Source organism: Clinocottus analis, unplaced genomic scaffold, assembly GCF_023055335.1.
Source record: "Clinocottus analis isolate CAN_PGR_092001 unplaced genomic scaffold, fCliAna1.0.p SCAF_24, whole genome shotgun sequence".
Taxonomy (NCBI): domain Eukaryota; kingdom Metazoa; phylum Chordata; class Actinopteri; order Perciformes; family Cottidae; genus Clinocottus; species Clinocottus analis.
This window is the reverse complement of record NW_027175976.1, coordinates 8,560,880-8,704,226: the sequence shown is the minus strand read 5'-3', so window position 1 is coordinate 8,704,226 and position 143,347 is coordinate 8,560,880. Positions and strand designations below refer to the sequence as shown.

The 143,347-nt window shown below is 41.8% G+C and overlaps 10 protein-coding genes across 10 annotated transcripts in view; 3 read left to right on the top strand and 7 right to left on the bottom strand.

The window, feature by feature from the left end:
* Positions 1-18,632, bottom strand: part of LOC137794058 (transmembrane protein 47-like) — a 19,723-nt gene extending 1,091 nt beyond the window's left edge. Inside the window, exons 1-3 of the mRNA XM_068590643.1 lie at positions 18,355-18,632; positions 5,942-6,082; positions 1-2,180 (exon numbers count right to left, since the gene is read on the bottom strand). The exon at positions 1-2,180 is cut by the window's left edge and continues 1,091 nt beyond it. Of these exons, the coding sequence (XP_068446744.1) occupies positions 2,002-2,180; positions 5,942-6,082; positions 18,355-18,583 (549 nt within the window). The 5' untranslated portion in view covers positions 18,584-18,632 and the 3' untranslated portion in view covers positions 1-2,001. The remainder of the gene's footprint in view (positions 2,181-5,941; positions 6,083-18,354) is intronic.
* A 34,017-nt stretch (positions 18,633-52,649) lies between these two features.
* LOC137793964 (aldehyde oxidase 1-like) lies at positions 52,650-64,193 on the bottom strand. The gene is made up of 34 exons (XM_068590451.1): positions 64,137-64,193; positions 63,185-63,242; positions 62,984-63,080; positions 62,317-62,425; positions 62,102-62,228; positions 61,855-61,916; positions 61,628-61,705; positions 61,313-61,393; positions 61,088-61,232; positions 60,639-60,731; positions 60,403-60,554; positions 60,232-60,325; positions 60,037-60,146; positions 59,771-59,955; positions 59,531-59,693; positions 59,345-59,428; positions 59,093-59,262; positions 58,886-59,012; positions 58,553-58,675; positions 58,278-58,374; positions 57,775-57,899; positions 57,541-57,674; positions 57,284-57,371; positions 56,703-56,789; positions 56,210-56,629; positions 55,873-55,968; positions 55,635-55,763; positions 54,505-54,579; positions 54,370-54,422; positions 54,185-54,299; positions 54,033-54,098; positions 53,575-53,763; positions 53,280-53,447; positions 52,650-52,852 (listed from the first exon to the last, which is right to left on the bottom strand). The coding sequence occupies exons 1-34, from the start codon at positions 64,188-64,190 to the stop codon at positions 52,802-52,804; spliced, it is 4,005 nt and encodes a 1,334-aa protein (XP_068446552.1). The 5' UTR covers positions 64,191-64,193; the 3' UTR covers positions 52,650-52,801.
* A 2,553-nt stretch (positions 64,194-66,746) lies between these two features.
* kynu (kynureninase) lies at positions 66,747-72,227 on the top strand. The gene is made up of 13 exons (XM_068590884.1): positions 66,747-66,927; positions 67,021-67,141; positions 67,222-67,304; positions 67,797-67,858; positions 68,016-68,087; positions 68,674-68,748; positions 68,847-68,993; positions 70,196-70,294; positions 70,401-70,474; positions 71,025-71,077; positions 71,252-71,337; positions 71,653-71,883; positions 72,108-72,227. Exons 1-13 carry the CDS (start codon positions 66,759-66,761, stop codon positions 72,225-72,227), a joined length of 1,392 nt encoding a protein of 463 aa, XP_068446985.1. The 5' UTR covers positions 66,747-66,758.
* A 1,410-nt stretch (positions 72,228-73,637) lies between these two features.
* On the bottom strand, positions 73,638-76,983 carry plaat1l (phospholipase A and acyltransferase 1-like). The gene is made up of 5 exons (XM_068590993.1): positions 76,933-76,983; positions 76,271-76,400; positions 75,837-75,925; positions 75,593-75,757; positions 73,638-74,563 (listed from the first exon to the last, which is right to left on the bottom strand). Exons 1-5 carry the CDS (start codon positions 76,939-76,941, stop codon positions 74,498-74,500), a joined length of 459 nt encoding a protein of 152 aa, XP_068447094.1. The 5' UTR covers positions 76,942-76,983; the 3' UTR covers positions 73,638-74,497.
* A 177-nt stretch (positions 76,984-77,160) lies between these two features.
* Positions 77,161-83,612, bottom strand: LOC137794262 (zinc finger protein 513-like). The gene is made up of 6 exons (XM_068590992.1): positions 83,111-83,612; positions 81,859-81,981; positions 81,350-81,484; positions 80,610-81,068; positions 79,288-79,475; positions 77,161-78,501 (listed from the first exon to the last, which is right to left on the bottom strand). The coding sequence occupies exons 1-6, from the start codon at positions 83,148-83,150 to the stop codon at positions 77,893-77,895; spliced, it is 1,554 nt and encodes a 517-aa protein (XP_068447093.1). The 5' UTR covers positions 83,151-83,612; the 3' UTR covers positions 77,161-77,892.
* Positions 83,613-84,547: 935 nt separating this feature from the next.
* LOC137794320 (golgin subfamily A member 6-like protein 22) lies at positions 84,548-87,507 on the bottom strand. The gene is made up of 2 exons (XM_068591073.1): positions 85,578-87,507; positions 84,548-84,960 (listed from the first exon to the last, which is right to left on the bottom strand). The coding sequence occupies exons 1-2, from the start codon at positions 87,505-87,507 to the stop codon at positions 84,683-84,685; spliced, it is 2,208 nt and encodes a 735-aa protein (XP_068447174.1). The 3' UTR covers positions 84,548-84,682.
* Positions 87,508-89,521: 2,014 nt separating this feature from the next.
* On the bottom strand, positions 89,522-95,228 carry LOC137794319 (high affinity choline transporter 1-like). Its single transcript, XM_068591072.1, has 8 exons — positions 95,045-95,228; positions 93,347-93,460; positions 93,037-93,192; positions 92,772-92,920; positions 92,546-92,689; positions 90,495-90,648; positions 90,188-90,402; positions 89,522-90,049 (listed from the first exon to the last, which is right to left on the bottom strand). The coding sequence occupies exons 1-8, from the start codon at positions 95,226-95,228 to the stop codon at positions 89,522-89,524; spliced, it is 1,644 nt and encodes a 547-aa protein (XP_068447173.1).
* A 4,969-nt stretch (positions 95,229-100,197) lies between these two features.
* Positions 100,198-104,105, top strand: LOC137794318 (high-affinity choline transporter 1-like). The gene is made up of 8 exons (XM_068591071.1): positions 100,198-100,381; positions 101,446-101,559; positions 101,717-101,872; positions 101,983-102,131; positions 102,214-102,357; positions 102,653-102,806; positions 102,899-103,113; positions 103,575-104,105. Exons 1-8 carry the CDS (start codon positions 100,198-100,200, stop codon positions 104,103-104,105), a joined length of 1,647 nt encoding a protein of 548 aa, XP_068447172.1.
* A 6,715-nt stretch (positions 104,106-110,820) lies between these two features.
* On the top strand, positions 110,821-116,109 carry LOC137794317 (high affinity choline transporter 1-like). The gene is made up of 8 exons (XM_068591070.1): positions 110,821-111,004; positions 113,429-113,542; positions 113,700-113,855; positions 113,968-114,116; positions 114,199-114,342; positions 114,639-114,792; positions 114,885-115,099; positions 115,579-116,109. The coding sequence occupies exons 1-8, from the start codon at positions 110,821-110,823 to the stop codon at positions 116,107-116,109; spliced, it is 1,647 nt and encodes a 548-aa protein (XP_068447171.1).
* Positions 116,110-125,076: 8,967 nt separating this feature from the next.
* LOC137794316 (high affinity choline transporter 1-like) lies at positions 125,077-130,910 on the bottom strand. The gene is made up of 7 exons (XM_068591068.1): positions 130,795-130,910; positions 130,511-130,666; positions 130,238-130,386; positions 130,016-130,159; positions 126,040-126,193; positions 125,733-125,947; positions 125,077-125,604 (listed from the first exon to the last, which is right to left on the bottom strand). The coding sequence occupies exons 2-7, from the start codon at positions 130,641-130,643 to the stop codon at positions 125,077-125,079; spliced, it is 1,323 nt and encodes a 440-aa protein (XP_068447169.1). The 5' UTR covers positions 130,644-130,666; positions 130,795-130,910.
* Between the last annotated feature and the right edge of the window lie 12,437 nt (positions 130,911-143,347).

Here is a 143,347-nt window from a genome sequence, read left to right as displayed (position 1 = left end):
TGATTTATAAAAATGTCTGAAAATGCTCCTTTAATTGCGTTGCTGACTGCGTCATTACCTCGTTTGTTCAGTTGAGTTTATTAGTCTGTGTGCCAAGTAGAGCATTTTGAATGACTTTTGTAATTTTGTTTTTGTTAAGTAAACGTTTTAAAACGGAGTTATTGTTTTCTGAAAATTCATGACGTGTCAAGCTCATTGCCCATACACGGACTAAAACACTAGCGGTAATAAGAACTACGGAAGGAGACAAGATTGCTGCTACACCCTCTTTAGATTGTGTGGTGATTTCATGTTAACATGTGGATTTTAACATGTTTATGCAACTCTTTTCTTCTGCATGTTTTATTAGGTTAAGAATAACAATAACTATATATTTATTTCAAATGTTAACCTGAATAGATCCTATTTGTCATACTAATATTTAGCATTATTTCTTCTGGCCGACGATTTTTAATCTAATTTCCAACATGTTCTTTTCTACACTGTCAGTCATATCGTATGTTCATGAATGAAATATATGATTTTAAGTAAGGTTAGTGCATTTTTAACACAACCAACTCATTAAATATGGCCGTGCTTTGTCACTCAGTTTTCCATTATTACATGCATACCTTTTATTTTCAAAATAAACTTCCACCATAGCTTTACCTGTTTCGGTTCAGGGTTGAAATTATGGGTTGAAAAAATGTATGCACTTTACATAACTAGCAATAAGTAGGCTACTAAACAGCTCAAAAGCTAACACACATTCAAACCCTTCTGAAATTAAACCTAAAACATTAAATAGTGGACTGCAGTAAGTAGGACATGGGGAGTGAAGTCCAGCCCTCTCGACTGAAAGCTAAAGGGCAACACTTCCAGTTCAGCTCCACCAGAACCGGCTGCTTGTGCAACTTTAAACAAAGATGTCTACATGACTCCACAGGGTTTTCTCATAAAAGTCAGAGGCCTCCACAGGTATTGGAGTGATTTTACATCCCTCAGCTGAGTCCATAATCCCATTACTGTGCTCCAATTGCAGAGGCTGACTTCCTTCGACTATTGATGTGCATGTAAACATGCCCAGTGGAGTTCATATCTGTCCTATCGACAAACAGGACGCAAGGGGAGGAAGGAAGGATGCTCCGAGCGCCACCGCGCGCACAAACTCGGCTCATTGGGAATCGAAAGGCAGCGGGCCCCTCGGAAGCAGCCGAGCGCGGCCCCGCCTCACACCTCCCGACCGCGGCTAATCAATCACGACAGCTGCGTGTGCACACACCGTTGGGTTGCCAAGGTAACAGACAAAGTGGGTCGATGGTGTGTCTGTATCTTCCCCCCCTCTCCTCACCTTGTTCCCCCATGAGGAATCTAACTGTCTTATGAAAAGTTATGAAGTGCAAAGTGTGTCGTTTCATCCACGTCCTCGTGAAGAGCTCCGAAAAGAAAAAGCACAAATCTCCTAACTAAGCACTGATAGTGATGAATGAATGGAGGGGGGGTTTGAATGGGAGGATTTTATGTTGACGGGAGATGAGCCACGTGCCTTTGCATGTGCATGCGTACGTGAAGGTGCTGCAAACGCCTCCTAGTCTCACGTTCCTGTCTCCCAAGTTACAATGAGTTGGTACAATTGACTTGCAGCTTAGTCCAGGAGGGGAAACAAGAACAGAGTTGGGATCGTCCTTCTTTACCTCTATCCTTTTGTTACTGCAGGAGTTGTTAGTCCACCAAGTCCGAGGAATGAAGTAAAACTCTCCCCCGGCTCCCTCCCAACGACCACCAACCTGGTGATGTTAGGGCTATGAACTAAAATACACAATCTTCACACGTCGTTGAATGAGGCGAGAAAATGAATCCCCTTGAAGCAGCATCACCCAGAGAATTTCCCTCGGGGAGGACGCTTGTGGCAATACATTTATTGGCTCAAATACAGTGTAGAGTGTCCTTACAGTTCTTAGGAAAGGAAAAAAAGAACAAAACACCTCCCTCAGCATGTAGGGTTCTGACTTTAAATCGGCGCTAGTAATACTCCTCGTAGTTCTTGGGGTTGAGGCAGTAGAGGATCCCCCCGCCAAAGGAGAAGATGGTCCCGCCCCAGGCCAGGCCGTAGCCCCAGTTGAACTCGTGGTAGATCCTCAGGTTGATGCTCTCGATGAACTTGATGGGGTAGAGGACCAAGCTGCAGGCCTGGAAGACAACTGGAGGAGACGAGCAGACGGTAAGTCCAAGGCAGGTGTCATTTCTTAAAGGGGGCATATCATACATAATAAAACATAATATTTGCTTAGATATAGCCACTGTGGATGAAACCTTCCGTTTTATGTTTAAATATGTATATACTGTGTAATTTAGCAATTCAAAAACTGCTGTAGAATTGAACAAATTTGTGAGTCAACATAGAAGACACATGTTAAATCCTCTATTCTTCCACACTAGGGGGTTAATATTTAAATTGTATATAAATTATTTAGGATCACAAATTAATCGCATCATTTTTTCTTTTTTTTTTATTATGCGCCGAATTCAATAATGAATATATATAGTATATACATCTTTTTTTTCTTTTTTTCTTCACAGGTCAAATCATTAACGCCGTTAAAGTATTGCCACTTTAACACATTTTTAACACGTTAACTTTGCCCAGCCCTGAAATGATTAGTTATTGAATCAAAGGGACATTCTAAACAAGCTTCTTTTCATGTAAAAGCAAGTTTGCTGCAAATTTGAATGAGGTGGGGTTTATGGCATTGAGTCACATTCACTTTTTTCTGTTACATTTCTCAGCAGTCACGTACAAAAACTGCCAAAATTAGCATCGACAGGATCGAGCACAGAGTCGCGAGCCCGGAGGGAAATGTCATTTAGCTCTGTTTAGTTTGTTGAGCGCATTTTGGAAGAGCAAAATAAATCAAACTTGATCGGGCAAGAGGAGAAGGGAGGATGGTGGAGGAGAGGAGGAACAGGGGGAGAGAAACAGAGGTGGACTTTAGTGTCAAAGGAAACAGGACGACTTTGTGGAGGGATGAGGGGAACAGGGGACAGGGCAGAGAGATAGATGTTTAAAAAGGGAGGGGGAGATGGATGGCAGTGGAACAAAGGGGAGCACATCAATGGTTATTTCTTCAAAGAGAATTCATCTTGTGGGATCATAAACAAGCTCTGGCACTTTCCTGCGTTAAAAAAGACAACAACACGGAATTCATAATCTCCAAAAACACGCAAATATTAACACAGAAGATGTGAAAAACTGCTTTAAAGGTATTAGCTGTCTAGTGTTATTGATCTATCGTTCACTGAGGGGTCTCTTTCTAATCCCAAACACACGTCGCCTCCGTGCTCTGCTTTTTGACAGGTAAGGGGTTTTGAATGTTTGTATATTGAAAATGTATAGATTCCTACATTTTCTAAGCTCTAAAATGATATATTAAACATTTAATATTAAAAAAAAAAGTATTGATTATTTTTGACTCAAATGCAGTGCATTTGGATTGTTTTCAAAGTAAAAGGCTTCTCTAAAGTGTTACGAGTGGTACGGGCACATTTGGGTTCCAATCCATTGCGTAGAAAACCATGAACGTCGTAATCCAGCTTAAACAACTTGTTGTGGTTTCCTGACAATAGGATCAGCCTTTTGAAGGCTCTAGCATCATTAACATTTTAAAGACAGTCAATATTCGTCTTTCAGATAATTTCTTCTATTATGAAATTTGTAGAAAAATGAGCCAATCCTGCTGAAACTTGGTATTAGTGCATTTTTGTCTGTCACACTTTATCATAGTACCACCAGTAGGCCTGGGTTTCCCACCAAAGTAACCCAGTCAAGTAGTATCGATACTGACGACCATTGATCATCCTCTGACAAGATCGAGGAAATAAATGACCCTTCATATAGTTTTGTGCTCTTTGATTTAATGCATCGTGTGATTGGTTAACGACTGTTGCAGCTGCAACCGATCAGCTGGGATTGCCCGCCCTGCACGCGGCTCTGAAGATGCAGATGTCTCAGCCAACTGCTCGAAGCTAACGGTGCTAACAGCAACATTCATGGCAACAGTGCTAAAGCTATCAGTTTGTGAAATCCTTTGCGTACATTAGTGTTTAGCTGCAGGTTTCCAGGTGAGATGCAGTTATTTTGGCCATCCAGGAATCTGGAAGCAAAAGTTCTCTCCATGTTCTGAGTCGTGTGACTGGCATTCCAGCACTTCCAAGGACCAGATGGAGACAAAACTCTCCCGGCTGCATCATCAGTACAGCAGATGATTTTTGGTTATTTGAAAACAAAAAAATAGGTAGAGCAAAGCATTTTGAATTTGCCACAGCTCTGATTCATGCTTCTGACTGGATTATAAGGAAAGCTGAGGTTACATATTGTATGCATTAACATGATTTATCAAAAAACTGATTTAAACTATTTAAACTTAGAGAGTATAGCATGGTTACATTTTTCAAGGGACTCCTACGTTGCTTAGCCAAAGAAATCAACATCTGCAACCTGTTTTCATTTGGAAACACAGAAACACAGACAACAAAGCGGCGAGGTACCAAAACAAGCAAATCAGTAAGTTATGAATAATAGGAATGTTTGCACTAGCCAGGTCCACGTTTGCTAAATTTGGATATAACTGAAAGGGGTAGTTCCAAATTTTTGGTCACTAACATGTCTTAAACTATATATATATATATATATATATATATATATATATATATATATATATATATATATATATATATATATATATATATATATATATATAATTATAGTTTTAGACAGTTCCTTATAGCGTACGTGACGGTACTCTTGCACACTTCTCAAAGCTGGGAGCATGCCGACGAAGTCACTGCAGGTAATCCACTATTGATATATATATATATATATATAAATATATATATATATATATATATATATATATATATATATATATATATATGTAGAATATACATATATACATAAAGAATTAATTGTTATAAGTGACCACATGGTCAAACCATTTTAGAAAGGCTTGGGAAAAAAGCATTTTGGCTCTAAACCATACGGACACTTCAACAAAGATTTAAATGTTAGAATTTCAATAAATGAAACCAAACTTGGAAGCTACAGAGTGACGTGAAAAACGACTTGCAGTGAATTTACAGTGCGAGAAAATATGTCTGGAACCTGAGGCTCTTCTCTCGTTGTACCTCTTCATGTATTTAAGCTGTAAATGGCACAGTTTGCTTTGTTGAGGCTAAACAGAGAAGCTGCTCAATCACCACAACATGCAAAATGATTTTATGAATGAGCAGTCAAACGTCAATCCAAAAGTAATAAGAAGGTTTATTTCCAATCCCTTTATGCATTTTCTATTCAAAATACATGCTTTGAAGGTACTTTTATGGGTTCAGAAGACTCGCGGTCCATGAGACATCACATGTATTGTGTAAATCTCGACACGGGTCCTTCAAATAAGATTTTCTCTTTGGTGCCATATAGCTCTCTTCTGTGGTTTGCACAGAAGGCAACACAGCAACCAGTTTTGCTAAATGAAACCTTTCACGGATAACAAAATGAATTCTCCAATTATTCCAGGAGGTTAGAAAAAGGGGAAATGGGGAAACTTGACGGTTGTCCAACTTGAGATTTGGAGCTGACTGGGGAAATTAAAGGGACAGGCGTGACCCTTCCAGGCCCGGCTCATAAAAATAGGATTCTCTCTAAATGAGTTTGAGGGAGAGAGAGAGTGTGTGCCTGTGTGTGTGTGTGTGTGTGTCTCTGTGTGTGTGTGTGTGTGTGTGTGTGTGCCTATTTAATGAGTAAGTAAGGATTATCATTTAAATGCATGTCACTTTCCAATGTGATTACCCTGCAACCTTCCAGTTACCTTGTCTAAATTGGCTAATTAAGTGTGTGTGTCATTAGGTGTGTGTGTTTTAGCGCATAATGAACGTGTGGCCCTCGACCCAGGGCTGTGTGTGTGCTGACCTGCAGCGAAGAGCATGAAGGCGACGGGCGCGTAGAATCGCCGTCTTGTGCCGATGCACACGGCAACCAGAGCGACCAGGAATGACATCAGCACCAGGGCTCCACCCCCTAACAACAGTGCCAGCGTAGCAACCTGCCAGTCTGGAATTGAAGGGGGGAGGAGAGGAGGAGAGGAAAGCGAGAAAAGTGAGTGAACACGAGAAGGCAACGTGCATGCAATATGTTGCGTAAAAAACACACACATTTAGAGAACAGTCATGAATATGCAACAGCAAAATTCAAAGGAATACCAGAACCAAAAAATGAAATGCACGAGACCTCGAGGGTGGCCTGGGAGGAGAGATGGAAGCAGCAAGAGACAAATTATTTTATCTGACATTTTATATCACCATCAAGTACGTTAATTAAAGGGAGAGGAAGGTGAGGACGGGAGAAGAGAAGGTTTGAGAAATGAAGGGGCGAGGAATTAAATAGGATGAAGGAAATCCAGGAAAGACACAATAAGGAAAGAATGGTGGTGAAATTAGGGAAGTATGACCACATACAGTAAGAGTGAAAGAAAACAAGAAAGTGAAGCGTAAATGAGGATCATAAATAAAGGAAAGTTTGGAAAGTGGAAGGATAGAGAGAGTAAATCAAAAGATACAGAAGGACAGATGTCAGGCAAGATGACACGAGGAGAAAGATGAAGCAAGGACGGATTGACAGAAATGATGGACAAAGTTACGTGAAAGAGAGGAGGGGAATGGGGTGAGAAGAGGAAATAACAGTAATGGTAGAAAAAAACAAAAGGAAGAAAGAAAGGGGAAGATGGGAAGAAAGGAAAGAGGTAATTAGGAGGGAAAGTAATACAATTAGGTAACGTTTAGATGGAATAAAGTATGGAGGAAAGAAAGGAATGGGAAAGAAGGAGAAGGGGGCATGGGGTAAGAAGGATATAAAAAGATAAAAGAGGAGACACATGCAAGTGGAGAGGCATCAACATCATGTTACAAGGACGAAGAGGAGGTGGCGTGAAAACAAATGCCGAAAGCAAGGGAAGAGGAGAAGGTGGTGGTGAAGTTAAAGGGGGGAGGGAGGAGGTGGTTCAGGGGACGTGATGGGGCCGGGGACAGAGCGCAGAGAGAGAGAGAGAGAGAGAGAGAGAGAGAGAGAGAGAGAGACAGAGAGACAGAGAGACAGAGAGAGAGAGAGAGAGAGCACTTAGTACCTGAGCTGACAAAAAGCCTCGGCTAAAAAGCTTCACTGGCATGTTATCAAAAATCTGTCCACATTTATATATAGGGAGCACTGTGGCTTGATGCACACTGAAATAGAACACACACACACACACACACACACACACACAGACACACACACACACACACACACACACACACACACAGTCACATAAACCACACCCAAAATTGGTACTGTCACATCCTCCACTTCTGCAGAGTGAAGCCGATGCAGCGTTGTCGTGCATTCTCTCTGTGACCAGCATGGGCGACCACTCCAGTTTTAAAGAGAAGTCTGATTGTAAAGAAGTCTAAGGGGAAATATCTCTACTTCTCTTTGGATTAATCCCCTTAATAAACATGAGTTTATTGTCTTAATATCTAGTGTAAAGTCTTCTTCAATACAGCATGCTGTTTATTTCGTAAATGATTGTCCATTTCGAGTCAAATAGACCAAATAATGGAGTATGTCTGAGGGCGGGCTTACTGTTTATTGACAGGTCGCTGCCACTACCAGTCTCTAAGAATATATGATAAAAAAAATAAAATTTGCTCCTTGAGGACATACAGTAACAGTTCAAAGGTAAACTTCAAACTGAAACATCTGGATGAAACATCAATGAACTGCATCTGATGCAGAAATGGAGCCGTCAGTACAGATGTAGGGCCGATGCACAGTAGTTGTCATCAACGGTTTACTGCAGGGCTGTGAAAGTGGATGTATTTACAGCTTGGCTATTTAGGCTTTGTAAATACAGGTGATGCCTAAATGTACAAGTCTAGTTGAAAAAACCTATAAAAGATGGATGGGGAGGTGAGAGATAAAGAAGATTTGAGGGAGGGAAAGAGACGGAGATAGAGGTGAAAGATGTGATGCTGAGCTGGATGGTGGGAGTCAGAGAGAGAAGGAGGAAATTAAAGATGAGAGTAGAAAGGAGAGGAGAGATAAAAAAGGATCTTATATTAAGAACATTTTCAATATTGAAAGACGCTGCGGATTAGAACACCGATTCAGTTTCAATGAAATGTTACCTTGCAACAAGATATTCCTGGAGCTTCTGATTTCAGGGCTTTGCAACATGTTTTAGGTAAATCACTTCAGGCTAAAATTCTGTTTTTGCCTTGAAGTCGGCTCAACAAAAGCAACTACAATTCTATTGCCTCTAGGGAGTTGTCCCAAAGACGTTGCCCTGCAAAGCAATGCAACAATGGCAGATGTATGGAGGTGGATAGTTGAAATAAAAGGCTCTCAGGAGGCTCAGGTGGTTCACGTTCATTCATATTTAACGTTCACATTCCCCCGAAGCGCAGAGCTGCTTCCCTCTGTGGAAGCGACCAATCAAATGGCACCGTGAAAGCGAAAGGCATCAAATAACCAATCAAAACTAATGTCAGCACCATGGTTCAGTGAGAATCCCGTCTCTTTGTCTTTTAGACACACACACACACACACACACACACACACACACACACACACACACACACACACACACACATTTCCTCTGCCTTTTTAACATGTGTTTTATCAATGAAAAATATTGTGTCATAAAAAATGTATGTTGCATGTCAGACTGTTGCATGTCAGACCTCAATTGTAAGTTTCAAGGGTGTAGATTTGTATATAATTGGCAATAGACGGTATCAATATCTGAGAGACGTTGTTCGGATTATCTTTGGAGAGAACACACACACACAGGAGCAGAAGTACTTGTTGACCAGCATGGAGAAACTCTCTCCTGATGCAGACGGGTTCATTTGGAGGTCCAGACCTCAGTGATCGTTTGCTGGACTGTCTCTCCGCATCAGGAGGAGGTGAAACCGCTTGAAACTGACAGCTATCAGTAAGGCTGTGGTGTGAGAGCATAGAGGAAGTGTGTCACTGTAGCGCTTTATACAGAAACAGTTATAAAACAAAAATCAGTGCAGTGTTTGTAGATATTACTGGAAACTGATGATGCTCTGTTCTGCAATTCTCTAATGTTTTTGGATGTAATCTTGGATTTCACGAGCATGATGATGAAATTTGAGTGGGCCTAGATATTTACAATTGAAAAGGTCCTTCTGGAATAGTTTTGGCTCACAAGCAGAATATATCAGAAACAACACTGCCGGTTTATAAGTATGATGAAATGGATCTGGCCTACACTTTATAAGTGGACAGAAAGCCTGATCAGAATCTAGAAGTCTTGGTTTTATAAATATTTTATTCTCATTAAATGTTAACTTTCTTCGCAACTGTTTTTCAAAATGTTACTTATTTTGACGGAAAAACATGTTGAATATGTTTCGAACAGGAGCAGAAATCGAGCTGAAACACGTATGAGCTATTAAATGAATTTAACTGCAATATTGGGGTGAACAGGTGCCATATTCACTTGAAGAGTTAGAGAGTTGTACTTCACATACAAAGAGACATTTTTAGGAAGGGAAGTCTTAGTCGATGAACATTCACATGATTGATTTAGTAAACACTTTTTCTTTACAAAGAATCACAGAAAAGAAACACTTTATCTAATCTAAACTATTCTTTAAATCTTAAGCAGATATATACTCATACATTTCTTGTAAAGTAGTTAGTTACCAGAAAATAAATATTTGAAAGCAATACAGAACGCATGCGAGTCTTACTGAACTATACTCCAAAATATTTTTATATTTTGAATTGTCACCTGGCACCTGCAGCATTTAGTGCTTTCCTTTACATAAATAAAGACTTTTCCACCATTAACTGGTGCATTAAAATTCACTAGAATGTAGGAATTCAAGTGTTTGACACTCAACCCTTTACTTTAAGTGTACCCACCATGTTAAAATTAAATTAAATAATTGTATTTATGTGATTTGCCTTGGGATGAATACCATATGACATATATTGTAAACTTGTACTTGTTTCTCACGATGTCACACACAGTCACTGCAACTGTTACAGATACCTCGCCCCCTCTTTCACACACACATGAATGGCTGCTTTGAATTCTTGAAATTGCATCAAGGACACATGGAGGCAACCATAGAATGTACCATACTATATCCATGCTCTCTCTCTGGCTCTCACACACATCATCACACTGGTTGTTTTCATGACTTGCTAATTAGCGCTCGCACCAGTTTCTCACACACCGACACACACTGTGCTGCTGTGTGAACCTTTCTCACTCACGCAGAGAGAAATACCTCTGGCTGTATTCGGACTGTTTGCCATGTGACAGGATTACTGCACTGCGGTGTCACTTTTTTCTTCTTTACTGTAAAACCTCTCCAAGCTTTTACGCTGATTAGCTGCTGTAGCACTTTGGGTTCCTGTCTCCTGAACAGATCCGAGCACCAGCCCTGCACAGCAGCTGGAAATGTAAAATCCATAGACTGTATGTAAAAAGTGTGCGTAGTCACCGAGACACACTCGTTGGTTTGAGGACTGGTGTTTTAAGGCCTTGATTTGGGTCATTGTGATCTTAGTTTTTGGCAGTTGCCATCTTGGTTTTTGGCAGTCACCATTTTGAATTTTGGACTTTGCCTCCTTTGTTATTGGCCACCGCCATCTTGATTTTGTGCCGTCAGCATCATTTCTTTTCGGCCGTTGCCTTCTCAGCTGTTTGACCATCCTCATTTTGTTTTTTGCAACCTTAAGTGACTCGAGAGGGTGAAGCTAAGTACAACAGAAGGTTAAATAAGATATTTTTAGACAACCAACATGTTTAGATCAAACTTCCATAAACTTAAAGCACACTGTGAAAGGGTTAAAGTGCTTTAAAAAAAAAAAAAAAAAAACACCACGGTAAAGACCTGTCACTCACAAGGTAGTTTCTAAAGCATACCCTGCTTTATATATCTATTTGACTCTAACTGGGACCGTCATTTACTAATTGAACATCATGCTGTATTGAAGAACACTTGAAACTGGAGAAATAATGTTTACCACTGTTTTACCAATGCAACCACAAGAGCCTGATGGCCAGCAGAGCGAACGCAAGTTCAAGTCTTTTCCGCATTGGCTTCACTCTTTGGTGAAATGGCTATAGAAATGTCCTCAGCTAGCTTGGTTTCCAAAGACTACAGCGATGTCTTCAAATAGCTGATCTTGTCGGACCAACTTACTAAACATAATTCAAATTGCATTAACATCAAATGCTGATGACTGATTAACTAATTGTTTCAGCTCTAACACAAACTTAAAGAAAAGGAAAATGACAACAGTCTGTAAATTACACAGTGGATCAAAAAAACCTCTAAACCCCAAATCCAAGTGGCTGAACACAGCAGCAACCCCTAAACCCATTTGAGCCATGCATTTAACCTCTCCTCAGCATTTAGGAGCAGAGGGCGGCTGTGAAGCGCCCGGGGAGGAACAAACATGAATAAACCAAAATATGACAAACAAACCTGAAAATAACAGCCTGTTTCCAAGTGAACACGGCGGATGAAAGTTTATAAATAAGGTTTATTCAGAAAAAAAAACAAACTGCAAGCTAACACCAGAGGAATATACTGTAATTAAAATATTTAAGATACATTTTGTTCTTCTATTGTCTAATTTGTTTATTTTAAGACTTTTATGGCCATTTTATGTGTTGCCACATGCTGCTGCTGTGATACTGTGAACACTTTGAAGAAAGCTTGATTTGCATCCACCAAAAAGGATTATGTGTGTTTGGGCACATGCATCTCCCTTTCCCCATCACGCCCCCGGTGTGTGAAAATGTATGCGTGTGTGTGTGTGTGTGTGTGTGTGTGTGTGTGTGTGTGTTTTGGGGGAGCTGTATGTTCTTGGCTATTCCCCTGTCTGCCTGTCCGCCATGAAACTGAATGCCACATCATTTCCCATTCCCCGTTCAGCCGCTACAAATAGAACGGCATCTCCGGGGGCTCAGCTCACTGAGAGGAGAGACAGTGTCAGAGGAGAGGTTGAGGAGGTGGGGGTAAGACAGGAGGAGAGGGAGGGATGGAAGGAAAAAGAGGGGAGAGACTTGACCCTGGAGAAAATAGAAATGAGTTGGAGAGGGTTGAGAGAAAGGAGGGATAGTGAAATGGAAAGGGAAAATGATAACTGTAGTAAATGTAACAATGAAGTCCTCAGGGAGGAGAGAGGGACAGGAAGGGAGGGAACAGAGGGAGAGAGTAACAAACAAAAGGGAAATGGGAGGAGGAAATAGGAGGAGGGTTGAGTATAGAGGACAAGACAATTCATTTTGCGAGTACAGATGAAAAAGGGCCGGGGGAGTAAAAGCAACGGGCGGATCGATAGACCGATGGAGAAAGATGAGAGGAGCAGAGGAGTGAGGAAGCAGCATTTATGGGGGTTCCTCAGGTCCTCAGAGGTGACTGATTGGCTGATCCCAAATTAGTGGCAACAAAGACTGTAAACGGGAGGAGGGGCTGGGGGGGCACACACACACACACACACACACACACACACACACACACACACACACACACTGCTTTGTTTCAATTGGTTTCAAATTGAACCTGTCTACAAAATGGAGTACATCTTTTGGGATTGATTTCTAAATCTGGAAACCATGTGCAAAATTGTCCTAATTTGAAACAATACAAATAGAAAAGGAGAAAATTTGGTTCCCATTGCATTTAGAAATGGTTTCTAAGGCTGTAACCAAATCCAACAGCTTGAAACCCGCCAAGGTCAAGTCAATGACAAACATATTTGGTACCAATAGCCCCCAGTAATTCATTGTGCTTCTGTTTCATTTGAAGCTGTGAAATAGATATTTATTTTGTTTACTAGATTGAGTGTTAAATCGTGAGATGTAAGAGAACAAAAAGGATTGGGAAAATAAAAAGGGTTTGGCAGAGGAGGACCAGATACGAAAAGGAGGAAGATGAATGGGTGTGAGTTGAAGATGAGGAGAAAGGGGTCGAGCCAGAGAGGAGGCGGGTGAGAAGGAGGAAAGTAGGTTGGCGTAACTTCTAAGTCTTTAAACACTTGTCGTGTGTCTCTGTGTGTGTCTCTGTGTGTGTCTGTGTGTGTGTGTGTGTGTGTGTGTGTGTGTGTGTGTGTGTGTGTGTGTCAAATGTCTGAAACTCTGTCCTAAATAAGAGGAAATTCATCACAAGACGAACACAGAGGAGCTGACTTGATCTCTGGTTGGCGGGCGATGATGGAAGTCTCTGTAGGCTCCTGCCATCAATATCAAAAACTACAATGAAATATGGAACATTGCCTCATCCATTTGTTAAAGTGATGGCCCTTTTGTCACTGTGGTTACATGAATTCATTCATATTTTATGACAGGACATTTAACGGAGGAGCCCCAACGAGCAGCGGGTGAGCTTCTGATCTCTCACAGACTGCGTCAGTGACGGGTTTTAGAAGTTATCGAAGGCTTGCTCAGCGAGTAACATGAGCGTAAGGAGCATTTAACGTTTCTGTTCAGTTGCCAAGCACATTTTTAAGTGAACTAAATTACTATCAACTGGTTTGGACCGAATGAACTCAGCTACGCGGACTGTCGTTTGACCAGAAGTTAGTTATGTCGGCCTCATAGATAAATAAATCTACCAGTAAAACTAAGTGAGAAGAAGTAGACGCAGCCTCTACTTCTGCAAACGACCGGATGAAGTCAGCTGACCATCCAACCGTCTACTGAAAAAAAAATTCTTCAAGAATTTGCCTCAAGTGTTAATACTTCTTTCATGTCAGCTAATATTTCAGGCATATTGCATGCTGTCCGGAGACAAATATAATATAAATCTATACCCAAGAAGTTTTAGTTTGGCAACAACTCAAGCTATGAAATACGTTGTGGGGACGGGGTCATTTCCTCTCAGTCTGCAACCCACCGGACCGACTGATTTAAAGTAAGTATTAGCCATCCAACCCACACATTCACACCACTACGTTTCTATTTTAAAACGCTTTTCTTTTGAAGAGTCCACGCTACTTCGGAGTTTCAACCCCCCAAAAAACGAAGAGGTTTGAATCGCTCCCAGGGTTGACTCGTAGTGTGGACAGAAAATGTATAGATCTATTCTTTCCAAGAAATGTGTCTGTTTGAGTATATAGAAGACGATTATAGAGAAGGATCTTAAATATCAGGCACGACCTTTTTGTATTACAAAAACTAAAATAACTAACTGTAATAAGCAACGAATCTACTTGCCATTTCCACCGGCACCCGCATGCCCAGTGTACATGGACGGTTCTGATTTTGTTCTAAAACCTTGATTTTAAACAGAAACGTATTAGTGATGATGTTGCCTCACATTTTTGCGAAAACTTCAAAGATGGTTCCTCACGATATGGAAGAGACTGAAGAGCAGCCTCACGTCAGCTGTCGGTTCAGTGTAATTAGATTTAATTTGACACGGCAGACACTCTCAAGTTCATGCCTCCTGTGTGACGCGAGCGTGGGATTCGCGTCCAGATGGGGCATGTCTCCACCCTTCTCCCTATTCCCTGTCAAATCTGTAATGAAGCATTAAATGCACCATGTTACGATATCTGACCTGTGACATTGCTGTCATGACTTTAACATATAGCGCCTCTTTGTCACTCATGAGACCAACTAAACTTCCATTAAGGCTGTATTAGGGATTGTCAATTTAAAATGTCCAAAATGTATTACAATGGTAACATGTATCGAGAAAACGTACATTCTAATTCATTGGTCTTAACAAAAAAGTTCAAATATATTCTGCAAAGTGGGATCCTTCCTTTAATGCTTATGTTTTTTCCATCTAGGTTCAATGAAATAGATGCAGGTGAACTAAAGACGTCTTTGCATTCCTTACCGCATTTTGCTTGTTGCCACCGGCGAACGTGTTTTTCTAAAAACTTCATAGCATATTTAAACACCTAAAGTATGTAAAACTGTCATTGTATGTGTGTACACAGAAATTAATAGCAGCCAAGTAATAGCTTTTTATGTATGAAATGTACATTTTTTTACCGACGTACTGGTTACCAGCTTGTGCGGTACCAGGCGCCAGTAGCACCATGTTACACTAGTGAGGTGAGTCCAGGGCCATGCCATCACAATTTTTTTCTTTTAAATGGTGCAATTTGGTTCATAAGTTTCACAACTATGGCACCAATTTATGCATACAAAATGTCCTATTAAATATAACATAGTATCTTCAGAAAGTCTGCTATTTCTCTTCTTACTAAGAAAACTCACCATCTAACTATATATAAACTATATATATATATGGAAATAACACAAATAATACTATTTCTAAACTTTAAAGGCAACCAAGGAAAGAACATTTTAATTATTGTTTATCTTATTCCGACTGCACGCTGACAATCTTAATATCAGTGGCCACAGACGGACACGGTCCTCCTGCTGGAGACTGACATAGCATTTGGCCACTTCAGTAAACTATGTTTCATATTAAAAATGACACTGTACAATCACTTTCCGCAGAGGCTCGTGCAATAGTTGGATGAACCACTGCAGCTTGCGAGCTAACCGCTAACTCGCTAACTCGCTAAGCAGCAGGTCGAACATCGGCCTCCATTTTCTCTCGACCGCTTCACCCCACCAACCATGACATGTTGTTCACTGTTGTTGGCGCATTTGTTCAAACAATCAAACTCACAAGTTTGCTGAGGGTCAGTTAGCAAAAGCTTTCGCTTGTGAGCTAACAGTTTTGCATCCACAATTTTTGGCAATGAATTGAAAAGGATGAGATTAATTAACAGAAACTGCTGCTTTGGTTTTTTTTTCTTGTGCTGGAACGAGCCAAGGAAGCCAAGGACAAGCAGAGTTATATATCATTTGAAGGTTAGCACACACACTGCCGACACACACCTGCCACGCTAAACCTCTAATTAGAGAGTTCTGGTTCTGCAGTCTGGACGTATATTTACTGTATGGAGGACAGCAAGAAAGAGTGTAGCTGCTGAAAGTTGTGGTCACAATGTGTCAATGTGTGTGTGGTTGTGTGCATGTGCGTGTGCGTGTGCGTGCGTGTGTGTGTGAACGGGTCCTAAGAGAGGCGGTGTGCAGATTCAACAACAGAGAAATCAGAGTGTGACATAAAATATTCAGCTGGGCTTCAGAGGAGACTGTCCAGAAATAGGTCAGCTCAACGCAGTAGCCAAACACACACACACACACACACACACACACTGCACAGTTGTGACAAACACACGCACACACACAATCATGATTCCATCCCACCCACCGAGACAGCAGAGACTTAAAGACAGAATGATGGGTGGACGGACGGATAGGTGGTGGATAGATAGATGGATGGGTGGGTGGAGGGCTGGTGGATGATGGATAGATAGATTGATAGGCTACAGGATCTATCTATCTATCTATCTATCTATCTATCTATCTATCTATCTATCTATCTATCTATCTATCTATCTATCTATCTATCTAGGGAACTCCCTAGATAGATAGATAGATAGATATCTATCTATCTATCTAGGGAACTCCCTAGATAGATAGATAGATAGATAGATAGATAGATAGATAGATAGATAGATAGATAGATAGATAGATAGATAGATAGATAGATAGATAGATAGATAGATAGATGGGTGGATGATAGATAGACAGACATACAGATAGATGGTGTCTGTCACAGTGTCTGACAGTTTTAAAAGCCTTTTAAATGATTCCTTTTATATAACGCCCCCTGGTGTAATTAGCATCAGTCAGGCCACAGTGGTAGTAAAGAAAGCCACTGCACCTCAATTAAAGTACGACTGTGACTCTGGTTTCCCTGGAAACCAATCCAACATCCAGATCAACCTCTCCTCTCCTGGCTAAAACTGCGAGACCTCTCCTCTCCTCGCCACAACGAGGCCCTTTCTCTCGACAACAAAAGAAGAAGTGAGCATCATAAAAAAAATGGAGCGAGACGGGCTGAGCTCTGTATGGGGCCAGCACCTTTTCTAGTTTCTTTATTTGTCTGCGCCTGCTTTGACAGAAGAATGAGTGAGGCGCAGGTAAGAGGCAACACCCAGGAGAGTTGGTGTCTTTACCACTGAGGCGGGGGCAGCTCAGTAATCTAGATGAGATCACTGTGAGCTCTAACAGATCGTGCACGTTCTAGCTCCTGAGCAGCATTCGTTTGACTTTTGTTTCCCTAGAATAGACCAGCAGCGCGATCATGTGTATCAACGTTGTTTAGTCTCACAAATGGGAGAACATCATCATCATCATCATCATCATCATCATCATCATCATCATCATCATCCCTACCCTATAAAAACAGTGATATGCCTTTTTCTTTTGTCATGCAACTAACTTTTGCATGCTTTTTTAGATTACACATACCATGCCAAATATTTCCCAGTCCAAGTTGAGGTATTAAAATGACTTGAACCACAGACTAAAACTCAAAGATATTCCAAATATTTCAGTTGGAAGCACTTCACATCTAATAAAAATATGTTCAGGGATGATCTACAGTGTTTCTGTCACAATCGTTTCATCTCTTCAATCATTCAGAAATAAAGTGGGAGTTCACTTCTGTTTCTTCTCACAAGCCTCCAAGTGGCACCAGGGTTAGTAGTTACCACACGACTGTGTGTGTGTGTGTGTGTGTGTGTGTGTGTGTGTGTGTGTGTGTGTGTGTGTGTTTAAATGTCAGGTCTGCAGCTTTTTTTCAGAGAGCTGAGATGGAACTGTGTTGCAGGTATTTTTTATATCGTTCATGATCTATTTTTCCTTCACAGTTTTCAAGAAATACATTAGAAGAACTACATAGTTTGAGTGCACTCCAGCATTCCTCCATTTCACCTCCACCAGAATGAAAGTGGACCCCATGTCGAGGCACAGGTTGCCTGTCAGAATGAGGCTTTGTTATGGCTGGACAGAGGCAGCAGGGAGGCTTGAGGAGGCAACAGCTTATTGTGTTGGGGCTGGTTTAGAGCACCTCCAGGGTGGAGGACGCATCCCTCTGTCATCATCATCATCATCATCATCATCAAACTCTTTGTTCTCTAGGCTCATATATATATATATATATATATATATATATATATATATATATATATATATATATATATATATATATATATATGTATATATATATATATATATATATATATATATATATATATATATATATATATATATATATATATATATATATATATATATATATAAAAAACAGTGACACATGGTAACCACCCTCTGCTGTCAGAGTGGTGCGCGCGGGATATGACAGATGAAGTGCCTGTTATGAAACCGAGGTATAGTTACTTTTCTTCTATTTTACCTGAACCCAGCGTGCTGCTGCACTGCCAGTTCTCGGTGCTCGCCGGCTTCCAGCAGGACTCCCACAGGGACAGGTAGTACTGGTCGTCGGCGGTCACCCACGCCGGACTCATCACGGCTCCCACGTCCAGGCAGAGCGCCAGGAAGACGCACACGAGCCCGACCAGCTTCAGCGGCGTCAGCGGGGAGCCGCGCGCCGACTCGTCCGTCTCGGTGACAGCGGATGACATGATGGCTGGAGAGGCAAAGAGGGGGGTGGGATGGGAAAGGTGGTGGTGGTGGTGGTGGGGGGGGGGGGGGGCGGTTGAAATCCCGGGGAGGATGCCGATGTGTTTGTGGATGAATTCCTTCCAGGCGTTGCGTGGATGTTTTGCAAAAGTCGGGCGGGGGTTGGGAGGGGAGGGAGAGGCGGGGTGGATCTGAGCCGAGAGACGGAGCTGTGCCGCCGCAGCCGCCTGCGTTGCCCGGTGGACGGACGCTGCGCCTGTGGGCACCGATGCTGCCGCGCACCGGAGAGCTCCGCCGTTTACATCGCTGACGTCAAGGCTCCCAGGGATCAGCAGGTGCTACAGGGTCCTAAAGAGAGAGAGAGAGAAGGGGGGAAAGGGGAAGGGTGTGTGTGTGTGTGTGGGGGGGGGGGGGGGGGGGCTATTCTATTAGTCGACAAGCCTATACCTGTACTACACTGTACAGATTTGTACTTCTGACGGAAAATCAATTTTTCCTCAACTTTAGTAGTCGTTCTTTTGATTGTTTTCACATTTTAACATCTTACAAATATATCAAAATCATACTTCTGGGTTTGTCAACCCCAGGCGGGAGTGAATTTTCCTAAAACTAGTGACCAGCAGGGACGACTCCTCTGGTTGTATAGAAGTCTATGTAAGAAAATTACTTTTCACTTGAGTAAACATAAACATGAGTGTATGGTCTCCATCTCTACACTGTAACAAGTTTCACAGTAATATTCTATATTCTATATACTATGGCCATATTATTACTGTAGAACTCCAGCACGTTGCTGTAGATCTGCAATGCATTCCCGGGTAAATCTTACAACATAAATGTTGCTGTGAATCACAATAGAGCAATAAATCTGGTATACAATTGGATACATCATTGCAACCTTCCTGCCGTGTTCGGGTCTAATCTGACCGATTTACAACTTTAATCAATCATAAATATTGTGTTTTACGTCGAATTGCCTCAAGCCCTAATGCTCTCTCTCTCTCTCTCTCTCTCTCTCTCTCTCTCTCTCTCTCTCTCTCTCTCTCTCTCTCTCTCTCTCTCTCTCTCTCTCTCTCTCTCTCTCTCTGAACACTCCAAGGCTCTTCAAGCTTGATAAGATCTCAGAACCAGACAAAACACAACACTGGCTGACATCAGCAGTAGTAGAAACATATTGTGGTATTTCTAATGGGAATCAGTAACCAATGTCTTCTGGAGAGGACGACCGCTCAGGGAGAGGATTCAGTTCAAAACAGTAACAACAAAGTCCGTTGTGGACATTTTGTTTTTTTGAAATTGTACTTTTTCCTGTTCAAATTGTTTTGCTGGAATTTTACTCTTTACTGTCAAAATTATTTTAAAATATGTTTAAATTGTCATAGTAACTTGAAGAAAGAGGAACATTTAAAATGTTATGTGTTCAAGAATATCATAAAACTATTTTGTTGTTTACAAAACTTTTTTTACAAACTAAAAAAAAAATCGAAAATCTGTATATAAAATGTTGAAATATTAAAATTAATTAGTTTTGTTAAAAAAAACAACCTGTATCTTCATGTTACAGTATGTAAATATTTTACTGTTATTCAGTTACAGTATTACAATGAATACAGTGATGCATGTTACAGATTTGCAGTAAACTCATTACAGTGATGACAAGTACAGTATTTTGTACTGTAATAACAATGACGGTACAGGGGTTATTACTGTAAAAATGACTACATGGGTACTGTGATTCTTTTCACAGTAAGCATACTGTGAAATATACTAAAGCTACTTACTTGCTATTTGCTGCTCGCAAGTTACTGTAAATTATACAGTTATCTTGTTACAGTGTAGTTTCAAATCTTCTTCAATACAGTATGATGTTCATTTAGTCAATTATGGTCCATTTAGAGTCAAACAGACCATGAAGCAGGGTATGCTTGAGGGCGGGCTTACTGCGATTGACAGGTCACTGTCGCTACCAGAGACATATACGGCGTCTCTACATCACTCCTCTGCTAAATATTGTAACTTCTGTTCAAAGAAAATCGACGGCCACAATCATGATGGTGACGGACAAACCAAACTATACGCTTTGTAACGGCAGTCCACAAACTGATGGGTGACATCATGATGACCACATCCACTTAGCATATAAAGTTTATGGCAACCGCTAGCAGATGTAGCAATATGGATTTTATTTGTTGGATGAAGAATGTGTTCTTTTTTTATTCATATATTTTTGATTTAAATTCCAGTTGCAAAGTTAGGGTTAGAAGGGGTTTCTACTGGAGTAAAGTTACATTACGTACGTCAGGCTCGTTACAAACCTTAACCCAGGAGCAGCAGTGTCCTGAGTTAAAGTCCTGTGTTGGTTTGAACCGTCCATCCACTAATTTACAGGCGGTAACACATTTTGGGAAGTTCACCACAGTAATATAAAAAAAAACGTTTGGGCACCTGTTAGAAAAATTCACTCAACACCTTGGAGTGAAATCATTAAAACAGGAACATTTATTCTTCGAAGGAGCAGAGACAGAGACACAACGTGTTACTTTACTAATTGCATCTCCAAGTCTGCTCAAAGAAGCACGACCTTCTTAAATAGCTTATCTAAACATTGAGGCCTTCATGACGTCTTCACGGCTTCATCCCACCATTACGTCTGTAGATTGGCCTCAGGATGATAACAATGGAGTTGCACATTCTTTCAGTAAGAGACTGAAACTGATTAAGCGTAAATATGTTTTTTCTTTTTATACAATAGATGCATACCTAAAAAATTGACGCTGGTTGAGGAAAATGGTTCCTTGTAAATAATAAACATTTTCTAACCCACTAGTTTACGTGAGTTCAGAAAGAAAAATAATTCAAGATTGTTTGATTCATTATGAGATTAAACATTAAGGAGTTGCAGTTGAGCGAGAAGCCAAGAACAGGAGTAAAAAAAAAGAGAACAGACAGAGGAGAACGTAGGAGACAAATGACGAGATATTATTGTTCCTTCTGCATACTAATGACAGAGGGGGCAGCAGAGGTGAGCAGGTTTAGGGAGGCAGAGAACATCCATATGTTTATCAAACTGGAGAGAGAGAGAGAGAGAGAGAGAGAGAGAGAGAGAGAGAGACAGAGAGAGAGAGAGAGATGGAAGGAAGAGATGGCCTTGTTTACTCTCCATCAGGACAACAATGAGCGATGATGAGGGGGAGACGGAAGGAGGCGAGGGAGGAATGCAGGGGAGCAGAGGGAAAGAGAGGGAAAGAGAGGGAAAGAGAGGGGAAGAGAGGGGAAGGGCAACAGATAGAGGTGAGAGACGAAGGCACAGGGTCTTAATGAAGAGACTTACTGTTCATCAGTTATTCAGTTTAATAAGAAAAAACCTTGAGACTCAAAAACAACATCTTCATTCCCATAAACATTTGTTTTAATCATAAAGTTGGAAGCTAAATTGGAGCCATGTCGCCGAAAATTAAAGGAATGTGATGATTTTGTTGCTTGACCAGTAACAATACATATTTTGTTGATCGTGTTACAGGGCCGGCAATGTTTCTTTGTGTTAGAACACAACATCAGATTAGAGTGAAAATGAATCCAAAGCAAGACTGAGTTAAAAAGTTAAGCATGTTAGGGGATTCTGTGACAGTGTCAGTAAAGTAAATGCTACCGAGGATATTGTTGATGTCCTTTATTGATGTTCAGTGAAATAATAACAAAGATGCTGGACAAACTGCATCAATGTTCCCTAAGAGCTGACGGATGCAATCTGTGCTCAGTGGGACGTACGCGGTCTTCTGCGGATTGGAGCTGGATGAAAAACTCCAGGGACAGTCAGAGATGTTCGCTGGCGTTTTCACTCTGATCCTCACCCTAAATGTGTGGCACAAGATACAGGTAAGTGCAACAAGTAAATAATAGGAATATTAGATTTAGCTTCAAATTCAAAGATAATACTCACAGCATGCTTCCAACACCAGAAACCTCAATTGTGATCTTTCCCAGGTCTTGTCATTTAGTGGCACATGTGGCAGGTGAGGTAGGTTAATGGTCCAGCTCGCTTGCTGAGGCGAATGGGACGAGCTTTGCCTAATGGTCAAAAGAGGACGGAAGGTCAAATAAACCTTAAAGTTGTGGAGTTGAACTATAAAGTAACTGGATACACCGAAGTACCTTGATATTTACTTGAGTAGTAACAATCTTACTCACCTGTTTGTGTTTATTAAGGTTCCACTCTATGTTCTTTTTAATGACATAGGCTTTGCATTAGATGAGAGCAGCACTTTGTTGTTTTGAAGCGTGGCTGCTGGTGAGCATCAATAATGAATCCAGAGACTCGTCGAAAGAGAAATGTCTCTCTGAAGATCCTTAACAGAAGGAATCGCTGAAAGTATTCACCACTAAGTTAACATGATGGAGGACTGGATACGAGTCTGGACACATTATAGAAAGTGTATAATAAGAAATCTGTTCCATAGAGCGTGCTGTAATTAACACTGCACACAAGTTGAACTCATAAAAAATGCTGAACGTGTGGTTATAAACAAATAGCATGACAAATCTTCATTTCAACCATGAAAAGTATATATCAATATCCACTGAAAGCAGAAGCTATTGATGCGTAACTCCTGTGTTAACTCTCTTTTGCAGGCCAGAGTAATTGTCCGCTGCAATAATTCACCAGTTCGCACTCCAATCTTTCCCAAGACAAACACTGAGTGGAGGTTCGTTCAGGACCTGCAGGCGGTTAATGCTGCTGTCCGTCCCAGAGCCCCAACAGGGCCAACTGCCACACACAATCTTATCGCAGGTTCCCTCTCACTCTAAGTGGTTCTCTGTTGTTGACCTTTTTTTCAGTGCTCCAGTTGACAGTCAGTCCTGGTTTGCTTTCAACTTTAACGGTAAGCCGTAACCATCCACTCGCCTGTGTGGCTAAAAAAGCCCTATTGGCTTCCAGGGACATCGTTGGTTATTCACACGTGCATTGCATTGCTTGTGCTCTTTTGTTCTTTTAGAACAAAACAAACACATTTGTTGGCTGCGGGATTGCTCCACTATCAACTCCTTTGTCTAACCTGATCTCATGTTTTATGTTGATGCATCATGGGACCCATCCACAGAAACTGTGTGTGGTTTGCTGTTGTTTCAGATTGTACTAACATCGTGTCAGGTTCTCTTCCTCATCATCCCAAGCAGCCGAACTGCGTTCACTGATGCATGTAAAGCAGCTAGGCGGACATCTGACTCCAGATATGCATTTTGGAGCACGGTGGGCAAAGATAGAGGTCTTCCCTGGACAAAGGCTCTGCCCATTGTTTTCCACATGAATGTGGAAGGCCCAAAGGAGCCTCCACCCTACAGTGTGTGAGAAAATCTTAACCTACTGTGTCACTTATCTGATGTTTGAACTTTGTAGCAGCAGCCCTACCACCTCCGGCCACAAGGCCACTCCGTTGGCAGCAACCGGGTGACTTTGTCGTGGTGAAGGACTTTTGCAGAAAGAACTGGCAGGCAAAATGGTGGCAAGGATCGTTCCAATTACCTCATGAATGATGCGTTCAATTTGAATTTCAGTGACTAAAATTAACCAGCTGTAAGCTATGTGTCTTGAGTTACTTTGTAACTTATTGGGTCAGATTTTCAGTGACATATTTTATGTTTATGTTGTGTAATCATTAATGAAAAGTGTGAGGGGACATTATTTTTCGTTGTGCTTCTCAGTACTATATGTTGTTTCACACCTGTTGGGTTAAGTCACATGTCACCTCTTTCTTGTTGCATATGATGCAAGACCTACATGCATGTGTCAGTTTGAACGGAAAGAACTCAAACGTCATTTGGCACGATAAGAGTTGCAAGGAAGAGAGAGAGACTACATTTTTCAGACCAAAGATAATTTATTATCAGCTATTATTGTAGAACACAAACATTATAAATAAACTTTATTAATAATATAAATGTTAAAAATTTGTCACAACTACTGCTTTAACACCTCAGTACCCTTCTGGCCAACTTTGGATCAGGAGCCTCACTGAACTATCCGATCAATGAAGCAGGACATCTGAGCTGTTAAATCTCAACATCTCACTCAGTGTGGGCTCAGCTGTAAGATCAGAGATTTACTTAAACATTTAAAAAACCTGTGACAAATATCTTTTTGGTTTTGAGATAAAGGTTCGCATTTTTAATATTTTTGATATCTTATTAACTCGTTTAGACATTTTTCTCTAATTCTGAATGATTTGCATACCCATAGTAAATACAGAATATCTCCTCAACCACAAGGCCTATTGTAATAATTTAAAAAGCTAAATATACAGAAACCCCTTGTCAACATAGCTAATACATGCATATATGTGTTAGGGGTATATTAGTTTATACAGAAAAAGAAAAGAAAAAAAGAAAAGTATTTTTTTTATCATAACTATATTAATGAATGCTAATGATATATGTTAGGAGTATATGTTCGACGTTTGGCTTTGATGGAGTGAAGTTAAGTATTGAGTCCCCATTTTGTGGCTCAGCCCTTAGTTTTAGAATTAAAGTCCCAAAGTAAAGCCAACCCTTCTAATGTACGTTTGCTGGGACAACTATACAGACTGAGCACTGAAGACAAGTGAATCGAGTGACACTTGATTTCTCTTCACGGTGGTCACTGTGTTGGTCTGGTGCTGCTGAAGAACTTCACTCGTCCGTCGCTGTCAGGAGGGTCTGTTAAGATGCTGTAGGGGCCGGCTACGGAGAAGAAGAAGTTGTATTAAAGTTGTCGAGCTGCATCCTGATCGTTGTGTCCTTGAATATGCAATATATAGACACAATACATGGTGTCAGAAGGTTATAACCCGCGACAGACAGAGTCTAGTGGTGCTAACCACTAGTCGGAATAGTTTGACGGTGTGAAGAGAAGGACGCGACGTGTGGAGCTGGAGGGAAAGCTTGACGGTGAACGCTAACAACGAGCTAGCTGGAAGCTACTAGCACACAGCATGGATCACATCTTTACCATTCCACCACCGGGACCTTTCGACTTCGAGCCAAGCTCGTGGCCCGCATGGATAAAAAGATTTGAACGCTTCATGCTTGCTTCGGGATTAAAAGAAAAAGAAAAAAGCTTATCAGGTGAATTCGCTCGTTTACACAATGGGTGATAAGGCTGACGATATCCTGAGCGCACTGCAGTTGGCTCAGGATAAACAAAATGACTATGACGAAGTAAAAAAGGCTTTTGATGTACATTTTGTCGGGGTACATAATGTAATTTTTGAACGAGCCAAGTTCAATAAACGAAGTCAGGAAGTTGACGAATCTGCAGAGAACTTTATCACAACAGTGCACAAGCTAGCTGAAATATGGCGCGTTGCGTGAAGAGATGATCCGAGACAGGATTGTTGTCGGGATAAGGGATGCTAAATTGTCTGAAAAAATGCAGCTCAACCCAAAGTTGGATTTAGCTACAGCCATAGTTCAAGTGAGGCAGCACGAAGAAGTGAAAAAGCAGCCAGTTGTTCTCCGGGCAGCCGAGTCACCAGGGCAAATAGATGCAGTGGCGTACAACAGTAAAATACAGGTTTATGGGAAAAATTCTGATCAACGCGTAAGGCATTTTCAGCCTCAGCCTGCCTCAACCAACCCAAAACGATGTGGGAGGTGTGTGGCAGAACACCTACACATGCATGGACTGAATGCCCAGCAAAAGATGCTGAATGTAGAAAATGTCAAAAGAGGGGACACTTTGCATCTGTGTGCAGATCAGCTCAAAAGCTGGAATCCATTGAGGAGGATAATGTGCCGTCTTATTTGGGAACCATTGACCGTCCACAGGTGCCTACATGGACTGATTTCCACAAAGCTCTGCTGGCCTACACGTCAACTCCATTGGCACATGGAACCTCCCCAGCACAACTACTAATGGGGAGGAAACTCAGGACACCAGTTCCAGTGTCACCGCTGCAGCTACAACCACAGTGGCCGGATCTCAAGGAATTCAGAGAAAAGGACAATGCGTTGAAACGGCAACAGCAACAAACGTTCAACTAGAGACACCGCACTCAAACCCTGCCACCTCTCCAGTCTGGACAACAAGTATGGATCGGATCCTCACGCACCAGAGGGACAGTTGTGGGCCCTGCACCTACACCACGCTCATACGAGGTGGAGACTCCGGATGGAGGACGGCTGCGACGCAACCGTTTACACCTCAGGAAAGTACCAGTGCTCCCAACATCAGGTGACATGTTAATGACTAGGTCAGGGAGACTTTCTAGGCCTCCTGAAAGACTGGACCTTTGAACACTGAACACACTATGGAGGACAGAAAAGAAAAACTTGTCTTGTTGAAAAGCTAGGTTCTGAGAAGATGCATCGAGTGAGTAATCTAATACAAAAGCTACAGTAAAGTATATTTCCTTCGGTTAGTTTCTCAGTTTAGACTTTTTAAGTTTTAATAAGGATTTAAGTGAACTCCTGAAGATATAGGATAAGGTGGGAAAGTGGAAAGTAGCTATGTTGTTGAATGCAATTTGTTATATTGTTAAATGCACTTTGTCATCTTGAAGTTCTGACAAAGCAGTTAAACCTTCATCTAAAAGGGGGAGATGTAGTGGCCAGGTGAGGGCGCACTGATATATGAGGGGGGAGATACAGAGAAGTAGAAGTTGTATTAAAGTTGTCGAGTTGCATCCTGATCGTTGTGTCCTTGAATATGCAATATATAGACACAATACAGACACAGGGGTACCTCATCTTTAAAAACTGATCTCTAAGGTCACATTGAGAAATAAAGTCGTGTTTGGCCTGTTAATAAAGGAAAACATTTGCATAGATTATAAAAAAAATTAAAAATTATGGGGGGAACTCCACTCATTTTACGATGTGAAGTAGATTATGATAAGTATACCTAGTTTTTGTTTGTTGATTTGTTTATTATTTGAGTTAATGCTGTCGTCATCTGTGGTTATGTATATGAGGAGGTACTGGGCCAGCAAAGCAGTGTTTGACGTCTCAAGAATTATGGGGCCTGTAGTATTAAACCACTTTACTTAAAAAAATGTCTCACCTGCCAAACAGATGAAGTAAAGGTGATCCCCACACGGGAGATCGTTCCAGTGGAAGAGGCCGCCGGTGGCGACGCCGCCACAGGGACTGGTGTTTTGCCAGATGGACTTTGTCTCCCAGTTGCTGTAGTCCACGGAGGCCCCGGACATCCAGAACCATGTGCCATCCATCAGGTACCTAAAGAGGATATCTTGATATTTACGTTTTTTATCACTATTTAACTAGTTTTTGAAAATAAAAACAACTTTTGTTAATCCGTTTTAAACAAAGTTATTTGATTGCACTTTTTTGTTATCAAAAGGCAGTGTCCCAGTGTGTGTTAGAAGAATGCAGTGGTGGACACCTCCATGATCTAGTTAAAGTGGTTTCCACAGTTGCTTTGGTTATTCCACCGTCTGCCACTTCCATTATTGAGAATAGTTACGGCAAATAATCTACATTGATGCTCTTTGGTATATGGGAATAGCTAGCGATAGCTATTGGGAAAACAAAAGAGCTATCCTCTTCCTGTTTTGATTGCGAGGCAAAGAGGGAATCAATTAATCTAATTTAAACAGTGTCATTACTCCATATTGTGCAATTAACATTTACTAAAAAACAACAAAACTTCTGACAAAAATAGTTGACCAAAATCTTAAGCTTAAGGGGGACTCAAGAAAAATTTTGTATGTCATCATTTTGACAAGAAAAAAAGTGGATTTAATGTGATGTGATTTGAATTGTAACATCAACATGAACTGACTGGTAAAGGAGATTTTTTTTTAAACTTTTGGAAATAAAAGAACAAAAAAAAATACTGCATTGTACCTGCGCAGTCCCAACCAAACGTGTTTGGTGAGGGGGGAGGGGGCGGTTCTCAGCACCTCCTCCACCTCCCTCTGCTCCTCCTCACTGCGTACGCTGAGCAGGTCCCAGTGGAAGTCCCTGCAATAGAGCAGGGCATCGGACCAGCCCAGCTTCTTTTCTACCACGACTATGCTCCGGCCCATCACCACCGCACTGAAGGAGGGCGTAGGAATGAACACTTCTGTAAAATGGAAGCGAGAGCACATCTGGTTTAGAGATGCTGCGGCGCAGACAGCCAAGATATTATGTTGTAATTAAGTACCAGACATTTCTGTATTTGTTTTATCTGTGAGAGATTAAAACAATTCTGTTTTTTTTTTTTAAATCACTCTGCTCGCTTAAGAAATACAACAAGACGTTTTTGAATAAAACATCATGCTTTGATGGACTTACCTCCGTAAACCTCCAACTCGCAGAATGTCAATTTGCCTTCAGGAAGATATACATTGACAAACTGGCCATACATCACTCCACAGTCAAAGGTGCTAGTACCTCCAGGTGGGATGGACTTGATAACAGCACAGCTGAAAAAATAGACAAGACACAGAAATTAAATGATGTATATGGTTTATAGAAATGTGTTTACATTAAGTGCAGTCAGACGGTTGTTTGTAGTACAAACCAAAAGATTGTTTAGACCACTTTTCGTGGGTCAAATTGAAAAGAGAGTATATTTTGATCCCCTTTGGCAAGCTCAGAAAAATCAGGCACATCTTGTCTCAAAGCAACAAAGAAAAATTGGTTCACGCATTTGTTACTTCTAGACTAGATTACTGTAACTTCTTATTATCAGCATTATGGTCTAATAGGCCTCTTAAATCTCTTCAGTTGATCCAGAATGCTGCAGCTCATGTACTAACGAAAACTAAGAAAAGAGATCATATTTCTGATGTATTCGCTGCTCTGCACTGGGTCCCTGTGAAATCAAGATTCACATTCCCATAGGCATTGTTTTTGTGCTGAGCAACCCAATAAAATCCCGGGCAATTTGTATGTGTACATAAACCCAATAGGATTGTGTTTCGTGACTACATCACAAAGGTGCAGAGTTTGGCCGGCTGCTGTCCTCTCAAGAATGAGGGGGAATAAAAAATACATATAAAAGTAGCTGACGTCGCTATATTTTTAGACTTTAGCATCTATCACAATCTTATCTTCTAAAGGGCCATGAAAACCGGTTCAACTCCTTGGACTGAGGGAGCTCTTGTTGAAAGCTACATACCATACTAACTGAAATTAAGATTATAAACATTATTTTCTGTGAGATGTTTGTATGCTAAATATATGCACGGGTGTGGTAGAATCACAATTTAAGGATTACCTTGGGTTGTTGTTGCCGTTGTTCTCGGGGGAATTCCCAACAAGGAGCTTTGCACTATTGACCGTATAGTATTCGTCAACCCTGTTGGTGACGGCAAGAGATGTGATCCTGTACGTGGCCGGCAGGATTAGCCTCCACCAAGTCTCTCCATCCGTCAGGCCTGTATCGATGCAACTTCCACCGTAGTCGCTTTGGATTTCATGCCCATTGATTGCATTTGAAGCAACAAAACGAAAATCAAGAGTCGCTGATTGAGATGCCGTTCCTTCGGGCGCCACATTTGTCAAAGAGGTAACTTTGTTATGAGAAAAAATAAAGTCAAACTTGATTAGTCTTGCGCAAACCTTCAATCTCCAACTTTTGTTGTTTTCGTTTGATCTTACATTTCATTACAACTCCGTTAGCATCTCGTAACAATTTTGTATCACTAAAAATCACTTTGTCTTCATCGCTGCATTGACATTCAAACACTAAATGGAGGCCCCTAAACGGATTAGCAGCAAATAGATGTTAGCCCTTCCTTTGAAGACTTCTGCAATTATACCATGGAGGACTATTTTTGGACCTTTGGGAATATCATCATGGATGCTTTCATATGGGCAGTGTTTTTCAACCTTTTTTGAGCCGCGGGACATTTTCTACAATAAATAAATCCACACCAACAACCAAAAAAGTTACAATATGTCACATTGTAGCATAATACAACATATATGGGAGGTAATTATTGCGCTACCTACTGGCATTGAAGAGCGTTTCATTACTAGTCCGCTCGACAAAAAAAAAATATTTGCAGTTAAATGATATTTTTTTGGACCAATTAAGTGAAATTGAACATTTTCCCTTTTTTTTTTTTAACCGTTATTAGTTAGTTTGGGCCAGATGTATAATTTATTCAACCTTATTTACGCCAGACTCTTCTTTAATTAATTTAAAAACAAGTGCGTCCATCTAGCAACAATGGCACGGGTACTCAGGATAATCCAAATGTACCAAAGCAGGCAACATATGCTGAATTTAAATAAGGACATTGGTTCTAAAAAAAACATCATTGTTGTTTTTGAGATCTGGATGAATTGATCTTTAAATGAACAAACTGGAACTGAGGGCTGTTTTGGCAAAAACAAATAAAAGGTTTTATCTAAAAGAGACGCAGTTCAAACAAAACCTCAACAAAGATAGTGATACTGCATAATTACACATTGCGTAAATGATGTGTAAACATATACAGTTTTATAGTTTTTATAAACACTGAAGCAACAATATATTTAGAACTTAAAAGAATGATCTTACCTGTAAAGCCAGTGAGGAGCCACAACTGGAAGAGAACACCTTTAAAATGAAAATGATTACTCGATCAGAAACATTTAAACAAGACTTTAGCTGACTATATGTCTTTTCCAATAAAAAACACACACACACACACACACACACACACACAGACACACATATATATATATATATATATGTATATATATATATATATATATATATATATATATATATATATATATATATATATATATATATATATATATATATATATATGTATATATATATATATATATATATAGTTTTAGACAGTTCCTTATAGCGTCTTGCACACTTCTCAAAGCTGGGAGCATGCCGACGAAGTTACTGCAAGTAATCCACTATATATATATATATATATATATATATATATATATATATATATATATATATATGTATATGTATATGTATATATATATATATATATATATATATATATATATATATGTATATGTATATATATATATATATATATATATGTATATATTCTGTCATTTGTTTTCATAAAAATAAAGGCAAGGTCATCTGAATGAGAGTAACTTTATAACAATATCAGCTCTTGCCCACACAGTAGTTTCCCTAATGATACATTTACTCATAAGTAATTGTGTTGTTTTTCTATACTAATATGAAGAACACTTTTGTGGCAGATTGTAGATTATTTCAAGGATTGCTGAAACACACTCAAACGATATCAAACTGTAACTCAAGTACATTATATTAACACAGCCCAAAAGTTGTAAATTTGTCTCAGGGAGTTTCAAAATGTATGTAAAATTACAAATAAATAAGTGTCTGGATAAAAGAGTTGAGGGGTGACTCTTCATCAGGACAGATGCTTTCTGCCTCAAATCAAAACCCTTTCCTCAATGAAATATTATCGGAGTACCAGCAGACAGCTTTGTCTTCATTGTGGATCGGACACAACGCCAGGTTCTGTATTAGGCCCGTTGCCCTTCAATGTCTCATTCAATGACCAACCTTTAGCTTGATATGAAGTTCATTTACAAATGTTTGCAGATTATGTGACTGATGATGTGCGTTAATGATATGAGGAAATGGTTAGTGGCTGTGTTGGAACAACGGGTACGGTCGTCACAAATAATACAGATGTTGGTTAAATGTCAATGCTGATTATTGTGAATTCATACATAGATAAATACAGAATGCTTAAACTTTTTAGGAAAACTGTTGAATAAACAGTTTGAATACTAAACAAATTCAATTATTCAAACAGGTATGTGCAACAAGTAAATAACGGGAGTATTAGATTTAGCTTTAAAACAATTCAAAGATAATACTCACAGTAAATGTCTTTGCTGGTCATCTTCCACAGCATGTTTCCAACACCAGAAACCTCAATTGTGATCTTTCCCAGGTCTTGCCGTTTTGGGGCATATGTGGCAGGTGAGGTAGGTTAATGATCTAGTTCACCTGCTGAGGCAAATGGAACGAGCTCATTTACTAGTCAAAAAGGTCTCCTATGCAAAAGCATCATTGTCTCTCTGGAGGACTGAAGGTCAAATAAACCATAAAGTTGTGTAATCGAAGTATAAAATAACTGGATACACCAAAGTACCTTGATATTGCACTTAATTGAGTAAACGTACATAGTAATATTCTTACTCACCTGTTTGTGTTTATTAAGGTTCCACTCTATGTTCTTTTTAATGACATAGGCTTTGCATTAGATGAGAGCAGCACTTTGTTGTTTTGAAGCGTGGCTGCTGGTGAGCATCAATAATGAATCCAGAGACTCGTCGAAAGAGAAATGTCTCTCTGAAGATCCTTAACAGAAGGAATCGCTGAAAGTATTCACCACTAAGTTAACATGATGGAGGACTGGATACGAGTCTGGACACATTATAGAAAGCGTATAATAACAAATCTGTCCCATAGAGTACAAATGAGAACAGGCTGTAATTAAAACTGCCGTGACACAGTTGCACTTGATCATAAAGAAGTTTGGAGAAAGGTAAATTAGATGTTGTAGGTTTTGATTAGGATGATTTAAATACATTTCCAGTCTCTTGAAATAGACTTTATCTGCCCTAGACTTTCAGAAAAAACCTTGTTGCAACCGCAAAACTATCTTCAGAATTCAGATTATATCCATAACATCCATCAAGTTCGCAAAATGGTGACGGCTCGGCCGGCAGCCCGCAGCTAACGATGCTAACAACGACAACGGTGCTTGGTCTGGTTTGACTTGTCTTTGTGTGCAAGATGTCCAAATCCAGAAAAGATATGACACGACCATAAAGATACGACGCACTATGCAACCTTTGTGAAGAATAGATTTATTATAATAGATATTCCACAAAATCTAATCCAGTGATAAAAGTAGAAAAAAGTCAAACCGAGCACTGTTTAAAAGTCTTGTTTTAACATGATACCCAAGGAAAGGGCAAAGTAACAGGTGACATATTAAAGGATTAAAAACAGTAAATCAGCTGTTATGTAGTTCACCCTTATGAAATCAAATGAACATTTTTCCTTCATTAAGTGTTATTAAATGTGTTAATTTGTGCTAGTCCAACATTTGTTTTAAGAGAAACCTCGAAATATAATTTTTTTGTGGAAAATGAGCTTATTGCTTAGTCATTAATTGTTCGCAAAAAACAGCACAAATGTCCACCTTTAGTTTATTGTCTTGCGTTCGTAAAAAAATAATATATACATTTTTAGGTGGGCTCCCAGAGACCAGGGGTCTTCAGCTGGGGCTTACATTGCTTAATGGTGAGGGCCGTCTCTGTTTCTGCCTCAGTAAGCCACTAAGTAATAAAGCAGAGATGGCACATTTGCATATTCCCCCGCTGTGTGGATGTATACTTCCTTAATGTACTGCAGGAAGCAAACAGTGTCCAAATATTGCTTACTAAAAGACTTTGCAAATATACTCATAATGTTTGGTGTTTGTCTTTACACAAAAGGAAATTACTTTGCCTCCCTCATGATTGAGTACTGTTCCTCAATAGCCCCGCCACACACACACACGCACGCACGCACACACACACACACACACACACACACGCACACACACACACACGCACACACACACACACACACCCGTGAGGATGAGATAATTAAAATCACGTCTCGAATCAAGGCAAAATCCTTTGCAAAGTTGTTCATTTTCTGTCCGCTGTTTGTGTGATGATGGGTTATTATTATGCCACGGTTCATTAGCATATCTCGTATTATATATTCTGCCGACGAGCCATTTCAGCTCTCTGTCTGTCTCCATCGTTGTCGGCGACGACGCTTGATGAGATGCCGCGCCGGTGAACGGCGAGCCGGCGTGTTCACCGGCGCGTGCTCTCACGAAAAAGCTATCCTCAGCTGGCAATAGGCAGCCACCCATCAGTCAGTGTGAGGGCTTCAAAGAGCTCAACGACACGTTCAAATGAAAGCCGACATCTGTCAAGTCATCAGAGCTGCTTTCCAAATGTGTCACACTCGACCCAACCAAACAAACACGGGCAAAGTGCTGCTTTGTCGAACACTAGGATGCAGGACGAAAACTCCTCCGACTGTCAGCAGCATGAAATATGTACCAGTGTCTCTCAAACACACACACACACACACACACACACACACACACACACACACACACACACACAGGCTCGATGATTCTTTTCTGTCAGAGCAGAGTTTTTAGGCAGGGGGAGATGAAAGTGGGGTTGAGCAGCTTGTTCTTTCTCCCAGTCTCTTCTGTCATGTTCACCAGAGGGAGTTTTGAGAGGTGCGCACGCGCACATGCACACATACACACACACACACACACACGCACACACACACACTCATGCTCAAAGGCATTGACACACCCATTCGCAGAAATAATTAGATTTCACTTCAAAGAGCCGCGCGGTTGTTTTCGGTGATTGGCTCCTCCAACTAGGAAGGTGAGGGACTGTGGGCCCTCCAGACCTCTGCTGTTCTAATACTGCAGGTTGGGCTGTGTGTGTGTGTGTGTGTGTGTGTGTGTGTGTGTGTGTGTGTGTGTGTGTGTGTGTGTGTGTGTGTGTGTGTGTGTGTGTGTGTGTGTGTGTGTGTGTGTGTGTGTGTGTGTGTGTGTGTGTGTGTGTGTGCACGTTTGTGCGTAGGTATTTGATTAAAAACAAAGTGCCAAGTAATTTACTCCTTGGCCAGAGATATATGTGTCGCGTTAACATCAAATGAAGAGTGCAAGAGAGAACAGGAAGTGGAGGATGTCTGAGTCAGGACTGATGGTGCGGCTCGCTTTGTTTTAGTGATGCCGCAATTTAACTGTTTATTGGCACATAAAAACAGCATTCACATTGGACTGGCGTTCTTACAGGCGTTTACTGCTTCTGGTGCCGCTGCTGTGTGCTACTTATGAAACACTTTACCGTCAGATACAAACGATGTGTTGCTCCGGTTGCAGTGTCATGTATCAAGTGGTATTCCGCTCCCGTTCTACTGACACACGTTCAAGACGTTAGCAAGGTTAGCCGTAGCTTTGACCCCCTGAACCCCCGAAACCCAGCTGGCTTTGAAAAGCAGATTACACTTTATTTTAATGAAAGCCAGAAACTGTAAAAACAAGCATTATGTTCAGATATTCAATGAAGTGTGTGAAGAATAGGTTTGCCAATGTGTTTGTTTTGTGTCCGTATCGGCACCGGTATCGTTTTAAAAAGATTGTTTTGGCAACCCAAACGATACCCATCCTAGATTATAAGTCGTGTACCGTGGTCAGCGTCTTCTGTTCACTGTCGCGTACCGGCGGTGCCATTAGGGCCAAACTTTGTTCATTGAAAGAAAATGAAAATCAATATAATATCTTTGATAAAAAAAATGGAATCGTTCCATACAACATTTGTTCAAGTGCTCACAAGTGTTGTTATTATCAGTGGCATGTGTAGAGGAGAGTCGGTATCTGTTGCTGCGGTGGCGTTTCTATTGTGAGGGCGATGAGCCAGCAGACGAGTGATCAACAGTGACAAGCCTTTCATTGGCATTGTAGGACTGTCACGCTGTCACTGTCAAGAATTACCAAAACATTTAACTATTACTAATAACAAACAGTAATCTTTAATCCAAGAACCACTGTTCGTTCCCCTGGGAAACAATAAGTCCAACATGATTTCATTTATCACAGCAAATGCTGCAAGTGTTGCACCTCACGTACAAAGTGAGGTCAACACTTTGACCCAAACGACAATCTTCTCCTGAACCTAACCGAGTGGTTTTGATGCCGCCCTAACTCAGTACTTCACAATATTTATTCTCAGCCTAATTTAGTAATTTTATTTTTTATTTGTTCTGTATTTCAAGATATTTATTTACTGGTTTGTTTTCTGTGAAAAAAAAAAACAGAACCAAATTTTCGGTTTATTAAAAGGCCGTATGCACATCACATCATGGAAACTTTATAAGTCATTTTACCCCGTGAAATATTATAAAACTGTTGAATGAGGATATGTTGTGTATGTGTAAAATCTTTTATTGTGGCCAGTGTGAGAAAAGACTTAATAAGTTTTGATAAACTGAAGTTTGAAAAAACAAATGGCTGTAAAGCAAAGTTATAATGTTTACGCATGCACACACACACACACACACACACACACACACACACACACACACACACACACACACACACACACACACACACACACGCGCGCACACACAAGCACACACGCGCGCACGCGCACACACACGCACACACACGCACACACACGCACACACCCCTTCCACTGGCAGGCTCTCAAATAATTTGTGTGCATTTCAGGGAGAAACAGCCCGTGCTTAATTACCGGCATGCTAATTGAATCCCAGTGTGAGTGATGTGTGGGGACAGGACTCTCTGTGACAGAAGCAAAATGAAATAGTATTAAGCAGCCAAGTAGATAATCCATTTAGGAATGTCTGGGAAACGGGAAGGATTAGTTAATGCAGCGCCATATGGCTCGCTTGTCACAAGACATTTGAAGTTGTTTAGAATCTGAAATGTCTCTTTACCAGAATTCTTAAAGAGACAGTAAAATAGAAAAGCATAAATACATGTTTTTTCTCTCATCTGTAGTACTATTTAGCAATCAAGTGTTGGAGATATTGGCCGTAGAGCTGTCTGCAATGTGACGGGATTAAACATGTGCTCCAATAAAAATGCATCTGGAAACTCAACAGCAATGTATCTTTCTATATATCATCCTTAAGATAATCCACAAAACAGTGAGCAGTTTTATAAAATATCTCTACGCCTGATTTCTCCAAAACTAGGCAACTCAACTAAAACTATTTGGAAAACTATTTGGATTGTTAAAGGGCACTCCTTTGCACTATGTTGTTGTGATTGTTGGGTGAATTGTCCCTTTAAGTCGACAAACTGAACAAACCCGGCACAGAACATATTGTTACGATTATTCTTTGATTTCCGGGACAAAATATTTTGCATTTTACTTTCTCATTTAACTATGCACGCCACTGCTTCTGCTAACGTAGGAAGATTTGCATCAAAATAAGACATTTAAATAAGGTTTATTTCGGTTTTGCCTGTCTGATCCGCGTCGTGATGGATAAACGAGTATCATACACCACAGGATCTTAAACACGGCATCTTTTTTGTATTTATTTTTACACGTTTACAATCTTGTTTTCCATGTTAAAAACTATACACGACAAATGCATTTAAAAGATATTCCACTTGCATTAATCGTCACAGATCTTTTCACTCGCTGAATACTTCACACTGTAAAACAATGTGAGGGCTCACACGGACAATTTCTCTAATGTATGTCCATGTATTTTATGAATCACCAACACAAATAGCTTTTAAATGAATGAGGCCGACACATAAAATATGGACCATTTTATGCATTTTCATATCGCAATTTCTATTTTTGCGGCTCTAAGGAGGAATTTAGCTGCAGAGCGACATCTAGATGCTGGTGATGAAACCACATTTGGGGGTGAATTTACAAAGCGAATGATTTGTATATTTAAACGTGATAAAAAAAAACCCGTCACATTACAAAGGCATAATTAAAATGACCCGTTTGAATGCGACCACGACAACCCGGACATATCAGCCAATGAAACGTCTCCGTGTTGAGACTGACCGTGGCCCTGCAGGAAGTGAAGTCAGACTCGGACTGCACACGGGTCAGTGGACCCGCTTCTGCCGAGTTTAGCGTGTCGCCACTTGTCATCATGATCTCATCATTACCGATGGCTTGGCTTATCTGTTGCCGGGGGCAACGCAGCCTGCAGAAGAAGATGGGGGGTGGAGGAGTGGGGGAAGGGGGGCGGGGGCTCATTTCTGCAGGTAACCTCTGGACAGGAATCCACAAGCAGCCTCTCTCCCACAAGCGATATGCAAAACACATTTGGGGAGTGTTGATGTAACACCTGCCTTTTATCGGCTATCATCTCTCCTTACCCCCTCCCCTCCTCCCCCCTCCCTCCCTTCCCACCCCCTTCCATCATCTAGTACTCCAACCATGTCCCCGGCCTTCCCTCCCCTCTATCTTTCATTCCTCTCTCTCTCTCTCTCTCTGTCTTCTATCTTTTCTTTCATCATGTCTCCCTCTCTCAGAGACCTTCTCCTTTCTCTCTCTCTCTCTCTCTCTCTCTTGCTCTCTCTCTCTCTCTCTCTCTCTCTCTCTCTCTCTCTCTCTCTCTCTCTCTCTCTCTCTCACTCTCTCTCTCTCTCTCTCTCTCTCTCTCTCTCTCTCTCCCCTCCATTCTCGCCCCAGCAGGCTGCAGATGGTGCTTAATGGACACATAACCGAGCATAACTGCCTCGTGAATAATTCCACAGGCACAAGGTGAGCCATAGGACAGCTCCATATATGGTCGCACAGAGAGGTAAGCACACACGCAAACGACAGGAAGTAAACCGCAAAACATATCAAGCAAACCTTTTGAGCCCCTCGAGCCCCGAGACCTGCTGCACCCAGTATCAGACTAGGAAATATTAAAAAAGGTCAAGTGACGTTTTACTACAGGATGTCCGAAACCGCAACGTTGATTAACCCTCTGATCCCCAAGAAGTTTCAGGCTGTTTTGTTGCTCCTGTCACATTTTACTCTCTGTGACCTTGATTTCATTGCACCTTGATGGAAACAGCAGAGTCAATGCTCGATGTAGCGAGAACTAAAAACAATATTTTGTGCAGTGTAACTTAGTTACCATACCATGAAAAGAATGGACTCTGTGTGTCCAATCTTTTTCCAAGTGTCTCCGGTCCTCTCCTTAATATTCAGCAGTCTGCAGCTCAGTCAAATCCCTTTTACAGATTTTTTTGGTCACGTGACTGTTGGTCTCAGGCAAGTCATGATCGACTTGTCTGAGACTTCCTAGTTGCACTTAGGAGCGCAGAATGTTATGTTTGCAGGGTCTGTTTGGAGTAAAAGGTTTTTTTTAAGCAAGATTTTCAATAAGACATGTCAAATAAAAAGTTTTTTAAATAAAATATCACAATTTAAAGTTTTGTTTTGGTTGCTTTTTCTGGTGTGGTTACGAAAAATCTGACAATGACAGAGAGTTTTTTTTTTTTTTCACAGCTTCCGGCCATGAGAAAACAATGTCATTTTGGCCATTGTTTAAAGATTGCATGCCTTTCAATCCCGCTGGAGGGTTGTAAACGGTTAAGGATCTTTTGTCCCCGTGGAAAGTAGGTACTTGTGGTGAAAAGTAGTTTTTCGTTCCCATTCCAGGAGGGCCGAGTCATCACAGCAGCCTTCCTGCCAGGCAGCAGTGAGGATTTCACGGTGACTGCAGCCTCGGGGATGTTACCTCCTGCCGGTTCGACCGGAGCCCGCATCACTGTGTCCTTCACACCGAGCGCAGAGCAAGACTAACCATCCAGGTATTTATAATGATTTATAGTCTCATAATCTCATTGACTTTTCTGTCTGTCGGTAGTTTTCATAAAAATAATATTAAAAGTTTTCACTCTCAGCCAGAAAGTAAGAACAGGATTTTATCTCCCAGATGAAGGAAGCGCTCAACATCTTTCCAGGCTTTCTTGATTGACAGCTCACTTATTACAGGCAGCAGACCATTTGAATATTGCTTTTATTACATTTATGTTTTCAAAATGAACTGTTATTGGGACAGGCACATTGCCACGCGGCGGTGATGGGTTCATTAGCCGTAATTTGTCTACCTTGAGGAGTGAAATATTTTCTCTTTATATGAATATTTAGTCCATTGGACTTAGGGTTCATCTCTGTTAATGTATCTCTTACTGTAACTCACCTTAAAGCAATGCTTTATTTTGAGAATAGTCTCCAAAGTCATCATCATACATGTTGTAATTACAAAAATCGACCAAAAAAATCCTTCATTGAAGAAGTAAAACTCATAAGAGGTAATGGCTGTTCACCTGATCGAAAAGAACCAATGTGTCTGAGGTTGGACACATTCAGCAGGCAGCAGATGCATGATGAAATAAATAAATACATTCTAGTAATGGCTCATGGTGTTAAATGTTACCATCATAGTTTTATCCGTCCCTTCCTCTCAGATCTTCTCTTAGATAAACATCGCCGCCCCGCATTATTTTACATTAACCGGGACAACCTTGAAATACGCTGCAACTGACAATCTCCCTATCTTCCATTTAATAAATCAAACCACATGAGCCTTGAGACGTTGCCCAGTGTGTGGGCCTGTTTCCATGCAAAGCATCCTCTATAGCTTTTAGGCTCCTTTTATAAATCTATGGAGCTGCATATTCAGCCCTTTTTAATCTCAGTGGGTATTTCAGATTTCAGTTCAATTTCCTCAATATTTATATAATAAATACTGTGTCCATAATAAGAGCATCCATTCTCTTTGGAGGATTCTATGTTTTGTTTCTTTGAAAATCAAAGTAGATTTTAATGTGGCTCATCTTTCAATGTGACACTGAATAGCAGAAAAAGTTCAAAACAAACTGATCTAAATAAATCACCAATACAAAATAATAAAACACTTCTTTGCATTCATACTTCCCATTTAGTGGGACACACTTCAACATTACTGCTGCAGTGCAGCTGGTGTCACAGACGTCTCATGAGCCCCTTTTCGACTGCAGGAACTTTCTCCAGGGACGAGGAAGCTTTTGAAGAATTGCTTAAAGACGGTCTTAAATTCAATCTGGGGACATTTTTACGCCTTTAAAGGGCCTTGATTGGGAGCACTCTAAAAGCATTTCTCTTTGTCTGATAACATTAAAGTAAAGTTAGGCTTCACTTTGCACATCGCAGCACTGAATGTCATCGAAGTGAGACAAAACCTCCAGTTCACACGGTCCGGCTGCTTCTTCACATGACGCAAGTCTTTGGCTCGCTACGGCAAAGCAGACAGGAATAGGCAGAAGGTCCTTTTAGCTCTTAAAACGTGGTCCCGGCACTAAAATGACTACAAAACTGCCTTGCTCATGAGCCCAACGCAAAGTCCGCCAAAACAGATTCAGTTTTCTCCTTCATGAAGAGCCTCTTCTCCTTGCATCATGGTTCAACTTTCTTGATTGTTCAGGTTTGGCTTCAAATGATTCAAGTGATTTCATTCTGTTAGCTGCTTACTGTTTGCCTCGCTCTCACTGTTAAAGCCATCAACATTCACTCATGACGCCGCAGGGATCTGTTTTCACTGCGACATAAAGGATCATTTTCTGATGATCAGTGTCCAAAAAGCCACGTTAACAAAACTTCTAAAAGTTTTATGACAATACATGTTATATTTTATTTTAGTAACTTATTTAATTGTTCAATTAAATGTATTACAATAAAATGATGTTTATGAAGCAAGATAATTAATCAAGACAGGGATTCGTTTGCAGAATGAACCCTTAAAAGATCTTAGAAACTTCACATCTTGCGTCTTTCAAACAGTCAGTGCACGAGTTGATTTTAGTGATCATCTTCATCCAGAGAAGAGGAACTACTCAGTAAAATGATCAGCATTCAGCTTCAACTGGAACACAAAATATTAATACAGTTAGCCCTGCATGGCACACAGTTGGTCTGCTTTCCCCTTTTCGGTTCACCTCAAATCATTCCTCCACTTTAAAACATCTCTGATAGTAACCTGAGCATTCCCATGTCTCTAAAGAAACACCATTCACTAAAACCGGTCTTTAATATTCCCGCTTCCAGCGCACGGTACTTGGTCTCATCGTCTCGCCGCCCGCGGCGGAGAAATACCATGAAGATAATGGAGGAGCCTATTAGCGAAGCCACCACCCCCCCAGTAATTGCCTCATGGAGAACTCATTAGCTCTCACAGATATTGATCCTACCGGGGCACGCCTCATTAATGGACTCCACCGATGAAGACGAGCGCTGATAAATGAATGCACTCTTCGCTCAGCAGGGTGTCACTTGCAAGGTAGAGGACAGCAGAGAAGAAAACACTGAATGAACAGTGAGATCATGCTGCATAATTTCATCACACACAAGTGAGAACAGAGACAGTAACTCCAGTGTTCATTTCAAGCAAGAGAGGTGGAGCAATGGAAGGAAACAATGCAGGATTGCAAATACTTTAAGGAAGAGAATCGATTTACCAATTTAGTTGGACCTCAAAGTTACACACAATGTGTTTCGGTGGTAACACTGAACACAAACACAGAAAACCTCCACAGGGCACCTTTAAGCTGCATTGGAATTGTGCCAATTTCGCAACTAGCAACTAGTATTATTTCAAGAAAGAAGGATTTTAGATCTCTGGAAATGCAAATAACATCAGTAAATACATCTCAAAATTTGGGTTTTGAGGTTATTTGGCTTAGTGGTGGAGCGGGTCGTTCTTCAATAAAAGGATAAGTGGTTCGACGACTGCTGCTTCCAGCGCTGCAAGAGGACCCGTAGCAAGTTTAATTTATGCTTCTTTAACATCTTTGACCAGCGCTGGGTGGCGAATGTTGCCCCACAACAGCTGTCCGAGTAGCGCCGCTAAGAGTGACAGAAGTCCAGACGGTTGATTTAAAAAAAAAAAAAACTTCTCGGGTGTTTTGACCAACCTCCTTCCAATCAGGCTGATCCAGGACCTTCACTGACCTCCGCAGAACACAACACAGCACCATCTAGTGGGCTGGAAAAGCAATTGATTTTTATTCATCCTAGGACCAAAAGGTTTATAATCTATTTAATAAAAGATTGATATTTGGCCTACGTGTATCGATTCAATATCGCCACGCAAAATATAGTAATACTATGCTGTATCGATTTTTCCCCCACCCTCGTAAAGACCAACAGAAGGTAATGGAAAGCTGCACTGACCCAGAAAATAAACAAGTGGATGCGTTCTCACCCACTGTGTCACACCTTTGTTGAAAGGTGTGACACAAATAAACTTGTCTTGCTGTTCATGGCTTATCTTTGAACTGTACAACATATCTTGATCTTATTTCTTAAATAACCAAATATCTACAGGATTCATGTTAAAAACGGCTTCAAGAAAGTTTGCGCACAGGTTCATTTCGGCGACTATTTTGTGTTCAGTATCTTCGACTTAAACAGGCGGACCTGAGGGGCTGAGGATTGAACCACCAATGTTCAGATTAATGGCCGACAGCCGACGGTGACCTACGTTCTGTAGCCGCAGAGCGTCACGTGCAACCAATGCTGAATACCACATTTTTAGGCGACCAAAAGGTTACAATTAACTTACATGACCTGGAAACACACTGTAGAAAAATGTTCAAAGACACAAACACAGACAACTCCCAGACCAGACATCGCTGTGGTAACATGTCAATCAAAATGTAGCCCCGCCCTAAAGCTTACGACCATAATTTACTAAATGAACATTATGCTGTATTGAAGACTGGAAACTAGAGATTGAGACATAAACTGATGTTTACACTGTGAGAAGTGATAGTGTGAAAAATTATTGTAAGCCTGGTGTCGCCTCCAGAAGAATTTAGTTCGACGACTTCTCTTTTTCGTAATTTATTTCCTCGATCACAGGTAAAGTAACAAGCTCTGCATTTGCAAAGGCAGGGAGTCGTCCAGTCAACGCAGCTCGACCGTCTCAGACAACACCCCGAACAGCTGGAAGTTCGGCTCTTTAATACACGGTTTTCCGTCATCAACATATCAAAGCAAAGTTACATTTAATTGGCTCTAAACTGTCAAGAGGAGGAGAATCCTGTGTTCTCATCTCTTCTCACAGAAAGAGACGTGCAACGTCCAGTCTGCTTCTCTAGTGTCAACATACTGATAAACAGGTGTGGGTATTGAGGAGTGCAGGCGTGTGACCAAATTTCCTTGAGAACAGAACATTTCTAGACACAACTACAGCTGCATTGCTGTGTTGTACTGACCTCGCTAACCTAACCTGAGCTTCACTAGACATGAATATAAAAAGCATCGACAGGAATTTTTGATTTATATTATCAGAAGTGGAGTTATTTTCTCATAGACTTCCATACAATCAAACTTCTTTTTGGTAACAATATGGAAAGAGACAGGAAGAAACGTGTGTTTGTGTATCATTGGGTTTGCATTTCTAAAACAATGTGGCTGAGAGCAAATTCATTCAAACAGATTTTCGACCGGCTCTGCGTCACTGCAGCACGTGAAGATGAGGCGAGCGGAGGAGCTCCGGGCGCCGTTTCATCTGCTGTGACACGGAGCCGATTGAAAATCACTGGAGTTTCCCTTTCATCTCCCCCCGTCCTCCTCCAGATCTGACAACAGGAGAGGGAGCTCCGCAGCACGATGAACTCGACGGCGACAGATTTGATCTAAATCATTCTTGTGACTGTGCACCTGTCAAATATTCAGTTTCACTGTGAAAGTCGTCACCGCGCCGAAGCTAAACACCCTCTAACTTCCGTTTCTTTAAGTCAAACGAAAAGCCAAATAGATTATTTCAAAGCCATGTGTGGTTTGATTAGAAACGCTGCCGTTCAAAACCTGGAACCGTTTCAGCAGAGTTAGTCGGCCTACAACTGTGCTTTACCTCTGAGAGCACCGTTAGCTTCACACGTCAGGATTCACACACACAATAAATGAATGCCAAGGCTAAACCCAACTGAGAGAAAGAGAGGAGGAGATGGGCGAGCGAGTGAGGTAAAGGAAGAGGAGACTGTACTTTAGAGGGGGAAGACAAATGAATGCAGTGTTTACTGACAATGCTGCACAGAGAGAGAAACCAATGGTGTGTGTGTGTGTGTGTGTGTGTGTGTGTGTGTGTGTGCGTGTGTGTGTGTGTGTGTGTGCTTTCCTTTCTCTGTGTGTAAGAATGTGCTAGCACTCTGTGTACTTGTTTTGTTTTTCAGACTTATTATTAGCATCCTTTTGTTTATCCTGCCGCATAGAGTAGATGTGCATATTTGTTTCTCTGAGTGTGTACAACTTTGTGTTCTTCCTTTCGCGCGCGTGTGTGTGTGTGTGCTTTTTAACTTTGAAGGTGTTTGTGCGCCTCTGTCGGAGTCTGCATAAAACTCTCACAGTGTGTGAGTGTGTTTAGTTCTACCTGGTAATGAGTGTTTGTGCATTTCTCTCTGGACTTCTGGTGTGTGTCTGAGGTTTGTATCTCTCAATATGTGCCCTGTTTTTTCCAAGTACATTTGTGTGTACAAGAATTTCTCTTGAGTGTGTGCGATGTGTGTTTGCTTCAGCCGGTGAAGAGGTTTAACAAGGACAACAGGATCCATTACAAACACTACTGAGTCTCTGCAACAGAAAAACAGTCCTTGTGTCCACATGTGTCACGTTTCCTTTGAACAAGTGTGTTTGTGTGTGTGCGGGGTCACTGTCCCTGCATGGCCTGAGGGGGGCGTGGACCAGATGAAGGGTGAGTGTTACCATGCCGGCCTCCGGGTCCCTCCTCACGGCCCTGGCCGAGGCGGAGAGGCGGTCCTCCACCTCTGTATCGCCGCCTGAACGGACTGCGCACAGGAAGTCTGAGGATGCTGAGGATTGTGTTTTGTTAGACTTCAAATAGTGTGTTTTTACTCATCCAAAATGTCAGATTGGAATCTGACATGACAGTGACTTGAATACATGAATTTGTTTAAAGGAGATGTTTTCACAGCATTACAAAATAGAAACTAAAGATGTGGTTATGACCTGTTTAACTTCCTTCCATTATCTCTAAGAAGTAGTAATATTTAATGTATACTACTAAAGGCCCAATTTGAGTTTTTATCAAACCAAATATTGAGATACAAATTACAATTATTTATTTCCCTGCATGTGCACGTAACCACTATAAGAGTACAATACAAACGTAAAAGGCTGACATTTTGATCTTTTTCCACTCTGACTCTAAGACAGTTGAACATATTTTTAGTCTGCAGCCTTGCTGTCAATTATAGGTCTTAGAAAGAAAAGAGTAATCAGCAGGTCAGGAAAAAAAAATCCTTAATCGGAATCGACCTCGATAATTACCATCGGCGCACCTCTACTGCAGAAGCATAAAATTCAGCTGAACAATGCACTTTAACTCGATAAACACAATACAAGTCCAGCTGGTCAACACAAACTCGCTTCAACGCCATGCAGTCTGAAGTGTTTTCTCACACACACAAACATGTACTTTGTTTCTGATTGCGATGAGCAACGTGACAAACAATCAATCGCCTGCCGAGCTGAAAAGATAGATCCTAATACACCTCATCTTGTTATCAATGGATCTATTACATGACAATAAAACAACCGTCTTCATTAAAAGAGGACACGTGATGCGGATTTAAAATTTGGGGAGAAGGGAGCTCTGGTATAAGAGCGGTACCCTTCATACCCCATGATGACAATTCACAACTCTGAGGTTTATTTAAAGGTTTTTATCCTCATGAATTTGTTCGGATATTGCATGAACCCTTGGGAGTCAAAAGAAATCTTGCACAAACCTTCCTGTTCTGTCCAGTTTTTGTTTGCTGACACACACTCAGTGAGCAGTACATGCACAGTTCTTTCCAGCTGGCGGCCGCGACACATAGGACGGCGCCAAGTGGAGGTTTCTCAACTGGTGACTCCATGGGAATCCCACGGATGGGGCAACTCCAACAGATGGTTGACAGTTGCCGCTCTGACCTAAAATATTCAATATTTTACACAGTATTTACACAGTATTTGGGATCAGCAATGAACCACTACGGGTTTTGAAACAGGCCTTGAACCACAAAACGAGGAAACATCTCAAAGCTTGCTTGAATGCTGTCGGCACTGCTTATAGATTACACAAAAACACTTTGTGCTACTCTTGGTTGACATGTGTCGCATGATGTCTGAGTTGCTGTTACAAATCTGGTAAATCTACAGCTGTTCAGGGCCCTTTTAGTTCAGTCTGTGCTCGGCAAAAATCTAACACCAGACCAACAAGTTAAGTACAACATGACTGACATCCGACTCGATCTTTTGATGGCAGTAAGGCGGCATTTAGCGACAGCGGCTGCATTTATTTAACTGAGGACTAAATTATATGAATAGCAAATCTTATTGTCTATTTTTCAAATAAAAAACATCCAATCAAATAATCAGAAGAATTTGAACACATGTTTTATGTATGTTATAGATGCTTTGGCTGAAGGACAGCTACTTGTGAGAGGGTATGAAAATGGAGGGATGGTACATTTCACTGCTTCCCTTACAGTGGAAGAAAACATCTTTCAAAAGCTCAAACACTGTTCTGCTCCCTGATTTGTTGACAAGTAAGGCAGATTTAACACTTCTTCCTTTTGTTTACTTTTTGTTGACAGGCTGTGCAGAAATGACCGGGTGTAGGAACAGCAGATGGTAATGAGCTTTACTGAGACCCGGCATGGACTCAAGACAAAGCTTCACACACACACACACACACACACACACACACACACACACACACACACACACACACACACACACCCCTCCCGTTCTCCGTCCTGAAGGTGCTGTTGTTGCCTGCTGCTGGGCTTCATGGTGATGCAGAGGCAGGCCTGCTGGAGCTCCACCACAGGCACATCCAAACTGTCCGTTCACAGATCTGTATACCTGCAGCCAAGATGGAGGACAGACATCAACACTTTTTCAAAGTTTTGTTTTTGCAACTGGCATACAAGGCTCCAGACTTTCAACCGTCTTTGTTATAGTCATCTATGGTGGTTATGTCCAAAACAAGCACACAACTGTTGTACTTGGTATAAGTAGTTTAAATTATGAATTATAATGATTAGAGCTAGTGATAGAAAATGTAACAGCTCATAATTTCCTCTTTGTATTTATTGTAAATATCTTCTTCAAACAACTCTATTCAAATTTCTTGCAAAAAAACAGCATTTTACAAGATTACATTTGAACACATGGTAACGTTATAATTTGTCTTCGCCCAATCACACACATGGATCATTGTTCAACGGTCTGTTACACCACTAACTACATATGTTGACATCTGCGAAACCATTGAGGCTGATTTCAAACTATAAAAAAAACTAACTTTGACTAACTAACTATGATCGGGTGGATTTATTTCCAAGCTGATAAAGACCAGTGACTATGAAGTCAGTCAGTTAGTAAAGCCTTGGAGAGAATAACATTAAATACAGGTTCTTTTGAATTTGAAGACACACTGAACATTTGCCAACTCATTTCTGTCATTCTACCTACAAACTTTAAATTACACGTCGCCATTAATCTATCGTCTAGAATATAATATTTACATAGAGGTGTCTGAGCACCTCTTCTTTCAGTGACGATCTCTCCGTGTGTGATGCTGCAGCCGAGGTGCTTGCCCTCGCCCTCCGCTGAGCGGTCCAAACAGCCCTGTGGGGGATATGAGACCATTGAGCGACTCCCGTCGGATCTGAGTGGAAAGCTGCGACTTGTGGAGCCCGATGTTACGCTTGACATGCCATAATTCTGACAGCTACTTTATTGTATGCAGCAGTTGCCTGAGCAGGAGTAAGCGGTCAGTGAGGTGAACACAAACCTGGTCCGTGGCAAAGCAGGTGCGGGTTTGCGCGAGTCGAGGAAAGTGGCCTTTTCGCGAGCAGGATGGTTCCCAGGCTTTCTGTGTCCCTATGGACTCTAGTAAAGAGCCAGTCGCAAGATAGCAGCACTCTTCTTTTTTTTTTTACCGGGGGCGGAAAAAACTGCCCCTGTGAAGGGCTGGAGCTCTGCTCCCAACGGACAGGGAGGAGAGCCAGAGAAAGAAACCGCTGTCGAGCAGCAAACCTTATTTGGGATGTCTGACAAGTCGCAGGTGGAGACGACCAGCTCATCCGTCGTTAGGGTGACCTGATGGTCTGCCCAGCTGCCGTCCCCACCACCTTCAACACGTGCGGTCGCTCTGTGAAAGCCTCCGCTCATCGCATCAGATGGACTCGCACAGATCTGGCGACTGACTTGTGTGAAGCGGTTTAGTTTTTAGCAAAATTCCCATGACTGTTAATATGTAGGATATAGCTTCCTGCTATATTAATGCTCTGAATCGAAAACCTTTGATGGTAAGTTTTGCTTCAAATAAATATTTTCAAGCATAGTGCGCTCAAAGTATGTGTGTTGTTGGAAAATAGCTTTATTGAACATGTTATCATATTGTGGAGGAAGTCCTATCCCTTAACACACCTTCAGTGTGGCTCAGAGGGACAGAGACGCTCTCCTTGCCTGAAGGGACTTGATGGGAGTTGGAGGCCTGACTCGGGTCCTCAACATGTCGGAGTGTGTCACATGCTGGAGTGACAGTGTGTGTTAGAGAAAGAGAAAGACACGAAGTGTCTGTGACCTGTGAGGGTGATAGTGAGCACGGCTGGGAGCTCGCCGGTGTTTGTGAAGGGAACGGTGATGGAGGCGTTAGAGCCGATTGGGGATGAGATGCTCAGAGGCTCCTCGCTCTCTGGAATGAGGCCACGCCCACTTCACGACACACACCAGTCCCACAACTGTTAGCGTGTATCAATATTGGAAGCCTGGTGTAGCCTCCAGAAGAATTCAGTTCGACAACTTCTCTCTTTACCGTAATTTATTTCCTCAATCACAGGTGAAGTAACAAGCGTTGCAGTTGCAAAAGCAATGAGTTGAACAACCAACTTTCAGGTAGGCAAAAGTGCCCCACAAACGGAAGTGGGGCCTTTTCATACACAGTTTATCGTCACAGGTTCGTCTCCCCTCGTCCTAACATCTGATTCGCTCTGTCCTGTCAAGAGGAGGAGAATCCCGTGTTCTCATCTTTTCTCACAGAAAGAGACGTGCAACGTCCAGTCTGCTTCTCTCTAATGTCAACATACTGATGAACAGGTGTGTGTGTTGAGAAGTGCAAACGTGTGACTAAAGTTCCCTTGAGAACCAAACATTTCTAGACACAACTACAGCAGCATAGCTGTGTTGTACTGACCTCGCTAAACTAATCTGAACTTTACTAGACATGAATATGAAAAGCCTCTACCGGAACTTTAGATTTATATTATCACAACTCAAGTAAGACCGAGACAGATTAACACATATGCACAAGTGTTCAAGGGAAGCATGATTGGAATATGGAGGAGGGAAGACAAAGAAAACGTGTGTTGAAAAGAGAAGATAAAACCCTCAATTGTATGCCTCCACCAACCAGCCAAGTTGCTGTTTGCGGCCACGTCTGTCATAAATGTCATCCCTTCATCATTTTATCCTATTAGATATTTGCTGTCTAGTCATTTAACCTTGTCGTTGTTCATAATGTTTGCATCACCCTGAGCAAGTGAACTGCCTCTTGTTTCTAACATTAAATGTACAGTGAGAAAATGAAAAGCTTTATCAGGTTCTGTGAATATTCCAAGCTTAGTGTGGAAGATTTGGAGAAATGAGGCCGTAAACGAAATAGGAGCACCTGCTCAAACTAATTTCAGAAGAAAAAGAAGTGAATTATTTCTGTATCTGTGTGTCCCCGTTTGTTGTGTGTGAAGGCAGGGGACAGTGATTTATGTAATCCATTTTCTCTCTGTTTGTGTGTGTTTCTATGCACCTGAGGGCAAGTGATCTTTGCCGAGTGGCTCCCCTCTCCAACGGATGAAGGACTAAAATGAACACCAAGCTGGGTGGAGTAAGGCTCCACAATAAGCTGGTAAACACACACACACAACAATAAACACTCAACACAGTGCAATAGAAACATATTACATTTACAATAGAATATCAAAGATAAAATAAAGTGCACAGACAAACAAATAACAGTACTGTAAACAAGTCTACAGTAAAAACATTTCCACAGGGGCAAAAAATCATTGTATTGTGTGACAAAATGAAGCTTCCCTCTGAAATAATGGATTACCGAACTGATAAAAGTAAGTGTGTATACTAACAGTATTTCCTGATTCCCTGTCTAGAGTGTAGTGTCTGAGATTACTGATGGTTACAATCAGCTCCAGAGTCTCAGCTGTTGGGTTAACAAGGGGAATGATGTGGCTGGTCGATCTGACACAAACACGCATACACCGTTTTCTTCAGGAAGGTGAAAGATACACATACAGGAACATCCAAACATCAAAGGTCTGGCAGAATGAAAGTGTAATGTTGTAGTGTGGATTTCTGGCATTCTCTCAAATGAATGTGGAACAGTTATTGATCCTAACCCCCTGATGGCAATATTCAGGTAAAATTGCTGCAACCTGCGGATCTTGTGGACTAGATGTGGCCATCTCCAGTTTATTCCCCGACAGATAGGTGACATTGCACATCCGGAGAGCTATTCTGCAATGCCACGTGCATGCAGATTAGCACGCTCGCTGATAACCCTGCAATTGATATATCGTGTGTTTTGGTGTCGGTGCACCTACTTGCTCATGTGACAGCAGAGCATAAAGCTCCAGTTGATACCAGAACTCTCCCACCAGCTCCGACTCGAACACCACACTGGCAGAAAATACACACTAAATTTATGTAAATACTATGTATGTACAACAGACTATATTGGTCAAAATAGACTAATAAATTGTTGGGTACACTCCATGACAAAGCTCACAGTGAGGTTGGTAGAATATTGTATGTAACAATGAATGGTCATGGTCGCGAAATAGTCTGTGATTCAGGGGAAATATGTCTTTTTGAATCGATCACACAAAATATTTAGATTTGTGGACGTCACTTTCGGCTTAATTTCGCGGGTGCCGCGAACAGATTTGCGTCCGTCACTTCCGCCAATTGGTTGACGTAAGTGTTTCATTTGATACAGCGCTCATCAGCAACGGAGTGCACTACAGATGTTAGTGCTCTGTATTGCAGTGTACTTCGTAAAGTGTTCGGCAGTAGACACGGCGATGGGGTCTGGTTCATCAGGTGCTGGCCTGCAGGTGTGTCCAGTGCCAGGTGCCAATTGGTTGCAGCTCCTGCACTGGAAAGTACCTCCCTTAATCACCTCCCCCAGCCTGAGGGTCCGCCTCCTGCGCTTCACTCCTTCTCGTGGTCTGCCACAATATTATTTTATAGATTTGAAATGCAATGTGATTTATTGATTATAAATTTAAATAATCAACTTAGTATGTTCTATTCCGGTGTGTAGTTTTAAGACAAATTCACATTTATAAACATGATGGACTTCAGTTCTCTGTGGTTCTGTAAAGCTACTGCATGGAAGAAAACACCCATATTTAACATTGTCAATTGTATTTATTAGTCAATTGTAGAAGTATTGATACTGCAGGATGTGATGAGAATACATGTGAAAAAAGCATAAAGTAAAAAAGTGTCATTTGTTTAAAATGACATTAAATGTATAGATTATAAGTGTATTAATAAATTATTAGTTCAGTCAGTCGCACTTTTGATTGATCTAATAGAAAGACACAGATTCAGTTTCAGATGTTTAAGGCCCACGGCTGGAAAGATCCTGGTTTGCTGGATGGAATCTGGAACAAAGCAATAAAACACACACTTAAAAAAACAGAAATGAATGATGATCAATGTATTATGGAGTTTATATTATTGTATGCATTTGCCTTATTTAACTAAACTCTTGCAGACCTTTGAAAAACTAAACCAGATGAAAAGACAAACAAGGCTTTGGTTTTCCAATTAACCTGTTTGCTACTATTTATATTTAATTAAAAAAACAGGATATTTAACTTTCCTTTAAATCATTCAATTATCTCAAGTGATTAATGGTTCTTTTTTTTTTTTTTTAAATGAAAAGCTTCACTGGAGAGTGGGACGTGTTTTATGGACGTCTAAATTTCACACTTTGACAAAGAAGAACAGTTTGAAGGAAACGTGAAAAGACAGAAGAGAACATCAACATGTCCTCGCGTGAGGTTTGCAGAGTTCCAGCACCTTTACCTTCTGAGTGAACGGGGACGCACAAGCCAGACACGCCCTCTCCGGTGTCGCTGGGCTGTCGAGGGAAAACGGGCCGACTAAACCGGACTCGGAGCGAGCTGCAGCCGCGGCGTCTTTGATGGCGAAGAACACCGAGCTGCCGAGGAAGAGGACCGGTTCCCCGATGCCCTGCGGCGCCAAAGCATCCGAAGCGCCATCGACACAGCACGAGGGGAAATAAAGAGGAGACGAGAAAGAATCAGCAAACCAGGACGGACAGAAACAAACACAATGAAGAAAACAGACGACCTCTGACCTTTGAGGAGTAGATGGCGTGGGGGTTGTCGGAGTCCGGAAGCAGATACACGTTGAAGACAAGCGGCACGTCGCAGACTGCGGGGATCTTGTACTGAGACGGGCCTCGAGTGTACAGGAACCCGGAAGGGGAAAACTTCAACTCCTCCAGAGTGAAGAGGCCCAGACCCTGCATGAAGGAGCCTTCAATCTGAGGGGAAGGAGGCAGGGGAGAGGAAAGGAAAGAGAGGAAGGGAAGAAAAAGAAAAAGGATAAATAATGAATCAGTGAACTTCATTTTTGGGACAAAAAGCAAAATAATGCAAAGAAATATTTTCTGTGTCTGATACCTTTTGGATTATTCTTGATTATTATGCATTTGTGTATTTTATTTATTACCACATTGTTAAAAGGCTCAGCTGGCGAGCTGTGAACTGACTGAAGTAACAGAAAGTGTGCGAATAGAAACCAGAGACTCACCTGTCCGATGTCCACCGAGGGGTTCACACTTCTGCCGATGTCCATCACGATGTCGGTCCTCAGCGTCTACGAGACGAAACCAACACAGCTATTTTTATTTTATGTGTCGCTCTGTTGCAGGGAGACAAGAGAGGAAGCGGTTCAGTTCTGACCCGGTAGTCTCCTGTGAGGCAGTCCAGCTCCACCTCGCAGCAACACACTCCGTACGTGAAGTAAGCGTAAGGCCGCCCTTCCACCTTGTCCCAGTCCATGTAAAGGTCTGGACCTCTGAGGACGAACAGGAAGCTGTCACTGTCTTTTAAATTCACTCATTAAAATTAATAAACTCCTCGCCTACCTGTAGAATCCAGTTGTTGACAAACTGATTTTCTCCAAATATGCAGCTTGGACCTGAGTGCAAATACATATATTTTACATCAGTACCCCCCAAATCAAATCCCAGTAAATTGAGATTTTTCTGATTAAGTTATACCCATTTCTCCCATGATCCTTTAGGGTTTTTCTGCCTGAATGGCTCCAGCCGCTGGTACAGAGTCTGACAGGCATTCTGAATGAAAGAACAAGAACACAGTCGTATTTCAGAACTAGAAAATTTTGCAAGAAATTTTAAAAGTGTCGCTACTACTGCCATAAGACGTCGCAATATATATATATATATATATATATATATATATATATATATATATATATATATATACATATATATATACATACATATATATATATATATATACATATATATATATACATACATACATACATACATACATACATACATACATATATATATATATATATATATATATATATATATATATATATATATATATATATATATATATCTGAAAACAGCGGGAGCGCCTTGAGACAGTTGGTCAGCTGACAGCTCCTCAGTTTTCTCGTCGTTGTCATGACATCGCTGGGTTCAGGGGTAGAGGGGAGGGAAGACTGAACTGTGATTTTTCAATGGAGCAGTTGGTCGGACTTCATGGCACTTTCAGGCTTGCTGACAAAAAAAGTATAATATTTGTTGGATTCCACAATGCATGTGTACCACAAGCACAACATTTCCTACGTTTCTATCCAACAATGGTGTATGAAGAGTGGAAATTGTGGGATTAAAGACAAAATGTTTTATTTTTTACAAGTTTCTGTCGCTCCCTCTCACTCTGTCAGTTGGTGCTTCACTTTAGCAACAAACATTTCGTGCCATACACACCCATTGTAAACTCGGAAATTGTTGCCCAGTTGGGCAAATACACTCCAGACTTTTGTCAACGTTTTAAACTTCAAATCATTTCTCTACGTTAAATTATGGCGAGTCACTATGGGCACAAAGATCAGTGGGTTTTTTTTGCTCTCATTAAGGCGAAACCCCATTAAAGTGAATGGGACAATTTCTCGCTTTTATTTGCATTTTTTGGGAAAACAGCCAGTCAAATCTCTTAGAAAAGTCATAGCTCATGATTCCTGATCCGAGCCGCATGTTTTGATGTGTTTTGACGCATGTGCTGTCAAACTGTGGGAGTGTGAAGCCACACTTAATAAAAGCTGAGTATTGCTGAAAAAGAAGCTCCAGAGAAAGCCGGATGTGGACTTCACCTTGACCGCCATGCCGTTGGCGTCAGTACCAAAGGAGGCGGCAGAAGGGGAGGTGTTGGGAACAGTGTTGGTGCTGGTTTCACTGATGTAGATCTTAGAGGGAGGGATGTGAAGCTCCCGACTCGCCACCTGACAGGAAACAAACCGGAGCTGAAATGTTCTGTGAAGAAGTTGCATGAAAAGATGCCTCCCTTTAATTCATAGATAAAGTAGATCCAGTGCTGCTTCGTCACAGTACCTGTTGCATCTTCGTGTGGAGTCCCTGACCTAACTCCGTCCCGCCGTGAGCGAGCAGAACAGAGCCGTCTTTGTAGATGTGGACTAGAGCTGCAGCCTTTTACACAAAAACAAGAGCACACCAATTAGAAAATGTGCCTTTTTATTTCTATCAATGACAAGAGTCAGTGTTCTACCGCTGCCTCCATCGGTTCATTTGTGTTATTGTGAGACTGTGGTGTTTTAAAGAGGATTTGACGAAAGCGTGAATAATAACGTAAGCCTATAAAATAATCCTCTAAGAACCACAAAAAGTCTGACTCGGGGACTTGAGGGAGACCAAACTGAATCCCACGGACCTGATTCAAGAAGCCGTCCGAAAATGCGATCCCATATTTAATGGGGATGATGGACATCCCCCTCTTCTTCCAGCGGTTCTGCTGGTTGAACTGGTCGGCGGCTCTGCGGCGTGCGCCGTAGTCAGACTTGACCTTGCATTCCTCCCAGCAACGCAGCAAATTCTCCGGGCTGAACTCAAACTTGTAGTGGGTGACTGACGGCCCCTTGTACATGTTGATTTCCCGAATCTGGTCTGCAGGGCGCCGCAGCACCGCGGCCACGTCGTTGAGCATGTTCTCCACAATCACAACGCTTTGGGGCACGCCGAAGCCCCTGAAGGCGGTGTTGGAGGGCAGGTTGGTCCTGCAGGCGGCAGCCTGGCCTCTCAGGTTGGGGATGTTGTAGGCGTTGTCAAAGTGGAGAAGGATTTTTTCCGCTACCTGCAAGAAGTAGGTGATCAATAACATGCTTTTTCTTTATAGCTTTAGCATAAAAATCACAGCTTTCACCCACCAGAGGAGATTCATCCACTGTGTTGCCAGCATTGGCGTAGTACTGGATGTCTGCAGCAACGATCCGGCCGTCATTCATGAAACCCACCTGAAAGAATCGACAATCAGCAAGTTGGATCAATCAAAAACAGGAGGAGAGATGAGTTTCCTCTGTAGGGCTCAGGAAGGAACTTGCAGTTGAGCCGCTGCTCCTTTGTGTTGAAAGAGTCAGCTGAGGTGGTTCAGGCACCTAATCAGGATGCCTTCTGGAGGCCTCCAATTAGAGGTTTACCAGGCACGTTCAACTAGTAGGAGGCCCCGGGGAAGACCAAGAACACACCCAACACACCCAAGTCTAGGTCAGCCTGCTGGGCCGGCTGCACCCACGACCTGAGCCCGGATAAGCGGATGAAAATAGATGGACGGATGAGATATTTGATTGCTAAAATATTCAACAGCCCTAGTTTGACCATTTTACAAACATGCAGTTAAGTGGAACTAGCAGAATTAATCATCTTTTTATCCCTTAAATAACTCGTATCCTGTTGGTATTTAAAGAAGTCCCTTGAGTTAAACTGCTGAAATGAAAGAGCGTTGTCGTACTTTGTATTTTCCAAGGACAGGGTGACGGGCTCCGGTGATCAGCATGTCCTCTCCTCGCTCCAGGACGCAGCGGACTGCACGGTTGGTCCTGAATAGAAATGTAGAAACAATTATAACAAAGGAAACAAAGAATTCAAGACCTTTTCCAAAGTTAAGGCTCTATCTTATTGTAAATGACAAGAGATATCTGATCTTTTTGGCCATCATGATTTAGAACTGGTTCACACCAGTTCACACCAGGTGTGAACAGGCCTTACTTCCATGCAGCCACAGAGGTGATACAAGCCAGTATTGCCGTTTTCATAACCTTCCCGCCGAAAGCTCCACCGACCCTCTTGACGTGACAGGTGACTCTGTTGGACGGGATGCTCAGCGTCTCCGCTATTGCCTCCTGCAGTCGGCGAGATGAGACAAAGCAAACAAACAACTTGTGATTTCTCTGGAAGGAGAACACATTTGCTAATAGAGTGCTAATACAAATCTGTGTGTACCTGAGTGAGGGTTGGCCATTGGGTGGAGACATATGCGTTGAACTCCGTCTCCTCACCAACAGGAACGACCAGCATGCTCTGGGTCTCCAGGTAGAAATGCTCCTGGCCACCCATTCGAAACTCTCCTGTGGAAACATGAACACAAAAGGTGAGGCAGGACCGGTCGCAGACAGCCACGATCCATTGAAACTTGAGGAGAGGAAGCACAGAGGCTCTCAGGAAGAAGTAGAGTTAGTATTGTGCATTGAAGAGACATAAATTCATCCAGAATGAGAGGGAGGAGAGGAGCTCAGTGTATCCTAAGATGTCACCCAGCAGTCTAGGCAGAACTTCTGATAATTGAAGGGAAATCTCTCTAACGGAAACACACGGTGAGTTGTGGGCGGAGTTATTAAAGGGCAAAAACAGGAATATTAACAAAATAAAAAATGCAATAAATATGAGACAACTTGCTGTCGCATTGTTTATAATGCATCTTCTACCAATAGAAAACAGATGTTCACCTTCATGAACCTGATCAACCGTTTCAAAGGCTTCCGTCACGTTTCCTCTCTCGATCCTCCGCCGAGGCTCAAAGAAAGACGACTTCTCGATGGCTTCCTGTCACAGTGGGACACAGCGAACGCGGTTAAGAAGCTGGAAGAAGTGTCTGCTGGAAGTAGTCATGCGTAATAAATGTTTCAATCAGAAGGTAACAATGACAAAACCATGCACAAAAGCAGATCTTCATAAACAGTCTTGTTAGAGGGCAATAACAGGTGAGCCGGACTCCACAGACCTCTGAAGTAAAAACTGGGTCGGGCAGGTCCTCATAGCCGACCTTCACAGCTGCCGCTCCTTGTTTGGCATGCACCCTCGTATCGGCAATCACCGCACACAACATCTGACCGACGCAGGACACCTGCAGGAAAACCATTGAACTGCAGATCAGAATCAAGATAAGCCCTAAAGATGAGGACTCCCCAATGACGAAGTCATAGCAAACTACACAACCCATCCTGCAGCGCACTGTCCTACAGAATAGATTCATTACTTTGGAAATCTAGTTTTAAACAGTCAGAGCTGAACTTTAAACATATACGAGCACGCACACCCTTCAAAAACGATCTACCTCGGTCTGAGCGAGCAGCTCTTCTTCATAGCCAAACAATGCACGAACTTTCTTCCCTGGAATATCTTTTGCCGTGATTACGTCGACCACACCGGGAAGCCGCAGAGCCTCGCTTACATCCAGCCGTCTGTGGGAAAAAAGAAACATTCAGAACCAAAAGTAAATTAAAACAAAAACAGATCAGAGATCGGCCTCCCGGCTCCTCACGTTATTTTAGCGTGCGCTCGAGAGCTGGTGACCAGAACCAGAAAGAGCTCGCCGTCTATTATGGGGATGTCGTCACAGTACACGGCCTCGCCTGTGGCCTGGATGAGGGCAGAGCGGTGCATTGTGGGACGCCCCACTGGGTCCTGGTCACTCTGGTGCTTGGACACATGCTGAAGAAGAAGGAGAGGAGGTAGAGGAAGCAATGTAGTCCAAAAAGATGGAAATGGTTTTATCAAAGTGTTCATTTCTTACCTGAAACTCCTGCAGACCGGGTTGGATCTCTCTGGGTAAAGGCTGGATTTGCATCCTCTCAGGAAGCTCCTCTGTCGTCACATTCTGCACACACAAGCACTCTAGTCGAAATATCTAGCAGTATCTTTATGTCAGCTGAACATTTACATTCGAGTCAAATAAAATAATGCAATGTTTTTTTCTTACCATTCCTCTAAGTTTCTGCAAGACCTCCATGTTGAATTTAAAGAGGAAGCTGAGAGTCAGAGAGCGACGAAACTGCACTTTTCCTCCGGGAGCCGACAGAGGGAGGACCAGCTCGTCCAGGAGGACATCATAGGCCCGGCTGAGGGTCTCATCATCCCAAGACCTGAAGGAAACACTCTGTTTTGGCTTTTGTGCTTCATTTTGTCCGACACTAAAAATCACCATGCTGTCGGCTCTGACCTCGTGGCGATAGCCGCGCAGGTTCTAGTGGCGCTGACGGTGGTCGGCCCCATTCCTCCAAAGTAAATACTGACATCCTGAACCAGCCGGGACCCCTTAGAGAACAGCACTCTCATCCCGGTGGTCACTGTGGGGAAGGAGCTCTCCTTCCTGGGAGCCTGGCGGAAAGCTCCAACAAACTCCCCCTGCAGGACAGACGGGGTGGTGCTGTTATTCATACATTAGTGAACTTCAAATGTGTGTACGCTCAGAAGGAATATTTGTACCTTTCTGGAAAAGGGAATAAAGACAGAAAGCACAATCTCTTCTGGCTTTAAAAGGGTTTTCCCAAAGCTCACAAAGAAGTCTTGATTCAGAGGAAGCTGCCGTCTCCCTCCTGCTGGATTCAGACAGAACCTCTTCAGAGTCAACGCGTTGGGATGTAAATCTACATTCATTATGACCAGCTCACGAACGCTTACCGTCAGAAATGACGCTGACTTTGCAGTTCCCTGCAGCTAAGACAGGGTTCAGGTCTGAGTTTGGGTTTGCACTCATGATGTGACCCCCGAGAGACTAAAAACACAAAAGAAAGCATAAACACATCTATGAAACATTTCACATTTATTCGTAGAGTCGTGAACTCCACTCACAGAGACGTTACGGATCTGCTGGCTTCCCAAGTATCCCAGCTGTTGGCTCAGGGCTCGGAACAGTTCGGTCTCCTCCTCTGGAAACTGAGGAACCAGATGCTTCAAAAGGGACCAGACCTCCGTGAGACTGCAGCCCGCTCCGACCCAAACACCTGGAGAGGAGCCAGGAAGTGAGCCAACAAGAGCTGCAGGTTTGGTGCAGAGGAGTCTTGAAAGGACTAGAAGTCTGCGCTCACCCTGCGGGGTCCGAGTGACCTCAAACAGCTCCATGACTCTGGTTGGAGATATGATCAGCGGATGCAGGATGCCTTTGAACTTCATATCTGGACCTTGAACACAAACCAGTTCGGAGCTTGTATAAGAATAAAGCAACACTATAGCAGCACTTTATAATCAGAACATATTATTTTATACAAAAAAGACCAATAACTTTTGATTTAAGGTTTGTTTCGTCACCATTCTGAGAAAACAGAAATCCCTTTTTTTAGTATGGCATTAAATACTGTATATACGCTTTATAAACCCGACTTAAGTCCAAGTTGTTAAATTCAATCTGAAAGTTTATTTCTGATCAATGTATAACTTTAATGAGGGAATTTATTTTTGGGGTTTACCAAATGCCTTCCTCTGAATGTATTCTACTTGTTGGAGAGGCGTCTCCGGCTCGTCTCTTTAACAAACTGACCGATGTTGGTGTTTCCCACGACCAGCGGAGCTTTAGGATTCCTGGTCTTGAGCTGGATCAGCTCCTCCAGGGAGGCAGGGGACACCCAGCTCATCCTCTCCCCGTAAAAGGTGAGTGTCTTTGGGTTCGCCGCCTCCGACATCAACTGTAGAGAAAGTGCAGCACTGATAGTGAGCCAGCTGATGACACAAGAGCTGGAAGGACTCTGTGTGAGAGAGGACTCACAATCAGCTCAGGGGGGAAGATGAGCTCCTGGGTCGGGTCCAGTGGAAGGAACTCTTCTTTGTCAAACAGTTGAGGTGTTTCCTGGAGCACATTATGGAGAACATGTCAGAGAAGTGTGTGAAAGGTACGAGGTGCAAAATAGAAGGCTATAGAAACGGTACGATACGAATACAAAGAGACGACAGAGAAGGAAGAAGGAGACAAGATAGAAGAGAGTCAAGAGAAGCGTCACAAAAAACAACGATCCAAGATATAAACACAGAGATCTATGAAGCTTTATATACGGAACAGACGGACAAATAACAAATCACTCACCAGCTCTGGTTCATCAGCGTCTTGCTCTCCATTGAGGCAACAGGCTCCGCCTCCATTGACTTGGCAGCAGTTGGCTTCCTGTTGGGATTGATTGCAGCCGTCATCACATGGTCCTTCAAATCCTATTTGTTATCGTGTTCCCTGTTTTTGCTTTTTGGTCTGAAGTTAGTCGCTGGTGAGCCGATCTGATCTTTGATATTTTATGGTCGTAGAGCCGAGCTCCGTACCTGACAGAAGGTCCTGCAGCCGTCAACGATGGGTCGATATCCAGTGCACCTGCACAGATTACCTAAACAGCAACAGCAACAGAAAACAGCGAGGAGAGGACTGGGTACATTTCATGTTTGACTTGTTTTGTTCACATGTGTATGAATAACTGGACTATAACCAGAAGAAGCATAACCAATACACCTTTTACCTTCCTGCTGGTTTTTACCTGTAAAGGTGTTAGTACATAGATATTACAAAACAAACCAGCAAGAGTCTGAGTGATGTCCTCCATGGTGGGTTGAGGCTTGTTCCTCAGCAGGGTGTACATGGACATCACCATCCCTGGAGTGCAGAAGCCGCACTGGGAGCCGTGAGATTTCGCTATTCGCTCCTACACACACAGCATCCAGAGTTTAGGAAAGCTAGAAATAGGAAGTAATACATGCATCTCCCCCAAGTGGTCTAGGTAAGGCCCTGACCTGCACGGGGTGGATCCTGGTCTTGGTGCTGCCGATGCCCTCCACCGTGGTGACAGCGGCTCCGTGCAGCTGGCAGAGCGGCAGCAGGCAGGCGTTGACCGAGTAATGTCTGACGGTACGGTGAAGTCAAACTGTGCTGCCGGATCTGACACTCAGTAACCTGCAGGAAACATTTCAGTGTACTTCTGTCCTCGATTAAACTACCACTACTGCTACTTTTACTGTTATGGGGAGTATAAGCTTTTTTATTGAACTGAATCGCCCCCTGGTGGTCAGGAGAGAGAATGCAGCTTTAACACATGAAGCATAGACTTCTATACAACCGGAGTCGTCGCCCCCTGGTGGTCACTAGAGAGAATGCAGCTTTGAGACATGAAGCATAGACTTCTATACAACCGGAGTCGTCGCCCCCTGGTGGTCACTAGAGAGAATGCAGCTTTGAGACATGAAGCATAAACTTCTATACAACCAAAGGAGTCGCCCCTGATGGACACTAGAGAGAATGCAGCTTGAACACATGAAGCATCAGCTTCACTTGGCAGAACCGGAGGTTGGCACCTGGTCCTGACCTCCCAGGTTGGGAACCAGTGGGTGTACTTTATACGTAGTTAGCGTGCTACTGGGATGTAGTTCTGAATACCAGCTGTTGGTTCATCATAAAGGATACGTGATGGTTTTGGTGGCCGGTTGGTGGCGTGACACCATGACCGTGCACGCCCCGCAGCCTCCACCGCCGCAGCCATACTTGGTTCCAGTCAACCTCACTGAGTTCACAGTCAAGGTAGTCACCAGAGCTGTTGAGGCCTGTAGGAGGCGCTCTCACGTCAACATGACGGTCAGCCATTAAAGAAACACATTTGAAGGATACACTTCTCTCTGAGGAAGGACAACAGCGTGGTTTCAGGGTCCACATTGTTCTCCGTGACCTGTTTTCAAGAAGGAGGAGAAGATGAAGAAGAGTTTTTTAGGTTGTATGTAAACGTAATAGCTCTTCTTTGGAGAATGACGAGAACTCTTTAATAGACTTTATATTTATTGCTTTTTGTATAAACTAGATTAGATTCCAACAATTGTTAAACAAATAAATGTTGAATGATGTTTAAACTTGAATTAATCTGCCTTGCTTCACTTCTTTTCCTTGCATCGTATTTCTTTCACTTTATTTATTTTGTACAGGCCAAAATGACAAATACAAGATTTGCCTCGGAGGGTTTACAATATGTACACATGACATCCTGTCCCAGGACCTCACATCGGACCAGGAAAAACTCCCCCAAAGAAAGATAGTAAAAACCTCTTCACAGGGAAAAAAAAGAACGGAGTTCATTGAATACAGGGTTTTTACATTTTAATTTTTTGTTTTTACATTTTTATTTTGCTTTTTTAACTGTTTTTAAATCCTGTTTGATCTGCATTATGTTTTATTGGTTTTATGTGAAGCACTTTTAATCGCCCTATGAGCAACTTCAGGCTTTATTGATTTTATATTACCCTGTGACAGACTGCAACGTGACCTCTGCCCCATGGCTTTATTGTCGTTCCTGCAGCTCTATATCTTTAATACTTACAAAAACATGTTATGTAACCAAGTTTTTAATAATATCAGACACTGCAGTTTTTTGTTTATGATTTAATGTTTTATGTTTCATGGGAGAAACGGTAAAATAGAGCATCTTATTTCTTCTATCAGCCCAATCTGAGCAAGTTTATGGTGTAAAACTGGTTAATGACCCTGTCTGTGGTTAAAAAGGTTCAACGGTTAAAACTAACTAGAAATACAACTAACTGTTTATAACTGACTAGCTAAATGTGTAACGTACCTTTTTCCCGTTGATGAAGAAGCACAAAATATCTGCTTCTTTCCCTGAAGACATCTTTGATGTGCAACAAGAGTCTTTGTCAAAACAAAAGATCAAGTCGGTCTGAATTTATATGACTTCCTCCTGTCTCCTCCTGACTTTCAAAATAAAATAAATGGAGGCTTGAAAAACAGGAGAGATCCAAAAGCTGCAGAAAAAGATACATTTACGAAAGCATTTTAAGTACAACGTTGAAGTGATACTTTGCTTTAGTGTTATTCGTGACACTTATTCATAATTTTGCTAATTTGCATGTAACAATAAACTATTTAGACATATTTGCAGGCAGTTTTTTTACATTAAATGTTCACATTAAATGTGTAAAATTGATATTTTATGCTTAGAATAAATGCATACAAACAACACAAGAACATTGTAAAATAATTAAAATATAATCAGATTTTATTTAAAAAGTAAGCAAACGTTTTTTTAAGGGAAATATATGTTTTATAGCAACTACTAATATTAAATATATTCACATTGTGTTATTTTCACACATCTCCACACACTTTTATTTGAATTTGAATCTTCCTAAGCTGCCTGTTGTAACTTGACTATTAACTGGAAACGCCCCACCTCTCAACCTTAATGACCCCGTGAACAAAACAAACATCCCGTCATTTAAAAGGAGGATTCCAGTTCTTTTTGTGTGTTTTTAGTTTCTTGTTTTTCTCCAGTTCACCTTGTATTAAAGCGACAGTGTCTTTCTCTTTCTTCCTGTATATTATTTACACACCACATGCGCATATGCACATCATTCTACAATACATGTGGCCTACATATGTTAGCTGCTCTGCAGAATGTTACACAACAACATTTTATAATAATTAACTCTGCTCTGTTGAGTTTAATATCTTGTGTTTTATTGGGAATATTGCCACGTCATGTCAATAAAATGTGTAATATTTAACATGTCAACACAATCTAATCATAGTTATCATAGTCAGAATTTTGATTTAACACTTACTTATTGTTCATATTTAATGCTATTCTATTCGGACCCCGACCATACTGCGCAGGCATTGAATGTGAACAGTGTGTATGGGTTGAACACAATATATTTCCAATAAATTAAGCGTATGAACTTAGTTTAAAGCAGCTGTTCTTGTTTTGTTCTGACACCACTTTGGAGAAAGTTCCACTAGACAACTTTGCTGCTATCTAGTGGAACTTTCTACACGTGCACCATACGTTGGGGATATGTTATTTTACTAAATTATTACTAAAAAAATCTTTTTTTTAAATTTCTTTTCTTTTCTCATTTCTTTCTTTCCTTTTCTTTTTCTTTTTATAAGTATTTTCATTCTTTTTTTAAAGGTTTATTTTGTCGTATAAACTGACTTTATTGTTTCATTGTACTTTTTTAATCAGGGTTACTCTTTCCTTTGTCTTACTGTTTCTGTTTCCCTCCCGTGTGTTGCGTTGTCTGTCAAAAGCACTTACTAAAGGTGCAGTATAAATACAGTTATCAGTATTAGTATTAATCTGATCTAATTCTGTCAATAGTGGCTTGTTATATCTTTCAGCACGGTTGCCCTGTTGAAGCTAATGGAAGTCAAAGTACTCGGTTATATTTTAATATTGCATTATAAAGTCAAAAGTTGGTTTGCACAAAAGGGAAGTCGTCAAAACGTGGAACTCTCTCATGTGTGCGTTAATACAAACGGATGTGAGAGTTGCAGGACACGTTTTGCTGGTTTGGAATGTCAGTGTTTTACCTCCAGCTTGGCTCATTAGAACAATAATTAACCTAAGGCTAAAAAAAAAGAACGATCAAAGGGCGTTTCTGGAGCAGAGGATTCGCTCCACGCAGTCCAGACGAAGCCCATCTGCAAACAGTGAGTACATGGACGTTCATGACTCGTGCATTTGACTGATTTGTTTGTATTTGTTGATTGTTACATTTGAGTAGAACTGAGTGATATTCCATATAGTCACAGCTGAAAGTGTTATGTGTTATATGTTAAGGTGAACGCAGTTTAAAGGTACATGCAGCTATTTAATTCATCACAGAGGGTTCAAAGACTTTTAAAAGTCAACCATTGTAAGCAGGGCTTTAAAAAAGTTTTCAGTTTTCAGAGTCCTTTGTTGGAGGTTGCTGTGAGAATTGGAGACGTCTGAGGGGCAAATTACAGCTGCATGTAATAGGTTGTTTAAATAGACCCTTCATGCTCAAAAGTGACATGCAATATGAACATATTGCATATATACAATACATGCAATATGCTTCTGGAGTTCATTACCAGATGCACACATACATATTTCTGTAAAATGTATGTTGGACCCTTGATCCTCTGCATTGTGTACATTGTATAAACACTGATAAGCCTGCAGGTTCAAAGAGGTTGTGAAACCTGAAAGCAGCGTGACAACGGATGAGACTCACAGAGAGACACACAATAGATTTAGATGACAATTCTGATCAATACTTATATCAATACTAAATAAGGAGAATTCACATATTTCACTATACTAACACAAATGTACACTTGGAGTTAGTTATTTCAACATCTGTACAGGTTAGAGCATATTATTGCTGTACTTGCTCTCTCTGCAGGCCGGCAGCCTCCCAGTCCCGCAACAATGGACCAGTTCGTCGGCTCAACGCCGAGACAAACGTTGGAGCGAGTTTCAGCGTTCCTGGGCTGCAGGCCGACCTCTGCAGAAGTGGCTGCATACCTGGACGAGCACGACAGCCTCAGGCACCTCAGGGAGGAGTTCCTGGTGCCCAGAATAGCGGATCTGCCTCATTGTGAGTAAAAACAAACAAACATGTGCATTCAAAGATATTAATGTGTAATGTCTGGGCTCAGTTTGGATACAACTTGGTCGGATGTTCCTGTAGCCGATCTCTCGCTGGTCGATGGCGCCGAGGACTGCATCTACCTGGTGGGAAACTCGTTGGGGCTGCAGCCCAAAATGGCCCGGAAGTACCTGGAAGAGGAGCTGGACAAGTGGGCCAAAACGTATGCCGGCTCTTTGTTTTGGGACTTTTCACCACAAGTACTTGAATAGAGACGAGTGTTGAGCGACGCTCTCTCCACAGGGGGGTGCACGGACACACGGAGGGCTCGCGGCCATGGGCCTGGGCGGAAAACAACATCGAGGACGTCATGGCGGACATTGTTGGTAAGAGACAGCGCTTTAGTTCACGGCGTCTAACTTATGTTCAGAGTTCACAGCAGGGAGCTTGTCGAGGTCACTGCACTTTCTGTGGAGTTCAGAGTACACATGAGGGTCTTTTAACACATCTGCCGTTCAGAAACAATCTGTTGCTGCTCAGATTTTATTTTCAGTTATTTACCCATGCATTTATGTATTCTTCAAAATATGTATTTTTGCATAAAGATTACATTTTTTCTCCCAGTATTTCCTTCCCCGGCCGATTCAATTTGATTAATTTCTCTCTATATTTCCGCATTTATTTTCCAGATTCTAGGATTCCATAATCCAAAACAAGAAAATCTAAATATTGAATGTGTCATGCATATTTCCGCATTGTGTCACAGACACACTAAGCAGTGAAACAACATGTCAGCTTCTGACCTGCAGGCTGCCGTTTCAGACGTTTTAATCAAATGATCGTACACTGAACAGTAACACGTGACGCGTTTCTCACAGGCGCTAAAGCGGAGGAGGTGGCGCTGATGAACGGCCTGACGGTTAATCTCCACCTTCTGCTGGTAACGCTCACCGAAACTACACTGAGGACCGGCAGAAGTCCTGTGTTACAAACACTGATTGAAAATACAAAAGGAGAACAACTTGGAACCTTGCCATGCATATGTGTGTGTGTGTGTGTGTGTGTCCTAAGTGTCCTCTTGTGTCATTATTCTGCAGCTTTCCTTCTACAAACCCACAGCAGCTCGGCACAGAATCCTCCTGGAGGACAAGGCCTTCCCGTCGGACCACGTGAGTGAACCTGCGACCTTCTGCGCGGGTGAAGGTTGCAGACTAAAACAGCAGTTTCTATTAAACCTTCCTGTGCCGCTGGATTGGAGATAACATCCCTCCATGGTGCTAAAGCTGCACTTCTGACTCCAGCGGCTCAACGGGTAACATTGATTGGATGTTTAAAAGTGACCTAGAAGAGCTTAAAACCTAGAGGGAAACAGAAAGCAGGAAAGTGCAGGAACACGGATGTACATCCATTTAAATACCTTTTTATTCCGTCTGTATATTTAATATTGCTATTGTATTCTTCTTTACTGTTTATGTATACAGTATTTATTAACTATGTGTCTCTTGTGTGCAAAGCTGCTGTAATCTTGCCGGACTAATGAAGAATTATCTTATTTTATCTTATCTGTGTCGATACATCCACTGTATCATTTACTTTGGAATGCATTTTCTGCACACCAGAAGATGAACGCTTTATTCTGGTGGATCCCAAGACATCCTCTCTCTCCACTGGCAGACATTTTGGCTTCAAAAGTCGTTGATGAGCTCGTGTCAAGTAAAGTACTGATTGTTGATGCTCTCTTATCTGTTCTCCCAGTACGCCGTAGAGTCCCAGATCCGGCTGCGGGGATTCGACCCCGAGAGGAGCATGCTGCTGCTGTCCCCCAGACCGGTACTGCCGCTCACCCCGTCTGGGAAAACAAAGCGCTTCAATGTTTCTGTTTGCCCGCAACAACGGAGGAGGACGAGTGACGTGAGGCTTCTGTTCAGGGAGAAGAGACTCTGAGAACCGAAGACATCCTGGAGGTGATCGAGAGGGAGGGCGACTCCATCGCCGTGGTGATGTTCAGCGCCGTCCAGTATTACACCGGCCAGCTGTTCGACATGGCCGCCATCACCGAGGCCGGACACAGGAAGGTAACGCACGCAGCTTCTTGAGTTCATATTTCATGCCAAGCAATCCAAAATGACATTCCTGCATACGTTCAGTGGTCAAGTACTTTTTCAGGTACTTGAGTATTTCTATTCTATTCTTCTATGTACATCTCAGAGGGAAAGTTTTACAAAGTTTTTTTTATGCATTTTGATAAATTTAGCTGCATTTAGTTACTGATTATGATTGAAAAATATTAATTAATGATGTAATTACAAACTACCCAGCAGAATTTGATAAAACAGGCTCCACCTTCATAAGCTGCAACATGACAGCGATATAAGGATGGAGGCGATGCATATACTTATATAATATAACGTTTATTTTCACGCTAATTTAAAAATAATTAGTTTATTTCTACTCTGCAGTGGTGTTACTTTTACTTCCACAACTCGTTCATGAGTTCATTTGCATGTAAACTCTTGTTTTCTTTTGCTTGCCATGTTTTCAGGGAAGAAATTTATGGAAGCCTGTTTCCCCTAAAAAAAATAATTAGGAGCAAAAAAATAAAATAAAATAAAATTAGGGAAAAAAAATCAGGAGAAAAAGAGGACAATAAAAATAAATTAATCAACTTTTTTTTTTTCGTTGACGAAAATAAAAAAAAAACATCTAAGCAATACGTTATTTCATCACTTCGGTTTTACAATACCTTTATTTAAATGTAAATATGTATTGTTCATACAACAAAACAAGTACAAGTCACATTATAGTCCAATCTCGTTTTAATTCACGTATTATTTTAATTTAATATTTCAAGCACTGTTTTATATTCAAGTGCTCTTGTTATTTACCAAAAGATAACTTGGCCATGTCAACCACCTGTAAGCCTGTTGATGGGTTACTTTAAAGCAAATAATTAAATTAATATATGTGTGCATTTCACTCAGTTCTTAAAAATGGTCAATGGAAGGACAACAATGTACTTTGTGGGTACATACATGAGCTACAATTATATTTAGGCTGTAACTGTAATTTTTGACAATTGTCGTCAGTAGTCAAGTTCTCATTTCTCTCCTGGAATGAAGCGGGAATTTTCTTTTTTCTTTTCTTTTTTTTGGGGGGGCTTCCAGAAATTAAACGTCAGAAATAGTTTTGTTTTTTAAAAAACTCACCGCCTCTGACCTGAAATGTCTAAAAGTGTCAGTCAGTGAGGACAAGCTGCCGCCTCCCTTCTCGTCCTCAGGGATGCTACGTGGGCTTCGACTGCGCCCACGCGGTGGGGAACGTGGAGCTGAAGCTGCACGAGTGGGGAGTCAGCTTCGCCTGCTGGTGCTCCTACAAGGTCAGCTGACAGGAGCAGACGGCGTCATTAACGTTACCGCGCGCGACCGTGAATACTCTGAACATGACGTCACTAACGCACGTGATGACTGGCGGTCCTCTCGCAGTACGTGAACTCGGGCGCCGGAGGACTCGCCGGGGCCTTCGTCCACGAGAAACACCGACAGTCCGTGAAACCCGCGTGAGTCCTCGCACACCGTTCACACAGCGCTCAACAATATTTAGGACCTTGAGGTCAGTGAGCTGAGAGCGAGGGATGCGTATGGAATCACAGAAGGGCCACGACAAGAGGAAAAAATAATCTGCAAAACAAGGATTAAATCAATATGGAAGAGAAATAAAAAGTAGAATGAACTGAAGGAAATATATAGGGAATTGGACAAATCTAATATATTTAAGAAAATATAAAGATCAAATAAAGTAGTTTATAAGCAAAAAATGAACAAATATTTGAATTGATTCATTAAAATTCTTATGATTTGCTTCTCTTGATGCTTTATGAACAAATGTATTTTATTTATTTCTCTTTTTCTGTATGTAATTATGTAGATCTTCCTAAAAAAAATAGTCCTCTCTCTGAGGCCCAATGAACTAAAATTATAAAAATCTTTTCTTTGTAAAATGCTGATACATTTGTTGATACATTTGTTTCCCCAACCCGCTTGATGAAATCACACATGGACTGATATACAAATGTGATTTTTACATCATTTACATCTTGTCTCTTGCAGGCTGTTGGGATGGTGGGGTCATGACCTCAAAACTCGGTTCCAGATGAATAACAGTAAATAAAATAGTTGTGTCATGTTTGTGTCTCCTCACACTTGAAGCCACTGATTTATAACTTGTTTGCTCTTTGAGTTTTACTTACTTCTCTGTCGTCTGGATATTGATGCTCAAAGGACACGAGCATCTCTGTGTGTCTGCTGTTAAATGTGTTTCCTTTGCGTGATGTCAGGGATGGAGCTGCAGCCTGGAGTCAACGGCTTCAGACTGTCAAACCAGCCCATCCTGCTGGTCTGCCCCCTGCAGGCCAGTTTGGAGGTACTGCAGCAGCTTCATTAGTGTCCAGATTGAATGAGTTCACGGCTGTGAAAATAGTTTCGAAATATGATACATTTTTCATGTTTTACATACTTAAAATCCTGTGAAATGTTAACTTTTGAGCTTTCTAACGATGCATTTCTTTCAGATACATTAAATGGGTTTTTATATGATTTATTGACATTAAAAAGCAAACCATATTTAATTCAACTGTCAAAGAAACTCTAGTTCATGTAAACAATCCCCACGTTCCTCCCTGCATGACCGTCAGACAACATTAAGTCTTCTTGAGACGTGGTTTACAATATTTTCCAGGTGTTTAAGATGACCAGTATGCAGTTGTTGCGCAGGAAGTCCCTTCTGTTGACGGGCTACCTGGAGTATCTGATCCAGCACTACTACAGCGAGGACCCGGCTCAGCCCCACAAACCTCACGTCCGCATCATCACGCCCTCTGACCCTCAGCAGAGAGGCTGTCAGCTCTCACTCTGCTTCTCCATCCCCGTCACAAAGATCTTCAAGGAGCTGGAGAGGAGGGGCGTCGCTGTGAGTATCGAAGAGCCGTCTGTAAAGTAGCGTCATCTGAAATTAGAGTACAAAAAACATTGATCTTAAGCAACCTACACACATAGGTGTTCACATTCATATCCGGTGCATTACAGTCATAAACATAACCAAATCTTCCAGCCCGCTCATGAAAGTAAGTCACAGCGAATCACAACCTTCGAGATGTGTCTTGTTTCTGAATCGAGTCTTTTGGTGTCGTTCAGTGTGACATGAGGGAGCCCAGCGTGCTGCGAATCGCTCCGGTGCCGCTCTACAACCGCTTCAGCGACGTCCACCGCTTCATAGAAGCACTGAGATCAGCTCTCGCTGCCAGCAGCCGATGAACCCGGAGAGGCCGCTTCACTCAACACAGTTAACCCACTGACTGCTGCCAACTGCTCGAGGGAATCAAACCTTTCAAACAGTGGATGCCTTTGCTGCTATTGTAATTAGTTGAATCATTAAAGCCTCATTACCTTCATGTGTGTCTTTGTTAACGTGCATCTGTGCAAATGAAATTGTTTACTCCACCAATAAAAGTAAAATAAGGCTGAGCTGAAGGAGTTTCTGGTGAACCTGCATGATGTCGTCTGATTCCAGCAATACAGAATGTTCTCATAACAAACGTCAGCTTCCTGGAAGGTACTGACGGTAACAAACCTGTTTTAAAATCAGTACTTTTACTACCCTGATGTTATTCTCTCACCATCAGGAGACATCAGCACATCACCACCACACTGACGGCTGCTTCACAATATTTCAAACGGCTGCTTTTTAAAGGATGTTTGGTCCCTGAAGTTGTTCCGGAAGAGTCTAGAGAGAGAAGAATCTGATGTAACCGTGTACTTTTCACTGATCTTTGAGTCCAGCTGTCTTGATCAATGCTCGCTGCTCACCGCACCGGTTTGGTGGAGACCAGCTGGAGGAGGCTGTCACCGCTGTAACATACAGATCTGTCTTTCTCCAAAACTGTACAGTAAAATCTCAAGGCCATACACATGGACACAGCAGAAGTCAGCCTAGAATAGAGCTGCATTCAGAATTGCAATTGAGGCTCACTCGACGGATGTGGGCTCACTTGACCGCAGTGTGGCAGCCTCTCCTCCCAGGTGAGGTGGAGCAGGTTTCTCTCTGCATTAGGAGGTCTAGGTTTTCATGAATCCCACCGAACAGCCTCGTGCAGCGCCCGTCAGTTTCCTGGTGTGTATTTACTTTCACTAACGTTGACCGTCAGCCCTGGAAGATGTCACTAGATGTCACTATTGGAGCAGCAAACACCAGCTGAGAGACGAAAGAACAGAACCACAATCTATAGATAGGATCCAAGCAGTAGATCAGTCATTGTGCAGGAAGTCCCACCTGTTGAAGGGGCATGTGATCCAGCATTACTGCAGCGAGGACCCGGATACCTCCAGTATATAAAAAAAACACTGATCTTAAGCAAGTTCCACATAGGTGTTCACATTCATATCTGTTGCATAACAGTCATAATCATAGTATGAGACAATAAAAACACATTTAACAGGATGGGATGTGCCTTTTTAAATTATTATGCATCAAAAAAAGAGAAGTTTCCTCTCACAAAAAGACCCTGATCTTCATAGTTGAGAAAAATGGAGTTCAAATAGGTCAAATCTACATTATTTGAAGTGCCACTTCACTCAACACAGTGAACTCACTGACTGCTGCAAACTGCTTGAGGGAATCGAATAAAAAATGAAAATAAAAAAAACGTTCATCCCTGAGATGAAAAATCTTTATTTTATAGTTCCAAACACCTTCCAACAAACGTAAACATCTAAAAAAATCTCATTATCACGTAAAGGTTGATTCGTGTGTGCGTGTAGCTGCCGGCTCTGATGGCAACGACAAAAGACCAGGTGCTGCTGCCGGTGAGGAGGTTATGGATTATTTTTAGAATATAGCTGAATGTAACGTCAGACAAGAAGATGACATTAACGTTACATCAATCTAATAATAAAATAAATTCTCCTAAATGTATTTTCGCTCTTTTGAACTTTTGGGATCCAATCGATTGGTCTGGAAATGAAGATGAAGGTTTACGGGAACTTCAACTAAAACAATTCACAAAAATAAAAAACAAAGAAAGAAATAAAGACACAATAAAACAGTAAAAACAGCGGCATGATAAAATTATAATTCAAACTCAAATGACCTTTTATAGTTTAAAAGTTGATTTACCTTGGGGGTTAAAAAATTGCAAAAGTTAAACAGTTGAAGTTAAATATTTTCAACGTCAAGAATGCAGTCTAAATATTTTTTGAAAAGTTAGAATGTTATGACAGTGTGTACAAAGATTATCTTAAGTCTAAGCATTTTGCTTTGAGAATGATTTTGTGTAAATTGTAAATTTATGAAAGATTACATTTCCGTTTTCTTCTCGACATATTACACATTTATGCGTAAACATTTTCGGTAAAGTAAAATGTATATATAAAAGCTGAATTGTCCTCACTATTAGAAACAATGTTTCATGAAAAAGACATAAACAAACATTAGTTTGTTCCCTTCATTAATCTCAGAACCTTCTTGACATCTGGAGAACAATGTCGCCCTCTTGTGGTCACATTGAGACGTACACATGAAGCACTTTTCACAGTTTCTTCTCCTCAAACAGCTTCTTCCAGGCCGGCATGATGTGCTTGTAGATTCTCTCGATCTGAAACACACAAACATCAGTTTTATAGTAGTTCATGTGGTCGATGCTCATTCAAACAAAACGTCTCTAATGTTTCTTTACTTTTCTTCTTTCCAAACTTGTTCCTGAAGCTTTGCAGTTTGCTTCCTCGTCATAATCTTTGTTACGTACCGTGTTGTATACGTATTATGTATTGTTTTGTTCTGTTTTGTGTTGTGTTGTTGCTTTGTCTCCCCCTCCTGTTGTCATTCTCATACTTCACAGACTTCACCTGGTTCCAGTCATCATCATCACACCTGTTACCGATCACCAATCAACCCTTCCCCTATAAAGTCCTGTGTTTGTTCCGTGTGTTGGTCCCTTTGGGTTAGTTGTCGTTGGCTTGAGCTGCATCAGCGCGCTGGCTGAGCGAGTTGATAACGCTTTGTTTATTGTTTGTGTTTTATTAACCTCTACTACTTTAGTTTGTAAGCAGCCTACTTTTGTTTGTCTTCATTAATTCCTTTTTGTTGTGCGCATAGGGTCAATGAGGACAGGTAAGATACCCCGGGGTTTACGTATTACATACACGGAAGTTTACTTGTTAATACCCCAGGTAAGAGTGAGCACCACCCACTGTACTTTTTGGGTGCACAGCACCTGTAAAGGGGAGCGTGGGTTTTTGTTATGTTATTTTCTTTGGTGCCACTGAAAGTCTTGTTGATCCCTGTGTTGCTTTTTTTGTAAATAAATACTTTATCACTTTTGTGTCCTGAGTTTTGGAGTGACTGCACCCTCATTTGCCAACACCTGCTGCCTTTTATGTTGCGTCCCACTCCGAGCCACTAAGGGGCGTAACAATCTTTCTTACACAATTATAGATCATCTTCACAGGTTTATCTGAAGCATTAAAAGACTTTGAAGCGTCTTAACAGTAAGTCATTTTACTTTAAAACTAGAGGAGTTTTGTTGAATGTAAACATTTCTTGGTTGGTTGCCGTGTGATAACGAATGCTGCTTAAATGTGGAGAGCAGAACATCTCCAGTTCTTTCCACATAAAATAAACACACCTGTTCAGATTTCTTGACTCCGTATCGGAGGAGCGTCGCCTGGTGCTCGCTGTTATGAAACAGGATGTCGAACGTCACCTCGTGGCCCATCAGGTTGTCGATGGCGGGCTTCACGACGGCGTGGAAGTCTCTGGCCGAGAACGAGTCGTCCAGCATGTTGTTGACCTGCGACGATGGAAGACTCCATTACGCACGCCTCTCACAATACATCACATTTACATTCTGCTACCACATGACAGGCTACCTTGTACTTCCTCCCCAGCAGCTCTAGTGGATCCAGTTTGACCTCTGACCTCAGAGCTCGGCCAAAGAGCGGCAGCTTGGAGTCGGAATCTGACAAACATATGAGTGTTTTAACATAAAACGTACATATTTGTTAGAAATGAGTCGGCTTCTTGAGCTGCAATGAAGAAAAGCCACCTGCATTTTAGAAAACGTTCAATATTTATTTTGAATGTGAAAATGATCAATAGCATTAATAATAAACCAGGTGGATTACTTCCTTCCTGTCAGAATCAAACGGAACAAAACTTGCATCTCTGCACGTTTTCTCCTTGAGATTAAACATTTATTTTACAGCTCAAAACACTTTCCAACAAACGTAAACATCTAAAATCTCAATTAACCAGAACACACACACTTTGACGTTTGCACTCGTTAAAACCAAGAAGCACCAACCTCGAGATGTCAGATGGGCGACGTAGGGAACGCCGTCCCTCTCTCCGTAGTACACGCCGAAGTGAGAGAAGTACTTGTTCCTGGGGTACTCCACGATGTCCCCCGGGAACAGCTGGGGCTGGGAGTGTTTCTGCAGAGAAGACATGTCAGACATCCCCAACCACAAGAAAACAAAGGCAGGGAGGGATAGAATTAAAAGTTATAGTTTTTTATGTCTCTCTCACTCTCTCGCACACAAAAATCATGAATACCTGCACACAGAAGGGTAACGTGACTGTACAATGTTTCATTAACTAAATTTCAACTTCTTTTAAATGCCTCATTTGATTGAAGCATCTACATATTTTACAGTAACATATTACATTTGATGGTGAAAGCATTTTGCACATTTCTTTCATATTTATATTATTATTTATTTTTTATGTTTATTTCTATGTAACAAAAACAAATTCCTTGAAACTGAAAGTCTGGCTCGTGTGGAGTTTTGGTAGAAATGTTTACCATCGGAGCATCGAGTGCTTTTCTTCTGACGCAGTTAAAAACTCAAATTAAGCCAACGGGGGATTCTTCACATCGCAGGACATGAAGATGGTTAATCGAGAGTTAGTCAGCGAGTTAAGCGCATTAATAAAGCTTTTAGTAGTAGTACAGGAGGAACTCACCAGGCCCATGGGTTCAGCTGTTGACTGGAGCTTTCCTTCAGTCTGCTTTACATGCAGACTGAGCCTTCCTCCTCCTCCTCATCACACTCTGGGTGTGTGAAGCAGGTGTTTCCTCAGGAAGTAGTTCATACTTGAGATATGAACATATCTCAAATATGAATATATTATGATAAATGATATGTGGAGACAAGCTTCATGTTAAAAGGACTGAAAAAAAAGGCAACGATGTTTGAGAAAAAAGTCATTTTTTTATTATAAAAAAACAGGACGTTATGAGAATAAAATCTGAATTTTAATTGAAAAAAGAAAATATGTTTTTATTCCCATGAACGCCCTAAAACAACATCTCACTAACAGCCACTCAGATCATATTTTACAGCAACGTTTTTCTTCGATCGTCACAGAATAAACTCTTTAATAAATCCCTGTTTGAGCATCATCACTCGTCATGTTGTTATAAATAATTTGCAGGGAGGACGTCCCCTGTTAAGCACAAGAAGCCCACGGAAAAGCAGAAGAAATCAATCTTTATTGGATTAAAGGAAAATAAAAGACAGCAAGATTCCCTTAAAGCTTGTGAAATCATGATTTACAAAAAATATAGATCCAATCTGTCCACGAAACATAAATAAAAATAAGCGTTTGGCTGGTAGAACAAGTCACATGGTGACAGATGAGATGTCTGTGGAGTAAAAAGTGATTCAAAGTGTGTGTGTGTGTGTGTGTACGCAGTGCGCGCACACACATTAATGCGCTCCGTATAATATAAAGTCAGTGCAGCGTTATAGTCGTTCAGTCCGTCAAAGGCACCTGAGTTTAACTCCAACCTGAGCTGGAGGTTCACCAGTGTATACCTACCTCACACACAATCACACACACACACACACACACACGCACACACGCACACACACACACACACACACACACACACACACACACACACACACACACACACACACACTAACTGTGCTCCTGGCTCTGGCCCTCCTGCGTGTCTCTGCTCCAGCTGAGGCCGTTGATGGGAGCGTGCTTGTCCCAGCTGTCCGTGTCGTGGCCGTGCTTCCTCTGGTGCCGCTTGTAGTTGTCCCAGTGGCCGGTGGTGTAGTCGCACTCGGCGCAGGCGTACGGCTTCTCGCCCGTGTGCCGCAGCATGTGCCTCTTCAGGTTCATGCTCTGGTTGCAGGAGTAGCCGCACACGCCGCAGTGGAAAGGCTTGGCGCCCGAGTGGATGCGCTCGTGCCGCCGCAGGTTGGCGAGGTTCCCGCAGGCGTAGCTGCACGCCGGGCACTGGTAGGGCTTCTCGCCCGTGTGCACGCGCAGGTGGCGCTTGAGGTTGTCGACGTGCGAGGAGGTGTAGGGGCACTGCGAGCAGCGGTGGGGTTTCTCTCCGGAGTGGGTGTGGGCGTGGCGGGCCAGGTGGTTGGGGTAGCGGGACAGGAAGGGGCAGCGGGGGCAGCGGTGCAGTTTGTTGCCGCGTTGCCCCCGCCGGGACCCCCGAGACACCGGCGGGCTGCACGGAGACCCCAATCCATCTTTGGACGGCAGCTCCAGCGAGCAACGGCGGCACACCTAGAAGTAAACATGCGGACGCTGCAGTCAGGGGAAAAATAAACTGCCAAAACGGAGCTTCAAAGTGTGACATCATCATGTCTCATTTAAAATCTGTCCCCAAAGAAATGGTTTACTTTAAACAGATTCTGTCAGAAATATTCAGTGTATGATGTCATGATAAATTCATTTGAGACCAACAGTCATGTGACAACAAATAATAATCAGGGTTCATACACACTGTGACCAATGGATCTCCATTACGTTAAACTAAATTTCCATGACCAAACATGTCGTGAAATCTGAGTGTAAACATGAAAAAGTAATAAAATGTAGTATTCAAACAAAGATGAGGATTCCAAAGCATACACTAAACCTTAAATGACACAAATGAATGAGAAAAAATAGTTTGATTAAAAGAATAAACATTATATAGATGCCTGTATGTATGCCTGCTTATATTTTGAGCGTCTTTCTTTTAAAAGCATATTAATTATGTCAAACTCAGCGTAAATGAACACATGAATATAACACATTTACATTTTCAAGGCCTGGAAATAACCATTTAAAAATGTTATGAAGTTTGAAAGTTTTCCATGACTGCAAGTTGGTTTTTTTTCAAGACGTGTTTTCGTTCTCTCTACTTCGAGTCGTGAAGGGGAAGCAGGACTTTACATGACAGGAGCAGAATGCACTGAAACTGCTTTGAGGTTCAGAGGGTCAAAAAAACAAAAAAAACAAGCATCAAAGTTGAGCTCCACTGCTTTGTGGTTATTATCATCATGATAATGTCAGGAGGGCGTGTACCTGTCCTGCGTCTCCGTCCCCCTCCCCCTTGTCTCCCTCCAGGTCGTGCTCCTCCAGGGTGAGGCCGCACATCCGGCAGCAGAGGGGGAAGAGGAGGACGGGGAGCGGGGCGGAGGGTGAGCCGAGGCCACCCAACGTCTGGAAGTATCCGGAGTCCTGGGTCACCCGCAGGGTCAGGTCCGATACGCCTGAAACGTGTATTTATGCTTTTATTTCACCAGGAAACAAACTGTGAAAAGCTCTCACAGAACAAACTGGGCGTGTGTCAAACCGCAGTTTGTGCTCATTAGAAGAAACGTTTCTTCCATCTCAAACTTCCCCCTTTTAATTTTTATGTACTCAACTTTTAAAAAATCCCTTCTAGCTCTCATTTCCTGAGACGACACCTTGTTCATGAGTCCGTTGAGGGTTCTCTCACTTACTTTGGTAATTGTCAGATGAACTGTAAAAATGAAATGTAAAAACAGTCTTCAAGTCGATAAAGCACTGAACCACGGAGAACTTCTCTATTTATACTTTCAGTTTCTACTCGACAGTTCCCCTTTTCTGCTGCAAATGAAAATAATATAACATGTTCAGACAAGAGATCCATAGTTTTACGATTAACGAGTCCAACTGTCTGTTTAGCACTTAACTAAAATCGGAGCGTGGAAGCTTGTCTTTATGATCTGTAACATGGAACCAAACTCAGCTGCAGCCACGAGCTGATTCCTTTTATTTTATGGCTTTCATCAAACGTAAAGCATGTTAATTAAAACAGAAAACGTATTAATTCTATCCTGGGACAACCACACAAAGGTCTTTCTGAATACAATATTTGATGAATAATTCACCGTTTAGTTCATTTATGATGCAAACATGTCTCTGATTGCAGCTTCTCCAATGTTGAGGGTTTCCTGTTTTTCTGACTTGTATCTTCGTAAACTGTGTGGGTCTAAACAAAACAAGACATCCGAAGATAAAATATTCATGTGTATTTGATATTTAATCATTGATTAATTTTTTTTTTGTTGCAAAAATGACAGAAAATGTTCTTTTTGCCCTCTTAAGGTGGAGATGTCCTGCTTCCTGTTTGATATGATATTAAACTGAATATAAAACAAGACTTCTGAAAATAATACATATATATTCATGATATTATATTATTGTTATATATTCATATTCAACCGTGTTGGAGGTTGTAACCTCTTTCCTTCTATGACTACAAATGAATTGAGAAGATATTGGGGCAAATGAATGGATGAAGATGTCCCCTGATCAATAATAATTGGCAGTAGCCATAACTCTTTCTCTGCGGGAGTTTCCTTGCAGGTGTTTGTTACCTTCTTCACTTGCAGCGATGCCTTTTTTCCTCCTCCCTCGTCGCTTCTCCTTCTCCCTCCTCTGCGGCCTCCCCTCCGTGTGCATGCGCTGGTGCCTCCGCAGGTTGCCGAGGGAGCTGCAGGCATAGCTGCAGTGGTGGCAGCGGTACGGTTTCTCCCCGGTGTGGGTGCGGGCGTGGCGCTGCAGGTTGACAAGCTGCGCCGAGGCGTAGGGGCAGGCGGGGCAGCGGTACGGCTTGTGGCCGTCGTGGGTCCTCATGTGGCGCTTTAGGTGGTTGGAGTAGCGCGAGGTGAAAGCGCACAGCGAGCAGGAGAACGCTTTCGCAGGGGTGTCATCTGTCTTGTCCTCGCTGACCCCGTCAGCCTCCATCGAACCCTTTACCTGAGGCGAGGATTCGTGCTGGAGGCCTTCCTCGCAGGTGAGACAGTAAAGCTCCGCCCCCAGGTCCAGGCCCACACCTGGAACAACAGTTTAGAGTTTAGAGTTTTATTATATGAATCACATCAAGTAAACGTAGAACGATACTGTGAAGAATTGCGTTTACATGCTCTAAATATTCCACTATTATTCTGCATATTGTTCCATGTAAAGATCATATTACGTGTGCATCTGTAGTTCTTTTATAGTGAATCATAGAGGACTTAAGATCACCATTTCACACGCACACGCTCGACTAATATTCCTGTTTATATATACAGGAATATTCATCTTCATTAGGTAAACCTGGTGCGGCAGTTACCCAGGTCGATACCCGCTCCCAGAGCCATGTCTCCCAGGAGTCGGCCACATCCTTGACAGGAGAGGAAAGCTGGAAAGCTGGAGTCTGTTGGTGCTGAAGGGTCGTCGTCAACGCTCAGAGAGAACACCGCCATACCTATAGAAGAAGAGACGTATTAAATATGTTTATCACAACTAGTTACTAAAACTCTCAATGTTTAACTTCAGACTTTTCAAGGTTAAACATTAATGTTCTGAATACAAGATATTGTCGCATGGCTGCTGCTATTTGCGGTGACAGAGTTTGCTCTTCTTTATTTGTTTCTTCTGGTAGCTTTCGAGCAGCTTACAAACAGTTTCACTGAAACAAGAAGAGCTTTTAATTTAATTAATTAACCCAGAGCTTTTATTTTGACGGTTTGATCGGAGTCACGTAGAGGAGTCTAAACTTTCCAGTGTTTGTATGACCCATACGTGTGTGTGTGTGTGTGTGTGTGTGTGTGTGTGTGTGTGTGTGTGTATTTCACTGACCTGACTCTTTTTCCAGCCCAATGATGTCAGCGTCTCCAAACTCCAGGTCGGCACTTAGCAGGAAGTCGCTCTCCAGGACCAAACAGCCCGGATCACACAGCACCGCCGCGTCCGCCGAGTCCACTGAACACAAACAGTTGACATGGTCACTCAGAGAAAAAAAATATTATAGTTCCACAGGTTGGATTTACTGATTTATTGGAACAAATAAAGACAATAAACATGCCTTCTACACTCCTTAAACCTTTGCATACAAGTGCTTTACACAACTAATTTAAATCTGCTTGAAAAAAATAGCTAAAATAATAATACTTTTGAATATTTAATGGGTCTGTTTTTTTAGATCTAAAAAAAGGAAAGGAAAGCAGACAGAACGAAGAGAGATAGATCAAAGTAAAAGCAGGTGAAGACAGTAAAGGGAGGAGAAGACGAGAGGCAGACCAGTGAAGGAAATCAGCGAGGATGAGAGAAGTGCAGAGGAGAAAGAATTGGAGGGTGAAAGAGTCAGGAAAGGAAACACATTCCAATCGGACTCTCTTCACATGTAGGACATTAAGTTAGTTGTTGTCGTTAGTCACTTGCATGTGAACACAGATGATTTATTGAAACCCTGAACATTAAGAGGTCTTTCCACAGTACATTAAAGTGATGTCAGGGCACACATGTAAAAGAGGAAGAACACGATTGAGAGAAGTCAAACAGGAAACGGCGAGAGAAAGAAAGGAAGAAGGACGGGAAGGGGAGGGAGGTCAGAAGCTCGCCTGAGAAGAGGAAGTGGAGACAGGATTCAGAGAGGAAGTGGGGAGTCCAACTGAGCCGAAACAGTCAGGATGAGATAACACACAAACACATCGATTTGAAGGACATTGTGTCTTCAACAGTCTTCCTCTCTGAGAGACGAAGAGGAAGCCGACAACATCAATGTGTTCAACCAGTCGGGCAACATTTAATGTGTATTTCCTTCTCCTCCCTGGGATCAACTTAACATTTAAAATCAATTGCATGAAGTTAAAGTTAAGCTGCAGTTAAAACCAGATACAGACGCAAACACAGAGAAAATAGCATTTTAAACACCATTTACAGACCTAAACATCTGTAAAAGAACAGTTTAAACACTAGAAACAGACCCAAACATCTTTAAAAAAGCAGTTTAAACACCAAATACAGACTCAAACATCTGTAAAAGAACAATTTAAACACTAGAAACAGACTCACACATCTGTAAAAGAACACTTTAACCGTTTAAACTCACATTTCACCGGCTGGGGGTTGGATTGTTTCCTCCGCGGCATCTTCGCCTCTCTTCGTCCCGGATCCAGAGGCTACCCGGAAGTCGTCATCGATGTTGCCATCACCTTCTTCCTCTTCCTCTAACGGACAGCAGCGGCAGCGTCATGGCGACCAACTACCCGCCTGGAACGGTTACAAGCCGCGTCTTAAACCTCACCTCGCTGAACGACCTCGTTCAGAGTCGTGACGAGAAGCCACGTGACACGGAACACACTTTAAAAGCCCTCCCACGTCGTCGCCCCGCCGCCATCTTTGGTCGACGCCAAGTCGACTTCGCCGTTCAGCGTTAAAACCGTTTAAACTACGATCTTTTTGGAAGAAAAACTAAAGGTTTGAACGTCGCTTTCGCTCGCGAAAAACCTGCGATGACGTCAACGAAACCACCGTCGCAACGAAACGTGGAAACTGTTTTAAAACGAGTCTTTTGTTGCCAAAACGTACACTGCTCTCTACCGAGAGAGGCACGCCGGGTCTCTGGGTGACGTCAGTGACAGGAGCGGAGCATTGTGGGAAATGTAGTATAGACAGATAGATCGATACTTTATTAATCCCCAGGGGGAAATTTGGTTTTAGAGTAGTACCCAATAAGGAATTTCTATATATATATATATATATATATATATATATATATATATATATATATATATATATATATATACATATATATATATATACATATATATATATACAATACAAAAACTGTGCAGAGTGTGTTAAGATAATTAAATTAAATGTAAACAGAGTGTGCAATAGAATACAAATAACTGTCCAGAATGTTGGGCTTATTTGTCTTTTGTTTTAAAAATGATCTTCTTTGTATTTTATTTGATGTAAAATACAAGTATTAATCACATAGTATTAGTACTACTGCATATTACGGTCCCTAGATAAAACTAATATTATATAAATATCGTATATCATATCATCTATAGTCAATATTACATTATATACAGTATAAATATGCAGTATGTATATATCATTATACACAGTGTATACAGTATACATATTCTATTTTTGTTTCTATTAGGACCTGGTTTCCTCTTTTACACTTTTGTTTTCATTTGTGTTTTATCTTTGTTGTAATTTAAGAGTTTTAATTACCTTACTCTTGTTGTTAATATTTTTGCACTGGTGTCAGTATTACTTATTTCACTTTACACTTAATATTCTATTGTTCATATATATTCATATTTGTAATAAAACAGTTGTATGCTATTCTTCTTGTATCAAACTCTGACACAAGAATGAATTAAGTGCTATCTTATCTTTAAACTTTCTTTAGGATCTGAAACAGAATAAGCTTTAGCTAAGAAGCCTATTTTAGGCTGCTGGAGGACACTTTCATGACACATTTAACTTTTGGTGCAATAAACAATAATGCACTATTTATTTAGCGCTTTCCACTCACAACATTGGAACAAGGGTGTTACAGGATGGCGTACCTCAAGGCTCTATCCTGGGTCTACTGTAGTTTTCTCAAAGTTTTACCATCATCTTCATTAAAAAGTCAAACGAGACAATATTCAGGGTTTGATCACGCGTCCATCATTGCCTCAAACTCATCGATCCTCTGCCGGGTGTTTCCTCTCCGGATCCTCCTGAAGGACACAGTTTGGTACTTTGACGATTGATGGCTGCCGTTCTTCTTGGCGTCCGCCTCGTTGTTCATGCTGAGAGAGTTTTGACTTCCTTCTTCTTTGTCTTCTTCGTCCTCCTTCACTCCCATCTCAGGGTCTTCGCGTCCTCTTCCGGCCCGTAGCAACGACTCGGCGGCCACATCCATCAACGACACCTTCGCCTCCAACCTGTAACCTGATGGAAATGTTAAAGGTTAAAGGTTAAAAGCATATGAGGGGATTTATATTTGGTTCTGTGGAGCATTTTTGTCATTGTTGTTTGCTTCAGGCAGCAGAATGAGTTTAATTTGTGGAATTTTAATTAGATTTTAATGAATGGATGAACTCTGTGGCCTGAATCTCCACCATGAGTAATTGTGTTTGCAGAAAATCATCGCTGCAGTTATGTAAGATCCTGTCGACGATGCAAACTCTGAAACAGTTTACGAATTCAGATATGAAAAGAAAGTAGTTGCTGTTGAAATTAAATAAAAGCAGAGAGGAAAATAGTCTTTCTGGAACAATCTTAAATGATCTTGGCGAACATTATCAGATTCGTCACATTTACATTTGTTACAAGTTTTGTGATTTGAAATTAATCCTAGATTGCTTTGTGCTAAACACATTGTCTTAAGTTTGTCATATGAAAAAAAACATAAATCTTTGTCAGCATTGATCAACAACAGCCATTTATACACATGTTGTCTTATCTTCTTTAGGTGGGAGCTTTCAGTTCAAGTGGTGAAGTCCGCCACTCATGCCGGTCTTACCAATCATGAAAGCAGGAGGACTGTGAGTCCAGAAAGTGGTTACCTGTGTGTAACTCAGATGCAGGATCCTGGATGTCCGCTGCAGGTTCACCTCGATGCCCAGAAGCAGGAAATGATGTCAGCGGCGTTGTTTCAAGTCTCTCCTGCTCCTCCATACTCTGAATTTCCTCCTCTTTCAGATCCGGACGAGCTTCGGCACACTTTGTGTCTGTCAGACTCTGCGTTCCCTCCGCCTCTTTGTCGTCGCTCAGTGATGTGGGATGATAGTCCCAGTTTCTGGCAGAGCCTGAGATCTTCTCTTCTTCTGTGGTGTTTTGGCGAGCTTCATTTGCAGTTTCTGCAGCAGCATGACTCACTGCTTCAACACAAACAGAGGATCGTAGAGACGATGCAGGTGATGATTCCTGAAAATCTGTTTGATTAAGCTGGTTTGCTGGCTCAGAATTTGGTTCCTCCATCTTTTCTTCTTCTTCTGCATTTTCTACTTTGTGTACCAATGCCTCCATATTTTCTTCTTCTTCTTCTGCATTTTCTACTTTGTATACTAATGCCTTCATCTTTTCTTCTTCTTCTTCTTCTTCTTCTTCTTCTTCTTCTTCTTCTTCTTCTTCTTCTTCTTCTTCTTCTGGATTTTCTACTTTGTGTACCAATGCCTCCATCTTTTCTTCTTGTTCTTCTTCTTCATTTTCGACTTTGTCTACCAAGTCATCCGTATTTTCTTCTTCTACATCTATCTCTTCTTCTTTTGCATTCATCTTTTCTTCTTCTTCAACTCCATCATGTCCTTTTATCTCTGTTGCTCTCTCTTGTTCTTTTCTTTCTTCTTCTACCTCGAATTCTTCCTTTTCTTTCTCTGCTCGGTCCTCCTCTTCCTCCATGTTTAATTCCTCTACCTCAGTCTGTTCTTCCACCTCATCTTCATCATGTCTACTTCCATCCTTCTTAACCTCATCCTCTTCTTCCCTCTCCTGAGTCTCTAAGTCTCCCTTCCCATCTTTTGCTTCCTCCTTCCTTGGCTCCTTTTCTTCTTCTCCCACTTCTTCTTCATCCTGTCTTTCCGCCTCTTCTTCATCTACCTTGACTTTCAGTCCAAGTTTGTTCTTTACCTCATCATACTCATCTTTGTCTGCCTCCTCCTTTACTTCCTCCTCAAACTTGTCCTCCTCCCTTCCTCCTCTCGCTGCCTCTCTTTGAGTCTTGGCTTCATTCTTCTCTCCCTGCTCTTCGTCAACCTCATTTTCTAACACCTGCTTTTCCTCTTCCTCTATCTCTTCCGCTTCCTCCCCTTTCTCACCTTCTGCCTTCTTTCCTTTCTCCTCCATATTTACCTTTTTCTCTCCTTCAATATTCTCCCCCTCCTCCTCTTTGCATGTCCCCTCTTCCTCCTCCTTTCTCACTTCTACCTGCTTTACCATTTCATCATCTCCATCATCTTTCTCCACTTCTTCCTCCTTCTTACCTTTCTCGCCCTCTACCTCCTTTCCTTCCACCTCCTTGTTGAACTTTTCCTCTTCAAATCCTTCAATCTTCTCCTCCTCCCCTTTTCTTTCTCTCCCCTCTCCTTTAACTTCTACCAGCTTTTCCATTTCATCATCTTTCTCCTCCTCCTGCTCCTCCTCTTCCTTCTCCTCCTCTTCTTCTCTGTCATCTTTATCTTTCCAGTCTTTAACCTTCTGCTCTCTTACTTCCTGTTCGACCTTCTCTGGTTCTTGTTGTTGTTGTTGTTCTTCTTCTTCTTCTTCATCTTCTTCTTCTTCTTCTTCTACCTTTTTGTCATCGGCTCCTCGAGCGCTGTCCTCCTCAGATGGTGCAGAGGTCCCGTCTGAGTCGTCCTCTGGTGGGACGTCAGACAGCATGGCGTCCTCCAGAGACAAAATGTCTCCAAACAGCCCGACGGCCTGAATGACCCGAGCCACGAGGGAGTTCTCCTCCAGACCGTCCAGCACGTCTGTGGCCGACCACCAGCTCGCCATGACGCAGGAAACGAGAGACGAGGACGTGCGACGCTGGAGGGAATGAAGCTGCATTTGTTATGAAGGGTTGAATTCATGCTGATTGGCAGAAACGCAGCTCGCGTCATTTCTCAATCCAAAGTCTGGTGACCCGAAGGCTGCGTTTTCAGCCTAATACTTTAATCTTTCAGGTCTAATCTCTTTTACTTATTAAAGTATAATTCTGAGGTACTCTATGGAGCAAACTTCTCTACATTCTGCAAATTATATATATATATATATATATATATATATATATATATATATATATATATATATATATTTATATATATATATATATATTTATATATATATATTTATATATATATATATATATATATTTAACTTTTTTATTGCACTACATTTGTTTGACAATTGGCAGATTCTCATAAATTAGATTGAGCTCCACCTTTATCAGCTGTAAATAATTAAAGCATCAGTAATTATGATCTAATGATTTAATATTATGAGATACTTGAAGTGTTTTTTAATGATAATTGCTTTTATACTTAAAGATTCAGAAAGCAGTATTTCTATACTGTGGTATTAACACTTTACTTACCGTAAGTAAAATATCAAAGTATCTCTGCTTAAAGTATAACTACTCATACGTTTCTTTTATTTTGGCAATAAGATAAACAATATTCAGTTTTATATTACTATTAAGCAAATATCAATGTTTCTGTAATCCAACTAGTTGATAACACATTTGAAGGTGTTTTCTTTTCTTTTTAAATGCATATTTAATATTAATCTTGCAGACACAGTATGTATACATATTTACAATCTGCCATAAATGTCTCATAACATCTTTGTTCCTCTGGATGAAACCTCTTCTTTCAGCTCAACATTCCCACAGCGGTTGATCCCTCAGTGGAATCTAAAGCTGCTCAAAAAGCTGCAGTGAGAGTGAGTTTTACATGAATTCATTACAATGTATTTCCACATACGGTGTGGTGCTCCCCAACAACTATCACCGAAGGAACTCAACTCACAACTAACATTCTTTAATAGGGTGAAACACCACGACACAACAGTTTGTGACACATAAACAATTTGTAACACTAATAATTGTACATTTATAAAATTACACTGCCAAATTGCATGCTGGGGACACGTTACCTTACTGTTGCTGCAACCTCTTGCAAACCTTCAACACAGTTCTCCAGGGAAACAGTTGTTGGCTTTACAAACAGTAAATATGTCTCTTAACACGCACTGCACGTTTCAACACAACCTTGATTAATATCACTTTTGCAGAAAGCTCGGTCATGGGGCGTTCACTTGTAACTCAGACTTTCCCGGTGCTCAATGTTGCCCTGCGACCAAAATGCGTTTGGCAACTTTCATGATGTCACAATTAAATTAGTTCTCAGTTTTTAGACCTGACTCGCTCAGGGGGGTGAGTGGTTGTCCTGTAACCTCAAGGTAGCCTGTTTAGTCCCTGGTGTCCTCATAGTTCTCAAATTTTGAAGTGTTTATTCACACACACACACACACACACACACACACACACACACACACACACACACACACACACACACACACACGTCCCAAATTCTGCAACAAAAAAAAAACATTAAAAAAAATACCATTTTAAAATGTTTCTTTATTTAGATGTTTGATATGTCACAGTAAACCATCATACTGAATTACAATTGAACTTCACCAGAAGACGTTTCAATGGGACCGTAAACTTAAAACACACTAAAAATTAGTTTTTACACCAAAACAAATGTGAAGCAATGAATAATAATGAAAGTGCTCTCCTTTGAACACCAAACGCTGAGCGCTATCAACTTCCTTTACATCAGAAGACATACATACGGTGGATAAATCACAGCTTGACAACTCAAACCTTTACAGCAATCTGTCACCGTTAGTGAGTAAAAATGTTTCTAACAGGACGACCATTCACGGCTTAATCTAGAAAACCTTTAGTGGAAGAACCAAGATCAGAAGGATTCCCCCACAATTCAACTAAGACAAAAAAACTTCAGCATTTTGTGTCCAGCATCGGTTCAGAGACACATTTATCATCTCCATCAGCCTCTCTGGCTCCCTCTGCTGGTGGTGGTACTTCCTGTGACTTCACCTTGAACACGTCCCACCTCTCAGGAAGGATCCCCTTGTTAAACAGGAGTGAGGCCACATATGAAACCAGCAGGATGGAGACCAGACCAGACAGCATGCAGAAGGTCTTGAAAGGAAAGCGCTGAACATAAACACCATCCTCTAAAGTGCATCCTGGGAAATGTAGGATCACAGGGAGGCCAAACAACGGCTCTCCACACAACAGTCTCATCACCACTGCAACAGCATAGCCTGCAGCAGCCCCATAACCGTTAGAAACTCTGATGAAGAGGACGCAGATGAGCTGGGGGAGCATTATGGAGTAAGTCAGGTCTGAGCCCAGGATCCAGAACACCATGATGCTGCTGTCCAGGTAGGTGAGAGATGTTCCCACAAGTCCTGCAGCCACTATGGAGAGACGGATCACCCACTGCAGCTCTTTATCAGATGCCTAAGAAAAAAAAACATGGAAAGCTTGATGATTGATTCTTGAAGAAATTAATAAATGCAAAGCAGTAAAACAGTAAACCCAGACCCATTGAAGAGGTGAGGCAAACATATAAGAACATGATCCTGTTCCCTACTGCACCTGACTCCTGATGGTCTGGTAGATGTTGGTGGTGAAGATGGTGGTTGCAGACAAAAGGAAAGAGTCAGCCGATGACATCACTGCAGCAGCAATAGCTCCGATGCCAATGGCAGAAATGTAGATTGGGGTTAAATTCTGAAGAGTGATTGGCAACACCATGGCCGCCTGCCCTCGCTCGTATGGAGAAGGAGAGCCATATGAGGTGGAGTTCCAGTCTGAAACACAGGAGGCAGAACAGACAACAATGAATGCTGATTCACCACCGTGACATGACAAAGATCACCAACAGGTAAAGAGTAGAGATTACCTGTTGAAGCTGCTACGGCTCCAATCAGCACAGACGGGATTCCTACAGTGATGATGACTCCTGCTGCTATGAAACAGATGATCCTGGCTGTGGACGTGGAGCTGGAGGACAGTGTCCTCTGATGGAAATCCTGAATGGCCAAATTGCCCAAAGTCTAGGAAATGTAAAAAAAAAAGTGGGACAAAAGAAGTCTCACTCTATCCCCACAGAGCTGGCTCATAAAATATTCTATATTTTACTGGTCCGTGTATTTTGCGGCCAACGGATTTTTGTTTTGAAATGAGAAATGAGAAATAGGAAAACAAAAAAAACGAAATGACCCATTTTCCATATTTTGTTTTGATACTCGAAAACGGAAAACATTTAACGACCCATTATCTAATTTTCTTTGATGTGCATAAACATGATTATCGAGAATTAAAATACTGCGTGGAAATCAAATGTTATCAAGCAAACAATAACTATAAGTAAAATGTTTTGTGTTTGGTGACACTTCAAAATGTGAACTATAGGGATAACAACAACTGAACGGGCTACTGTGAGGTAAGCTAATCAGGTCACCTGAAAACTAATTTAATTGTCACATAATCCAAGTTGCCAAACACATTTTGGTCGCAGGGCGCGCGACATTGAGTACCAGGAAAGTCTGAGTTACAAGTGAACGCTGCATGACCGAGCTTTCTGCAGAAGCAATTTTAAACAACGTTGTGTTTCCCTGAAGAACTGTGTTGAAGGTTTGCAAGAGGCTGCAGCCACAGTAAGGTAATGTATACCCAGCATGCAGTTTGGCGGTGTAATTTTATAAATGTACAATTATTAGTGTTACAAATTGTTTATGTGTCCCAAACTGTTGTGTCGTGGTGTTTTGCGCTGTTAAAGAGTGTTAGTTGTGGGTTTATAATTGTTGTTATAAAGTTGTCTCCCAATCAAGGACTTACCTCGGTGACCTCTGCCTGTCCAACCACCTGCCCCCTGGACCTCAACCCATCTCATATCCTCAAGTCTATCGCTCCTGACCTTCTTCCCTTTCTCACCCATCTCATCAACACCTTCCTCTCAACCGGCTCTTTCCCCAACTCTCTGAAGGAGGCAAGAGTTAACCCTCTCCTGAAGAAACCCACTCTCAATCCGTCTGAAGTCAACAACTACCGACCTGTCTCTCTCCTTCGCTTTCTTTCCAAAACTCTGAAGCGAGCTATCTTTCACCAAGTCTCCTGCTTTCGCCACCAGAACAACCTTCTGGACCATCATCAGTCTGGATTCAAGGCAGGCCACTCAACAGAGACAACCCTTCTTGCTGTCTCTGAGCAGCTACACGCTGCTAGAGCAGCCTCCCACTCCTCTGTCCTCATCCTTCTAGACCTCTCTGCTGCCTTTGATACCGTGAACCACCAGATCCTCATCTCCTCCCTCCAGGATCTCGGTATCTCAGGCACTGCACTCTCCCTCTTCTCATCCTACCTCGACCATCGCACTTACTGGGTAACCTGGAAAGGATCTGTGTCTGATCCTTGTCCTCTCACTACTGGGGTCCCTAAAGGCTCCGTCGTGGGTCCTCTCCTCTTCTCTTTGTACACCAACTCCCTCTGGTCTGTCATTCGTTCGCATGGATTCTCCTACCATAGCTATGCTGATGACACCCAACTGATCCTCTCATTTCCCCAATCAGAAACAGGAATACCAGAGCAAATCTCTGGCTATCTGACTGACATCTTGCAGTGGATGTCCACACAACACCTGGAAATCAACCCTGACAAGACTGAACTGCTTTTCCTTTCTGGAAAAGACTCCCCCACCCAAGACCTCACGATCACCTTCAACAACACAGTGCTGGCCCCGACTGCCAGGAACCTCGGTGTGACACTTGACAGTCAACTCTCCCTGACTGCCAACATCACCGCAACTTCACGCTCCTGTAGTTAGTGTGTTCGTACAACATAAAATACATAGTCAACTTTACTTGCCTGTTACAAGTTCCTTTACTACTTGCAAGCTTTGTTAAGTAAGGTTAACTAATCAGATTTTATAGTGTGTGATGTAACTCATCTTACCATCAGTAGAAACTGATCTATCCATCTCCAGACTTCATCAGACTCAACATGGCCCAGCCAGGAGCCGTGGTGTGTGTGGTTGAATGCTGTTTCATTGATGTCAGTATAAACGTCACTATTCAGCACAAAAGGGACACACAGCCACTGTGGAAAGAGAAAATCACTCAGGAGGGTCTAAATGAAAGAAGAACACATCACTTTCAACGTTCTTTGTGTAAAAACGCACCAAGCCTAGAAACACCAGAGAGATCTGGATGACGTCAGTGTAAGCCACTGAGTAGAGACCTCCAAGAACAGTGTAGAGGATCACCACCACAGCAGAGATCCAGACACAAACACTGAAGGGCAGATCTATAACTACACTCATGGTGGCTCCTGTAGTGCACAAACACACACAGCAAACACAATGGAGGAAAAAAAAGCATGATGAGGAAAATGGAAGTCGGGGTCGGAAAGAGAACGTTAGTTTGAGTGTAAATGAACATGTGTACCTAAGGAAATCAGTAACGCCGGAATCCACACAACTTCCGTTATGAGAGGAATGATGGAAAGAACCGCAGTCAGTTTGTTTCCATACTTCCTCTGGAAGGGATCCATCATACTGATGTATTGGTTCTCCCTCATTGGCTTTGCAAAAAACAGTCCACCTTTAAAGGAAGAAAAAGGAAATAATTCTCATTATTTGGTTCTGTGGCTACACGCAGTCTCCGTTGTGTTGTTACTGACGTAGGGTGTGTCTTAAAGTGCTAACAAAATCTTGTGTTGAGGTAATACTCAGATTCATGTTGACGAATGACTCACCGATGATGAAGGAAATGGACATTTGCAGAGGAACAAGGGCCCAGACTAGACCCCTGTTGGGGTCATAAACTGTCTCTGCAATACCGATGATGAAGGCTCCTCCAACCCAAGTAGCTGCAGTGGAACAAATACACACACACACACACACACGCAGAATCAGAATCAGTCAGCTTCATTAGCAGATGCAGGCATACAAGGAATTTGACTAAGTTTTTTTCATTGTTAGTCAGAATGACGACAAGAGGAAAGAAAATGTTTTTGCGTCTGGTGTTTTTGGCGTATAGAGCTCTGTAACGCCTATTAGAGGGGAGGAGTTGGAACTGGTTGTGTCCAGGGTGTGTTGGGTCTGCAGTCATGTTTCCTCCCTGTTTCCTGTCTCTGGAGTTCTACAAGTCCTTGTGAAGGGCAGGCTGGCACCAATAATCTTCTCTGCAGACCTGCCAGTCCATTGTAGTCTTTTTCATTTCTTGTTTGGTGGACGATCCAAACCAGACAGGATTTAGGACTGAGCTGGTTCAGGAAGTACATCCTCTGCTGCTACCATTTTCAACATGGTGTTGATGTTAGAGGCCCATTTTACGTCTTGTGAGAATGTGGATCTCAGAAACCTGAAGGTCTTCACAGCAGACACAGTGCTGTTCTTTGATAGATAGATATACACTTTATTAATCCCCAAGAGGAAATTTGTTAAATTCTTGCGCATGTACCTTGGAAGTCGAGGTGTTGCAGCATGGAGTGCATGTTTGGGGGAAGTGCCACAGCAATTGACAATGTGTGGGAGGTGTCACGGATAGTTTTCAGCCCTTATTTTTCATAATTTTAAAGTATGTAAAACATCCTTGATAGTAGAATGTTGGTAGCTCTAATTGTTTTAGTTAAAAAATGCCAAATTGTAATTAAATATATATTGTGTTAACCCTTGTGTAGTGTTTGGGTCTGTGGGACTCGTTTTCATTCTTTATCAACAAAAACAGAATACGATTAATTTTAAAAAAATTAAAAAAAACTCATTGTCCTGGGCTCATTTTCTAATGGGCACAGGGCCAACAAGAGTGTGGATATTGTAGGTCTTGCAGAAATCAATCTGTACTTGCTCATACAAAGGTAAAGAGCAAACATTAACTATATATTCAGTTTATATTGCTTTTAATTGACATGAAGTAAACATCTGTTAAGTATTGTAACATTAAAATATGTGTTGAATTTAAAAAAACAAAATGCAGCACATCTAGAAGACCCACAAACACTGGCTGAATAACAAAAACATGAACACCACACAGGGATTAAATAAACTAAGCTAATATGCAAATGCAGATTGTAAATATGGATAAGATGCATTGTACTGTTTAGAATGATGAGAACCCATAATAACACAAAAACAGAACAAATACCAGGGAGTTCCCATTGTGATCTTGTTTTTCATAATTAGGGTTGTATCATTTACTTACAGTATTTTTATTTGAAGGGTTGTGATTAAATAAATTCCCCAATCAGTGTTTCAGGAAATAAACATTTTTATGTGACATATAATATAACGTATGAAAACTAAAAGTTGTATCTGAAATATTTACTGAAACCTGAGAATAGAAAAAACAAACATAAGAGTAATAGAGAGTAATAATAATAATTAAAATAATAAGGAATAAAAACCACTCAAAGATCAATGTGTGTATTTAAAATGATCAAACCAAAACTCACCTGTCATTGTGAAGACTCCCACTACCAAGCTGACACTCCGGTTAGCCAAAAAAGAAACCTCCACTTGTCCACCTTGTGTGTTTTTCTCCATCTTCTTTGACTTTACAGAGGCCCAGATGCCGATTCCCAACACCAGCAGGTAGAATATTATCATCATGATCAGACCTGGTATATTGAGAGCCATCGTTGATTAAAACTAGCAGAGACAGCCGGTCTTCTTCTTCTGTGAGGTGCTTACGTTGCAGATCGATGGGTTGCAGATCGATGGGTTGCAGATTAATTCTTTGAATATACTGAACTCGATGAACGGTTTAAAAATCATCACAGGCACCTGCCTCCTGGAAAGTTACAGCCTATATGGTTAAGGTATAATGTGTTGATTGTGTAATTGCCCAAATAATGGCCAAACCCCATTTCTTCGACAGTCACGTGATCTTGGTTTGGGCCTCAGTCGATTCAGTCTTTGGTGACGTCAATGGTGACAGATTCGTAAAGAAGATACATGGTGTTCTTTTTTTCAATAATCCCATTCTGTTCACACCAACCGTCAATTGTTTTAGTTCCTACTGTGGCATCGTGTTGACTCTGTATCATCAGTCGGAACTCATCCTTCACCAAAGGCAAGAAAGCTAATGACTGAATCAACAGAGGCTTAACCTAAAAATACATGACTGTCAAAAAGGGCGTAGCCATGAATCCCTTTTTTTGATTTATTTATTTTGGCCATTACACAATCATCACATGATACCTTAAGCATATAGCCTGTAACGATTTCTAGCTAACCGGAGTGTCAGCTTGGTGGTGGGAGTCATCACGATGACAGGTGAGGTTGAATCATTTCAAATATATATACCATCAGGCACATGCACAGACATTTTGGGGGGCAGGTGCTCAAACCAAAAAAAAAATGCTGAAATTAAAAACAATAAATTTAAAGAAAACCGTGGGATATTTTTAACTTACAAACTCAAATTATTAAGTTGAATAAATAAATGAATAACAGGCAAAAACAGACCAAACAATGCCATATTGTATAACCAAATGCAACCAAAAAATACTCTAACTTGAAGTAATTTGTATTACTTAACTGTGATTTATTTCAATGTCTTGCTCAATGGCAAGAAGGAGAAGGTCGGAGAGTCTTTCTTCGCCACAGACCACACTGACGTACAGACCACCTCCGCAAACGTCTTGTCTGTCGTCTGCGCTTCACGACTCTAAATACAGCTGCTCCACCTCGGTCGCCATTGTTTACTGTGACCAGAAGAAAAAGCAAGGATTCGGCTATAACCCCTGAAATGACACAAAAAAGAAAACTCCACCTGTCCACTTTGTGTGTTTTCATCATCATGATCAGACCTGGTATATTGAGAGCCATGGTTGATTAAAGCTATAGCGGAGACAGTAGGTCTTCGATAGATTGCAGGTTAATTATTTTTATATTGAACTCAAACTGGTTTAAAATCATCACAGACACCCAACTCCTGGAAAGTTACAGGCTGTATGTCTAAGCTATAACATGATGGTTTTGTAAAGGACGAAATTAATAGATTAATGGGAGGGATTTATGGCCGAACCCTTTTGAGTGTTGTCGAACTTCTTTTTCGACATTCGCTTTATCCTAGTTTGGTCCTCTGTTAATTCACCTAAATCAGACTTGAGCTTCTTTGCCTTTGGGGACATCAATCGGTTATGGATGAGTTCAGAGCTGAGACTGTCGTGTATTGAAAAATCAGATGGACTACTTTCTTTTGTTGCCACTCTGTTCACACTAAGCCCTTTATTTGTTTTACATCCTATTCTGGCATTCAGTTGTTTTTGTGTTGGTTTCAAACAAGCATCCACAGATTCAGTTTTTAGTTAGGTCCATTGAGGACACGTCTGTTTTTTTTCAAACCCGCTGCTCCACAAGAGCTCAACAACATCCCACACACCTGTATACGTTTCAAGACATTGGGACTTCCAGTGACTGCAGAAAAAGTTCACGCTGAGATGGAAGTGCACTGAGGTTTGATTGTGCTCATTCCCTGAGTGCACAAATATGACCTATATTCTGCAGAGCCTTACCATTTCAGAGAAAACCCCGATTGATGTTTCTGGGTCAACGCCAGTCAAAGCTGGTCTCCGTCCTTTTCCCTGAGGTCTCCAACAGTTGCGTGGTGATCACAGGCCATCTTGTTCAAATGGTGATGTGTGCAGAACTGTTGTTGTATCTTGTACTATATTCTCTTTAATATTTCTGTAAATTTATGATGTTGTTTGGATGGTGGTTGCTTAACGGTTGTCATTATATGCTGGTTGATTTTTCTCATTCATACTTCAAATTAGTGATTGCTACGACGCAGCTCGCCTCGCAGTAGTGAGTAGTTAGCTCGCTAGCTGGCTCGCTAACATCACCTTCCATTGGGCCTATTGCTGTTAAGGCTGGTTCCAGCCATCACAGTAGCCTTTAAATACCAGTTTATTTCAATACTTTTACACATGGCTGCTCTCCCTTCATGTAGCAGCGTTGAGCCGGGTTGTAATATAAGGTCAACACATGAGGTCACAAAACGTGCTTGTATTCATTTAGACAGTTTTGATTGTCCCAGAAACACCAATACAGAGTTGGACTTGTGTTAAATACAAACAATTTGGTAGCATCGACTGAAGGGCCTGAAAATCAGCTTAACTGCATGTTTTTTTTGTTCCGTGGCATGACAGAATCTGTGGATGCTTGTTTAAAACTCGATGCCAACACAATACCAGAATAGGATCTAAAACCAATTGAGTTGGGTGTGAACAGAATTGGATTAACAGAAAAAAAGAACACTGAGTATATTGTTTACGAGTCTGAACTCAACCGTCAACGATTGATGCCACAAGAAAGCTAAAGACTGAATTGACAGAGTCAATCCAGGTGAGTTTTGGTTTGATCTATCAAATGCACATATATATTTTTTTAATTTATTTTAATGCACCTGCATGATCTCTTGTGTTTTTTATTTTATTTTTATTTTGTTTGCTGAGAATGACAGCTGACAGCAGCAGAACAGAGCACACCTTTAAACTTTGCACAGGGTCATGCCATCTGCAGAAGTAGTCTGATGACTCTGCAGTGGTCGGGTGTATTAAGGATGGTGGAGTACAGGGCAGTGGTGAGTGACTTTGTGGAGTGGGCCGGCGAGAATCACCTGCTTCTGAACGTGAGCAAGACCCGAGAGATGGTGGTGGACTTCAGGAGGAAGACGACAGCTCCTAGACCTCTGAGCGTCCTGGGAGTGGACGTGGACATGGTGGAGGAGTACAAGTACCTGGGTGTCTCCATCGACAGCCGACTGAACTGGAAGGCCAACATCGACGCTGCCTACAAGAAGGGGATGAGTCGACTCTTTTTCCTGAGGAAGCTTTGATCCTTCAATGTGTGTAGCAAGATGCTGGAGTTGTTCTATCAGTCGGTTGTGGCCAGCGTCTTGCACTTCGCCATTGTCTGCTGGGGGAGCAGCATTGGAGCCGGTGACACCAACAAACTTAACAAGCTGGTTAAGAAAGCCGGCTCCATCATCGGCTGCAAGCAGGAGCATCTGGAACAGGTGGCGGAGAGGAGGACTCTAAAGAAACTATTGTCCATGTTGGACAACTCGGACCACCCTCTCCACCAGCTCCTGCAGGGTCAGCGGAGCACTTTCTCAAAAAGACTCATCACGCTGCCACAAGGACCGCTACAGGAAGGCATTCCTACACACGGCAATAAGACTATACAATAAATCCCTCAAGTCCAGATCCGGGGACTAATTTGCACTGTACACGTATATAAATAACACTCATGTATATACATCATTATATATATGTTACTTATATATATTTTACTAATTTGCACATTGCACTCTGTTTACATTTAATTTAATCTAACCCGCTGAATACACTGCAGTTAATTTAATCTCTGAATACACCGCAGTTATTTGTTATTGTATATGTTTCTGTACATGTGTATATGCATGTGTATATATATATATATATATATATATATATATATATATATATGTATATATATATATATATATATATATATATACATATACATATATATATGTATGTATATATATATATATATATATACATATACATATATATGTGTATGTATGTGTGTATGTATATATATATATATATATATACATACACACATACACATATATGTGTATATATATACATATATATGTATATATATATACATATATATGTATATATATATACATATATATGCAGCGATGCTGGTAGAATATTATCGTCATGATCAGACCTGGTATATTGAGAGCGATTGTTGATTTAACCTTTAGCTGAGACAGCCGGTCTTCTTCTCCTGTGAGGTGCTTCAGTTGCAGATCCCCTGTGGGGGTGAAAGTCATAACATTTTACATGTGTAGTCAAACTAGTTGGGACATGTCAGCACTATGGTTTACGTAACTTTTCCCTCACACATTGTGAAATAACTGTCTTTGCATTTGATTTTTTTTTATTCAAGTGTAAAAATATTGTACATGAATGTACATAAATGTCAAAATATATGTAGGTGTGTTAGCAAGTGTGCCACATTGCACATCTTTCACACATGTTCTTAGCAGCTCACAATTATTTATTCGACCAGAGTTATGTCCTTCACAACTGTGACAAAAAAGCTTTGAACAAAGTTTATGTAAGAACGTGCAGTTGATCTTTGATAGTAAAGTGGGTTTCTTAACCCTAAATTAAATAGATGTATGTTGATATAACAGGAGGAATTTGCTTACATATATTTTTGTTTATGTACAATATTTTGGCAGAGTACAACAGAGTCAAGGTCAGGAAAGCAGGAAGGTTACTGGGATTCAGGAATAGTGGCAAATGCAAGTGAGGGGACCAAAATAGGGAGGGTGAGACGGGCATGATGAGAAGGTGAAGGGAGTGAGGGATGAGGAGGAGGGAGCGACTGACAGAGTGAGGAAGATTTGTAGCTGAACTGTGACATATGCAGATACAACTGGGCCTTCAGGGGAAACCATAACGCTGATGTGTCCTAGACCAGTTTGACTAGACAACTCGAATGTTTAGTCTTTTTAACGCCCACTGGAGTCCTGCAACTGGAGCACCTCACAGGAGAAGAAGACCGTTTGTCTCTGATATAGCTTTAATCAACCATGGCTCTCAATATACCAGGTCTGATCATGATGATAATATTCTACCTGCTGGTGTTGGGAATCGGCATCTGGGCCTCTGTAAAGTCAAAGAAGATGGAGAAAAACACACAAGGTGGACAGGTGGAGTTTTCTTTTTTGGCTAACCGGAGTGTCAGCTTGGTAGTGGGAGTCTTCACGATGACAGGTGAGTTTTGGATTGATCATTATTTCAAATACACAGTTTTGATTGATCTTTGAGTGGTTTTTATTCCTTATTATTTGACTGCACCTGTGGATCTCATGATTTTTTTCAGTAAGTATTTCAGATGCAAATTATTGTTTCCATATGTTATATAATATGTCACATAAAAATGTTTATTTCCTGAAACACATGATCTGACATTTATTTAATCACAACCCTTTGAATGAATATACTGTAAATAAATGATACAACCCTAATCATGAAAAATAACACTCACAATTCCCTGGTATTTGTTCTGTTTTGTGTTGTTATAGGTTCTCATCATTCTAAACAGTACAATGCATCTTATCCATATTTACAATCTGCATTTGCATATTAGCTTAGTTTATTTAATCCTTCTGTGGTGTTCATATTTTTGTTATTCAGCCAGTGTTCATGGGTCTTCTAGATGTGCTGCATTTTGTTTGTTTTTAATTCAACAATACTCAACAGATGTTTACTTCATGTCAATTAAAAGCAATATAAACAGCATAAAAAATATGTGCTGTTTATGAGCAAATACAGATCACACTCTTGTTGGCCCGTCCACTCGAGCCCTGTATGCAATACAGAGTGTGTGGTCATTGGAAAAAAAATAATCGTATTCTTTTTTTGTTGATAAAAAATAAGTCCCACAGACCCAAACACCACACAAGGGTTAAAATAATATATATATATATATATATATATATATATATATATATATATATATATATATATATATATATATATATATATATATATATATATATACAGACGCAACACACCCTGTACACAACCAGTTCCAACTCCTCCCCTCTAGTAGGCGCTGCAGAGCTCTATACGCCAAAAATACGCTTCTTTCCACTGGCGTCAGTCTGACTAACAATGAAAAAACGTAGTAAAATTCCTGGTATGCCAACGCATACAGGGCCAATAATGCATATTTTAATTCTGCATCTGTGTGTGTGTGGTGTGTGTGTGTGTGTGTGTGTGTGTGTGTGTGTGTGTGTGTGTGTGTGTGTGTGTGTGTATTTGTTCCACTGCAGCTACTTGGGTTGGAGGATCCTTCATCATCGGTATTGCAGAGTCAGTTTATGACCCCACCAGGGGTCTAGTCTGGGCCCTTGTTCCTCTGCAAACGTCCATTTCCTTCATCATCGGTGAGTCATTCGTCAACATGAATCTGAGTATTGTTACCTCAACACAAGATTTTGTTAGCACTTTAAGACACATTCTGTGTCAGTAACAACACAACGGAGCCCGGACGTGGCCACACAGCCAAATAATTAACAGTATTTCCTTCCTGTTCCTTTAAAGGTGGACTGTTCTTTGCAAAGCCAATGAGGGAGAACCAATACATCAGTATGATGGATCCCTTCCAGAGGAAGTATGGAAACAAACTGACTGCGGTTCTTTCCATCATTCCTCTCATAACTGATGTTGTCTGGATTCCCACTTGTCTGATTTCTTTAGGTACACGTGTAGAAGTATACACTCAAAGTCACGTTCCCTTTCTAACCCATGCATTTTCCTCATCATGCTTCTCCTCCATTGTGTTTGCTGTGTGTGTTTGTGCGCTACAGGAGCCACCATGAGTGTAGTTATAGATCTGTCCTTCAGTGTTTGTGTCTGGATCTCTACTGTGGTGGTGATCCTCTACACTGTTCTTGGAGGTCTCTACTCGGTGGCTTACACTGATGTCATCCAGATCTCTCTGGTGTTTCTGAGCTTGGTGCGTTTTTACTCAATGAACGTTCAAGGTGATGTGTTCTTCTTTCATTTAGACCCTCCTGAGTGATTTCCTCTTTCCACAGTGGCTGTGTGTCCCTTTTGTTCTGACCAGTGACGTTTATACTGACATCAGTGAAACAGTATTCAACCACACACACCACGGCTCCTGGCTGGGCCATGTTGAGTCTGATGAAGTCTGGAGATGGATAGATCAGTTTCTACTGATGGTAAGATGAGTTACATGACAGTATGATGGTTTAAAATATATTTTTAAAAGGTATAACTTTCATTGGAAATTCCTAATTCACATGAGGCTTGTAAAAATATATATTAGAGTTTCATAACCCAGCTTTAAATGTACATTTCAGATATTTGAAGCCAAACATGATGATGTACATCACTATTTACCATAGTTGAGAGCCATCTTTTGAATTAAAATAACCTTTGAATAACATTTTTTTAGTATCAGCAACATAAAGTGAGATTTGGTTTGTCCTACATTTAAAAAAAAATATTTTCTAGACTTTGGGCAATTTGGCTATTCAGGATTTCCATCAGAGGACACTGTCTTCCAGCTCCACGTCCACAGCCAGGATCATCTGTTTCATAGCAGCAGGAGTCATCATCACTGTAGGAATCCCATCTGTGCTGATTGGAGCCGTAGCAGCTTCAACAGGTAATCTCTACTCTTTACCTGTTGGTGATCTTTGTCATGTCACGGTGGTGAATCAGCATTCATTGTTGTCTGTTCTGCCTCCTGTGTTTCAGACTGGAACTGCACCTCATATGGCTCTCCTTCTCCATACGAGCGAGGGCAGGCGGCCATGGTGTTGCCCATCACTCTTCAGAATTTAACCCCAATCTACATTTCTGCCTTTGGCATCGGAGCTGTTGCTGCTGCAGTGATGTCATCGGCTGACTCTTTCCTTTTGTCTGCAACCACCATCTTCACCACCAACATCTACCAGACCATCAGGAGTCAGGTGCAGTAGGGAACAGGATCATGTTCTTATATGTTTGCCTCACCTCTTCACTGGGTCTGGGTTTACTGTTTTACTGTGTGACGGCCCTCTGGTTTTAGGCAGGGCATGCTGTGTGTGTGTGCCATGGCTTGTGTGTGTGAGAGTGTGTATGTGTGTGTGTGTGTGTTGCAGGTCCCTGGTAGGCAGAGCTAATCAGCCCAACTGGGAGCACCTGGTCATTCTCCTAGGAGCCTTCAAGACCAGCCAGCGCCAGTGCTCGGGGCGCCTGGATCTCCTTTCCGCCAGCGCCCCATCGTCTTGACAGTATAACTTGCCGGGTGTGGCTAAAAAATGTTGTTCCCTGTTTGAAACCCTGTGTGTCTCCCGTCTTTGATGTGATGTTAGCGCTGGGCTGTGACAACCGCTTTGCATTTATTCACTTCAAGAATAAATATTCAAGTTTTACATGGTTTTGTTTTTAGGCATCTGATAAAGAGCTGCAGTGGGTGATCCGTCTCTCCATAGTGGCTGCAGGACTTGTGGGAACATCCCTCATCTACCTGGACAGCAGCATCATGGTGTTCTGGATCCTGGGCTCAGACCTGACTTACTCCATAATGTTCCCCCAGCTCATCTGCGTCCTCTTCATCAGAGTTTCTAACGGTTATGGGGCTGCTGCAGGCTATGCTGTTGCAGTGGTGATGAGACTGTTGTGTGGAGAGCCGTTGTTTGGCCTCCCTGTGATCCTACATTTCCCAGGATGCACTTTAGAGGACAGTGTTTATGTTCAGCGCTTTCCTGTGAAGACCTTCTGCATGCTGTCTGGTCTGGTCTCCATCCTGCTGGTTTCATATGTGGCATCACTCCTGTTTAACAAGGGGATCCTTCCTGAGAGGTGGGATGTGTTCAAGGTGAAGTCACAGGAAGCTCCACCACCAGCAGAGGGAGCCAGAGAGGCTGATGGTAAAAAGGCTGAAGCTGAACATGAACCAATGCTTGATACAGGTTGCTGAGTCAGTTTCAACTTCATGTCTTGTTTTCTTTTTGGTACATTGTTGCCAATAATACTCAATGTTTTCTATATGATTAATTTAGTGTGGCTTCAGCCGCATGGGGTCATAGACCCCATGCTGCAAGCACACTTCATGTTCTCCTGCGGGCTTATTAGTTGGAATGCTGCAAGCATTCCAACTATTGTTCTTCAAATCTTTATTAAACTGTTTCTTCTATTTCTTCCATCCGTATTTTGGACCGTAACTAGTCCTTCATATTTCCAGTTACAGAAAAAAGTTCAATTATTCAAATATTCAGCTACTTAAGGAGACGATGGCTATGACTTTTCATATTTCTGACTTTTCAAATTTCCAAATTATTAAGCTTTTTATGATTATTTTTTTTTATAATGGGACCCAATGGGGAAATCTTCAAATCATCTCCAACATCAAACGTTTACAGTTTCTTCATACGTTGAGCTTGAGACAATATTTAAAATTTCACATGTTGACAAAACCTTTAGCTATTAATCTACGCTTTTACATTTTTCATATTTTCTCAATTTTCAAAATTATTCAGCTTTTTATTTTTAAAAAAATGAATGGTTTCCAATGAAGAACATCTTCAAATCCGCTTTCAACTCTTCAACTTCAAAAGGGAAAGGCTCTGTCATACCTTCAACTAGAGACACCATTCCACCTTTAAAATGTTGACAAAACGTTTAGCTGTTATTGTATTACTCATCTTTTTGATATCTCCAATAGTGTTTTAACTGTAGGCGTTTTCGTTTTATGTTTTTTCCGCACCTTTTCTGCCTTTCTCATTATTGTGTGTTGGGCAGCTCACAGCGGTGACGTCAGACTCCAGAGCGAGGGCACTTGGCGATACACATATTTTAAACTTGCTCTCTACTCCAAACCGTATACTCTTTGGGCATAATTTATAGCTCAAAACGTTGGAAATCTTGTCTTCTGCCGTAAACTGCGGTCGATAGGAATCCAACAGATAAGACGTGTTGAGGTCCGACTGAATGGGAGAGCCGGTCCGTCCCCAGCAGCAGCCCTTTGGTCTGTGCATCTGCAGGCAGCAGGCACGTAAGCGGCCGCACACGCGAACGGGTGGCGCACATGAACGGCCGTGCTCGCGCGTGAACGGCAGCACACGTAAACGCCCACTAACGTGAAACGGCCGCGCGTGTAAACGCTCGCCAACGGGTGCGCCTGCGCCTCAACGGCCGCGCGCGTGCACGGCCGTGCGCGCGCGAACGGCCGCGTTAACGTGTTATTATGGTCGCGTGCACGTTCGTGTGTGTGTGCGCGCGTGTGTGCAGGTCACTTTGGTTATAGACGTCAGGATTAACAGCGTCACTGACATTCACGTTCTGAGGTTTGACAGATGGTTTTGCAGACACTCAATAATATCAAGTGTCTCACCAACTGCGCCTGTAGATCAGTGGTTAGCAACTCTGTCTTAAGATCAAAAGGTCAGTGTGTCAAACCCCACCTATGGCAGATTTTGATTTTTCAAAAGAACTTTTTTTTTTCTTCTGTTGGACTGGACACTGTGGCGGGCCGGGTCGTATGTTTGACACCCCTGATTTAGATGATGCAGTTTTCCTTTCAACTTTTCCAATGATACATTTAAACGACAAGGATTTTCAACAGTTCAATTAAATGACTTTGAACTGTAAAATTTTAGCAGGTATTTTGCCTTTTCTATATTTTCAATAATGATTTGCTATTTATTTATATATTCATCTATTCCACTATTTTCAGCTATATTAATATATTCAGCTATTTTTACATATATTCAGCTATTCTTTCATTTTCAAATATATCTAGCTATATTTAGCTAATTTAAGCTATATTCCACTATGTTCAGCTATATTCAGCTATTTCTTTCAAATATTTCAGCTATAAGCTTCAGCTTTTTGCGTTCCAACGCATTTTCAGCAGGAAATGCTCTTTCTAGTTATTAAGTGTGGCTTCAGCCGCATGGGGTCATAGACCCCATGCTGCAAGCACACTTCATGTTCTCCTGCGGGCTTATTATTATTATTATTAGTTGGAATGCTGCAAGCATTCCAACTATTGTTCTTCAAATCTTTATTAGTTGGAATGCTGCAAGCATTCCAACTATTGTTCTTCAAATCTTTATTAAACTTTTTATTAGTTGGAATGCTGCAAGCATTCCAACTATTGTTCTTCAAATCTTTATTAGTTGGAATGCTGCAAGCATTCCAACTATTGTTCTTCAAATCTTTATTAAACTTATTAGTTGGAATGCTGCAAGCATTCCAACTATTGTTCTTCAAATCTTTATTAAACTTTTTATTAGTTGGAATGCTGCAAGCATAGTTTGAGTGTAAATGAACATGTGTACCTAAGGAAATCAGTAACGCCGGAATCCAAACAACTTCAGTTATGAGAGGAATGATGGAAAGAACCGCAGTCAGTTTGTTTCCATACTTCCTCTGGAAGGGATCCATCATACTGATGTATTGGTTCTCCCTCATTGGCTTTGCAAAAAACAGTCCACCTTTAAAGGAAGAATAAGTGGCTACACGCAGTCTCCGTTGTGTTGTTACTGATGTAGGGTGTGTCTTAAAGTGCTAACAAAATCTCGTGTTGAGGTAAGACTCAGATTCATGTTGACGAATGACTCACCGATGATGAAGGAAATGGACATTTGCAGAGGAACAAGGGCCCAGACTAGACCCCTGTTGGGGTCATAAACTGTCTCTGCAATACCGATGATGAAGGCTCCTCCAACCCAAGTAGCTGCAGTGGAACAAATACACACACACACACACACGCAGAATCAGAATCAGTCAGCTTCATTAGCAGATGCAGGCATACAAGGAATTTGACTAAGTTTTTTTCATTGTTAGTCAGAATGACGACAAGAGGAAAGAAAATGTTTTTGCGTCTGGTGTTTTTGGCGTATAGAGCTCTGTAACGCCTATTAGACGGGAGGAGTTGGAACTGGTTGTGTCCAGGGTGTGTTGGGTCTGCAGTCATGTTTCCTCCCTGTTTCCTGTCTCTGGAGTTCTACAAGTCCTTGTGAAGGGCAGGCTGGCACCAATAATCTTCTCTGCAGACCTGCCAGTCCATTGTAGTCTTTTTCATTTCTTGTTTGGTGGACGATCCAAACCAGACAGGGCTCATTTTCTAATGGGCACAGGGCCAACAAGAGTGTGGATATTGTAGGTCTTGCAGAAATCAATCTGTACTTGCTCATACAAAGGTAAAGAGCAAACATTAACTATATATTCAGTTTATATTGCTTTTAATTGACATGAAGTAAACATCTGTTAAGTATTGTAACATTAAAATATGTGTTGAATTTAAAAAAACAAAATGCAGCACATCGAGAAGACCCACAAACACTGGCTGAATAACAAAAACATGAACACCACACAGGGATTAAATAAACTAAGCTAATATGCAAATGCAGATTGTAAATATGGATAAGATACATTGTACTGTTTAGAATGATGAGAACCCATAATAACACAAAAACAGAACAAATACCAGGGAGTTCCCATTGTGATCTTGTTTTTCATAATTAGGGTTGTATCATTTACTTACAGTATTTTTATTTGAAGGGTTGTGATTAAATAAATTCCCCAATCAGTGTTTCAGGAAATAAACATTTTTATGTGACATATAATATAACGTATGAAAACTAAAAGTTGTATCTGAAATATTTACTGAAACCTGAGAATAGAAAAACAAACATAAGAGTAATAGAGAGTAATAATAATAATTAAAATAATAAGGACTAAAAAACACTCAAAGATCAATGTGTGTATTTAAAATGATCAAACCAAAACTCACCTGTCATTGTGAACTGTCATAATACGCTGGTTGATTTTTCTCATTCATACTTCAAATTAGTGATTGCTACGACGCAGCTCGCCTCGCAGTAGTGAGTAGTTAGCTCGCTAGCTGGCTCGCTAACATCACCTTCCATTGGGCCTATTGCTGTTAAGGCTGGTTCCAGCCATCACAGTAGCCTTTAAATACCAGTTTATTTCAATACTTTTACACATGGCTGCTCTCCCTTCATGTAGCAGCGTTGAGCCGGGTTGTAATACAAGGTCAACACATGAGGTCACAAAACGTGCTTGTATTCATTTAGACAGTTTTGATTGTCCCAGAAACACCAATACAGAGTTGGACTTGTGCTAAATACAAACAATTTGGTAGCATCGACTGAAGGGCCTGAAAATCAGCTTAACTGCATGTTTTTTTTGGTCCGTGGCATGAAAGAATCTGTGGATGCTTGTTTAAAACTCGATGCCAACACAATACCAGAATAGGATCTAAAACCAATTGAGTTGGGTGTGAACAGAATGGGATTAACAGAAAAAAAGAACACTGAGTATATTGTTTACGAGTCTGAATTCAACCGTCAACGATTGACGCCACAAGAAAGCTAAAGACTGAATTGACAGAGTCAATCCAGGTGAGTTTTGGTTTGATCTATCAAATGCACATATATTTTTTTTTAATTTATTTTAATGCACCTGCATGATCTCTTGTGTTTTTTTTATTTTATTTTTATTTTGTTTGCTGAGAATGACAGCTGACAGCAGCAGAACAGAGCACACCTTTAAACTTTGCACAGGGTCATGCCATCTGCAGAAGTAGTCTGATGACTGCAGTGGTCGGGTGTATAAAGGACGGTGGAGTACAGGGCAGTGGTGAGTGACTTTGTGGAGTGGGCCGGCGAGAATCACCTGCTTCTGAACGTGAGCAAGACCCGAGAGATGGTGGTGGACTTCAGGAGGAAGACGACAGCTCCTAGACCTCTGAGCGTCCTGGGAGTGGACGTGGACATGGTGGAGGAGTACAAGTACCTGGGTGTCTCCATCGACAGCCGACTGAACTGGAAGGCCAACATCGACGCTGCCTACAAGAAGGGGATGAGTCGACTCTTTTTCCTGAGGAAGCTTTGATCCTTCAATGTGTGTAGCAAGATGCTGGAGTTGTTCTATCAGTCGGTTGTGGCCAGCGTCTTGCACTTCGCCATTGTCTGCTGGGGGAGCAGCATTGGAGCCGGTGACACCAACAAACTTAACAAGCTGGTTAAGAAAGCCGGCTCCATCATCGGCTGCAAGCAGGAGCATCTGGAACAGGTGGCGGAGAGGAGGACTCTAAAGAAACTATTGTCCATGTTGGACAACTCGGACCACCCTCTCCACCAGCTCCTGCAGGGTCAGCGGAGCACTTTCTCAAAAAGACTCATCACGCTGCCACAAGGACCGCTACAGGAAGGCATTCCTACACACGGCAATAAGACTATACAATAAATCCCTCAAGTCCAGATCCGGGGACTAATTTGCACTGTACACGTATATAAATAACACTCATGTATATACATCATTATATATATGTTACTTATATATATTTTACTAATTTGCACATTGCACTCTGTTTACATTTAATTTAATCTAACCCGCTGAATACACTGCAGTTAATTTAATCTCTGAATACACCGCAGTTATTTGTTATGTATATGTTTCTGTACATGTGTATATGCATGTGTATATATATATATATATATATATATATATATATATATATATATATATATATATATGTATATATATGTATATATATATATATATATATATATATACATATATATATATGTATGTATATATATATATACATATACATATATATGTGTATGTATGTGTGTATGTATATATATATATATACATACACACATACATACACATATATGTGTATATATATACATATATATGTATATATATACATATATATGTATATATATATATATACATATATATGCAGCGATGCTGGTAGAATATTATCGTCATGATCAGACCTGGTATATTGAGAGCGATTGTTGATTTAACCTTTAGCTGAGACAGCCGGTCTTCTTCTCCTGTGAGGTGCTTCAGTTGCAGATCCCCTGTGGGGGTGAAAGTCATAACATTTTACATGTGTAGTCAAACTAGTTGGGACATGTCAGCACTATGGTTTACGTAACTTTTCCCTCACATATTGTGAAATAACTGTCTTTGCATTTGATTTTTCTTTTTATTGAAGTGTAAAAATATTGTACATGAATGTACATAAATGTCAAAATATATGTAGGTGTGTTAGCAAGTGTGCCACATTGCACATCTTTCACACATGTTCTTAGCAGCTCACAATTATTTATTCGACCAGAGTTATGTCCTTCACAACTGTGACAAAAAAGCTTTGAACAAAGTTTATGTAAGAACGTGCAGTTGATCTTTGATAGTAAAGTGGGTTTCTTAACCCTAAATTAAATAGATGTATGTTGATATAACAGGAGGAATTTGCTTACATATATTTTTGTTTATGTACAATATTTTGGCAGAGTACAACAGAGTCAAGGTCAGGAAAGCAGGAAGGTTACTGGGATTCAGGAATAGTGGCAAATGCAAGTGAGGGGACCAAAATAGGGAGGGTGAGACGGGCATGATGAGAAGGTGAAGGGAGTGAGGGATGAGGAGGAGGGAGCGACTGACAGAGTGAGGAAGATTTGTAGCTGAACTGTGACATATGCAGATACAACTGGGCCTTCAGGGGAAACCATAACGCTGATGTGTCCTAGACCAGTTTGACTAGATAACTCAAATGTTTAGTCTTTTTAACGCCCACTGGAGTCCTGCAACTGGAGCACCTCACAGGAGAAGAAGACCGTTTGTCTCTGATATAGCTTTAATCAACCATGGCTCTCAATATACCAGGTCTGATCATGATGATAATATTCTACCTGCTGGTGTTGGGAATCGGCATCTGGGCCTCTGTAAAGTCAAAGAAGATGGAGAAAAACACACAAGGTGGACAAGTGGAGTTTTCTTTTTTGGCTAACCGGAGTGTCAGCTTGGTAGTGGGAGTCTTCACGATGACAGGTGAGTTTTGGATTGATCATTATTTCAAATACACAGTTTTGATTGATCTTTGAGTGGTTTTTATTTATTATTATTTGACTGCACCTGTGGATCTCATGATTTTTTTCAGTAAATATTTCAGATGCAAATTATTGTTTCCATATGTTATATAATATGTCACATAAAAATGTTTATTTCCTGAAACACATGATCTGACATTTATTTAATCACAACCCTTTGAATGAATATACTGTAAATAAATGATACAACCCTAATCATGAAAAATAACACTCACAATTCCCTGGTATTTGTTCTGTTTTGTGTTGTTATAGGTTCTCATCATTCTAAACAGTACAATGCATCTTATCCATATTTACAATCTGCATTTGCATATTAGCTTAGTTTATTTAATCCTTCTGTGGTGTTCATATTTTTGTTATTCAGCCAGTGTTCATGGGTCTTCTAGATGTGCTGCATTTTGTTTGTTTTTAATTCAACAATACTCAACAGATGTTTACTTCATGTCAATTAAAAGCAATATAAACAGCATAAAAAATATGTGCTGTTTATGAGCAAATACAGATCACACTCTTGTTGGCCCGTCCACTCGAGCCCTGTATGCAATACAGAGTGTGTGGTCATTGGAAAAAAAATAATCGTATTCTTTTTTTGTTGATAAAAAATAAGTCCCACAGACCCAAACACCACACAAGGGTTAAAACAATATATATATATATATATATATATATATATATATATATATATATATATATATATATATTGTAGCGTGATCGGAGATCTTGCCAGGGAATGAGGGGAGGGGGGGGTAGGCGGGGTAGGAAGATCTCTTAGCCTAACACGGTGGTAACTCCTTTGACTAATTATAAAAGTAATCCCGGAAGAAATAACAATCTTCATCCAATATGAGTATAATGTCTTAGGTCTTTTATCTCGCCCCGGGCTAAATCGTTAGGACTTTTGATTATTTCGAGTTAAGTTATAGGTTTTGTTGAGGGTGTTTCACAGCTCTATGCTGTCAGGTCCCCACAGTGGGCTTGTCTCAACCCGTCTACACCTTCTCTCTGCCTGTTTGATACCATCTCATCATGATACTAATACTGCACTGTTTTCACCCAAAGATACTTACCTTAAGTCTCTTCGGTAGATTCAGTCGTCACTTCTGTATCTCACGGTTGGTGGACAGGGAAAGAGCGTTAAATTGTTTTTAAAGAACCAGAACTTTGTTTGGTGTCAGTCACTTACCCAATGGTAAGGCTGAGATTTTTTATTTGCGCTCCAATCACTTACAACAATTTCAACTCAATGAAACAGTGCTCAGTGTGAAAAGTAAAATGAAAATGAAACTAAGTATAGAGCTGGTTGAAAACCACTTTCTCTGTTTGGTGTTCCTGTACTGCTGTCAGGCTCTCTTCTCCTGATAGCAGACGTTACATATTAAGTCTAGTCTTCTCTAAATCTGTTCTTCCAGACTGTGGTCTGGTGAAAAAGAAGAAGAAAAAAAGGAAAAAGAAAAAGTCCTCTGTCCTCTCTGTGCATCACCTCTTGTACCTCACAGACACACTTAACCCCTCCTCCTTTTCTTTAAGGGTTAGTCCTAGATCTTGCCTCTAAGATAAGCTGAGGGTTTGTTGCCTAATATGGTCACACTGGCTGCTGGACCCTAATACACGGGAGAGCTTTTTACATTTACCCATATTATAGAAAAGATTACATAACATAACAACTTACAGCATCCTATGCATTTTATATGGTCTAATCACAAACTGTACTTTAAATAAAGACCAAACCGTATATATTCCTTCACTGGTAAAAAGATAATGGTTATACATTTAAAAAAAAATCTAAATAGTTATACAAGAATATCAAAATAGTTATACAAATAGTTATACGTTTTTAATGATTACACTTTTTTACTTTCATAATTTTCTTGATCTCTCAACAATATATATATTGCAATTCGGCATTTTTAAGTAAACCAATTACTACTATCAAGGGCCTTTGACATATTTTAAAATTATGAAAAATAAGGACTGAAAACCACCAACAACCGTGACACCTCAGACTACAAACAGACTACAATGGCAGAGAAGATCATTGGTGCCAGCCTGCCCTCCATCCAGGACGTGTACATCTCCAGTGTCAGGAAACGTGCAGGAAACATCTCTACAGACGCAACACACCCTGTACACAACCAGTTCCAACTCCTGCCCTCTAGTAGGCGCTGCAGAGCTCTATACGCCAAAACTATCTGGCACCAAGAACAGCTTCTTTCCACTGGCGTCAGTCTGACTAACAATGAAAAAACGTAGTGAAATTCCTGGTATGCCAACGCATGCAGGGCCAATAATGCATATTTTAATTCTGCATCTGTGTGTGTGTGGTGTGTGTGTGTGTGTGTGTATGTGTGTATTTGTTCCACTGCAGCTACTTGGGTTGGAGGATCCTTCATCATCGGTATTGCAGAGTCAGTTTATGACCCCACCAGGGGTCTAGTCTGGAACCTTGTTCCTCTGCAAACGTCCATTTCCTTCATCATCGGTGAGTCATTCGTCAACATGAATCTGAGTATTGTTACCTTAACACAAGATTTTGTTAGCACTTTAAGACACATTCTGTGTCAGTAACAACACAACGGAGCCCGGACGTGGCCACACAGCCAAATAATTAACAGTATTTCCTTCCTGTTCCTTTAAAGGTGGACTGTTCTTTGCAAAGCCAATGAGGGAGAACCAATACATCAGTATGATGGATCCCTTCCAGAGGAAGTATGGAAACAAACTGACGGCGGTTCTTTCCATCATTCCTCTCATAACGGAAGTTGTCTGGATTCCTACGACTCTGATTGGATTGGGTACACATTCATGTTCAAGTACATTCAAACTGATGTTCCCTTTCTAACCCATGCATTTTCCTCATCATGCTTTTCCTCCATTGTGTTTGCTGTGTGTGTTTGTGCGCTACAGGAGCCACCATGAGTGTAATACTAGATCTGTCCTTCAGTGTTTGTGTCTGGATCTCTGCTGTGGTGGCGATCATCTACACTGTTCTTGGAGGTCTCTACTCGGTGGCTTACACTGATGTCATCCAGATCTCTCTGGTGTTTCTGAGCTTGGTGCGTTTTTACTCAATGAACGTTCAAGGTGATGTGTTCTTCTTTCATTTAGACCCTCCTGAGTGATTTCCTCTTTCCACAGTGGCTGTGTGTCCCTTTTGTTCTGACCAGTGACGTTTATACTGACATCAGTGAAACAGTATTCAACCACACACACCACGGCTCCTGGCTGGGCCATGTTGAGTCTGATAAAGTCTGGAGATGGATAGATCACTTTCTACTGATGGTAAGATGAGTTACATGACAGTATGATGGTTTAAAATATATATTTTTAAAGGTATAACTTTTATTGGACATTCCTAATTCACATGAGGATTGTAAAAATATATATTAGAGTTTCACAACCCAGCTTTAAATGTACATTTCAGATATTTGAAGCCAAACATGATGATGTACATCACTATTTACCATAGTTGAGAGCCATCTTTTGAATTAAAATAACCTTTGAATAACATTTTTTTAGTATCAGCAACATAAAGTGAGATTTGGTTTGTCCTACATTTAAAAAAAAATATTTTCTAGACTTTGGGCAATTTGGCTGCTCAGGATTTCCATCAGAGGACACTGTCTTCCAGCTCCACGTCCACAGCCAGGATCATCTGTTTCATAGGAGCAGGAGTCGTCATCATTCTAGGAATCCCGTCTGTGCTGATTGGAGCCGTAGCAGCTTCAACAGGTAATCTCTACTCTTTACCTGTTGGTGATCTTTGTCATGTCACGGTGGTGAATTAGCATTCATTGTTGTCTGTTCTGCCTCCTGTGTTTCAGACTGGAACTGCACCTCATATGGCTCTCCTTCTCCATACGAGCGAGGGCAGGCGGCCATGGTGTTGCCAATCACTCTTCAGAATTTAACCCCAATCTACATTTCTGCCTTTGGCATCGGAGCTATTGCTGCTGCAGTGATGTCATCGGCTGACTCTTTACTTTTGTCAGTATCCACCATCTTCACCACCAACATCTACCAGACCATCAGGAGTCAGGTGCAGTAGGGAACAGGATCATGTTCTTATATGTTTGCCTCACCTCTTCACTGGGTCTGGGTTTACTGTTTTACTGTGTGACGGCCCTCTGGTTTTAGGCAGGGCCTGCTGTGTGTGTGTGCCATGGCTTGTGTGTGTGTGAGAGAGTGTGTGTGTGTGTGTGTGTGTGTGTGTGTGTGTGTGTTGCAGGTCCCTGGTAGGCAGAGCTAATCAGCCCAACTGGGAGCACCTGGTCATTCTCCTAGGAGCCTTCAAGACCAGCCAGCGCCAGTGCTCGGGGCGCCTGGATCTCCTTTCCGCCAGCGCCCCATCGTCTTGACAGTATAACTTGCCGGGTGTGGCTAAAAAATGTTGTTCCCTGTTTGAAACCCTGTGTGTCTCCCGTCTTTGATGTGATGTTAGCGCTGGGCTGTGACAACCGCTTTGCATTTATTCACTTCAAGAATAAATATTCAAGTTTTACATGGTTTTGTTTTTAGGCATCTGATAAAGAGCTGCAGTGGGTGATCCGTCTCTCCATAGTGGCTGCAGGACTTGTGGGAACATCCCTCATCTACCTGGACAGCAGCATCATGGTGTTCTGGATCCTGGGCTCAGACCTGACTTACTCCATAATGTTCCCCCAGCTCATCTGTGTCCTCTTCATCAGAGTTTCTAACGGTTATGGGGCTGCTGCAGGCTATGCTGTTGCAGTGGTGATGAGACTGTTGTGTGGAGAGCCGTTGTTTGGCCTCCCTGTGATCCTACATTTCCCAGGATGCACTTTAGAGGACGGTGTTTATGTTCAGCGCTTTCCTTTCAAGACCTTCTGCATGCTGTCTGGTCTGGTCTCCATCCTGCTGGTTTCATATGTGGCCTCACTCCTGTTTAACAAGGGGATCCTTCCTGAGAGGTGGGATGTGTTCAAGGTGAAGTCACAGGAAGCTCCACCACCAGCAGAGGGAGCCAGAGAGGCTGATGGTAAAAAGGCTGAAGCTGAACATGAACCAATGCTTGATACAGGTTGCTGAGTCAGTTTCAACTTCACGTCTTGTTTTCTTTTTGGTACATTGTTGCCAATAATACTCAATGTTTTCTATATGATTAATTCATCTGTATAATTCAGATTTTATATATTTGTATACTGGGCCAGTTTGTCAGTCGAGGTCGCTGCAATTCTGACATTTGATAACACTCATGCTGTGTTCACACCGAACGCGTCAAGATTTCGACGCGCGTCGAGATTTCATGTAAAGTCAATGCACAGCCGCGTCGACGCTGCGTAGACGCGTATCTTCCAGCGGGCAGCGCGTCAGACGCGTAGAAGCAGCACGAACAGCCCGCAGACCGCGGAGCGAACTCGGGTCGACGCGCGAGTTGAAATTTCGCAACTCCGGCTGCAAAAACGCGTGAGTCATAGTTGCGTCAGCCAATCAGCGTTGAGATGGTCCGCTCGTCACCGCTGCTTGCTGCTTTTTGTGTGAACACACTTCTTCTCGACGCGCGTCGAAAAATATCTCGACGCATGTTGAGTTTTTCTGACGTTCGGTGTGAACACAGCATTAGCATGTTCTTTGTGCAGAAGGTCTTGTTTCTATTCTAGTTTTACTTCATGTTAAAGTCTTCTCTAAATCTGTTCTTCCAGACTGAAAGTCTTCATTTGATCATATTTAATTTTAACAGCACATATACAGGACATTTTGTTTTTCCTCTTACAGTTCAGCTCTTTGATTGTATTCATGAGAATTTAAGTGTTCTGCCAAGACAAATACATGTTTTAGTACTTGGATCTGCTTCTTTCCCCTGGAGAGCTGCATTGTAGCAATCACTAATTTGACAAATCTGAAAAATCAACCAGCATCCAGTGACAACAGTGAAGCAACAAGCATCCAAGCAGCATGATGCATTTATAAAAACATTTAGGAGTCCTGAAATACAAGATACAGTTTTAAATTATCCATAAAAAATAAGACTTAGAGCTTATTTTGGTTACTTACAGTCAATTTCTTATCAAAAGGAGCATAATACATAGGTCCCCCCAAAAAATATGTTTAAAATGTTGTGATTAAAGAAATGCCCCAATAGTGTTTCAGGAAATAAACATTATTGTGTAACATGTAACACATGAAAACTCAAATTTGTATCTGATCAATTTACTGAAACCTGACAATTTGAAAAAAAAACACTAAAGATCCACAGGTGCATTAGAATAATAATAATATACAAAGAAAAAGGGCTGGGAACGTTAATGTATTATAAATGCGTTAACGCAGCAATTTAATTTGATGCCAACAATTGTGATCATGTGCTTTGGGAGGGGCTTATCACTGCTGCACACAGGTGCTGCACTTTAAATCTCTTCCAGAAGGCGTAGTTCAGTCCTGGACATTTTACGGCCTGCTGGAACTCCCAGTCCGGCATGTGTGAGGTCAATTTGAATGCGATTTACATACGTGCACACGCTTACGCAGCCTCATCGACAAGCAGTGTTGCCAACAGAAGTGAAAGCACATATTGTTATGTAATTTCTGTTCTCAACGAGCAGCGGTGCTGCCGCGAGCCTCACAAAGCGCTCACAGGCGGTCAGTCTCTCTGGAGTTTGCGCTGTAGGCTCAGAGTCCAGATTGAACATTGATTGTGTATGCCGCTGATCCTGGTGTTAGTTCTCTTTGGATCTACCTAGACATGAGAATAAACATCCTCAGAGATGAAGTTCAACAAATCCAGATCCTCTCTGACTAATACCTCTCAGCTGTCCTTCACATCTCCACCTCATTCAACCAGACTTGTTGTTCAAGCCAACACAGGCTGGACTTTTCTCACTGAGTTAAAAAAACTGAACTGAACTGGAAAACATGAAAAGCGCTTATTGTATGAAGTGAATCAATTGCTGGTCTTTAACATACATCCTTAAGGTAAGCAACAGACTGAACAAGAACCATGAAGGAGTGGTTTGTCCCTCACAGGCACCCTTACTACTGAACAGTAACTGTTCAGAAAAAAAAATACTGTTTGTGTGTATGTTAACTTGTTGTTGCTCCAGAGTGTTGTTCTATTGTTCTGATAACATTACTTTCAAATAAAAGCCTGCAATACACTAGTTTGACTTCCTTACTGAATTTGGCGATTAATCGCAGAGAATCGTGCAATTAATCAGTTATTTTTTTAAACTTTTACCAGCCCTAATAAAAATGTATGCATTATTAGGGTTATTTCATTAATTTACCGTATATTTATTTAAAGGGTTCTGATTAAAGAAATGCCCAACAAGTGTTTCCGAAAATAATCATTGTGTGACATGAACATATAAAAACTAAATAAAACATACTAAAATTTGTAACTGATCAATTTACTGAAACCTGAGAATAGAAATAGAGACTAGAGATCATGCAGGTGCTTTAAAATATTTTTTTTAAAAAGAAGTAAAAACACTCAGAGATGATGAATGTGTATTTTCAATGATCAAACCAAAACTCACCTGTCATTGTGAAGATTCCCACTACTAAGCTGACACTCCGGTTAGCCAAAAAAGAAACCTCCACCTGTCCACCTTGTGTGTATCCCAACACCAGCAGGTAGAATATTGTCATCATGATCAGACCTGGTATATTGAGAGCCATCGTTGATTCAACCGATAGCGGACAGCCGGTCTTCTTCTCCTGTGAGGCGCTCCAGTTGCAGATCCCCTGTGGGGGTGAAAGTCATAACATTTTACTTATCTGGTCGAACTGGTTTAAGACACATCAGCATTGTGGTTTCCTCCGAAGAGCCGGTTGTAACTGTACACTGTATAAATGTAACTGTAACTCTTTTGTCCTGGATGAGATAAGAGCCCTTTCTGCTGAACACAATTTTTTCTTCATTCATCAGTATTTAAGAATAAAAATGACTCTCTCTGTCATCAATTCCCCCCAAATGTGTTTTGATATCTAACAGGGCATTTATTTGAGTTCTTGTGAGAATTTCACCCCGACAAGCTTCGCGGCGCTCAGGGACTCCTCCTCCTCCAGTGCTGAGCTACTTCTTCTCTGACCCGCAGCATCAGACAAACAGGTTATGACGGTGTGCAATCCCCAACATTGTTAAATGAACCACATTAGCGCCGCTGAAAACATTACGTCGCAAAAAAACTGGTAAAATCAGACAGTTTTAGGCTGCCTTCAGAGTATACACAGAAAAAGGACTTCCTGTTAGTTACAATCTTATATACACACAAACGAGGAGTAAGCATAGATAATTATTAAGTGTGGCTTCAGCCGCATGGGGTCAGAGACCCCATGCTGGAAGCACACTTCATGTTCTCCTGCGGGCTTATTAGTTGGAATGCTTCGAGCATTCCAACTATTGTTCTTCGAATCTTTAAAAAACTTATTAGTTGGAATGCTTCGAATCTTTAAAAAACTTATTAGTTGGAATGCTTCGAGCATTCCAACTATTGTTCTTCGAATCTTTAAAAAACTTATTATTCTATTTCTTCCGTACGTATTTTGGACCTCTTCAGCTCCTTCATATTTTCAGCTACAGAAAAAAGTTCAATTATTCAAATATTCAGCTTCTTAAGCACACGTGTGCAACTTCCTTTTCAAATTTCAGACTTTTCAAATTTTTAAATTATTAAACTTTTTATGATTTTTTTTAAAATGGGACCCAATGGGGAAATCTTCAAATCATCTTCAACTTCAAACGTTTGCAGGTTCTTCATACGTTCAGCTAGAGACACAATTTCAAATTTCAAATGTTGACAAAACGTTCAGCTATTATTCTACGCTTTTACATTTTTCATATTTTTTCAAATATTTAAATTATTAAACTTTTTATGAAAATAAAAATGAATGGTTTCCAATGGAAAAACGTTTTAAAATCCGCTTAAACTTCTTCAACTCCAAAAGCCTAAGGCTCTGCCATGCTTTCAGCTAGAGACACCATTCCAAGTTTAAAATGTTGCCAAAACTTTCAGCTATTACCGTATATCTCCACTTATTGATATATTTTATACTGTCATAATTGTCAGCGTTTTAGTTTTATGTTTTTTTGCCGCCTTTTCTCTCTTTTGCATGAGTGTGTGTTGCGGAGCTCAGAGCACGTGATGTCATGTTAGAGGGCAGACCCACGTCAGATCTTGAAGATTTTTTTTTGTTTAAATTTGCCGTAAACTCCGTACCGTGTACTCTTTGGGCATAATTTATAGCTCAAAACGTTGGAAATCTTGTCTTCTGTCATAAACTGCGGTCGATAGGAATCCAACACATTCAGACGTCTCGTAATCGGACTGAATGTGAGAGCAAGTCCACCTCGCTCTGCCATCCGCTTCAATGTTAAATCTCCCTCCAAAGCCACGTCTCCCCTGAAGCTCGTACCTGATTTGTAAATCGCCCGTACAGACACATGTTTTATCGTACAGACTCACCAGTCACAGTATCTGTTCATCAAGTCTTCCTAACGCTTCATATGCGATATCTAAGCAATCGGGGCTTTTTAAGTATGTTTTTTGGGTGATTTTTGGATAGGTGTTTCCCAGCATTGACTCCATATAATCATCGGCAGTTAGTAATTGTAACTGCCGATGTTTGAATTCATCACCATGGCAACCTCTGACATGAGGGCAGTTCAACAGACACACAGACACTTACACACGCACACACACACAGGACTTCTCTCTCTGTCTCCCTCCCTCCCTTTCTCTATCTGTTCATATATATATTCCACTATTTTCATATCTATTCAGCTGTTTTGTTATTTTCAAGTATATTCAGCTTTTTTAAGCTTTATTCAACAATATTTCACTATGTTCAGTATTTAGATGATGCAGTTTTCCTTTCAACTTTTCCAATTATACATTTAAACAACAAGGATTTTCAACAGTTCAGTTTAATGCTTTTGGGCTTCAACACTTTTCATCAGGTAGTTTTCTTTACATGTTCATATATATTCCACTATTTTCATACATATTCAGGTGTTTTATTCAGTTGTTTTGTTATTTTCAAATATATTCAGCTTTTTTAAAGCTTTTTTAAGCTTTATTCAACAATATTTCACTATGTTCAGTGTTTAGATGATGCAGTTTTCCTTTCACCTTTTCCAATTATACATTTAAACAACAAGGATTTTCAACAGTTCAGTTTAATGCTTTTGGGCTTCAACACTTTTCATCAGGTAGTTTTCTTTACATGTTCATATATATTCCACTATTTTCATATATATTCACCTGTTTTGATAAATATTCCAGTATTTTCATATACATTTAGCTGTTTTCATATATATTCAGCTTTAAGCTTTTTTTAAGCTTTATTCAACTTTATTTCACTATTTTCAGCTACATTCAGCAATTTCTTTCAAATATTTCAGCTTTATGCTTCAGCTTTTTGCATTCCAACGCATTTTCCACAGGAAATGCAATTTCTAGTTAAGTGTGGCTTCAGCCGCATGGGGTCATAGACCCCATGCTGGAAGCACACTTCATGTTCTCCTGCGGGCTTATTATTATTATTATTATTATTCTTCTTATAGTCAAACCACTACTCCTCCCAGAGCGTTGCCAGCACATGCGTAAAAAATACGTCGAAACGTGCGGTTTGCGCGGGAATCGTGAGGTATGACTTTTCTAAGAGATTCGCCCGGCCGTTTTCCCGAAAAATGCAAAAAACATAAAAAAAAATTCACGAAATGTTCGTAGAGGGTGGCGCACCAATTAACAGAGTGAGAAGAAGCGACAGAAACTGTTAAAAAAATAAAACGTATTTTGTCATTACTCCCACAATGTTCACTCTTCATACACCATTGTTGGATAGAAACGTTGGAAATCTTGTCTTCTGTCATAAACTGCGGTCGATAGGAATCCAACGGACTCAGACGTCTTGAAATCGGACTGAATGTGAGAGAAAGTCCACCTCGCTCTGCCATCCGCCGCCATGTTAAATCTCCCTCCAAAACCACGTCTCCCCTGAAGCTCGTACCTGATTTGTAAATCGCCCGTACAGACACATGTTTTATCGTACAGACTCACCAGTCACAGTATCTGTTCATCAAGTCTTCCTAACGCTTCATATGCGATATCTAAGCAATCGGGGCTTTTTAAGTATGTTTTTTGGGTGATTTTTGGATAGGTGTTTCCCAGCATTGACTCCATGTAATCATCGGCAGTTAGTAATTGTAACTGCCGATATTCGAATTCATCACCATGGCAACCTCTGACATGAGGGCAGTTTAACAGACACACAGACACTTACACACGCACACACACACAGGACTTCTCTCTCTGTCTCCCTCCCTCCCTTTCTCTATCTGTTCATATATATATTCCACTATTTCCATATATATTCAGCTGTTTTGTTGTTTTCAAATATATTCAGCTTTTTTAAGCTTTATTCAACAATATTTCACTATGTTCGAAGCAATAGTGGCTTTTAAAGTACCATTTTTTAAAATAGTTTGAAAGGAGTTCCACAGTATTTAGGTCTGTTAAGCTCAGCGTAAGGAAGTCCCTTTGAAGTCATCACCATGGCAACCTTTGATCTAACGACCCACAGGTGTTCTCGTTAGGGCAGTTTAACAGACAGGCAGACACTTACACACGCACACACAACACAGATGACTTCTGTCTCTCTGTCTGTTTGTCTCACAGACACACACACAGACACACACACAAACAAACAAACACATACACACACACACACAAACAGACACACAAACACACACACACAAACAGACACATACACACACACACACACAGACACACACAAAGACGTTTACGTGTGTTTTATATTGTGTAGTTGTCTACACTGTGATCATTAATAAGGTCATATGATATTTCATATACGTTTGTGTGTGTTCAGGACGTTCAGTAGTTTATTTCCTTAAGTCCACAGTCCAGTCTGCCTCTAATCAGTCTGCTGGCGCTCACTTGGTCACCATGACGACGGCAGCACACAGGTGCTTCATATCAGCCAATCAGTTTAACACACAAACCAACTCAAGTGCTTTGGAGGAGAGACGGGCGTCAGAAACAAAAGCTATATATTGCGACGTCTTACGGCAGTAGTAGCCACACTTTCAAAATTTCTTGCGAAATTTTCTAGTTATTATTATTCTTCTTATAGTCAAACCACTACTCCTCCCAGAGCGTTGCCAGCACATGCGCAAAAATTACATCGAAACGTGCGGTTTGCGCGGGAATCGTGAGCTATGACTTTTCTAAGAGATTCGCCCGTACGTTTTCCCGAAAAATGCAAAAAACATAACGAAACGTTCGTAGAGGGTGGCGCGCCAATTAACAGAGTGAGAAGAAGCGACAGAAACTGTTAAAAAAATAAAACGTATTTTGTCTTTACTCCCACAATGTTCACTCTTCATACACCATTGTTGGATAGAAACGTTGGAAATCTTGTCTTCTGTCGTAAACTGTGGTCGATAGGAATCCAACAGACTCAGACGTCTTGAAATCGGACTGAATGTGAGAGCAAGTCCACCTCGCTCTGCCATCCGCCGCCATGTTAAATCTCCCTCCAAAGCCACGTCTCCCCTGAAGCTCGTACCTGATTTGTAAATCGCCCGTACAGACACATGTTTTATCGTACAGACTCGCCAGTCACAGTATCTGTTCATCAGGTCTTCCTAACGCTCAATATGCGATATCGAAGCAATAGTGGCTTTTAAAGTACCATTTTTTTAAAATAGTTTGAAAGGAGTTCCACAGTATTTAGGTCTATTAAGCTCAGCGTAAGGAAGTCCCTTTGAAGTCATCACCATGGCAACCTTTGATCTAACGACCCACAGGTGTTCTCGTTAGGGCAGTTTAACAGACACGCAGACACTTACACACGCACACACAACACAGATGACTTCTGTCTCTCTGTCTGTTTGTCTCACACACACAGACACACATACACACACACAAACAAACAAACACATACACAAACACACACAAACAGACACACAAACACACACACACAAACACACACACAAACACACACACACAAAGACGTTTACGTGTGTTTTATATTGTGTAGTTGTCAACACTGATCATTAATAAGGTCATATGATATTTCATATACGTTTGTGTGTGTTCAGGACGTTCAGTAGTTTATTTCCTTAAGTCCACAGTCCAGTCTGCCTCTAATCAGTCTGCTGGCGCTCACTTGGTCACCATGACGACGGCAGCACACAGGTGCTTCATATCAGCCAATCAGTTTAACACACAAACCAACTCAAGTGCTTTGGAGGAGAGACGGGCGTCAGAAACAAAAGCTATATATTGCGACGTCTTACGGCAGTAGTAGCCACACTTTCAAAATTTCTTGCGAAATTTTCTAGTTGTTTTTATGCCTTTGAATGCCTGGGAATTTATCAATACATTTGAAATCAGACAAGTGCAACACACACACACACACACACACACGGCGCTATCTAGTTTCTAGTTTCATGACATCAGAAAGCATCTCTATGGCAGATATCTCCAAAACTGTCAGGTGATTGAAAGTAGGACCCAAACATCGTAGCAACAGTTCAAAAAGTAAATTTAATCCAAAAACTCAGGCTTCCAAAAACACACTAATCTAACACAGAGGTCTACAGAACACTAACAGAGGAACGAACAGAGGACACGCAGTAACCCACAGTACGATCCAACAAGGGGGCAGGAGACAAACAGGGTTTAAATGCAAGAGGGAGGTAACGAGACACTGGTGGAAATCATGAGGGTAACACAGGTGAAGGGACAACACAATCAGAAACCAGGCAGACAATCATAGGGGCAGGAAGTGCAGGGACACAGAGGACACAAGACTACAAACTGAAACAGGAAACAGAAACTCATATCCTGACAAAAACAAAGCAACTCAAACGCAATCAGAGCAAGGCGACTTTAACTTTCACACAGCAATCTGTCACCATTAGTGAGTACAATTGTTTCTAACAGGATGACTATTCAATCTTTAGGACCTAAAATGGAAGAACCAATACCAGAAAGATTCCCACACAACTCAACTAAGACAAAAATAACTTCAGCATTTTGTGTCCAGCATCGGTTCAGAGACACATTTATCATCTCCATCAGCCTCTCTGGCTCCCTCTGCTGGTGGTGGAGCTTCCTGTGACTTCACCTTGAACACGTCCCACCTCTCAGGAAGGATCCCCTTGTTAAACAGGAGTGAGGCCACATATGAAACCAGCAGGATGGAGACCAGACCAGACAGCATGCAGAAGGTCTTGACAGGAAAGCGCTGAACATAAACACCATCCTCTAAAGTGTCTCCTGGGAAATGTAGGATCACAGGGAGGCCAAACAACGGCTCTCCACACAAAACTCTCATGATAAAAGCAATAGCATAGCCTGCAGCAGCCCCATAACCGTTAGAAACTCTGATGAAGAGGACACAGATGAGCTGGGGGAACATTATGGTGTAAGTCAGGTCTGAGCCCAGGATCCAGAACACCATGATGCTGTTTTCCAGGTAGATGAGGGATGTTCCCACAAGTCCTGCAGCCACTATGGAGAGACGGATCACCCACTGCAGCTCTTTATCGGATGCCTAGAAATGAAAACCATGGAATCTTGAAGATTTAATCTTGAGGAAGTAAATAAATACAAAGCTGTAGAACAGTAACGCCAGTAAAGAGCTGAGGAGAACATAAAATGTGCTCCTGTTCCCTACTGCACCTGACTCCTGATGGTCTGGTAGATGTTGGTGGTGAAGATGGTGGATACAGACAAAAGTATAGAGTCAGCCGATGACATCACTGCAGCAGCAATAGCTCCGATGCCAATGGCAGAAATGTAGATGGGTGTTAAATTCTGAAGGGTGATGGGCAACACCATGGCCACCTGCCCTCGCTCGTATGGAGAAGGAGAGCCATATGAGGTGGAGTTCCAGTCTGAAACACAGGAGGCAGAACAGACAACAATGAATGCTGATTCACCACCGTGACATGACAAAGATCACCAACAGGTAAAGAGCAGAGATTACCTGCTGAAGCTGCTACGGCTCCAATCAGCACAGACGGGATTCCTAGAATGATGACGACTCCTGCTGCTATGAAACAGATGATCCTGGCTGTGGACATGGAGGTGGAGGACAGTGTCCTCTGATGGAAATCCTGAGCAGCCAAATTGTCCAAAGTCTATAAATTGTTCCAAAAAAAAAGAAAGAAATTTAAAAGTCTGAAAAAAACATTTTTGTAAATAATTTTTATCACAATTAGAAACCATTTATTGCCAGGAATGTTTTCACAAACAAGGAATTTACCTTGGCGGAAGGTGCAACATTAGACATAAAATGTTAGACGAGACAAACATCCATCAACAGTCAATGACAACACAGTGCAATGTGTATTGAATTAAGTATGAGGTAGAGATAAAGTGCTCAAACACATAACGTTAGTGTTAAAGTGTATGTTTAAGTGACGTGTGTTTAAATAAATAAATGTAAATGGGTGATGCACCAGACGGTCATGGAGGAGCAGAGAATGGACTCAGTGATGGCGGTGTGGAAGTGCACCATCATTTTCTTTGGCAGGTTGAATTTCTTTAGCTGCTTCAGGAAGAACATCCTCTGCTGGGCCTTTTTTGTGATTAAGCTGATGTTCAGCTCCCACTTGAGGTCCTGGGTGATGATGGAGCCCAGGATGCGAGAGGACTCCACAGCGTCGACGGGGGAGTCACACAGAATGAGTAGGGCTGCATTCTTCCTGTAAGCAACAACCATCTCCACTGTCTCTAGCGTTGAGCTCCAGGTTGTTCTGGCTGCACCAGGTCTCCAGGTGGTCAGTCTCCCACCTGTAGGCCGACTCGTCCCCACCAGAGATGAGTCCAATAAGGTTAGTGTTGTCCGAACTTCAGAAGCGTGATGAACTTGTGACTGGAGGTGCAGCTGTTGGTGTACAGCGAGAAGAGCAGAGCGGAAAGAACGAAGACTTGAGGGGAACCGGTGCTGGTGGTCCGAGAGCATGAGACGTGTTTTACCAACTTCACATGCTGTTTCCTGTCGGACAGGAAGTCTGTGATCCCCTTGCAGGTGGAGTCGGGCATGTGTAGCTAGGAGAGCTTGTCCTGCAGCAAGGACGAGATGATGGTGTTGAAAGCAGAGCTGAAGTCCACAAACAGGATCCTGGTTCCTTGGAAGTCCAGATGCTGGAGGATGCAGTGGAGGCCCATGTTACAGAGACGTGAGCTCCTGATGGACTGGGGGATGGGGAGCTGATGGTCTAGGGCTGGTTGATGGAGCTGTGGAGGATAATGTCAGGACTGCTCCATTGTCTTTCAAAGTGACAGGAGAACTTGTTCAGCTCGTCTTCAAACAGAAGCAGAATTGTTTGCTGAGAGCTATTTTTACAGTTTCTCAGAGTACAATCGTTTACCATCTCTCACCGACTTCCTAGACCTGTTTTTTGAACAAGACCTTGTCCCCACTCATAAACGCCTGGTTCTTTTGCAGTCTTAACTTCCTGAGTTCCCTCTGTCAACCAGGGTTTGTCGTTGTTATAACTCACCCTGGAGCTGGTTGGAACACAGCTGTCTTCACAGGAGCTGATGTATGAAGTTATAGCCTCTGTGTATTCATCCAGATTGTATGTAGCAGTCCTAAACATATCCCAGTCTGTACAGTTTAAGCACGCCCGAAGATCCTCCAAGGATTCACAGGTCCACTTCTTGAACTTCATTACCACAGGTTTGCAGAGCTTTAGTGGTCAGTTTCCCAGTGCAGCACGAGGGACGGCGTGATAGGCCCTGCTGATTGTTCTGTAACAGTGATCCAGAATGCTCCTTTCTCTACAAGGGCATTTAATAAACAATCTATATTTAGGGAGTTCATGATTGAGGTTTCCTTTGTTAAAGTCCCCGAGGACAATGACTAAAGAGTCCGGGTAGGTCCGCTCCACACACCGTATCTGTTCGGCGAGTGTCCGCGACACTGCGGCGGCACGTACCAGCCAGAATGAACATGTTATATTGCTGATACTGACAGAAATTATATATTTTTTTAAAACCTTTGATTAAAAAATTTCACTCAAGTATGGTAAATAGTGATGTTCATCATCATGTTTAGCTTCAGATAACTGAGATTTAATTACATTTAAAGCTGTGTTATGAAACCTTGATATACTGTACTTTTACTTTCCAATAACCATTTTATATACCATCCATCCATCCATCCATTTTCCGCCGCTCATCCGGGGTCGGGTCGCGGTGGCAGCACACCTAGCAGACCGACCCAGGCTTCCCTCTCACCCGCAACATTTTCCAGCTCGTTCTGGGGGACCCCGAGACGTTCCCAGGCCAGCCGGGAGATGTAATCCCTCCAGCGTGTCCTGGGTCTTCCCCGGGGCCTCTTCCCAGTTGGACGTGCCTGGAAAACCTCTAATGGGAGGCATCCAGGAGGCATCCGGATTAGATGCCCGAACCACCTCAGCTGACTCCTTTCGATACGAAGGAGCAGCGGCTCGACTCCAAGCTCCCTCCTGATGTCCGAGCTCCTTACCCTATCTCTAAGGCTGAGCCCGGCCACCCTACGGAGGAAGCTCATTTCGGCCGCTTGTATCCGCGACCTCGTTCTTTCGGTCACGACCCAGAGTTCGTGACCATAGGTGAGGGTTGGAACGTAGACCGACCAGTAAATAGAGAGCTTCGCCTTCCGACTCAGCTCCCTCTTCACCAAGACGGACCGGTACAGCGCCTGTTTTACTGCTGCAGCCGCACCGATCCGCCTGTCGATCTCTCGCGCCACCTTACCCTCACTCGTGAACAAGACCCCGAGGTACTTGAACTCCTTCGCTTGGGGCAGGCATGTTGTCCCCACCTGAAGGGAGCAATCCACCGGTTTCCGGCAGAGAACCATGGCCTCGGATTTGGAGGCGCTAACCCTCATCCCTGCCGCTTCAAACTCGGCTGCAAAACGCCCCAGCGAATGCTGGAGGTCACGGTCCGAGGAAGCAAACAGGACCACATCATCTGCAAACAGCAGAGAGGCGATCCCGAGGCCCCCGAACCGGATTTCCTCCGGCCCCCGGCTGCGCCTAGAAATCCTGTCCATGAAGGTCACAAACAGGACCGGTGATAAAGGGCAGCCATGGCGGAGGCCAACACCCACCGGGAACGTGTCTGACTTAATACCGAGGATACGGACACAACTCCTACTGCAGGCGTATAGAGACCGGATAGCCCGTGCCAACGGATCCGGCACCCCGTACTCCTGCAGCACCCCCCACAGAACGCCCCGAGGGACCCGGTCGAAAGCCTTCTCCAAGTCCACAAAGCACATGTAGACTGGTTGGGCAAACTCCCAAGACCCCTCCAGTAGTCCCGCAAGGGTAAAGAGCTGGTCCACTGTTCCACGACCGGGACGGAATCCGCACTGCTCCTCTTGAATCCGAAGTTCGACAAGCGGTCGGAGTCTCCTTTCCAGCACCCTGGCATAAGCTTTTCCCGGGAGGCTGAGTAGTGTGATACCACGATAGTTCGAGCACACTCTCCGGTCCCCCTTCTTGAAGATGGGAACCACCACCCCGGTCTGCCAGTCCATGGGCACTGTTCCCGACCCCCATGCGACACTGAAAAGGCGTGTCAGCCAAGGCAGCCCAGCAATGTCCAGCGCTTTCAGCATCTCAGGGCGGATTTCATCCACCCCCGGCGCCTTGCCACCAAGAAGCTCTTTAACTACCTTAGTGACCTCTGCCAGGGATATGGGTGCACCCACCCCAAGGTCTTCAGGCGCTGCCCCCTCCCCAGGGGACATGTTGGCCGGGTTTATGAGTTCCTCAAAGTGCTCTTTCCACCGTCCGACGATGTCCCCAGTCCGAGTCAGCAGTTCCCCTCCCCCGCTGAGAACAGCCTGGGGTAGGCCCTGCTTTCAGATAACTGACGCCCCGGACAACATAGCTCCCAGGATCACTTATATACCTTTGCCTTAAATGTGACATTTGAAAACACACTGTTATTCATCTCACCATGAGTAGAAAATTATCAATCCATCTCCAGATTTCATCAGACTTAACCTGCCCAAGCCAGGAGCCGTGGTGTGTGTGGTTAAATGTTGTTTCACTGATGTCAGTATAAACGTCACTGGTCAGAACAAAAGGGACACACAGCCACTGTGGAAAAAAGAAATCACTCAGGAGGGTCTAAATAAACGAACACATCACCTTGAACGTTCATTGACTAAAACCCACCAAGCTCAGAAACACCAGAGAGATCTGGATGACGTCAGTGTAAGCCACCGAGTAGAGACCTCCAAGAACAGTGTAGAGGATCACCACCACAGCAGAGATCCAGACACAAACACTGAAGGGCAGATCTATAACTACACTCATGGTGGCTCCTGTAGCGCACAAACACACACAGCAAACACGATGGAGGAAAGGCATGAGGAAAATGGATGAGTCAGAAAGGTAATGTTACTTTGAGCGTACTTGTTCATGTGTACACAAGGAAATCTTGTCTACCCAAGGAAATCAGAGACGTAGGCATCCAGACAACTTCAGTTATGAGAGGAATGATGGCAAGAACCGCAGTCAGTTTGTTTCCATATTTCCTCTGGAAGGGATCCATCATACTGATGTATTGGTTCTCCCTCATTGGCTTTGCAAAGAACAGTCCACCTTTTAAGGAAAAAGATGAAAATGTTTTTCATTATTTGGCTCTGTAGTGTTATTACTGACACAGGGTGTGTCTCAAAGTGCTAACACAAGTTTTTGTTAAAAACACTCAGATTGATGTTGAGACTCACCGATGATGAAGGAAATGGACGTTTGCAGAGGAACAAGGCCCCAGACTAGACCCCTGGTGGGGTTATAGACTGACTCTGCAATACCAAGGATGAAGGCTCCTCCAACCCAAGTAGCTGCATTAAAAACAAATCATAAACACAGATGCAGAATCAGAGCCTGCTTTATTGGCCATGTGTGCGTAGGCAAACAAGGAATTTTACTAAGTTTTGTTCATTGTTCGTCAGAGTGACGTGCAGTGAAAAAAAGCCGTTCTTGGTGCCTGGTGGCGCTTCTTCCCATGCCCGAGTTTGGACATCCGCAACCGCCGCAGCTGCAGCCCTCTTTGCCTGCAGGTACTTGTCAGCTGCTTCAGGAGACCCCTGGGCCAACAAGGCCCGAAGGCCTCTTTCAGCTTGACGACTTCCCTCACCCGGGGTGTCCACCACCGAGTTTTCAGGTTGCTGCCGCGACAGGCATCGATGGCCTTCTGACGACAGCTCCTAGTGGCCGCATCCACAATAAAGGCTTTGAACAAGGTCCACTCGGATTCTACGTCCCCAACCTCCCTCAGGATGTGTCAAAAGTTCTTCCGTAGGTGGGAGTTAAAGACCTCCCAGACAGGATCCTCAGCCAGATGTTCCCAGTTTACCCTCACGACACGTTTGGGCTTGCCAGGTCTTTCTTGCTGTCTCCCCCGCCATCTGATCCAACTGGTAGTGTTTATCAGTTGACAGCTCTGCTCCTCTCTTCACCCGAGTGTCCAAGACACTCAAGAAGATTCAAGATGGCAGCTTCGTGTCTTGGTGCTCATTGTTATTGCTACACCAATATCAGCAGGGCTTATCACGCGGTCCCTCGTGCTGCACTGAGAACTTCTGACCACGCCATGGTCCACCTGATTCCCTCATACAGGCAGAAACTAAAACTCTGCAAACCTGTGGTGAAGAAATTCAAGAATTGGACGAGTGAGGCTATGGAGGATCTTCGGGCGTGCTTGGACTGCACTGACTGGGATGTTTTCAGGACTGCTACCAACAGTTTGGATGAGTACACAGAGCCTATAACTTCATACATCAGCTTTTGTGAGGACAGCTGTGTTTCATCCAGCTCCAGGGTGAGTTATAACAACGACAAACCCTGGTTCACAGCAGAGCTCAGAACGCTACGCCTGCAAAAAGGACCAGGCGTTTAGCAGTGGGGACAAGGACTTGTACACTGAGTCAAAATACAGGGTTAGCAAGGCGGTGAAAGATGCTAAACGACTGTACTCTGAGAAACTGCAACATCAACTCTCAGCAAGTCAGTGCGTTTACATGATGGTATCAATTCGAATTTTGCTTTCGTCGGACTATGCTGTCTTTCGGGGCAACTGCTATTATCCTAATATACATGGCAGTGAATAAATCGAATCATTGGCTGAAAGCATGCCATATCCGATAGGTGGCGCTGTTTTCATTACATCTAGTGGTGATACAGCCATCTCCGCTAGACCTCTTCACTCTTCGTAATGGAGAGAACCCCGCTACCTTCGGTGGTTGTCGGGGAGCTAGCAGAGAGCAAACCGAGAACTCGCAGCAGCGCTAGCTGGCTACAGCAGGGAGCTAGCAGGGACACCCACCGAAGGTAGTATTGGCTTGTAACCCGACTTTTACGTTTGTTTGTTTCTGCCAGCCGGCTTCTGGCAGTGACAACTTATCGTCTCTTTCGCCTTCCGGTCACGACCTGGGATAAAGGGAGGGGGGAGGGCGGCGGGACCTCAAGCATGCGCAAAAAAGCATAGTCCAGTTCCTCCTAATCCAATTCACCGTTTACATGCCGCGATATCCGAATTATCAACCGAGTCGGAGCGAGTTATCCAGGGGTGTTAATCGGATCGTAGTCGGACCGCTATTATTCGAACAAAGGTGTTTACATACAAGGGATAATTCGATTTCAGTCCAATTAAGCCAGTAATTTGAATGCATATAACCACAGTCAGGGACTCTGCTTCTGTCTAGAGAGGTCTCAGGCAGATCACCAACTACAAGCCTAAAACCCCCCATCCCATGAACGACCTTCGCCTGGCAGATGAGCTGAACGAGTTCTACGCCTCCACCATCATTCCCGTCCCCAAAAAACCCAGGATCATAGGACTCAATGAGTACAGGCCCGTCACCCTGACCTCTGTGGTCATGAAGTCTTTTGAGCGCCTGGTCCTGTCCCACCTCAAGGACATCACTGCTGGACCGCCTGCAGTTCGCCTACGGAGCCAACAGGTCTGCAGACGATGCAGTCAACTTGGCCCTCCACGACATCCTCCAGCATCTGGACTCCCTAGGAACCTATGCCAGGATCCTGTTTGTGGACTTCAGCTCTGCCTTCAACACAATCATCCCGTCCCTGTTGCAGGACAAGCTCGCCCAGCTGCACGTGTCCAACTCCACCTGTAGGTGGATCACATTCCTGTCTGACAGGAAGCAGGATGTGAAGCTGGGGAAACACATCTCTGGCTACAGGCCCACCAGAACTTGTTCCCCCCAAGGCTGCGTTATTTCCCCTCTGCTCTTCTCGCTGTACACCAACAGCTGCACCTCCAGTCACCAGTCTGTCAAGCTCCTGAAGTTCGTGGACGACACCACCCTCATCGGACTGATCTCTGGCGGGGATGAGTCCGCCTACAGATGGGAGACGACCTGGTGACCGGGTCCAGCCACAACAACCTGGAGCTCAACGCTCTGAAAACAGTAGAGATGGTCGTGGATTTTAAGAAGAGCGCAGCCCCACCCGCCACTCTCTCCCTGAATAACTCCCCCGTCGACGCTGTGGAGTCCTTTCGCTTCCTGGGCTCCATCCATACTGTGAAGGACCAGGGTAAGCAAAATGAGGAAGGCAGGGTATGGTGTGAAAAAATATGAATTTTACTGCCCAAATAATATTTACAAGTTGAGCAACAAAATCAGAATAACATGACTAACTAGAAAATTTTGCAAGAAATTTTGAAAGTGTGGCTACTACTGCCGTAAGACGTCACAATATAGCTTTTGTTTATGACGCCCATCTCTCCTCCAAAACACTTGAGTTGGTTTGGGTGTTAAACTGATTGGCTGATATGACGAGAGCACCTGTGTGCTCTCGTCGTCATGGTGACCAAAAGTAAGCAGATTGATTAGAGGCAGATTGGCCTGTGGACTTAAGTAAGAACATTAATTATTTAATTAAAAAATCCACATTTGAGCTTTATGTTAAGATACAGTTAATTCACGGGGCTTTTATTTTGGTGAGAGAGAGAGAGAGAGAGAGAGAGAGAGAGAGAGAGAGATTAGTAGTGGTAGTTGTATGATTGGCAGTAGTAATAGTCAAAATGTTAGCAGCAGTGGTCAGACAAGAAGACAGACGGAGAGACAGAAGTCAAAATTGACTGAAGGTTTTGTCAACATTTTAAAAGTTAAATGGTGACTTTAGCTGAATGTATGCAGAAGCTGTAAGCTGTTAAAGTTGAAGATTTGAAAAATTTCCCCAATAGATCCCATTCATTTTAATTTTCATGAAAAGCTTAATAATTCAAAAAGTTTAATAGTTAAAAATATGAAGTCTTTCCGTATGTGTCCTTAAGAAGCTGAATGTTTTAATAGTTGAACGGTTTCTGTAGCTGAAAATATGAAGCAGTTGAAAAGAGCCAAAATACGTACGGAAGTAATAGAATAATAACTAGAAATTGGATTTCCTGCTGAAAATGCGTTGGAATGCAAAAAAGCTGAAGCATAAAGCTGAAATATTTGAAAAATGAGGAATATCTTTTAACATAGTGAAATATAGTTGAATAAAGCTTAAAAAAAGCTTTAAAAAGTTGAATATATATGAAAACAGCTGAATATATATGAACATATGTAGAAAATTACCTGATGAAAAGTGTTGACGCCCAAAAGCATTAAACTGAACTGTTGAAAATCCTTGTTGTTTAAATGTATAATTGGAAAAGTTGAAAGGAAAACTGCAAGTCCTGTGTGTGTAAATGTCTGTGTGTCTGTTAAACTGCCCTCATGCTAAAGCATTCCAACTAATAAGCCTGCAGGAGAACATGAAGTTGGCTTCAGCCCCATGCGGTCATAGACCCCATGCGGCCCCACACTTAATTAAAAACAACTGGTATTTTACGCCTGAAGTCCATAGCTCTCCATGGCACAGGAGAGACTCCTGAGCCATCTTTCAGGGCACAATATATATGCGCCGGCAAGTCCATGTTTAATTGGCCGGGGGTGAGGAGGCCTCTCTCCCTCGTGCTTGGAATTGCCTGGCCGCTGAGAACACCGCTCTAGCTGAGGTACAATGGCCCGATCGAATCATCCGGGCCAGTACATTCATGCAGGTGTGCTGCAGCGGTGCCGGTCTTTGGCGAGTCCGGGATTTGTGAGTTGGGGACTTCCGGTGACACGCGGAGGAGAGCAGCTGTGAAGTTTTGGCGGTTTTGTGAGAAAGAGCGATTTTGTGTATTACGGCGGTTGGCATAAACTGGTTTGTGACTGGGTTAGGGTGGCAAATCAGGAAATGGATGGGGATGATGATGGGGAGACCGAGGGATGGACTCCAGTCGCGAGTGGGAAAGAAGGAAGACAACAGAAGGGTGGAAACAGGCAATGGGAGGGAAGTATGAAGGGAAGTCAACAGATGAAGAGAGGTTCGGAAGGCACCAGTTCGGATGAAGGAAATAGGGTGTATGTCAAGAAGAAAATGGGACGGGGGGATTTTAAAATAATCCTTAAATTCAAAAATGAAAAAGATGAGCATGTCGCTCTCAGCCCGATAGCCTTGTCTAGGGAAGTGAAAGAGAAGATCGGAGAGGTGGAAATGGCAAAAGTCCTGAGGGATGGTAACTTGTTAATAATATGTCAAACGGAAGAACAGAAAAACAAAGCTATGCAAATAGAAAGTATATGTAAAAAAGTGATAAGTGAAAAAAGACTGGTGGGTGAGAATCAAGTGATACGTGGGGTGATAACAGGTATTCCTGTTGATGAGGACCTTGAAAAACTTAAACGGAGTATGTATGGGGGAGAAGTGAGCAGAATGAAAAGATTGTTAAGAACAGTTAATGGAGAAAAGGTTGACAGCCTATCTGTACTTTTTGAGTTTCAGGGGTCTGTTCTTCCAGAGAGAGTTAAAGTAGGATGTATGAGTTTCCAGGTGACGCCCTACATCCCTCCTCCACTGCGCTGCTACAAATGCCAGAGGTATGGCCACATAGCTGCAGTCTGTAAAGGGAAACAAAGGTGTCCCAAGTGTGGAGAGGATCACAGAGTTGAAGACTGTAAAGATAATGTGCAGAATAAATGTAATTGTGGGGGACAACACAGGGTTACATATGGTGGATGTGAAGTCAGGAAGAGGGCTGTACAAATCCAGCAGGTAAAAACAGGAAACAATATAAGTTATTCAGAGGCCGTGAAGAGGGTACAAGGACAAAGGGAAATTAATGAGACACCAAAACAAGCGATAAGAACAGACGCAGGTTTGGCCGAGGAATCAAAAACAGCAATGACAGTGGAGAAGTTGATCCTGTTTATGGCGTATGTTATTAATTGTACTGACCAGGTAAAACACAAAACAGAAAAAATCTAAATAATAGTGAGGGGAGCAGAAAAATGTTTTGACCTGGAAGGGGCATCCTGGGAGGATATTAATAAAAGACTCGGCGACGACAGGAAGCCAGGAGGTCCAGGGGTTAAGGCAGTATGATTGTACTACAGTGGAACGCAAGAAGTTTGATAGCAAATGGACAAGAGTTTAAAGGATTCATTAAAAAACAAAAAAAGAAACCAGAAATTATATGTGTACAGGAAACTTGGCTTAAACCAACATTAGAATTTGTTATTGAAGGGTATAATAGTATTCACAGGGATAGAGTGGGGGATAATGGAGGAAGAGGAGGTTGCATAATATTTATAAAACAAGGGATACAATATAAAGTTTTGGGCAAAGGAACACAACAGGAATATGTAATAATTGAAGTTTGGACAGGAGAAGGAACGATCAAAATAGCAAACTTTTATAACCCATGTAAGAAACTGTCAATTGAGTTACTGGAGGAATTAGCAGTACATTTAGAAGGGAAAGTAATATGTTGTGGAGATTTTAATGCTCATAGCACATTGTGGGGTAGTGGAAATGATGGAAATGGAATGGTAATAGAAGAATTAATGGAGAGAAACAATCTAGTATGCTTAAATAATGGAACTGGGACTAGAATTAACACCAGAACAGGAGCAGAGTCTGCTATTGACCTTACGTTGGTATCAGATGTACTGGCAAGTGTTAGCTCATGGGAAGTAATTAGAGGAACAACAATAGGAATTGACCATTACCCAATAAGGATTGAAATAGGGCGGAGTCTAGAAGAAAACGAGACAGAAGTACCACAGAAATGGTCATTCAGCAGTGCTGACTGGGAGAAATTTAGAAGAGTCAGTGATCAAGAAATGGAGAAAATCTGTGTCAGTGAAGATGTTGAAGAACTAAATGAGTCTGTATGTCAAGCAATTCTAGAGGCTGCAAAGCAGTCCATGCAGAAGAAAGGAGGGAAGCACAAAAAAAAGATCGTACCCTGGTGGACAAAAGAATGTGACGAAGCAATTAAATCTCGAAATAAAGCGTTTAAAGTATTAAAAAAGAATCATAGTTTTCAGAATCTGATAGTATAAAAAGCTACAAGCAACTGTTAGGAGGAGAATAAAAAATACAAAGAAAGAATTTTGGAGGAAATTTTGTGACTCTATAGGAAGGGAGACAAAAATTGATAAAGTATGGAAAATGATAAAGCGAATGAATGGGATTAAAAGAGAGTTTGGGTATCCAGTATTAAATGACGGAAAAACAACAGCAGTGCAAAGCTGAGATGTTGGTACAAACGTTTGTCAACATCCATAGTACAGGCAATATTGGGAAAGAGGGCAAACAGGGGAGGGAAACTACAAGGGTAGAAAATGAATATGATTTACAGCAACAGGAAGATAATAATAATCTGCTAAATAAGCCGTTCACAAAGACAGAACTTAGGAGATGTCTAAAGAAAACCAAAATGTCGGCACCAGGTAAGGATCAAATCTGTTACATCATGTTAAGAAATCTAGGGGAAGCATCTCAGGATATACTGTTGGAGTTGTATAATAAAGTTTGGGAGGGTGGGAAACTGCCTCAAAGCTGGAAGGAGGCTATTGTGGTCCCGATACGTAAACCAGGTAAAGATTGCACTAGCCCAGGGAATTATAGACCAATAGTGTTAACTTCAAATATATGCAAAACAATGGAGAAAATGATAAATGAAAGATTAACGTATCGTGTAGAAAGTAAAGGATATTTATCTAAACATCAGAGTGGTTTCAGGAAAGGGAGAAATACAACAGATCCAGCCCTAAGTTTGGAACATGAAATTAGGAAAGCACAGGTAAACAAAGAAAGTGTGGTAGCGGTCTTCTTTGACATAGAGAAGGCATATGATATGATGTGGAGAGAAGGGTTATTAATTAGACTATGCAAATTGGGTGTTCAGGGTCGAATGTATAGATGGATAAAAGATTTTTTATCAAACAGATTCATAGAAGTCAGAGTTGGAGAGAGCTATTCGGGAAAGTGTGGTATCGAAAACGGAACTCCTCAAGGGAGTATAATCAGCCCGTTACTATTTTCCATAATGATAAACGAGGTGTTCAGTGAAGTAGAGAATGGCATGGGATTGTCACTATTTGCGGATGATGGGTCAATTTGGAAGAGGGGAAGAAATGTGGAATTTATAGTAAAGAAAGTGCAGAGAGCCATATGTAAGGTAGAAGAGTGGTCTCATAAATGGGGTTTTAAATTTTCAGCAGATAAAACAAAAACAATGTTTTTCACAAGGAGACAAATTGGTACAGAGGTAAAACTAAAACTATATAATCACGAATTGGAAAGAGTAAAACACTTTAAATTTCTGGGTTTGTGGTTTGATGAAAGGATCACATGGGCTGTACATATTAAAAAAATAGAGGAGAAATGCAAGAAAGTGTTAAATATAATGAGGTGTCTGGTGGGAAGGGCATGGGGGGCAGATAGAACGGCGTTGGAAGCCATATATATCGGACTGATTCGATCTATATTAGATTATGGTTGTGTGATGTATGGGTCAGCAGCAAAATCATCTCTAAAACAATTAGATCAAATTCAGTAAAGGCATTAAGAATATGCACCGGGGCTTTTAAAACAACTTCAACAGCGGAATTACAGGTAGAAATTGGTGAAATGCCACTGGAATTACGGAGGACACAGTTGGCATTAACCTATTGGGCTCATCTTCAGGGCCACAGTGAAGACCATCCAACGCACGAAACCTTAGTACCATGCTGGGAGAAGGAGAAGAAAGAAATTAGAAGTTTTGGATGGACAGCAACACAGAAAGCAAAAGAAATTAACATAGACAAATTAAACTTCAGTCCAACAACTCCGTTACCAGCAGTAGCACCGAGGATACTTCCAGAGGCAACAGTAGACTTCACACCACTTAAAAAGAAGAACAGGGATAGAGCTGGTTCACTTAATGTTCATACAGTTCAGACACACATAGACAGTTACTACAGTTATGTACAGGTATACACAGACGCATCCAAGAATTCAACAGATAAGGTAGGAATCGCAGTTATAGTGCCAGAATTCAACATCAAAATAGGTAAAAGGATTACAGAGGGATTATCGGTGTACACAGGGGAAATGCTGGCAATAATGTTTGCACTACAGTGGGTAGAGGACACAAGACCATTAAGGGCAATAATCTGTTCAGACTCCAGTTCTTCACTTCACACCTTACAGAACAGTCATTCAGACAGCAGAGCAGACATCCTCATTGAAATGCAGCAAACACTATACAGAATTCAAATGGTGGGTAGCGCAGTGGTGTTTGTATGGGTTCCTGCACATATGGGTGTTAGGGGAAATGAAATGGCGGATAGAGCGGCATACCATAGAACATGTTATGCTACACTGTCCAAGGTATGAAAATGAAAGGAAACAGCTTGTTAGAAACCTCGGCAAGGAGGGGGTACGGTGGGAGTTGAAGGGTGTACTACAAAGTAACTCCAGCGGATACTATAATACGCTACTGCTGTACCTTAGGGTAACACATACGATTGACAGGATTTGAGCTATGGGTTTATGTATATTTCGGTTGGATTGGTTTGTTTTGTTGGGTAGCTATGGTTTGGTTGTTGAAACTGTGCATGTATGTGCGTAGGTATGGGTATGTATATGTACATATAAGTATATAAATTTGTATGTTTATTTATATAGTATTTATTATTTTTTTGTTTTGTTTACATATATACTTTTGATAGGGCTCGTAATAGACATTCTGACCCAGACTCCATACCAGTTGGTGGCGGTAATGCACCGAACAGTTGTTTGCCAACCGCCAATAAACCTAAAAGAAGAAGGTGCCGGTCTTCCCAGGATCTCGGCTGCAGGTAACTCACAAAGTTGTTAGCTGTGTCGGCTGGTTCCAGCCGTCACACTTACCCAGAATCTCAAGTGGGAGCTGAACATCAGCTCCATCACAAAGAAGGCCCATCAGAGGATGTTCTTTCTGAGGCAGCTGACGAAATTCAACCTGCCAAAATCAATGATGGTGCATTTCTACACTGTTTGACCTGCCCATTTCTACAGAATGCCGTTGAGCAAGGGCGCACGGATAGTAAGAGCAGCGCTCTGCAGAGAGCGCGTGTTTCGTGACCGGCAAAACCCGTTGGAGCTGTTGTGTAGATTATGCATGTACATTGTTCACATCATACATGTGGCCTGGAAGATATTATAATAAACTTACTGACCGCTTTGAACTATGTTCTTGTATTTCGTTTTAACGTGTTCCCATGTTCTTTTAGCTCCACTGGGGTTGCAACTGAAATGAGGTTATTGTTAAAACGAAAAGATAATCAAAATAGACTCATACATTTGAGACAGTGATTTAATATTACAATCCCAGTAATTTACGCTTTGACGGAGTCTGCGATTTTTTTGTTGCCATGATTCCTTGCAGTGCTGCTTGGTTATATTCTTTCTCTATATTTTTCGTATATTCTTAAGATTATGTTTTGCTCTTTCGTTGTAAAAAAAAAAAACAACGTTGCTCTCGGCTTCTTCATGGCGCACGATTGGTCTAACGGAGTTAACTCCGCCCCTTTCATGTGCACGAGCACAGATCTAGATGAGACGGCTTCACTTAACGAGTTGATAACCAGCTCCGCAGAGCCACCAACTCTCACGCTTTCGCCGTGTGACACACGCTTTTTCATGTTTTCACACGCTCACACGCCACACAACCAATATCTGACGCCAAAAAAAGTCTGGGGCGCGTTCGTTCCTTTTCAAACTCCCCGACGGTAGATGGCGCTGAAGAGCGCATCTGTAAACTTATTCGCTGCATAGACATCCTGTTTACCCCAAAGAGACAGTCGTGGGACTGCGGCTGCATCTTAAGTCTCCGTGTCTACTACCGAACACTTTACGAAGTACACTGCAATACAGTGCACTATAACACAGTGCACTAACATATGTAGTGCACTGTGTCGCTGATGAGCGTTGTATCAAATAGAACACTTACGTTAACCAATTGGCGGAAGTGACGGACGCAAATCTGTTCGCGGCACCCGCGAAAATTAAGCCGGAAGTGACTGACGCAAATCTGCTCGCGATACACGCGAAACTAAAACTGACAAAATGAACGCACTTCTTAACCTATTTTTGTCCCTTGTGATCCCCTTTCTCCAACCCATGTGGAAACTGTGACACCTCCACAATCGCGGCAGGAGGATATAAATAAAATAATAAAAAGCTGGCGAAATGGCTCCTCCTCTTCCGCTACGTAGCCAAGATGGCGCCCGTTCAGTGCGAGTAGTGTCCATCGCTTTACACTACATTTTTTAACCGTTTGCAGTGCGCCATCCGGGTACTTTCAGTGCACTGAATTCTGCTGGTTTTGTCAGTGTGGCGCACTCAGCACTGAAAGTCAGTGCTCGAAGTGCGCAAGTGCGCGGTAGTAGACACGGCAACAAAATGGCATCCCTGTTTCCCTCACTTGCGTCCCTTCCTTGCGTCGTAGTCCCGCCCACCAGGGATGCACGGAGAGACGCAAGGAAACCAAGCGAGGAGAGAAGACGCGAGGAAACATGTTTTAACAGACATGAGACGTCCTTTCCTCAGAAGCGTGACGTGAAGCGACGTCGGTTTCTGATGTCAAAAACAAGTGCTTTTGCATCATGGACTGATGCTGGACACAAAAGTTTCAAGACATTATTTTGTTGGACACAAAAGTTTCAAGACATTATTTTCTTGGTCTGTTATTGTGCCCAAAATGTCACCAAAAGTTTGATTTTGGTAATGTTATCTCAACATGGCTTCAAACTTCAGTTTGTCCAGCAAAATGTTGCTGCGTGTGTGCGTGCGTGCAGAATTTCAGCAACTTGAATTTGACTCATTTATTGAAACAGAACAACTAAGGTGTTGCATTAACACAAACCTACCACATTATAATTTCATTCGTGTTGAGTAAATTGAACTCAATGATATTAAGCAAAGTGAATGTAGTGTCAGTAAATCCAACATGTTTTGGTTATGTAACGATATCATCTCCATTTAAAGTAAGATAATTAAGTAAGATTTACTTCAAACGTATTCTTCACATTAATAGTACATTGCTTTTCCTACAACACAGTTGTGTGCAACCGTTTGACATAACTTAGTTAAGTATAGTGTTTGTATATTAACTTGCTGTTGCTCCAGAGTGCCTGTTATATTGTTCTGATAACAATAAAATAGTAAGAGTGAATAGACTATTTTTTACTTAAATATTGAATTTACCGCATAATGCAAATAATTGCAATTAATCCTAGAAAAGTCATACGATTAATCAGTTATATTTTTTCAACTTCAACCAGCCTTAATGAAAATTAAAATTTGTATCTGATGAAATTACTGAAACCTTACAATAGAAAAAAAGGCTAGAAGTTTTCATTAAAATAACTAACACCAATCATCAGATATGATCAATACTGTGTATTTGAAATGATCAAAATAACTCACCTGTCATTGTGAAGATTCCCACTACCAGGCTGACACTCCGGTTAGCCAAAAAAGAAAACTCCATTCGTCCACCTTTTTTGTTTTTCTCTATCTTCTTTGACTTTACAGAGGCCCAGATGCCGATTCCCAACACAAGCATGTAGAATATTATCATCATGATCAGACCTGGTATATTGAGAGCCATGGTTGATTAAAACTAGCAGAGACAAACAGTCTTTTCCTCCTGTGAGGTGCTCCAGTTGCAAATCCCTTGGAAGCGTTGAAGTCAGACACGCTTTCAGAACTCGTCAAACTGGTTTAAAAACATCACTGGCACACGACTCTATCTTTGCATTTGATTATTGTTCATTCAAGTGTAAATCTATTGTACATGTATTTATATAAATGTGAAAGTATACATAGTCAAATTTCTCCTGTTATTACAACATAAATGCATTTAATTCAGAGTTAAGAAACCCACATTGCTATTAAAGATCAAACGTACGTTTTTCCATTAACTTT

Coding starts and splice junctions, on each gene's coding strand:
- LOC137793964 (XM_068590451.1), bottom strand. CDS start 64,190: ATGTCTTCAGGGAAAGAAGCAGATATTTTGTGCTTCTTCATCAACGGG. Junction 58,375..58,552: donor ACCCAGTTTTTACTTCAGAG/GTCTGTGGAGTC, acceptor CCACTGTGACAG/GAAGCCATCGAGAAGTCGTC. Junction 55,764..55,872: donor TCCACACGAAGATGCAACAG/GTACTGTGACGA, acceptor GTTTCCTGTCAG/GTGGCGAGTCGGGAGCTTCA.
- kynu (XM_068590884.1), top strand. CDS start 66,759: ATGGACCAGTTCGTCGGCTCAACGCCGAGACAAACGTTGGAGCGAGTT. Junction 67,305..67,796: donor CGTCATGGCGGACATTGTTG/GTAAGAGACAGC, acceptor CGTTTCTCACAG/GCGCTAAAGCGGAGGAGGTG. Junction 71,078..71,251: donor TCGGTTCCAGATGAATAACA/GTAAATAAAATA, acceptor GCGTGATGTCAG/GGATGGAGCTGCAGCCTGGA.
- plaat1l (XM_068590993.1), bottom strand. Junction 75,758..75,836: donor TGCTGGGGAGGAAGTACAAG/GTAGCCTGTCAT, acceptor CCATCGTCGCAG/GTCAACAACATGCTGGACGA. Junction 74,564..75,592: donor GAGTCAAGAAATCTGAACAG/GTGTGTTTATTT, acceptor TGTGTGTTTCAG/ATCGAGAGAATCTACAAGCA.
- LOC137794262 (XM_068590992.1), bottom strand. CDS start 83,150: ATGCCGCGGAGGAAACAATCCAACCCCCAGCCGGTGAAAT. Junction 81,982..83,110: donor CAACCCCCAGCCGGTGAAAT/GTGAGTTTAAAC, acceptor GTTTGTGTTCAG/TGGACTCGGCGGACGCGGCG. Junction 79,476..80,609: donor CATCGCTGCAAGTGAAGAAG/GTAACAAACACC, acceptor TACACGTTTCAG/GCGTATCGGACCTGACCCTG.
- LOC137794320 (XM_068591073.1), bottom strand. CDS start 87,507: ATGGCGAGCTGGTGGTCGGCCACAGACGTGCTGGACGGTCTGGAGGAG. Junction 84,961..85,577: donor TGCATCTGAGTTACACACAG/GTAACCACTTTC, acceptor CATTTCCATCAG/GTTACAGGTTGGAGGCGAAG.
- LOC137794319 (XM_068591072.1), bottom strand. CDS start 95,228: ATGGCTCTCAATATACCAGGTCTGATCATGATGATAATATTCTACCTG. Junction 93,193..93,346: donor GTCCATTTCCTTCATCATCG/GTGAGTCATTCG, acceptor CTTCCTTTAAAG/GTGGACTGTTTTTTGCAAAG. Junction 92,690..92,771: donor CTCTGGTGTTTCTAGGCTTG/GTGCGTTTTTAC, acceptor CTCTTTCCACAG/TGGCTGTGTGTCCCTTTTGT.
- LOC137794318 (XM_068591071.1), top strand. CDS start 100,198: ATGGCTCTCAATATACCAGGTCTGATCATGATGATAATATTCTACCTG. Junction 101,560..101,716: donor GTCCATTTCCTTCATCATCG/GTGAGTCATTCG, acceptor GTTCCTTTAAAG/GTGGACTGTTCTTTGCAAAG. Junction 102,132..102,213: donor CTCTGGTGTTTCTGAGCTTG/GTGCGTTTTTAC, acceptor CTCTTTCCACAG/TGGCTGTGTGTCCCTTTTGT.
- LOC137794317 (XM_068591070.1), top strand. CDS start 110,821: ATGGCTCTCAATATACCAGGTCTGATCATGATGATAATATTCTACCTG. Junction 113,543..113,699: donor GTCCATTTCCTTCATCATCG/GTGAGTCATTCG, acceptor GTTCCTTTAAAG/GTGGACTGTTCTTTGCAAAG. Junction 114,343..114,638: donor TAGATCACTTTCTACTGATG/GTAAGATGAGTT, acceptor AATATTTTCTAG/ACTTTGGGCAATTTGGCTGC.
- LOC137794316 (XM_068591068.1), bottom strand. CDS start 130,643: ATGAGGGAGAACCAATACATCAGTATGATGGATCCCTTCCAGAGGAAA. Junction 130,160..130,237: donor CTCTGGTGTTTCTGAGCTTG/GTGGGTTTTAGT, acceptor TTTTTTCCACAG/TGGCTGTGTGTCCCTTTTGT. Junction 125,948..126,039: donor AGCCGTAGCAGCTTCAGCAG/GTAATCTCTGCT, acceptor CCTGTGTTTCAG/ACTGGAACTCCACCTCATAT.